This window comes from Jaculus jaculus, chromosome 19 (genome assembly GCF_020740685.1).
Source record: "Jaculus jaculus isolate mJacJac1 chromosome 19, mJacJac1.mat.Y.cur, whole genome shotgun sequence".
NCBI lineage: Eukaryota > Metazoa > Chordata > Mammalia > Rodentia > Dipodidae > Jaculus > Jaculus jaculus.
In genome coordinates, this window is record NC_059120.1 from 43,995,965 (window position 1) to 44,125,077 (window position 129,113).

The 129,113-nt window shown below is 45.6% G+C and overlaps 2 protein-coding genes, 1 long non-coding RNA gene, 1 other non-coding gene and 1 pseudogene across 6 annotated transcripts; 3 read left to right on the plus strand and 2 right to left on the minus strand.

The window, feature by feature from the left end:
• Positions 1 to 2,875: 2,875 nt before the first annotated feature.
• Positions 2,876 to 4,833, minus strand: LOC123455950. Its single transcript, XR_006634244.1, has 4 exons — positions 4,696 to 4,833; positions 4,357 to 4,529; positions 3,161 to 3,311; positions 2,876 to 3,045 (listed from the first exon to the last, which is right to left on the minus strand). It is a non-coding gene; the product is annotated as an uncharacterized LOC123455950 (long non-coding RNA).
• Positions 4,834 to 5,258: 425 nt separating this feature from the next.
• On the plus strand, positions 5,259 to 93,451 carry Sort1 (sortilin 1). Of its 3 annotated transcripts, XM_045138020.1 has the most exons (21): positions 5,259 to 5,600; positions 34,854 to 34,913; positions 37,336 to 37,409; positions 48,177 to 48,279; positions 49,013 to 49,177; positions 52,354 to 52,427; positions 55,776 to 55,825; positions 59,430 to 59,560; positions 63,188 to 63,332; positions 65,209 to 65,364; positions 67,877 to 67,983; positions 77,910 to 78,012; positions 78,533 to 78,701; positions 79,455 to 79,645; positions 84,502 to 84,691; positions 87,732 to 87,848; positions 90,066 to 90,174; positions 91,390 to 91,488; positions 91,947 to 92,053; positions 92,308 to 92,422; positions 92,637 to 93,451. In XM_045138020.1, the coding sequence occupies exons 1-21, from the start codon at positions 5,259 to 5,261 to the stop codon at positions 92,649 to 92,651; spliced, it is 2,622 nt and encodes an 873-aa protein (XP_044993955.1). In that variant the 3' UTR covers positions 92,652 to 93,451. The 3 variants fall into 3 exon arrangements, with proteins under 3 accessions (XP_044993955.1, XP_044993956.1, XP_044993957.1); XM_045138021.1 differs by lacking the exon at positions 91,390 to 91,488; XM_045138022.1 differs by lacking the exon at positions 91,390 to 91,488 and having other exon boundaries at positions 5,526 to 5,600; positions 59,433 to 59,560.
• LOC123456089 lies at positions 18,609 to 18,712 on the minus strand. Its single transcript, XR_006634310.1, has one exon. It is a non-coding gene; the product is annotated as a U6 spliceosomal RNA (small nuclear RNA).
• Positions 93,452 to 101,526: 8,075 nt separating the features above from the next.
• On the plus strand, positions 101,527 to 121,108 carry Mybphl (myosin binding protein H like). Its single transcript, XM_004658917.2, has 8 exons — positions 101,527 to 101,671; positions 114,595 to 114,683; positions 115,565 to 115,760; positions 115,961 to 116,100; positions 116,228 to 116,387; positions 116,499 to 116,635; positions 118,802 to 118,988; positions 121,074 to 121,108. Exons 1-8 carry the CDS (start codon positions 101,527 to 101,529, stop codon positions 121,082 to 121,084), a joined length of 1,065 nt encoding a protein of 354 aa, XP_004658974.1. The 3' UTR covers positions 121,085 to 121,108.
• Positions 110,103 to 110,430, plus strand: LOC123456057 (annotated as a pseudogene).
• Positions 121,109 to 129,113: the final 8,005 nt, after the last annotated feature.

Below are 129,113 nucleotides of genomic sequence, written 5' to 3' on the forward strand. Positions count from 1 at the left end.
TTTTAAATTTTGTATTTATTTACACTTTCAACAATTTTAATCCTCTTATTAAATAAATGAGATTCATTTACCTCGTGAGCACTGCTTTAAGTTGCAACAGAAAATGACTGAAAATCAACTTCCTATTCATTTAACAAATTTACTGAGACCCATTTGTTAATGAACAAACGGACAAACATGCTGCTTTGGAGAGGTGAGCTGTGTTTGAATCCTATGTGCATACAGAGGAAACAATAGGGTTAGAGTTAGCCTAACTCTCAGCTTCAGCTTAATGAGTTCCTCCATTGGGCCATGCATTTGTATCTAAGACTATACCAAAATAGTTAGTATCATACCCTCTAATAATGTACATTCTCTTCAAAGAAAAACCTTTGGTTTTCTTTATAATAGTAAGATTTCTGTGGCTGGAGGGATAGCTTAGTGGTTAAGGCCCTTGTCAGCAAAACCAGAGGATCCAGATTCAATTCCCCAGTACCCAAGTAAAACCATATGCACAAAGTGGCACATGTGTTTGGAGTTCATTTGCAGTGGCTGGAGGCCCTAGCATACTCTTCTTCTCTATCTCATCTCTCTCTCTCTTAACTGAAAGTAAAAAAATAAAATAAAATATTGTATTGTTTTGTTTTTTGAGGTTGGGTTTTCCTCTGGCCCAGGCTGACCTAGAATTCACTATGTAGTATCAGTGACCTCAAACTTGGCAATCCTCCTACCTCTGCCTCTCAAGTGCTAGGACTAAAGGCATGTACCACCATGCCCAGCCTTAACAATTTTTTTTTAATCTTTTTTTTTTTTTTTTCGAGGTAGGGTCTCACTCTAGCCCAGGCTGACCTGGAATTCACTATGTAGTCTCAGGCTGGCCTCAAACTCATGGTGATCCTCCTACCTCTGCCACCTGAGTGCTGGGATTAAAGGTGTGCGCCACCACACCTGGCTCCAAAAAAAAATATTTTAAAAAAGGAGACAGAAAGGGAATAGAAAGGGAGGGAGGGAGGGAGGACTTAATAGAATGGTATTGTGTATATGTACATAGAACAGATTAATGGGGGTGAAAAGGCCTAATTGAGGTCCAGGGAAGAGACTGAGTAAAGGAAAGGTGGAGGGAGGGCTAATCAAAATCTAAGAGAATATAAATAAGTCATATGGAAACCTACGTTTTTGGACAATGGAACACACAGGAGCCATAGATTGTTACTAGAAAATTTTCAGTGCCAGGGATGGGATACCTTCCAGTGAGCTGTTGGCCAGGGAGGTCGCTGATGCCCCAAAACATTATAGGCCATTGCCGTGGCCCGTGGTTTCCCACCAGGAATAGATGGTAAGACCCTATTGCTGAAGACTCCACATACTTGGGCTGCAAGGTCACCCAGAAATCCTGCTGAAAACCTCCTCCATGTAGACCAGCTGACAGAAAGCTGGGAAAAGCCATTCTGCATGCAGCTCAATGGGAGAGAGAGAAATCAATGAAAATACTCAACAGTGGACACTACAAATCTTATATTTGGCCAGCAAGGCCAAATGAGCCAAATGGGTACAATAGTGGTACATCTGTTATGGGGGAAACCAACCACCCTCTAATTTGACTGGAGGCCCACTCCATGGGAGGAAATACATCCCTGATACTAAAAACCTACAACAGGGGCAGTCATGAGCCCTAGGGGTGTAACGTCTGCTGTCTGGCTAAATGTATATACTATGCCCATCAAACTACCCAGTAAATACTTCCCTTAATGTTCATGCCCATAAATTAATGCTGCTCTCACTTTTGGTTAGAGAACCTTCTGTTTTCAGATGGCACTGACCGTGGGATGACTCAGAAGGCACCATGGTGCTGAGAAGAAGTGACAGAGGAATGCTCAGTACTGAAATATCTCTATCACACCTTCCAAGGCTCAGGGTCCATTGCGCAAGAGGTGGCGGAAAGAATGTAAGAGCCAAAGGAAGGGTAGGACTCCTTACAATGTGCTCCTCCAGACACAAAATGGGCCTGGATATACATGACCTCACAGTGCCTGACACTACCTACACAAGACCATCATAACAGGAGGAAAAGATCATGACATCAAAATAAGCGAGATGGGCTAGGGAGATGGCTTAGTGATTAAGTGCTTGACTGTGGAGCCTAAGGACCCAGGTTTGATTCTCCAGGTCCCACATAAGCTAGATGCACATGGTGGTGCATGTGTCTGGAGTTCATTTGCAGTGGCTGGAGGCCCTGGTGTGCCCATTCTCTCTCTCTGCCTCTTTCTCTCTCTCTGTCACTCTCAAATAAATAAAAATAAACAAAATTTTTTTAAAAAATAAGAGTCTGATTGACAGGGGGAAGGGACATGATGGAAAATGAAATTTCAAAGGGGAAAATAGGGGAAGGGAGGGGATTACCATAGGATTTTGTTTACAATCATGGAAGTTGTCAATAAAAAAAAGAAAATAAATTAATAAATGTTACAAAGGAAAAAATTTTTTTTAAAGATTTCTTATGTAGGAGAAATGGTCTTACTAGGAAAAGGAAGGGGTTGTGGTATGTATTGTTTTAGGTTGTTGTTTGTTTGTTTTGGTTTTTCAGGGTAGGGTTTCACTCTAGCCCAGGCTGACCTGGATTCACTATGTAGTCTCAGGGTGGCCTTGAACTCATGGTGATCCTCCTACCTCTGCCTCCCAAGTGCTGGGATTAAAGGCGTGTGCCACCATGCCTGGCTCTGTATTGTTTTATATTAATTTTTGTGCTACAGATTTATTTGGAGAAGGTACAGTTTTCAGTAATCATATGTTGGCAAAATTTACCTATTATCATGCTGCAGGTCAGGGAAAGAGCTATGGTGAGGAACTTCACAAAGGACAACTGCTAGAACAGCTTCCCTGTGTCATTCAATAACAGTGAAAGAGCACAAGTGTTTATTTAATGAGGGTGTGGCTGCTCACTTCCATAATCCAACACTCCGGAGGCTGGGGTGAGAGGATTGCTGTGAGTTTGCCACCAGCATGGGCTACAGAGTGAGTTCCAGGTGAGTGAATTCCAGGTCAGCCCAGGCTAGAGTGGCACCTTACCTTGAAAAACCAAAAATAAAATTAAAAAAATATTAAAAAAGAAACCCACCCCACTTTGTTCACTCATACATATTTTCTTGGGGCTGGGGGTGTTGCTCAGTGGTAGAGCACTTACCTACCACGTGCAAGATGCTGGGTTCAATCCCCATCACTGCAGCAAGAGATACATGTATGTTCCGGACATGTGCAGGCTATGATGAGCAGCTGGCAGTTTGAGGAAATAAGCAGAGAACTAGAAGCTACACATTAAAAAGTGAAAGTTGAACCTGGAGTTGGTAGAAATTGAGAGGCTAAGATAGGAGGATCCAGGATTTGAGACCAGCCTGGACTACGCACACAACTCAAAAAGAATCATTTTTTTTTTAAATTAAAAAGTTTGTGTTTCTGCTAGTGTCTCCAGGAGATGGCGCTGTTAAACCGATTTCTTTTTCCGACAGGAAGACAATAGAGCATTCATCTTTGTGTCACCCAAACAAAGAAATATTCCTGGTAGCCCCTCTTTCCTCCTCCCCAACTAATCACATGCTACTGGAACTGACTGCCTTGTGATCTGCTCCACAGTTGGCATGGATTAAAAAAAATAACCTATTTTTAAAAAATATGTCACATATTTATGGAAAAGCACAACATAATTCATCAATTTTCATCTTGTTCAGTAGCTGAGAACTTGGAGGACTATGTGGTGATTCTGCCATTCTGTTACAGATAGCATTCAAAAACTTCACTTCTCATGGGCTTACTATAAAAATAGGACAAAAACAACCCCAAGTTATGTAAATCTTTGTTTGCAAATTAACCAGTATTTTGATGGAAATACTGCGGTTGGGTTTGCTGACATTCGGCTGGACAGCGAAACCCTCCTCTGGGTTTACTGCTATGTCATACTCAAAAGTATTTCTGGTTGTTTGATTTGGGTGTAACAGTTTGCGTACTTTGTAGCTTTACAAGTTTTCCCATCTCCCTACTGAACTACTGGTAGCACTGGGAAGAGCTGGCAGTCAAGTTTAGGATTCGAAACTGGTTTTACCTGCACCGCATGTTCTAGAAATTATGAGTGCAGCTTCTGCGGTCAAGAGAACACTGTAGGGCTTTACTTACTGGAGGCGGGGTACTAATTTAAGGGACATCACAATGGAGCGGAACTGTGGGGTTATAAGGACACTTGGATAGAGATCACTGTGCCTCTGTGAAATGATCACTTATACAGTACACATTGGGCAATTCTCTCGTCCTATGACCTGCCCCTGGTCCCTAAGCTACCTACATTTCCAAGTCCAGGGAAGCCAGTAATTAATTCTGCCTTTGGCCTACCTCCTTGCAGATGAGAGTGACGAGCGAGGCCAAACGTGTTCGGAAAACTTTTTTTTTTCTTTCTCTCTGTCTCTCTCTCTTTCTTTCTTGGGGTTTGCCTGAGCCACGGATGTCCTGATGTCTAATCTACTTCCGAAGGGTTTTCGCATTCACCTTCTGGGTTAGCGAGCAGGCTGCATGAGCAGGGAAAAAGAAAGAAAGAAAGACAGACAGACAGACAGACAGAAAGAAAGAGAGAGAGAGAGAGAGAGAGCTGTAAAAGAGCGCTCTAGTAAGCGGGGTTAAGAAACCTGAAAAGCACCAGTTTAGGACGACCTTCCCCCCCACACACACACACACCGTTTTTGCAGCTGAGAGAATTCAGGGATCCCAAGTTTTTCTGTAGCTGCCTCACCCAAGGAATTTTTAGGCTTGTTTCTGGGGGACGAGAGATGGAGGTTCATCATCCTGCATCATTTCCAACCGCAGGGCTTCCCCCTTCCCCCCGCAACGCCACCACCACCACCACCAAGAAGCAGCAGCAGCAGCAGCGAAGGGATGGAGGCTCGGGGAGAGGGAGGAAACCCCCAGGGGTGCGGGGAGGGGGGCGCCCTGGAGACGCCGCGCGACGGTGAGGAATGACCTCAGCTATCTGTGCCACGTTCCAGCCAATCAGTCCCGCATCTTGGCATCCGAATCCAGGACCCCTACGGAGCCCGGAGGCGACGCGAGCCAATGAGGAGTGGGGCCGGGGAAAGAAGGACAGGCGGCCAGCCTATGGGGGCGGAGAGGCCCGGCAGCGCGTATCCAAGCAGCGCGGGGCTCGGGGCTCGGGGAGGTGTGGCGCGGCGCGGCGCGGCGCCGGCGGGGGTGGGCGGGCTCGCCGGGTGGCAGGTGTCAGCGGCGACGGCATTTCGGCGGCGATGGAGCGGCCCCGGGGAGCTGCGGACGGTGTGCAGCGCCGGCCCCTCGGCTTCGTCGGCCTCCCGCTGCCGCCGCCAGTGTTGCTGCTGCTGCTGCTGCTGCTGCTGTTGTCGCCGCCGGCGGCCGTGAGCCACGACCGACTGGACGCGCCGCCGCCGCCCGCGTCTCGGCCGCTGCGCTGGTCCGGCCCCGTCGGGGTGAGCTGGGGGCTGCGCGCGGCCGCGGCCGGGGACCCGGGTTTCCCTCGCAGCGGTCGTTGGCGTCGCGGCGCGCCGGACGACGACCAGGGCTGCGGCCGGGTGCCCGACTTCGTCGCCAAGCTGGTCAACAACACGCACCAGGTGAGCGCGACGGCGGCGTGCGGGGCTGGAGTGCGTATGGAGGGGGGTCTTCGGGCGCCGCCCGGCGGGGAACCGTCACCCCGGAGCCCCTGGGTCGACGCGCTCCCGCCGGCCCCCGCAGAGACCCCCGCAGGGGCCCTCGCTGCGGCGGGCGGGCCCGGGACGAGGAGGAGGAGGAGGAGGAGGAGGAGGGGGACGCCGCTGCGGCCCCGCGGGGCTGTGTCGTCACGGGGGTGACCGTCGTAGACTCGCACGACATTCTTCTTTCCCGTCGAAGTTGTCAGAATCTGTTCCGGGCGTCGCTGTTTCTCCCGCCGGGCAGGTCCACCCACCGATGCTTATTTGCCTAGCAGGGAGACCCGAGGAATGAATGCCCTCCCGAGTGAGCGCTGGCCGGAGAAGTTGGGTGGCGCAGAAGCCGGGGTGTGCCCCTCTCTGGGTCAGGACTCTCTGGAGGGTGGCTGAGGTCGGGCATCCAGAAATCCCAAAGCACTTCGGAGGTCACGATGTGTATTCTGCTACTCACAAGGCATAAGCGTGGAAATCCAGCCTCCGTAAGACAACTTCCCTGCTCCTAAAAATCGCTTCAAGATGGGGATTTTTTTTTTACCCCCACCCCCCTCGTCCGGGATGCCGGCAAAAACCTGACTCAAAATGACCTTGAGATGTTTCAGAACCAAAAGTTCCCATGAGAGCAAGCTGAGGAAACAGAACAGGGCCTTTAGGACCTAGATTAGAAGCAGTTCCAGGGCCAGAATTGTTCACATGTTACACCTGGACGGACTTCCTGGATGCCAACTGTGCCTCCAAGGTTCTGGGCTATCACGAGGCCAACCTTCTCTTTCTGCTCACTCCAAGACTTCTCAAGAACATTCCTTCCCACAGACCCACCCCGAAGATCTCAGCGTGCCTCTCTGATGTGCTTGTCAGTGGACTGCAACAAAACTGTTTCTCTTTGCAGGACATGGTGCCATAGCGTTGATTTCTGTGTGCCTCTGGCCAGGGACTCATTGCTCAGTCATGATATTATTTGCATGATCTGTTTTTACTCCTTAAAACTCTGACCGGACATCTATATTCTGCCCACACCCCGGAGGGAGGGTCTCTCTGTAGCCCAGGCTGACCTGGAGCTCACTCTGTAGTTCCAGACTGGCCTTAACTCATAGTGATCCTCCTACCTCTGCCGCCTGAGTGCTGGGATCAAGGCACTTTCTAGTCAAAAAGACTGTCAAAACTGGTACTTCTGTCTTTGGAACAAGCTGCTTAACCTTTGGCCCACTACTAGATTGGGAAAATTGTTAAGAAAGCCCTGGCACATTGCTTTTGCCCAAGTAGAACATCTTCCCCATGTTTTTTTTTTTCCTTTCTAAAATTAACAATTGTGGCAACCCACATTTGCAGAAAGTGTTTTCAATTCAATGTTTTTTCCTCCGTTATGTCTCTTTTTCTCAAAGAGAATCGTATGTGGAGGCAGAACTGGGTGGTTCATGTTTTGTATCTGCACTGCCTTTGTGTGACCACATTCCTTTCCAGTACCAGTGGGCCCCTGGACTCTAGAATCCATGCTTGTTACTTCCGATCACTCTCAGACCCAGGGACGCAAGGAAAGGGGGGTGGGTAGCAACTGTGGCAGCGAATAGCCATTTGAAATTATGTTGCTGAAGAAGGCAATGCATCTAAGCAGCAGGTGGGTGAAAGTAGCTGAGTCGGTGCTGAAGGGTGGGGCTGGTCAGGATAGGGCGGAAAGAATACTGGGAAATCTTCCTATTGGGTGAGGAAAATAAGTGTGCAGACTTCCTCTTGTCAGTGCAGGATTGAGAAAGGCTTACAACATTGACACTAATTTATACCAGAACTTCAGCTTCCTTGAGCCAGCCTGGCCCAGCATTCTTACTCCATATTTCAGATTCTTGCTAGTTCACCTACCTTTAGATCTGCGGCAATTCCTATATTTACTCTTTTAGCCAGAATCTTCCTGGTTCAATATGTCACTTAGAGTATATGAATTCCAAAGAAAAAGTTTGAGAAATCTGCCCCTTTTACTGGGGGGGGGGGGGAGGGCTGTATCTGAAACCACATTCTTTGCTTTATTTATTTATTTGAGAGAGAGAAAGAGATACAGAAAGAATGGGCACACCAGAGCCTCCAACCATTGCAAATGAACTCCAGACGCATGTGCCACCTTGTGCATCTGGCTTATGTGGGTTCTGGGGAATCGAACCTGAGTCCTTTGGCTTTGCAGGCAAGCACCTTAACCACTAAGCCATCCCTCCAGCCCTGAAACCCCATTCTTAACTTCATGCTTGGGAGACCATTATGTAAAGGATCCCTCCCCACCACCGGAGTAGGGTCTCACTCTAGCTTAGGCTGACCTGGAATTCACTATGTAGTCTCAAGGTGGCCTCGAACTCACAGCAATCCTCCTACCTCTACCTCTCCAGTGCTGGGATTAAAGAGATGCACCACCATGTCCTACTGATTTTTTTAAATTTTTATTTTCCTTATTTATTTATCTGAGGAAGAGAAAGGAAGAGTCCGATAGAGAGAGAGATTGGGCACACAACAGAGCCTCTAGCCACTATAAACAAACTCCAGACACATGCACTACCTTGTGCATCTGGCATACATGGGTACTGGGGAATTGAACCTGGATCCTTAAGCTTCGCAGGCAAGTGCCTTAGCCACTAGGCAAATTCTCCAGCAAGGAATTTCTATTTCATTTCATTTAGTTATATTGTATTTAATTCCATTATCTGTTCTTGGCTTCTTCAGTCTTGTTTCTGTAAACTTAATATGTTCTTTGTTTGCAGTTAACACCCCCATAGTTTCTTCTTTCAAAAGCTCATCCTTTTTGTAATTTGTATATCTGATTAAAAAGAGAAGTAGATCATTCCTTTGTTAATAGCCTTCATCTTAGAAATAATTAAGATAGCTATCAAAGGTTCACTCCCTTACGCAGGAAATATTATATAACTGGTTCTCATTTTCAATTCTGTATTTTGAACATGTCATAATAAATCATCCTGAAGAGATCTAGTATTTTGAGTGTCTTTATAAACTATTAAAAGTATCAGCATGACAGAGCAGCTTACTTTTTTGTTGGTATCATTGTAACTTTCATACAGCTGGGGAAGAAAATATCATTTAGAGTTGCTTTTCCCATATAATATGGCAGGATTCAATTCCCTAGAAAAATAAGAAGTTCTTGTCTTATAACTTGATGCTGTTCTTTTCAGACCCTATAATCAATGTATGTGAATGACTTCCAAAGGCCAGATAGGGGTGGGTATGAGGGTTAGGTTTCCAGGTTACAGAGATAGTTCAGACTGGAAAATGAACAACCTGCAATGGTTTTAGCAAATTTAGAGCCATTTCTATAGCATATAAGATATATCCATATTTATTTATCCATATCCATATTATTTATCTATATCCATATTTATTTATTTTTATTTCTTGGTGTGGTACTTGGGATGGAACCCAGAACCTTGTGCATGTGAGACAATTGCTGTACCATTGAGCCAAATTCCCAGTTCTGGCATTTAATCTTCTTAATAAAGCAAAGTATCTTTGCCATATGGCTTTAGGGAACTGCCCTAATGCTGCGACTTGGGCTCCTCCACTCATGAAACCCAACAGGTTATTCTCTTCTCCCAGAGCCTTCCTATTTCTCTCTAGAAGGTTTCTTTCATACCCTTTTTTCTCTTGATTTTAAGTCTGATGTGAATGCATTGGTTTTATTTTGAACAGTATAAATTTTCCACATAGAAGCCATAATTATTAAGTGCTGTATTCTGGGATTTGATTGAATAGAAAAAGTAGTTACAGGAGCTGGAGAGATGGCTTACTGGTTAAGGCACTTGCCTGAGAAGCTTAAGGACCCACGTTTGATTCCCCAGTACCCACATAAGCCAAATGCTTAAGGTGGTGCATGCATCTGGAGTTCATTTGCAGTGGCTAGAGGTCTTGGTGTGCTCATTCTCTCTATATATCTGCTTCTCTCTCTTCCTGTCTCTCAAAACAAATAATTTTTTTTGGTTATTCGAGGTAGGGTCAGGCTCAAGCTCAGGCTGACCTGGAGTTCACTATGTAGTCTCATGGTGGCCTCGAACTCAAAGTGATCCTCCTACCTCTGCCTCCTGAGTGCTGGGATTAAAGGCGTGTACCACTACACCCAGCTAAATTATTTTTTTTTTAAAAAAGAGAAAGTAGTCACAGTCGTATACATATTATGTAATTGGCACATATATATGCAAAGTGGAAGTAAAAAATATTGGCTGTTACTAAAACAAGAGCAAAAAAGAATAACAAGAAAGTAAAAGAGAAATATTACCACTTACATTTGTCAAAAATTATGTGTCCTAGGGGCTGAGGAGATTGCTCAGTGGTCAAAGTTGCTTTCTTACAAAGCCTGCCAGCCCAGGTTCGGGCCCCCAACACCCATGTTAAAGCTAACCAGAAATAGTGGCACAAGCATCTGGTGTTCATTTGCAGGGGCAAGAGCCCTGATGTGCCCTTATACACATGCATGCACTCATACACACACGCACAAATAAGTAAAAATACTTTTTTAAATGCTGCTCTCTGATCTTGCTGACGTACCATGGAAAGGCAGTGAGGACCATGGGTCAGGTTCTGAGGCCAGCTTTTCCACACTTGAGTCCTGGCCTTGTTACTTACCATCTATGTTATCATTGCTAAGTAGCTTAAGTCCTGAGTTTCAGGTCCTAATCTGTAAAATAGAGGTGAGGGTCCATGGTTATGAGAAATAAATGAGTATGTATAAAGCATATGATATATTCACTCATTAAAACAATGTCCGATGGTTCATTAGCACTCAATAAATCATAAGCTGTTACTTGTTTTCTTAGACTTAGCAGTCTTCCATTTGCTCTTAACCCCACACCGTTTTCAGGCCACACTTCTAACTGATTCTTGCTTCAGATGCCTGGGGTGTTCACAGCACATATGACCTTTGTACATGAGAGAGATTGAGCAGGCCCTGAAGACGTTATTAATTTTGGTTGCTAAGTAGGGTTGCTTCAAAACATTCCCCCTATAAGCACCCCTTTGAGGGCCCACGTGAAACTCTGTCTTAAAGAAACAGTTGAAATGCTTTGGCCAGAGGTACAGCGGTGGCTGACATAATTTCCTTACTTCTCATTGCTGTGCCCAGATCATTTGACAATTTCCTTAAAAGTTCTTGAACTTATGATTAATAGAGCCAGGGACTGTTGCTCCTTTTCTCTCCTCCCTCTGCTCCTGTCACCAACTGTGTCTTTACACATAACTTCCCAACTTCTAGCCCGACATCAAAGCATCTGGTTTCTTAAGTAAACAGGCCCTGTAGAGAGGCTGTTGTATGGCCTGTCGGCCCTGAGAAGAATGTGCGTGTTTGTTTGTGGCCCGGGCAGGCCGAGCCCGGCTCACAGCACTGCCTGTGTCTGCTGGCGGCTGCGGAGAGCTGCTGCTCCCAGCCTGGGCTCCCCAGACCTCTGTAACACCCGGAAACCTGAGGGCCAGTCCTTTAACTGCCCCGGAACTTCTTGACTGCCTCATTTATTCTAGCCCTTAGCCGCTCTCCATCCTGCCTTCCCCAGCACCCCCTTTCCACACCGTAGTTTACCTCACTTCTTGTAAGGCCCATTTCTTCCCCTCAGTTTTGGGTCAAGACATGGGCATTCACGAGGCTGGTCTTCTTGGTCCTGGTTGAACAGGGGGAGCCACTGGGTTGGGAAGAGTCCTCTCCCGTGCAAACTGTCGAGACCTGTAATCCCAAAGAGGATGCTGAAATGGCACGTGCCTTGGGACCCCTGGAAGAACTGTTAGCACACTGGACAAAGCCCAGTCATCTGGGGAAAGACTGGTCTCAGGAACGTGCCCGGTTTAGTTGGGGGTGAAGGTAAAAGCCAGCCAGGTATGACAAATACTTCAAAGGGAATGTAGCGTAATAATTAGGTAAGTTCACTGCCCGCTCAAGTATTTGACTCTGTGAGTACTGACTTTTAATTGGAAATTTGCATTTTGCCTCTGCTGGAGACGGTAACTGGGCAAAGGCTTCTGTTCCGGTCAGTTTCTAATGGCAGTTTTCTCTCCTCAATAATGATAATAATAGGCTTCCCACCTTGCTGGTCAGGTCTGTTCCTTCGTGTCAAGTTCACAGAGGCAGCTAACAGTTTCTTCTGCGCTCTGATATTTGTAATCAGCTGCTTGCACCAGGCATCAGACTCCTGATGGGTGAATGCAGAGTGGCATCTGTGCTCCCTAACTTCATTCTAATCATCCCGTTACCTTTATGCCAGGCAGTGCTTAGCACACAGTTGTAGCTGTCACAGGATGTTTCCTCATCCTCCTCACTTCCTGTCTAGCACTACCTCAGTCTCGGTTTTTAGAGAAAGTGAACAAATTTTGAGGCAGGAGAAATGAGGCATGGATCTTTTATATAATGAAGAAATGATGTTAATGCAGACAAAGCCATCAAGTTCAACGTGAACTAGCTCTAGAAAGAGCTATGCTAATGTTATGAAATAGCTAGGTTTGTAAGTTTTCGTAAGTTTCCAGTTCCCTTTTCTCTGCCCTTGTAGCCAGAGCTGCTTTTGCAACTAGAGGCTCTCTTGACTTTTTTACCCTTTTTAGAAAGCTGGTGGGAGCTTGTTCTTCCCATTTTGTGGTTTCATGGTGTGCATGTAGGTGGATTTCAGGAGCAGTGGTGCAGAAGGAACAAGCTGATCTGTTTTCATCAGATCTAGGCAGCTTTCCTTGTTTTAATAGCCACTACAATCAGAGCTGGGTTAGTGTGTGGCTGTGAGCTAGTTGGGTTGAATGAGCCATCACGACAGACCCTTCACCCTTTGCCTGTTAGGTGAATGTTGTATATGTGGGTTTATTTAAACATTGAGGCTAGTTTTCCATTTCTACCCCTAATCCAGTCTCTGGAAACCACAGTCAAATCAAAATCCTTCCATTCAGAACCTGTGGCACTCTGCTAAGAAATTTTTTTTTTTTTGTGAATGTAATTTGTTTTCTGTTTTGTGTTTTAGTCTCAATTCCTCATCTACAACATGAGAAGTATTGGACTAGTTTAAGAGTGTCTTTAAAAAGTTTGGGATCCATGCCGAGTGTGGTGGTACACACTTTTAATCCCAGCAGTTGGGAGGCAGAGGTAGGATGATTGCTGTGAGTTCAAGGCCACCCTGAGACTACATAGTGAATTCCAGGTCAGCCTGGGCTAGAGTGAGACCCTACCTCGAAAAACCAAAAGACAAAAAAAGTCTGGGATCCATGAATTTCAGGTCAGCTTGGGCTAAAGTGAGACCCTACCTCAAAAAACAAAAACAAAACAAAACAAAAAAAGTTTTGGATTCACATGCAAGTAAAGGAGCCAGAGGTTGTAATAATAAGTGATTATTGATTGATTCTGAAGTTAGAAACCACAGTTATGCTGTTTGGTTTTCCTAGCTGAACTTGAATCTAACATACATTTTGCATCTGGGGTGATTTGCTATCATCCCCAGAGCTTGCTTCCATGAGATGCAAATGTTCTTAGGAAATAGCAGGATATTTTTTTTTTTCCCCATGTAACTATAAGCATTTGTCTCTTACTTTAGGGGCGTAATACTTTAGTGCTGTGTGTTGGCTGAAGAATAGAATTCTAATAAAAGCTAGTAGTTTGGATAGTCCAAAAGCAAATCCAGTAGCTATTTAGCAGTAAATGTAGAGGTTCTTTCTTTTTGTTGTTGTTGTTCCTTTTCTTTAAGTATTCTGCCAAAACTTGGGATTTTTTTTGCTTAGTTTCTGGCTGCCTGTGTGTCTGAGGGGCTGGAGGAATGGCCCATGGTTAGAAGTACTTACTTGCAAAGCTTGATGGCCTGAATTCAATTCCCTGGTACCCATATAAAGCTAAATGCAGAAAGTGGTTCGCGTGTCTGGAGGCCATTTGCATAGCAGAAGGCCCTGGCACACACTCGTGCATGTGCGCACTCTCTTTCTCAGATAAATAAGTAAATAAATAAATAAATATTTTTAAACAGAACATAAAATATCCTCACATGTGGAAGCCTGCAGGTGATTAGGTGGCTTGATATATTGTCAACAGAAGAAAACACACATTTGTTCTTCTGGGGTTTATGAGTAGTGTTCCTCATGTGTTTGCTTGGTGCTATAGGTTAAGTCTAATTCAGTACCCTGAAACCAAGACAGGCTGAACTGGAAGGAAATTTTTTACTTTAATTCTTCACAGACAAAACAATTCAAATCAGATGTTTATGTGGTACTTGATATTTGTCATAAGGGATTCAAATCACCAATGTGTTGTATACAAAATTCAAGAGGTCCCTCGATACCCAGCTTTTTTTTTTTTTTACAGATTTTATATTTTTAATATATATATTTTACTTATTTATTTATTTATTTATTTATTTATTTATTTATTTATTTGAGACAGACAGAGACAGTATGGGTACGCCAGGGCCTCCTGCCATTGCAAATGGACTCCAGACACATGCACCACTTCCTGCATCTGGCTTTATGTAGGTACTGGGGAATTGAATCCAGGCCAACAGACTTTGCAAGCAAGCTCTTTTAACCATGGAGCCATCTCCCCAGCTCACTACCCAGCTTTTGAATTCAGGCTATCCTACATCATAGCTGTGTGATTATGGACAGTTATATCTCTGACTTTCATAGGTACAGGGGGGTCAAATGAGAAGTTGTATCAAAGTCTTCTATAGATGCCATTCATTTAAATACTTCTTGAGCCTCCCAGTATGTGCTGAGTGGAGCCCAGGGCTGTCTAAGCAAAGATAAGCTATTCTACAGATTTTGGTATTGAGAGGCCACTCAGTGGGAATTTGCAGGAAGACAGAACCTCACCACAGCAGTGCTTTGGGAAGGCTTCCTGAGTGATTATAAAACACGGTGGAGGGAGTTCTTGAGCTACATCTGAGACCCTGCTCAGGAGATGGCCAGTGAAAGCTTTATTTTAGAGAGATAAGGGGCTGGAGAGATGGCCTAGTGGTTGAGCCACTTGCCTGCAAAGCCAAAAGACCCAGAGTCAATTCTCCAGGACCCATGTAAGCCAAATGCACAAGGTGGTTCATATGTCTGGAGTTCGCTGCCATCGGCTAGAGGCCCTGGCATTCTTTCTCATTCTTTCTAAAATAAAAAAAAAATTAATAAATCTTAAAGAGAGGCAGTGATGAGGAGAATGACTCGTGTGTCCATGAAAACATTGGTAAGTAAAACTGGTAGCTCTTTAGGGAAGTAGAAAGAGAAGGGAAATGGGCTGTGTGGGTGAAGTGCTTTCGGGCCAGAGATTTATTGGTGAAAGTTTTCTAACAGAAAGTGCTAGAACTAAGGCCAGATCTGGGAATACTAGAGGTGGCATCGGTGACCCAGGAGAATCTTTCCCTTGCTGTAGGCTTGGGGGACTACACCCAGTGGGTGAGCAGGATGGAGGGTGAGGTAGCCTTGTGGTGCTGAAGGGCCTAAGGACCCCTCTCATACTCTGGGCCTTTCTCAAAGAGAAGGGGAGCCACAGCATGAGAAACCTAGGTGCCTATAACCCCAGTTCTCTTTCCTGAACATTTATGAGCCAGCGCAAGGGAGAAAACTGGCCACTGATGTGTTTAGCAGCTTGCATCAGATATTGTTGCCCTCATTAGCTGGATACATACAAACCTTCTGCCGTCCAGGCTTAGATGCCTTGCTCACCAGCTGAGAGCTGCAAGTGAACCCAGATGTCCTGACCTGGTGCTCAATTTGTTGTTGAATTTAAGGAGAGGTCTTAAATCAGTGCATTTTCTGTAAAGGCAAGGCCATAGGCCCCCATTATGTCATGTGATTGTGAATTCTCTGCTCCTAGAGGTCGTAGTACCCTCAACAGAGCTCAGTCATCCTTTCTAAGCCCCTGGAAAAGATATCATTACCATGTGGCTTTGAAGAGAAAACAAGTGAAAGTACCCTGCAAATGGGACTGCTATAACTTCTTAATAAGCCTGTTGATCTGTCACAACGTCCACAGGGCCCAATTGTCAGCCAGATAATCCTGATAAATACAGCCCTTGAACCAACTCCCAAGGAACATGTACATAAGAGGAGACAGACAAGGCTTAAGTGCATTTGGTTTTATCTCTTGGCAGGGTTGCTCGTCAGGCTCTGGCGGGGGTGGCACAAGGGAAAGTGAGTCAAGAAATGTAAGAGGCATATGCGGTGGTGTTCTTCTGTTTTTAACCTTTGCGGTGACAGCAAGGTTTCAACTTGCTTGAGACAGTGGTGGTGAGTACGGGGAGGAAAGGAACCCACGTATAAGACCTGGATTTGAACTTCGGTGGTGAACATGGACAGATTAGTCTTTCTGCGCTTTGTTTTTTTTTTTTTTAAATATTTTTGTTCATTTTTTATTTATTTATTTGAGAGCGACAGACAGAGAGAGAAAGACAGAGGGAGAGAGAGAGAATGGGCGCGCCAGGGCTTCCAGCCTCTGCAAACGAACTCCAGACGCATGCGCCCCCTTGTGCATCTGGCTAACGTGGGACCTGGGGAACCGAGCCTCGAACCGGGGTCCTTAAGCTTGACAGGCAAGCGCTTAACCGCTAAGCCATCTCTCCAGCCCTCTGCGCTTTGTTTTATCGAGGATAAAATGGACTCTCTTGGAATGGAGAGGCGTGAGTGGCTTAATCAATCAGGTGCTTGCTGTGCAACCGTGAAGACCTGAGTTCAGATCCCCAGGACCCACTGAGAAAGCTAAAGTTAAAAAAAAAAAAAAATCTAAAGTTAAAAACTGGGTGCAATGATACGCACCTAGTGTTGGGGTGACAGAGATCAAAGGACCTTGCTGGCTAGCTAGTCTAACCAAATCGAGGAGCTCTAGCTTCAGTTAGATATCCTGTATCAAAAAATAAGATGGAAGCCTGGAAAAATAGCAGTTAAGGCACTTGCCTACAAAGCCAAAGAACTCAGGTTCAGTTAATTCCCCAGACCCAGGTAAGTCAGGTGCACAAGGTAGCATATGTATCTGGAGTTCATGTGTAGTGGCTAGAGGTCTTAGCATACCCATTCTCTCTCTCTCTGTCTCTCTCTCTCTCTGAGCCCATCTCTCTCCTAAATAAATAAATAAGATGGAGACTGACTGAGAAAGAAGCCTGATGTTGGCCTCTGGCTTCCACAAGCGTGCATGCACACACATTCACCTACATTCGTACAAATACACATACGCATACTCACACTTCACACACTAAAGAAGTAAAGGGCCATTGTGAAATTAAGCATCTGTGGCGTAGTATGGAGGTGAGGAGATGCTCAGTGGATAAAGCACACGTGCATATGCATCCACCAACACACATGCATATATGCACACATACTAACACACACACACACAAAGTTTGTGGTGAGTTGGGCATGGTGGCATATGCCTTTATCCAGCACTCAGGTTGCTGAGGTAGGAGGATTGCAATGAGTTTGGTGTTAGCCTAGGCTACAGAGTGAGTTCTAGGTCACCCTGGGCAAAAATGAGACCTGCTTCAAAAAATAAAAAGTTTGGTGCTAGAGAGATGGCTGGGCAATTCCAGGCACTTGCCTGCAAAGCCAAAGGACGCAGGTTTGATTCCTCAGGATCCATGTAAGCCAGTTGCACGAGGTAGTACATGTGTCTGGAGTTCTTTTGCAGTGGCTGGATGCCCTGGCACACCCATTCTCTCTCTCTTCTTCCGTTTCCCTCCCTCCGTCCCCCTCTCTCTCTTTCTGCCTCTTTCTCTCAAATAAATAAAAACAAATATACTTTTTAAAAAGTCTGTGGTCGGGTTGGAGAGATGGCTTAGCGATTAAGCACTTGCCTGTGAACAATCAAGCCTGTGAACTCTGGTTCACAGGCTTGATTCCCCAGGACCCATGTTAGCCAGATGCACAAGGGGGCACACACATCTGGAGTTCGTTTGCAGGGTTGGAGGCCCTGGCGTGCCCATTCTCTCTCTATATCTATCTGCCTCTTTCTCTCTGTCTTTCACTCTCAAATAAATAAATAAAAATAAACATTTAAAAAAATAAAAAGTCTGTGGATACATTTATTTTATTTTATTATTTATTTATTATTTGAGAGAGAGAGTGAGAGAGAGAAAGAGAGAGATACCGAATTAGGCAGGGGGAGAGAGAGAATGGGCATGCCAGGGCCTCCAGCTCTGTAAATGAACTCCAGACGCATGTGTTCCCTTGTGCATCTGGTTTACATGGGTTCTGGGGAATCAAACTGAGGTCCTTGGGCTTTGCAGGCAAGCACCTTAACTGCTAAGCCATCTCTCTAGCCCCTGATACATTTATTTTTTATTGAAGATTTCTTATTAGTATCTCTACAAAATGTCTAATGTATTACCAATTTGATGCTTAAAGTTTTTTATTTGCTTAAACAATTTTTTTCACAGCCATAATGTTTCTGGGGGCTTGGTTGGGGGTGTGCCCTAGAACCAAATCCTCAAGACACCAGTGGCTTTCTTATTTCCTTGCACTTGGTAGAGGTGAGGGTAGGTGAGGGAAAGCAGCCTTTCAAAGTGGCTTTCCTTTTTTAAATTTTTTTTGGGGGGAACTTTAACATATGAACATGTTGCAAATTGGTCATGTTCCAATTGGGTTATCGTCTTATGTTCTCCCCTGCACCCACTCCCCTGAGAGTCCTCCTCAGTGGAGTTTCTGGTACTTACTGTGGAGTCATGAATGCACCATTCAGTCTCTGTGGGAGCAGCAATGCTTCAGCCACCCTGTGGCTCTTTTTGTTCACCCCCTCTTGCAGTGTTCCCTGAGCCATGGAAGACGTGTTAGAAACCTCAAATTTTCTGCTTTGGTGAGTTTTGAGTCTCCCTGGTGGAGTTTCTCCGGCTAGCAGTGAGACAGCACTCCTATTTACTCTGCCACTTCTTCTGAAATGTTTCCTGGGCACTGACAGGCAGGACAGAGATGACTCGTTTCTTGCTAGGCACTTGGCTTTCTTTTCTCAAACTTTTTGTCTGTCTGGTTAAATATATATATATGGAACGCTTCGCGAATTTGCATGTCATCCTTGTGCAGGGGCCATGCTAATCTCTGTATCGTTCCAATTTTAGTATATGTGCTGCCGAAGCAAGCACGTGTCTGGTTTTTTTTTTTTCCTTTTTTTTCGATGTAGAGTCTTGCTCTAGCCCAGGCTGATCAGAAACTCACTCTGTAGTCTCAGGCTGACCTTGAACTCACAGCGATCCTCTGTCTCTTGAGTGCTGGCATTAAAGGAGTGTACCACCACACCTGGCTTTTTCTTATAGTTTTGATGGGTCTTGGTCTCTCCAGTATTGGCCAACATCTGTGATAAGCATATTCTTTAATCAAGAGTGAAAGCAGCATGGATGTATCAAAGGGGATAAACATGGACATTTAGAAGACTTTCTCTTTTTTGACAGACATCCTTTTAGCCAAAGAACAATGGAAGCTTCCCTCTAGGTATTTGACCTTCTAAGCTGTAAGCTTCTGATGTGGGCCTCAGTACCAAGCATGAATTTCCTTCCGCTGAGTGGTTCTCATGTCCAGTCAGAGAGCAAGTGATTGCCTTCATAACCTATATGCCACTGTGGCGGCGCTGGGAACCTCTTGCCTGGCTGGTAGATTCTATAGCTTGCAGGATCCACTGCTTGTCCACACTGCTGGTGACTTTTTTTCTCCAGCACTATGAGAGCTAGGCAGCAGGGAGCTGGCTCCCATCTCCATCCCAGTTTGATCTCCCCGTGTCCTGAGACTGCTACCTGTTGTATCTTCAGCAGTAGGGTCTTACCATTTTGTTCTGGTGGGTAACCTAGGGTTTGGGCAGTGGCCCACATTGTTTGGAAGGGGTAGCTCATGGATCTCCCTAACCAGCAGCTCACTGAGGAGGGTAACCCACTCTGACAGTGAGATTTACCAGCAAGAGTCTGTGGTTTTATGATAGAGCTTTCTCCACCCCCACAGGATGCTTCTGTTCAATCTCTCTCTCTCTTTCTCTCTCTCTCTCTCTCTCTCTCTCCCATTGTATCATTTAATTAGCTAACAAAGAGGTAGATTTCGATAGTACTAATCCATGCCATTTTTACAAAGTGGCTTTCTTTAAACTATGGAGTTGAAGAAGAAAGGAACAATCAAATTAATAATCAGAACAACCACCAGATAGCTGGTCATCAAGTTACAATCATCTTAAGTATGTATAGTTAGTTTTAAATAACTTACAATTATAAAAGGCATATAGTTTAATAGCCCCTTTTCTCCTGGATTTTGGTTCATGGAAGTTGGTGGCTGTGGTCTTGGGGTGGCAGCTCTGGAAGAGCACCCATAGGAGCCTTGCTCCCTATTGGAACAGTGACGTCTTTGGAAGTCTCGACCGTTGGCGGGTTTGTCTCGGGAACTTAGCTGGAGGGACAGCAGACCATGGTGCGGTAGGCTCATTCTCTATTGCATGTGTGTTTCTTCAGCTCACTACTTCGCCACTTCTTCAGATGCCACTGTTTTGTTCTGGTGGCTTCCCCTTGTCTGAGTGCCCTTCAGGCCTTGGCCGCTTTCTCCTGTCCCCAGTCCTGGGATGTTTACTCGCACTGTATGGGTCAGTCCCGTCAGTGCCTGTCTTCAGTTTGGTTTATAAAGGTCATCCCAGGTAGGACCAGCTTGAGTTATGAATCCTTTATTCTCTTTTGCGTACACAGGGCTAGAGAAAGAGTCACATTTAGATGTGTCATCTGGAATTGAACAGACACGAGTTTAGATCTTTGACCTGCCACTTGCCAGCTGTGTGACTTCTGGGCAAATTACTTCATTTCTTGGTGCCACCTTTTTAATTTACAAAGTAGCAGTGATGTTTTATAATATATAGTATCAATATAACATGCTTTCAGTAAATGTTAATCGTTGTTGCCACTCAATTAATGATGGCTTACTAAGCACCTGCACGTGTGTGGCCCTATACTGGGCCCAGATGCTGGGAACTGGTGTAGAACCAGCAGACAGCCATGCCTGTGTGTGTGTTACACACTTGTGCTTCGTGGAACTTTTAGTATGCAATTGTGAATATGCTCAGTGCCTGGGGAGAAGTAACCACAAGAGAATGACTGGCAGAGGTCTCTCTCAGGACACGAGGAGGCTGGTACTGGAGCTGCTGGAGCGCCAGGGGCGTTTCCCGGGCAGAGAACAGCGTGCTCCTGAGGCCGCCGTGGGAGGACAGGAGGTGCGTGGCGTTCTCGTCTTGAGCTCTGGAAGAAGGCCAGTGTGTTTGTAGCAGTGGGTACACAGCCAGCGCCGTGGTCCTGGCACCTTGCTCAGCTGGCTACCAGTGCATCACTTCCTCACTTTCTCATCTTTGAAATGGAACTAGGAAGTAACAATGAGATGGAAAACAGTTTGAAATGTTGTTCGTCTATTGGGCATGCATAGAAATGGATAGCTTCATGGAAGGGAATTTTTATTTGTTTATTTTTATTTATTTGAGAGCAACAGACAGAGAGAGAAAGAGGCAGATAGAGAGAGAGAGAGAGAGAATGGGTGCACCAGGGCCTCCAGCCACTGCACACAAACTCCAGACGCATGCGCCCCCTTGTGCATCTGGTTAATGTGGGTCCTGGGGAATCGAGCCTTGAACCGGTGTCCTTAGGCTTCACAGGCAAGCGCTTAGCAGTTGCTAAGCCATCTCTCCAGCCTGGAAGTGAATTTTTAAAAACCAAGCCTACCCTTTCCAGTGCCAAAGATTTTTGTTGTTGATGATGACTTTTCTTTCTTTCTTTCTTTCTTTCTTTCTTTCTTTCTTTCTTTCTTTCTTTCTTTCGCTTATTTATTTATTTAAGAGGGAGAGAGAAAGAGGTGGGAGGGGTGGGAGGGAGAATGCCTATGTGGGTACTGGGGAATTGAACCTGGGTCCTTTGGCTTTACAGGCAAACGTCTTAACCACTAAGCCATCTCTCCACCCCCTCTCTTTTTGTTTTTTCATGGTAAGGTCTTGCTGTACCCTAGGCTAACCTGGAATTCACTGTGTAGTCTCAGGGTGTCCTCGAACACACCATGATCCTCCTACCTCTACCTCCCAAGTACTGGGATTAAAGGAGTGCACCACCATGCCCAGTGATGTTTTCTAAATGAAAAACTTCCTAAAAGATTTTTTGGCCTTAGCCTACAGTATGATACTGGATCGTCAAGAAGTGATTGACTCATGCAGTGCCATTGCTTGCCTTAGTTGGCCTCACGGAACATGGCCTGGTATTTAATGCTCATGAAACTAGTCATAGATCTGGGGCTCTTTTCTCCCATTTTCTTCTTCCTTTCTAATATGTTTGTTTGTTTGTTTGCAGAGGGAGAGAAAGAATGAACACTGCATACAAAGTCCACACACATGTGCCACTCTGTGCCTCTGGCTTTATATGGGAACTGGGGAATCAAACCCAAGCTGGCACTTGGCAAGCAAGTGTCTTTAACTGCTGAGTCATCTCCCCAGCTCAGTTTTCTCTCATTTTCAATAGCCTCGCGTTAGGGTTAATACCATTGTCTGTTGCTTGAGTTTCCTGTGTTTGTTGTTGTTTTAATTTTGCAGAAACCACACTGCTTGCAGTATACTGTGCTTTCTTGCTGCTGCCTATCTAGGTCCACCATCTCCCCAAAGTGATTTGCTTCATCTGTAAGTCAAAGAAGCACCTTTGGTGAATTGAATTAGGATGGTGGTGTGCAGGTTTCTCCAGGAGACCAAAGGCCTAGCTTCTTTGTGCAGGCGTGGTTGGTTCTAGATCGGAGGTCGGCCAGGCCCCCACCCCTGCATGTGGGAGTATTCGTCATGGAGAGTGTTCTTACAACACAGGCCTGGGGAACAGGGAGCTGGGACATTCATTTTCAAAAGCAGATTCATGGCAGTAGAAAAGCAAACGGAGTTGCTAAATTATTGCTGAGTCATAGAATTGTGAAGCTTAGAGGAATTGGAAACATTGTCGTTCTAGCACCCTCCCCCCCCCATTGTAATGTTGGGGCACACGGCCCAAGTGCACACAGCTCTTGGCAGAGCTGAAAATAAATTCAGGCTGCCTGGTTATTAGCTCAGGGTTCTCCATATCATCCAGCCTCTCAGAGAACTCTGAATACTTGAATCAATCTTGAAGACTTGTACTTTTTTTAATGTTTGGCTTTTTCATGTCTAAGAATAGCTTCCATGAGAACTGGAACATTTGTGATCTTATTTTTGGCTCATGTTCTATGATCCTAGCAGTGCCTTATTCAACAGAACTATATTCTGTTAAGACTGTCTTCCTGTCTGTGAAAGCATCACCCATGTTGTGTTCCAGACCTTTCCTGCACGTCATGTCTCCCTCCTGTCCCTGAGTCCTCTACTTGGACTTTGGAAGCCTAGTCCTGGGTTCCCGGTCTTTATGGGAACCCTTTGCATATATTTCACTGGGGTTTTTATTTCTGTGTATGAAGGAATAATTTATTTCTACCCCTGAGGAAATCAATTCTCAAGCGAGAGAATGGTTTGTGCCTTCTTTCCCTACCTGGGTGCTCTTTTGAAGTCTCCTTCCCCACACTGTGCTAGGCCACTGCCTCCAAGCAAGTTGGCTTTCATATTAACGCTTCTGCATAACAGAGGTCTGTTTATAGCCATGAGCTGCACAAGCCCAGAGCATCAGTTGTCACTGCTCTCCCCCAGGCTCCTGAGCAGAATCTAGCTCATGGTGGGCATAGAGGTACAGCCAGCCCTTTGCATCCACAGGTTTAACCAATTTTAAATTGAAAATATTCAGAAAACAAATTACAGGGCTGTGGAGGTGGTTCAATTTGTAAAAGCACTTGCTTGCAAAGCTGCTGGCCCAGGTTCAATTCCCCAGTACCCACGTAAAGGCAGGTACACAAAGTGGTATATGTGTCTGGAATTTTGCAGTGGTAGGTGGACTGGGCACACCCAAACACTCTCTCTCAAATAAATAAATAAAATAAAATAAAGTATTTAGGAGCTGGATGTGGTGGCTCACACCTTTAATCCCAACACTCAGAAGGCCGAGGTAGGAGGATCACTGTGAGTTCGAGGCCAGGCTGGCTCTACAGTGTGAGTTCCTGGTCAGCCTGAACTAGAGTGAGACCGTGCCTTGACAAAAAAAGAAAAGAGAAAGTATAGAGGATAATATGAATGGGTTATGTGCAAATGTCTGTCACTGGACAGAAGGGACTTGAACATCATGGCAGTTCAGGAACTCATCCCGCACTGATACAGAGGGACATTTTGTTGAAAGAAGGCAGGCTTATGCTGTGCCATCGCTAGGTTCCCTCCCTTCTTTGCTGTCCTGATTGGAAGGACCTGCTGTGGGACTCTGAGCTGTCCCCTCACACCTGCTGGGGGAGGATGGGCGACTTTCAGGTGGGCCACTGTTGGTTCCTTCAATATTTGATTCCCAATCATAGGCGCAAGTTTCTCAGGTTTTTTTTTTTTTCAAGCTACACGACTCTTGGCCAACTTGAAGTTCTCCAAGCTTATAGTAACAGTGATTTAATTAACTTCTGCTTTGATTAGATGTGACGATGAAGTTATTTTTGCGAGGAATGTTTTATGTCGGGGCCTTTCTTCATTTCTAGGTAGAAGTAGGAATGGGCCGCGTGGCAGCGGAAGTGGACGCTGCGCTCCTGCGTGCAGTCTGATGTCTGTGGGCCTCCCGTGTTCAGATGGCAGGAAGCATGTGGGCGGGTGAGGCTTGCCTCATCATTTCTCAGGTAGACGTCTTCAGAGAAGGGAGTACAAGCTGTCCCCTGCTTTCTAACATGATTTCCTGAAAACCTGTTTGACAGACGGTCGCTAAACCTGCCAGCCCGTCACTCCCTTCGTGGGTGCAATAGATGGCTGCTAGAACCACTGGGGTGTTAGAACTTGTTCAACAGGCGACAGACGAAAGGCTGTGAAAGGAGCTGGGTGTGGTGGCACACGCCTTTGATCCCTGCACTTGGGAGGCAGAGGTAGGAGGATCACTGTGAGTTCAAGGCCACACTGAGACTACAGAGTGAGATCCAGGTCAGCCTGGGCTTCGAGAGATCTCAAAAAACCAATAACAATTGGGCTGGAGAGATGGCGTAGCGGTTAAGCGCTTGCCTTTGAAGCCTAAGGACCCCGGTTCGAGGCTGGATTCCCCAGGACCCACGTTAACCAGATGCACAAGGGGGCAAACACGTCTGGAGTTCATTTGCAGTGGCTGGAAGCCCTGGCGCGCCCATTCTCTCTCTCACTCTCTATCTGCCTCTTTCTCTCTCTGTCACTCTCAAATAAATAAATAAAAATCTTAAAAAAAAAAAAAACCAACAACAATGTTAAAAAGCTGTGAAAGTGACTCTGAAAAGGTAGGTCAAGTGTCAGTGAAGAATGAGGTTAGGATGTGACATTAGAGAATCTGCTTTCAATTAAGCCAACCTATGTGACGGCGGCTCAGTGTGGCAAGGCCTCTTTGACCTGTCCTGTAGCCTTCTGGTACATCTGTCTGCTAGCTGGTTATTACATAACTAGGAATAAATTGACAAAGTGTATGCATATTTTTCTAAAATAATTACATATAAACTTTTTGATAGTTTCTTGGGGTTTATTTGTTGGTTTTGAGGTTAGGGTATCACTCTGGCCCAGGCTGACCTGGAATTCACTCTGATCCTGCAACTTCTGCCTCCCAAGTGCTGGGATCAAAGGCATGCGCCACCATACCCAACTACCTCATGTTTTTGTTTTTGTTTTTGTGACTCAGTTTTATTTTAAAAAAATAATAATTCCTGGGCTAGAGAGATGGCTTAAGGACCCATGTTCAACTCTCCAGGTCCCACATAAGGCAGACACACAAATGTGAGGCAAGCACAAGGTTGCACATGCCCATTAGGTGGTACAAGCATCTGGAGTGCTATTTCAGTGGCTGAGGCCCTGGCACACCAATCCTCTCTCTCTCTCTCTCTCAAATAAAACAATAATTTTTTTTTCTTAAAAAGTGATTCCTGCTGGGTTGGGGAGATTGCTCAGTGGTTAAAAGTGCTTGTTTGCAGGCTGGGGATATGGCCTAGTGGTTAAGGTCTCTTGCCTGCAAAGCCAAAGGATCTCGGTTTGATTCCCTAGTACCCGCTTAAGCCAGATGCACAAGGAGGCATGAGCGTCTGGAGTTTGTTTTCAATGGCTCAAAGCCCTGGCATGCCCATTCTCTCTCTCTCTCACTCTGCCTCTTTCCCTCTCTCAAAGAAATAAATATAAAAATAAAAAAGTGCTTACTTGCAAAACCTGCTGACCCAGGTTTGATTCCTCAGTACCCACGTAAAGCCAGATACATAAAGTGGCGCATGTGCCTGGAGTTCATTTGCAATGTCAAAAGACCCTGGCATGTCCATACTCGCTCTCTCTCCCTCCCTGTCTGTCACGCCTGTAATTCCTGTTAATGAATGTCTGGTAAGGGGGACTGAAGAACTCTAAGAAAACTGTAAATAAGAATGCATCCCCTTAAATTCTGCCACCTAGAGATGACAACTGCTGTTAATATTTTAAAGAGAGCCCTGGGTTAGGGGATGGCTCAATGGATAAAATACTTGCAGTACAAGCAAGAGTTCCTGAGCTCTGGTCCTCAGAACCCGCATAAAGTCAGGTAGTAGTGTAGTACAAGCAGGTGTCCATAATCTTAGCATGCCTGTGATGAGGTGGAAGGTGGAGACGGGAGAATCCCAGGCAAGCTGAGGGTCCAGCTAGCCTTGAGAATGCAGAGCTAAATGATAAGAGACCCCACCTCAAACCAGGTAGAAGGTGATTACTCACACAATAGGTGTGTTCATGCCCTTGCATACCTCTCCCCCCACAGCAAATATGAACACACATAGAGACATATATAGAAAAAATCAGAAAAGATAAATTTAAACTTAAAAAATGAATCCAGATCTCTTCCCACCCCCAGGTAGGGTCTTGTAAGGCTGACCTCAAACTTGTGAATCTCCTGCTTCCGACGCCCAAGCGCCAAAACTACAGGCTGTGTCTCTAAGCCTGACTGGCGGAGTCTTTGCTTTTTCTTTTATTGATTTGAAAGCACTTTTTCATTCAATCTTTTGTCATATTGCAAATATTTTTTTCAACTTTCTGTCTGGTACATTAATGCTTAATTTTTAAAAATAGTCAAGTCTTTTGAGTTCTGGTTTTTCTATCATTTTCAAAAAAATGTCTTTTTGAGGATTTTAAAAATACTTGGGCTGGGGAGATGGCTTAGCAGTTAAGGTGCTTGCCTGCAAAGCCTAGAAACCCAGGTTCAATTCCCCAGTACCCACAAGAGCCATATGTACAAGGTGACATATGCATCTAGAGTTCATTTGCAGTGGCTCAAGGCCCTGGTATGCCCATTCTCCTCTATCTGCTCTTTCTCTCTCTCTCTCTCTCTCTCTCTCTCTCTCTCTCTCTCTCTCTCTCTCTCTCACACACACACACACACACACACACACACACACAAATAAATAAATAATTTTTAAAAATACTCATAGTATGATTATAGTCTTAACTTTTTGCTTTTGAGGTAAGGTCTCACTCTAGCTCAAGCTCACCTGGAACTCACTATGTAGTCTTAAACTGACCTTGAACTCACAGTGATCCTCTTACCTGGCATATGCCACCATGCCCAGCAGTCTTAACTTTTTTGTTTTGTCTTGTTTTTGAGGTGGGGTAGTCTTAACTTTTTACGATTAAAGATTCGCTATATCTGGAATTTGAAAATGGGATTAAGAAAGAGATTAGGAATTCAGTTTTTTGTTTATTTTTTTCCCAAATAGCCAGTTTTTCCAACATTCCTAGCACTGACTTGAAATGCTAGCCTTGTTTATACTAAAAGGAACCTGCCCATTCCTAAACACTGGTTCCATTGGTCCTTCTTGTCTGTGACCAGCCCAGTAGCCACACCAGAGGCTGAACAAGTCTCTCTAGAAACCGCCCTTGTCTCCTGTAAGTTCTCCTGAAGAGCCAGGCTGGCACTTTCCTATCTTGCCTGAAACCTTTGGTCCGTGAGCTTCCTATCCTCCAGTATGATTAAGTGGTCTGAATTGTTGTAATCGCCCTGTGGTCCCTTTGAATACTGGCACTTGGACTATTAGCAGAGAAACAGAATGTTCACATAGTTTCCTTTCCTTTTGACCTGTTTCTAGAACACGCATTTGGCTGGCCAACCAGATCTTCTCTTCTTTCTGCCAAATAGTTTACCTCTTCAGTATTCTACATTGGACAGATCACCTGTTGTTTACCAGAAATAAAATGCAGTTCAGCTCTCCTTACATTTTTGTTGTCTTGTGTACAACCAACATGTAACAGTTTTTTTCCAAGACAAGGTCTTGCTTTGTAGCCTAGGTTGGCCTTGAACTTGCCATCCTCCTGCCTCAGCCTTCTGATTACAAGTGTATGTCACCACTTTTGGTTATAACGTTTCTTCTTTTATCGGCCTGTGTGTGTGGTGTGCGTGTATGTGTGTAATCACGTGTGTATGGGCACAGTGCATGGGAGTATCTATGCCTGTAGTAGAGGCCAGAGGTTGACACAGGAACCTTCTTCACGCCTTCTCTCCCTTATTCACTGAAGTGGAGAGTTGGCTGAACCCAGGGTCGCTTGATTCCGCTAGTTCAGCTAATCAGCTTGCTACAGGGATCTCAGCCTCTTGAGTGCTGGGGTTAAAAGTGGGCTGCTGCCCCCACCCAACATTTCCATGGGTTCTGGGGATCCAAACTCCAGTCCTCATATTGTGTGACAAGTGCTTTCTCCACTGAGCCATCTGTCCAATCCCCTATCTTTTTTTTTAAAATTAATTTATTTATTTGAGAGAAAGAGGGAGATAGAGAGGGCATGCCAGGGCCTCCAGCCACTGTGAACAAACTCTAGATGCATGCGCCCCCTTGTGCATCTGGCTTACGTGGGTCCTGGAGAATTGAACCAGGATCCTTTGGCTTTGCAGGCAAATGCGTTAACCGCTAAGCCGTCTCTCCAGCCCAATATAATATCTTTTTAATAAGACTTCTTGAGATAGACATTCTATCTACCTCTATTTGCTGGCTGGAGAGATTGGTCAGTGGTTAAAGGCGCTTGCTTACAAGTCTAACAGCCCATGTTCCCTTCCTTATTATCCACATAAATGTCATTTGTATTGGCAGGAGATCTGGTATAGCCATTCCTGTCCCCTCTCCCTCTCTCTCTTTCTCTCCTTGCAAATAAATAATAGAAATATAAACTATTTCCATATGGCTTAGCATTTTAATTCTAGACTATTTATTGTGAATATTGTAAGAGGCTGTGACTTTTTTCCCTTCCCAAAAGGATTATTCTGCCTTTCAGTTTTTTCTAGCCTTATTCTCTATTCACATTTCTTTCACTCTTCGTATTTTGCCTCGGTTAGAAGTGAACCAGGGCTGGAGAGATGGCTGAGAGGTTAAGGCGCTTGCCTGCAAAGACTAAGGACCCAGGATTAATTCTCCATTACCCATGTTAAGTCAAATGTGCAAGGTGGTGCATGCATCTGGAGTTCATTTGCAGCGACTAGAGGCCCTGGCACGCCCATTCTCTCTCTCGCTCCATCTTTCTTTCTGTCTTAAATAGATAGATCAATAATAAATAAAATATTTTTTAAAAAATGTTTGTTGTTATTTTTATTTATTTATTTGAGAGCGACAGACAGAGAGAGAAAGAGGTAGAGAAAGAGAGAGAGAAAGGGCGTGCCAGGGCCTCCAGCCACTGCAAACGAACTCTAGACACGTGTGCCCCCTTGTGCATCTGGCTAATGTGGGTCCTGGGGAATTGAGCCTCGAACCGGAGTCCTTAGGCTTCACAGGCAAGCGCTTAACCGCTAAGCCATCTCTCCAGCCCAAATAAAATATTTTAAAAATAAAAAAGAAGTGAAAGCTGAGTGTGGTGGCACATGCCTTTAATCCCAGCACTGGGGAGGCAGAGATAGGAGGATCACCATGAGTTTGAGGCCACCCTGAGACTACATAGTGAATTTCAGGTTAGCCTAGATCAGAGTGAGACTCTACATCGGAGGAGGGGGGGGGGGCAGGAAAGTGAACCAGTTAGTTGATTATGTCCCACTCTGTATGCTGACGGAACCCAGCCTGTCTGAATGAATGATCCTGTTGCCTTACCTTGGCTTTCTTTGGGTATTTCAAGCAGAAGTGCAATTTCTAAAGTGTCAAACATATTTTTCTGTTTTATTTTCCTTCAGTGTTCATCTTAACTTGATTTATCGTAACCTTGAAATTTTTACTTATTTTAACAAGTGCTTAGTAACATTTACTTTTTCCTTAGCTTTACTAGTTGACGATATTAATAAAATTTTATTCATGTTACCCTTTGCATACTTGCGGATCGTTCTTGTGTGCCCTGTCTGCACAACTGCCTGCTGCCATCTGCTCCCCCCCCCCCCCCGCAAGGTCGCAAGTCAGAGAGAGAGTACAGACCTGCGGTTCTTCTCGCTGTGATAGTTCAGCTCCTCTTCTCTCCAGCCCAACCCAGCCAAAGTCTCTAAACACTTTCATGGTCAGGGCATCTTTGTCAATATTTAACTTGTGGACTTGATGGTGACTATAGTGAAAAAGTTAGGAACAAGGTCACCCTTTATATGTTGCACACACATTGTTTGCTAACACCATGGTAACCAAAGATGGTTACACACAGATTTAATAAAGTTGATAGCAGGAGTTTGTGAATGTGTGTGTAGAGTATGTATCATATATGCACGTGTGTGCAGATATGAATACACCATGCGTATGTGTGTGACGCCAGAGGAGGACATCGGGTGTCCTTCTCTTGTTGCCCATTCTCTCTCTCTGCTTCTTTCTCTCTCTGTATCTTTCAAATAAATAAAAATAAAATTGGAAAAAAGAGGTAAAAAAGTCATAATTTCGGGGTTGGGCAAATACACAAGGAATGACCATATATGCTAAGAGAAATCACTTTGAACTGTAACAATTATGGACCAGAATAGCTAATTTTACAGAAAGACTAGATTTTAGCTGCCTTCAACTCTTTCTTTAAATTTTTTATTTATTTATTTTTATTTACTTACTTGAGAGCAATAGACAGAGAGAGAAAGAGGCAGATAGAGAGACAGAGAATGGGCGCGCCAGGGCCTCCAGCCACTGCAAACAAACTCCAGACGCGTGCGCCCCCTTGTGCATCTGGCTAACGTGGGTCCTGGGGAATCCAGCCTGGGGTCCTTAGGCTTCACAGGCAAGTGCTTGACCACTAAGCCAGCTCTCCAGCCCTGCCTTCAAATCTTTTATACTGATGCAACCTTGTCCTTGTGACTACAGAAAAAAAAGATGCAGGCTTGGTATGGTATTACACGCCTATAATACCCAGTACGCAGGAAGCTAAGCTAAGAGAATCATGATAAATATGGAAGGCTGGGTGTAATGGTGCACACCTTTAATCCCAGCACTTGGGAGGCAGAGGTAGGAGGATCACCGTGAGTTCAAGACCACACTGAGACTACATAGTGAATTCCAAGTCAGTCTGAGCTACAATGAAACCCTACATGGAAAAATAACAAAAAAATAATAACAATAAATAAATAAATATGGAGGGGTGCCTAGAGAGATGGCTTAGCAGTTAAGGCACTTGCCTGCAAAGCCAAAGGACCTGGGATTGACTCCCCAGAACCCACGTAAACCAGACGCATAAGGTCACACATGTGCACAAGGTGGCACATGCATCTGACACTTGATTGCAGTAGCTAGAGGCTCTGGCATACCAATTCTCTCTCTCTCTCTCAGAAAAACAAACATACATATAAATAAATAAATATGGGCTGGAGAAATGGTTCAGCAGGTAAAGACGCTTATTTGCAAAGTGATGAACCTGTTTCAGTTCTCCAGTACCCACGTAAAGCCAGATGCACAAGGTGGAGCACGCATCTGAAGTTCTGTTTGCAGTGGCAAGAGGCCCTGGCATGCTTATTCATTCATCCTCTCTCTTACTTGCTTCCTTACTTCCTTCTTTCTTTTTCTCTGTCTCCTTGCAAATAAATAAAATATCTAATAAATAAGGTTTTGAGTCTGATAGTTTTTTGCTGGCATTTTACCATGTTGCTCCATTGTTTATTTCTGTTTGTTGTTTATTCAGACAGTCTTTCTCACTTGCTCAGGCTGGTCTTGAACTCTAGCTATCCTCCTACCTCAGTCTCCTGAGGAGCTAGGGCTACACGCTTATGCCACCATGTCACCATGTCTGGAACCCACCTAACTTCTGACTAGGGTTGTTCCTCTTGAAAGTTCACTACCGCTCCTTCCCTTTGTATGTAAACATCTTTTGGATGTTTTATAGATTTTTCATCTCGTCTGTTTCAGACAATTTGATTATATTGAGCTTTAATGCAGTTTTAATCATGCTCCCTAAATTTAGGGTTTGAGAGTTCCTTCAATTGCTGGTTTTAGACTTTCCAACAAATTTAGGAATTTTGGGGGTATTTATTTGTTTCTATTTCTATAACCCCCAATTTTCTTCAGAGACTCAAGTTACAAGCATATTAGATGACTTGAAGCTGTTACACAGTTCAATGACAGTCTTTGTTTTTTTTTCTCTCTAATTTCACTTTGGTTGGTTTATATTGGTATGTCTTCAGGTTCTCTAACCTTGTCTGCAGTGTCTACTCTCCTGTGCATTTTCATATTATTTCTAGCTTTATGTGGGTACTGGGGAATTGAACCTGAGCTGGCAGGCTTTGCAAGCAAGAGCTTTTAACCACTAAGCCATCTTCCCAGCCCCAGTTTGATTGATTTTTCTCCTCATTACAGGTTTTTTTTTTTTTTTTTTTGTGTGTGTGTGTGTGTGTGTGTGTGTGCGCGCGCGCGCGCACGCATGCCTGGTGATTTTTTTTTCTAATTTTTTTGTTCATTTTTATTTATTTATTATTTGAGAGTGACAGGACAGAAAGAGGCAGAGAGAAAGAGAGAGAGAGAGAGAGAATGGGTGCGCCAGGGTTTTCATCCACTACAAACGAACTCCAGACACGTGTGCCCCTTGTGCATCTGGCTAACTTGGGTCCTGGGGAGTCGAGCCTCATCCTTAGGCTTCACAGGCAAGCACTTAACCGCTAAGCCATCTCTCCAGCCCTCTAGTGATTTTTGATTGTGTTGGATTGTGAATTTTATCTTGTTGGGAACTAGGTATTTTTGAATTGTAAATGTTTTTGAACTTTGTTCTGGGATATAGTTTTTCTTCACTACTACAGTAAACATTTCTAAATAGTCAGGTCCCTTGAATATAAAGGCTTTGTTTTGTTTTGTTTTGCTGTGATTGTTGAGTGCAGGATTTCTTCTGGTTTATGTGAGGTCCAGATACTGTTCTCCCAGTCACTTGTGACCAGAACGTCCCTTGGATGAGTAACCTGTGTTTAGACAATAACTGATGTGTGTGGCAGCATAGACTGGTGGTAGCACTGGCTGTCATGTCACTTATTCCTCGAGGAGCTCACTGACTGATGTCACACACCGTCTTCTCTCCCAAGAGAACACGTGGTCTTCTTTGTAAAACATCTTCTAAGACATATTGTGGTGTCACTCTGTAAGCCTCCGGTTCCAGAAGTTGCTAGCAGCCTTTTCTCAGACACTCAGCGAGTGAATAGTCCTTCTGTCCCACAGAGGTATGAAAAGCTCAGCCTGAGCCTGAGAGTGACCCTGTGTGTGGCTGCAGTTGTACTATTTATGGAGACTGTTCAGGGGTCTCTACACCCAGAGGGGAAATAGCAAAGGTGGACCCTGAGGCCCAGTTAGAAGGACCACAGCGAAAATTAAAAGATAAGCAAAATACTTCATGTTCTGAGTTCTGCCACTTCCGGCTTTTCATTTGGAATTGGTGGCTTGACTGACCAAGTAGCTGGCATCAAACCATTTACAGACATGGTCTATTTTGAGAGGGAGCGTGCGGTTTGGGAGGGACATAATCATTTTCAACAAATGCTTATTGAGTATACACAGGAAGTACCATTCAGAAATATAAAGTTACACCCTCTGCGTGTAATAAACACTCATATTGAAAAGGCAGTGCATGTTTAAGATTTGAAAACTTAATTATATAAGTCTTCCTAAGGGAAAAAAAAAACATAATCATCAACATATGGCAGAAGTACAAAGTATATAGTAAGCTATTGACTGAGGAGGGGGACTTGGCGTGGTGGGCATGTGTCAGGGAAAAGAAAAGTGCCTTCATGCTTGTCATGCATATGTATATGTATACACACACGTATGTGGCATTTAATTTCTGTATACTTAGAAATGTTATTAGGTGAACATAATTGCTCCTGCAGAATTCTTTTTTATTAGACAAGTGGTAAGTACTGGAAGATTACACATACAGGATTATGAATGACTTTGCTTTCTTTTTTCTTGGGGGAGGGTTAGTTGAGGTAGGGTCTCGCTCTGGCCCAGACTGGCGTGGAATTCACTGTGGAGTCTCAGGCTGGCCTGGAACTCACAGCAATCCTCCTGCCTCTGCCTCCCAAGTGCTGGGATCCAAGGTGTGCGCCACCACGCCTGGTGACTTTGTTTTCTTTATTGTGCCTCCTTACAATTGTGCCTATCTCTATAATGAATACATGTTATTTTAGAAATAAAACATGAATAAATAAAAATGGAAAACCCTGAAATACCCACAATGTTGATTATAACTGTATTTTAAAATAGTTCCATGTTTTAGATGTAATATACAAGTTTCCCTTTGGGGGGTTCCTACTCCTTCCACAGCTCCAGCAAGGTTTGCTGTTATTATTGGATAAAACCAAAGCAAAGCTATTTGTTCCTTGGTTCCGCCGCTTGTTGTTCTGGTGAGTTGGCCTGTAAGCAAAAGGAAGCCAGCCGCTAACTGTTCAGCTGTATGGCGAAGACTGCTTAGCCCACAGAAGCTTCATTATGCTGATTGGGTTCTAATTATGTCTGTCAGTGTGAGCTCTGATCTCTCATTCGAAAGCATCCTAAGAATGTGCTGCTATATCTTTAGATTTAGCTCTGTGCAGAAAGCAATTAGATTTCCCCATCTCCCCATCTGGTGCAGGCAAGAGCACTCATCTGCTAAGCTTACTCTGTTAGGGAGAATTTAAATTTCTAAATGTGATTCAGGTTAAGTAGTTCAATCCTGTCTATCCCAAATTTTGTTCTGGGAATCCGTGTCCCCTTATAATTATGAACTTAATTACTCAGAACAGTAATAAAGTTCTGAACTATTTAAGGAAGTCAAGTACTGAGGGAGAACGGATGACGTTTCTAAATGACTTTTATTTCTTTTTCCCCTAATAGCATGTGTTTGATGATCTCAGTGGCTTGGTGTCCTTGTCTTGGGTTGGAGATAGCACTGGGGTAAGTAATATTTTGAAACTATTTTAGTCAATCAAGATATGTTGATGATGAGGATTGCACACTAAATAGCATTACTTTCTGAAAGCATCTTCAACCCTGAATCACAGAAAATGCATGTTTTCAGAGCAGACTTTCAGGGAGCTGTAGTTGGCTGGGTTTTGCTTTAGAACTGGGAACCACTCCCAGGTGGTCTACGGAAGATCTTCTTCCATAGCAGGAAGATAGACACCTTTTTGTCCTTGATGGATTCTTAGCGTTCAGATGGGAAGGAAGGGGCTGAGGAGACAGCTCATTGAGTAAACCCTGATGGCCTGGATTCGGATTCTCCAGAACCCACAAAAATCCAGATGCATATCATAAGTGCCTATGATCCCTGTGCCCCTGCAGAGGGGAAGCAGTGGAGGCAGGAGAATCCTGAAGCTTGGGAGCCTGTGAACGGGAGACCTTGTCTTAAAACAAAGTGGAGGAGGCAAGGACCGTGACTCCAGGTTGTCCTCTGATTTCCATACATGCGCCATGTATGGCACACGTGTGCCTGCATTCACACACATGAACACACACACACGATGAGCACATACAAAGGGAAAGGGAATGTTGAGAAGGGAACCTCTTCATAATTGGGAAAAACCCTTTTGTCTAGAAGCAGAAGCCAGACCTTACACAACTTGGCATTTTTCCTCCAAGCTATATTTTTTCCTTTTTCACAGGTTTATTTATTTTTTTTTTTTTTTTTATGACTGTGCACCCATAGGTCCATGCCAACTCCATCTGTTCCTATCCCTACAGAGAGGAGGCTGAGGAGGGTCTTGAGTTCAAGGCCAGTCTGAGCTACAGAGACAAAACTCTGGCTTAAAAATATAAGTGTGCAGCTGGTCTCCTAGAGGAAGGTGCACTGAGGATGTGGCTGTATGGGCCTCGGGTCTTCAGTCAGATGTTATTGGCTCTGTTGTTATACTGCTTAAATAAGGGCAAGGGGCCAAGCCATGTCACATGCTTCCCTATGTTCCAATAATGCATGTGCTTTGAAGCATGACAGCTTTACCAGAGGCCTAAGAAAACAATTCTGGTTTTTAAAAGCAAGCTTCTTAGCCAGCTGTGGTAGTGCACGCCTTTAATCCCAGCATTTGGGAGGCAGAGATAAGAGGATCACTGAGAGTTCAAGGCCACCCTGAGACTACATAGTGAATTCCAGGTTAGTCTGGACTAGCATGAGATCCTACCTGGCGGGGGGGGGGGGTGGGAAAGAAAGAAAGAAAATGAAAAAGAAAAAGCAAGCTTTTTAAGCTGGGCATGGTGGTGGTGCATGCCTTTAATTCCAGCACATGGAAGGCAGAGGTAGGAGCAAGCTTCATATTTAAGTTAACCTTTATAAATATGTTTCCATTTCTTCTATACTTTGACATATACCCTAATGTCCATGACATCCATTTACCTAAGATAGTATCTCTAAAAAATTTTTTTCAAGGTAGGGTCTCACTCTAGCTTAGGCTGACCTGAAGCTCACTCTATAGCCCAGGTCTAACAATCTTCCTACCTCTGCCTCCCAAGTACTGGGATTAAAGGCATGTGCTTAGCCCAGCTCTAAGATTTTTTTGTTTGTTTGTTTTTTCAAGGTAGGGTCTCACTCTGGTCCAGGCTGACCTGGAATTCACTATGTAGTCTCAGGATGGCCTCAAACTCACAGCGATCCTCCTACCTCTGCCTCCCAAGTACTGGGATCAAAGGTGTGCGCCACCTCACCCGGCTGATTTATTATTTTTTTTTTAATAAGGTTTTATACAATCTAGGCTGGCCTTGAACTTACTATGGTGGCTCAAATTGACCTTGAACACCTTCTAATCTCCTGCCTCACCACCCAGCACAGGAGTTCACACCTGGCTAAGATTTCTTATTTTACAGTTTTTCAGACTCCCTAGACTTCTGTAGTGATTTTCCAGGACATTTTTCTTATTCATATGTGTTGTAGAGAAATAATTATTTACAAAAGGCATTTCATGGAAAACTAGCAACAAAAGCAGAGAGCACACAGGTAAACGTGACACGATGACCTCTGCAATATGCTAGCTTCTGTAAGCAGAAAAATTAAAAAAAAAAAAAGAAGTAGTTTTTGCCTGCAAATATTTTATGGTAATATGAGTACAAAGTAGTTAAATCTCTCCTTCATTATTGTCAAGATTTGTGTACCTTGCCTCACTTCAAGTGTAGGCAGCCCATTTAAATGAGTTGCGGACTTAGGACTTACACATCCTTATAAAGACAAGTAACTTGGTCCTTCCTGGTTTTCAGCTGTTTTGCAATGTAAAGTGTAACATAAGATCAAGTATCACCAGTCTTTTCAAGTACGGTTTCACCATGTCACGTGCCAACATGTGACTGCGCATCTTGCCTTTCTCACAGACAGAATGCTTTTGTCCCTGTGCAGGTTATCCTCGTCCTGACGACTTTCCACGTGCCACTGGTAATTATGAGCTTTGGCCAGTCCAAGTTATACCGAAGGTGAGATGGAGAACATGTTGGGGACATTCAGGACATGGTTTCCTACTTTTCTGGGGACAGTGGTCTCACAGTTGACTTAGAAGATCTTCGAACCACTTCAAATTTTTCACCAGCTTATCACACTCTCACAGTTTTTTGTTTTTTGTTTTTGTGACAACTTCCCAACCTGAAATAGTGTCAAGGAGATTAGGTTGACCTTCAGAGGGGTGGAGTAGAGGAAGATGCGGGAAGAGTCTCAGCATGAGTGCTAATGTTGGCCGCTTAGATACTTGCTTGCGGGAAGAGGGTGCTGTGGACGCATCTCGTTATGAGCACAGTGGTTATCTATCTCCTTTCCAAGCAAATAGTATTTATTTACATTCTGAGGACTAAACAGATTATTTCTACATGAAGTTGGAGCTTCTCAGATGACTATTTCTGGATAAGAAGGAGGTTCTGAGTGAGATCTGACCATCCACAGTGCTTTGTAGAGATCACACAGGAAGTGGCTGTGGGAACATGTGTTCTGTGCCGTACATGCTCTGGTGATCTCCTCCAGTTTGATTCCATAGTAAGTTCCCTTTCCTTAACAATAAGATCAGCTAACTCCCCCAAATCAGCGACTGTCTTCTTCGTCATGTGTGTCTGTGTCATTTTCCAGCACTGGGGAGGCAGAGGTATGAGGATTGCTGTGAGTTCAAGGTTACCCTGAGACTACATAGTGAATTCCAGGTCAGCCTGGGCTAGAGTGAAAAAAACAAACAAACAAAAAAAATAAATAAATCAAAAATATCAACATCAAGGTAGTACAAAAATACTCCCAGGGCCAGAATTCTTCCAGGAGTCCTGCTAGATTCTGAAGGTTCTTTACTGGACTGTTCCACAAGCCGGCCTTGGCCCAGGGGCAGAGAACTCATGTGGAAGCTCTGAAAGGACCACCCCAGCCTCCCTTCCCCATGGGTGTGACCACTAACTGCTGTCAGGGGCCTGGAGCCAGAGCACCCTCCCCAGGCCTTCAAGGTTGGCTTAAAATAAGCAGATACACCCAAGGAGGAGTTGCCACTTGGAACTGGTATAAGCTACATGAAGGCAAGGCTTTGCATTCGCTTAGATTCCTCAGTGCCCAGCCCAATGACGGACAGAGTCAGCAGGCATAAACATTAAGGAATGAATGGACGTCATGGCCTCTCTAGAAGTTTTAAGTTGATTATTTTATTTCTTAAGGTATTGAGAGTGTTTTAAGTGATTCTTAAGTGCTAGAAAAGTCTGCAGTTTATCTAATTAGAGCAGTAGGTTTGTCATCTTGATTTTTCCCTTGAATGTTATGTTGCATAGCTGTATTGTCTTGGGAAACAACATGGAACAGCAAAAAGCTGCCAAGTTTGTTGGCACGAGGGCCTGAAATTGAATCTCTGCACTGTTATTTTCAAGTAGAATGAACTCAAACAGGTCATTCAGCCTCCTTTCTGTCAAAGAAGGTGACGATGATGTTCACCTAAGGGTTGCTGTGAGGAGTGGTCTCAGTGCTCAGATGGAGTCAGGCCTGTTGCCAGTGGCCACAGGTGGCATGTGGCCAGCACAGACTGGCACTGCTGCACCAGTTGCTAAAACGAGTCTTTCATGCTGGTTGGTAAAATATGATTATCTGCCCTAAATTCCTCCATAGCTTCTGTAAATGCACACCCCACCCCAAGCCCCTGTCAACAGGCAGTGTTAGTAACACCTGGCATCATGTGGCATTCCCGTTGTGGTTACTGTCCATACCATCTTCTCCAGTTGCCACCCTCACTTACGTTAGAGTGACATGATTTACTCAGCTGGAGTTAGATTAAAGCTAAGGTTTTTATTGAACTACCACTATGTGTGTCATAGGGGATGTTTGTTTCCATTCCATTCATTTTTTTTTTTCTTCTTGAGGTAAGGTCAGTATATTTTCTTTTTCTTTTTTAAAGTTATTGGTTTGAGGAAGGGTGCAGAGAGAGAGAATGGGGGTGCCAGGGCCTCTGGCCACTGTAAACACACTCCAGGTACATGAACCACCTTGTGCATCTGGCTGCATGTGGTACTGGGGAATCGAACCTGAGTCCTTTGGCTTTGCAGGCAAGTGCCTTTAGCCACTGAGCAATCTCTCCAGCCCACCATCCCATTCTTTAGTAGCTCTTCTCTGATTTATGGCCACTTATTTTGTAGGTTTTTATTTTTTTTTTATTAAATTCCTTCCTTTCTAGGTTAAATTATCTTCTGTACTTAATGCTTTCCCCCCTACATTGTTCTTTAATCATGTAGCTGGAATTGGACCTAACAGGTTCCTGAGGCCGACCTGTGGAAGTGAAAGTATTCTCTTGACATTTTCCCCATGGTTTTGCTTTTCAATAATGTGCTTACTTTAAGACAGTCAAAACCAAAACAAGAACCAGAATCACTGTTGCTATTTAAATACCTACTACTGCCTGACTCAGCCTTTTGCATGTTTTTTCTCTGAGAAACCCCTCTTCCCTAACATGTGCTTTACTAGAGAGCTGTCCTGTCTGTTCCTGGTATAGAATAATGTCCTCAAGGTTCTTTTTCTTCACATTGGTCAGCAATATTGTCACTGGGTCTTAACCACAGCCACTTTGAATATTAATGATCTCTTCCCTACTGGGAGGTGAAATCTGATTACATACTCTCTTCCAGAGTTGAGTTGGAAACCCTAAATACACCTTGTTGCCTCTCCAACTGGGCCGACCTGGCCTGAAATGACTCAGCACCCAAAGGGCACCTGTTGCTTCTGAAATGTAAATGGGAGGGGCCAGCTTCGGCAACACGGGTACTGAATATGTTTCAGTTGCCAGGCAGAAATAAAATAAAAGCCCTCTGAATCTACTCTGAAGCCTCTTGTGTGCTTCGCTGTATAAAATGACTCTACTGTTTGTCAGGTTACGTTCCTTCATTAAATCTTACATGGTCCAAGGGTCATTTGAAATACAAATAAAAGCTAGATAATCACATGCCACCTGCTGGGTGGAGTGAGGCATGAAGGCTTGCCAGAGCAGCAGAACTGAGTCCCTGCAGCCTGCAGAGGTGGAGGAAGTACGCTTATGTCTTTAGGTCCTGAAAAAGAATTGCGGAAGGGTTGGGGGAGAGCAGAAAGTCCTGAGGGCACTAATGATGAGGTAAAATTCAGATGAAATACCAATACCCTCAATTTAAAGGAATTAGGTTTAATATAAAATTTCTGTTTAGGAATATTTATGTAAGGTTATAAAGTACATTTAAAGCTGGGCGTGATGGCACATGCCTTTAATCCCAGCACTCGAGAGGGAGAGAGAGGAGGGTCCCCATGAGTTCAAGGCCATCCTGAAACTACATAGTGAATTCCAGGTCAGCCTGGGCTAGAGTGAAACCTACCTCGAAAACAAAACAAAACAACAATATACATATAACTATACACACACGCGTGCGCGCGCGCACACACACACACACACACACACACACACACATACATTTTTTTTTATTATTATTCGGGAAATAGGCAAATAGGGAGAGAAAGGGTATACCAGGGTGTCTAGCCACTGCAAACAAACTCCAGGCACATGTGCCACCTCTTTCATCTGGCTTTATGTGGATACTAGGGAATTAAACCTGGTCCTTTGGCTTTGCAGAAAAGAGCCTTAACTGCTAATCTATTTCTCCAGCCCAAAATAATATATATATTTTTGTTATTTATTTTCAAGCAGAGAGAGAGAGAGAGATTGAAAGAGAATGTGTGTGCCAGGGCCTGTTGCCACTGCAAACGAACTCCAGACACATGACCACAGTGTGTATCTGCCTTTATGTGGGTACTAAAGAATCAAACTGAGGCCAACAGGCTTTGCAAGCAAGTGCCTTTAACCACTGAGCAATCTCTCAAGCCCACAAAGTTGTATTTTATTTTTATTTGTAACCTCTTTATTTTTACATGTACATTTTCAAGATTTTGATAGGAATCATATCTTCTTCCAATAACTATAAAGCACAACAAAATACTAAAATTAAAGCACAACCTAACATCAGACAGTAGTAAAACAGAGTCTCGAAGATGGGGAATTAAGTTTGATCTGAACTCAAATTCTGCCATTTTTACCTAGTAGCTATTTCAAGTCTGTGATTCCTTCAGCTTATGAGAGTGACTGGTACACTCAGAGGGTGACAGGTCTCTGAGTCCTTTGGCATGTTTGTTTGTTTGTTAAACTTTTTATTTGTCTCCAAAGGGAGAGAGAGAGAGAGAGAGAGAGGAACACCCAGGCCTCCCACCACTGCATAAGAATACCTTACACATGCGCCACTTTGTACATATGGCTTTATGTGGGTACTGGGGAATTGAACCCAGGCCATCAGGCCCTGCAAGCAAGTACTTTAACCACTGAACCACTAAGCAATCTCTCCAGCCCCTTCTTTGTTATGTTTTAATGTACGACATTCTCCCTATTGCCTTTTTGTTTGCTTTTGTTTTTCAAGGTAGAGTCTCCCTCTATCCCAAGCTGACCTGGGATTGACTATGTAGTCTCAGGGTAGTCTCGAACTCACAGCAATCTCCTACCTCTGCCTCCCGAGTGCTGGCATTAAATGTTTGTGCCACCATGCCCGACTGTCCTATTACTTTCTAACTGGAAGTCTCAATACAGGTAGTCCTTATTAATTGTGACAGTTATGTTTTATAAAATTGACATAAATACTGACCTATTTCTCCGAGAGGAAAGACAGGGTCAGTTTTCTGAAAATCTGTGTTCACAGTTCTTGTCAACTGATAATGAATATCATTTCCTCTCTGCTTCTGTTTAAAGATGCTTATTATATTTGTATTGTTGCATCATTAAACTTGAGCTCAACAGCACCACAGTCCTTGCCCAAATGAAGCTTGTCTAACACACGCACTTCTTCCATTGGGCCCAGCCAAGTCTGCTCACACTCAGGGGCTCTAATGAGCACGTCAACACTACGTAAGGAGACCATGTAAATGGCAGAATCACCAGCAACAAGTACACAAATGCAAATATTTGGCCTGAAAAAGATTACAGAAAGGACACTTGTTTACCAGTATAAAAACTGAGATGATGAGCTGGAGAGGTGGCTTAGCAGTTAAGGCACTTGTCTGCAAAGCCAAAAGACCCAGGTTCAATTCCCCAGGACCTACATAAGCCAAACACACAAGATGGTGCATGTGTCTGGAGTTCATTTGCAGCGGCTGAAAGCCCTGGCATGCCCATTCTTCCCCTGCCCCCGCTCAAGTAAATAAAATAAAATAATTTTTTAAAAATTGAGATGAGGCCAGATGTGGTGGCATACACCTTTAGTCCCAGCACTCGGGAGGCAGAGGTAGGAGGATCACTGTGAGTTTGAGGCCACCTTGAGACTACATAGTGAATTCCAGGTCATCCTAGGCTAGAGGGAGACCCTACCTCATAAAACAAAAATTTTAAAAAAATTTAAAAACATGAGAAAGCAGTGTCATATACACATAAGGTGATGCAAAATAATGGATTTTTTTAGGCAAGCCCACCAGACTAGCCTCTTTTCATGTGCCGGGGGGGGGGGGGGGGGGGGGGGGGGGAGAGTTGGCTTGCTGAGGTCACTGCAATCCAACTCCAGACACGTGCGCCCCCTTGTGCACATGTGCAGCACTGCACAGCTGCATCACTGTGTCTGGCTTATGTGAGACCTGGAGAGTTGAACATGAGTCCTTAGGCTTCACAGGCAAGCACCTTACCTGCTAAGCCATCTTGTCAGCCCCTCAAGATAATTTTACATGTATGTGTGCAGCCTGTATGGTGTGGGAGTGTGTGCGTCGTGTATGCATGTGCAAAAGCAAGGAGAGTGTTGAGTGTCTCCCTTCCACACTCACCTGTACATTTCCTTGAAACGAACCTCTCACTATTTCAGGAGCTTGCCATTTTTGTGAGCCCAAGCAGTTCTCTGATCTCTGCTCCCCACGCACAGTACAAAGTGTTGAAGTTGCAGCTTGGCTCCTCTCGACAGCTGATGTTAGAGGCAAGCAGAGAGAAATGACAGAAAGACAGAATTGTTGAGGAGAAAGGAAGCCAAACTTACAAATTCAGAAAATCCTCAGTCTCTACACACTGCAGAAATAGTGAGCACTGGGGAGTGTTGGCCGGGTGGCCAAGAAGCTGTTTGATAAGGGAACTTAACGTGAGTGTGAACCTCACGTTTTAACCACCCAGCAGGAAACCTGAGAATGTGAACTTAGGGAGACAGACGAGAATGAAGGCTGCTGGACTTAATGAGTTTGAAAGGATAGGACAAGTTATTCTTCAAGACCAGGGAAGAATGACCCCAGAAAGATGAGAGATCACCAGAGCTTTCTCTTCAGATTCAAGTGCAGGCAGCAGAGGGGGTAGGCTGTCACCTTGTTTATGGTAATGCCACTCAGAGCTGTGGGTGCAGAGCCACTGTGTTGTGGATGCATAGGACCCTTGCTGCAGGAGAGTTACACTGGACTTTCAATCACATCTGATTTATCTGAGAGTCAAATGACACTTTGGGCTTTAGAGTTTTGAACTGATTCTAGAATGCATCAAGACTTAGAGTGTAATGAGCATATTTTGCATGCACATGAGTTTGGGAGGACCAGAGGCAAAATGCTATCACCTGAAGGTGCCCTGACCCAATGTGCTGGTACTGGTAGATGATTAGGACATGAGAATAAAGCCCACACTAATGGGGTTAGTGTCATTATTAAAAAGGACTCGGGCTGGAGAGATGGCTTAGCAGTTAAGCGCTTGCCTGTGAAGCCTAAGGACCATGGCTCGATTCCCCAGGACCCATGTTAGCCAGATGCACAAGGGGGCGTACTCATCTGGAGTTCATTTACAGTGGCTGGAGGCCCTGGCACACCCATTCTCTCTCTCTCTCTCTCTCTCTGTCTGCCTCTTTCTCTCTCTGTTTGTCACTCTTAAATAAATAGAAATGGGGGGGGGGGGGGAAGGACTCAGAGTTGGAGAAATGGCTTAGTGTTTAAGCCACTTGCCTGCAAAGCCAAAGGACCCAGATTCGATTCTCCAGGACTCACATTAGCCAGATGCACAAGGTAGCACATATGTCTGTAGTTAGTTTGCAGTGGCAAAAGGCCCTGTATGCCCATTCTCTCTGTCTGTCTATCTGCCTCGTAAATAAAATAAAAATGATATTTAAAAGAGGACTTAGAGAGCTTGCTTGACCTTTCGCCTTATGAGGTAACAGTGATAAGATGGCACTTTGTAGCCACGTGTGGTGGTACATCCTGTAAAGTCAGCCCTCGGTAGGCTCAGGTGAGAGGATGGTGAGTTTGAGGCTAGCATGTGCTACATAGGAAGTTTAAAGCCAGTCTGGGCTACATAGTGAGTTCAAGGAGTGGCTCCTTGGGAAGAACCTTTAAAAAAATGGAGTGGGAATTGGGCCCTCACAAAACTTCACATCAACCACTGTCCTAATCTTGGACTTCCCAGCCTCCAGAACTGTGAGGAACAAATGTCTTTGTTTGTAATCTGCCTTGTCTGTGGGATTCTGTCATAATGGCACTGATGGACAGACACAAGCTGTGTTCAGAATACATTTGTGCTTTAGCATCATTATCTTGAGTGAAAAACCTAGGCATTTTTATATCGCAGGTGGCTCAGTGGTTAAAGGTGCTTGCTTGCAAAGTCTACTGGCCTAGGTTCAATTCTCCAAACCCATGTAAAGTCAGACACACACAACACAAAGTGACATATGTGTCTGGAATTCATTTGCAGCTGCATAAGGTTCTGATACACTCATACACACACACACACACTCATAAATAAATAAAAGTAAAAAAAAATTGGTGATGGAAGCCGGGCGTGATGGCGCACACCTTTAATCCTAGCACAAAGGAGGTCGAGTAGGAGTATCACTCTGAGTTCGAGGCCACTCTGAGACTACATGGTTAATTGCAGGTCAGCCTGGGCTGTAGTGAGACGCTACCTTGAAAAAACAACAAAAGGGGGGGGAGGACTGGAGAGATGGCTCAGCAGTTAAAGGCACTTGCTTGCAAAGCCTGACAGCCCAGGCTTGATTCCCCAGTATCCCTGGAAAGCTAGATAGATGCACAGTGGCACATGTATCTGAAGTTTGTTGGCAATGGCAGGAGGCTCTGGTGTGCCTATTTTTTCCCTCTCTCTCTCCTTGTGAATAATAAAAATATTAAAAAAAAATAAAAACTAAGGCATGGATATTAATGTTGATATACAGAATTGTTATGATTTGTTTCTAAAGCACTTGCTTTTATAGGGTTTCCATTGTTAACTATTATTTGCATGTCATTGTCACAAGGAGTTTGAAAAGCAGCTGCATTTTTCAGGATGTTTTATCGATTTTCTCTTCATGGTACATGTTGCATGTACATACATCAAGTGCTGTTAAAATATATTTCCAGATCCCAAAGCAGTCTTGACAGAACCCAGCTTAACTCCCAGGAGGTTAGCGCTAGCCCATTTTCTCTGTTTAACTAGCTGAACTGCCAGAGGGTTGCAGTGGATGTGTTTTTTGTCTCAGCCACATTGCTGTCTTTATCTGAAGAGCAGGGATGTGTTTGAGGTACCAGGTTCTTAAAGAGCACTCTTGCCCACAGCTTTGTGGAGGTTCCCTGGGGTGTCAGGAGGAGTAGAGATGTGTAAGCCAGTAGTAATCAAACTGCTGCAGCCCTTGGAAGGTTGTCTGGGCTGGTGGTTGCCCTGCAGAGCTGGGAATTGCTTATGCACGTCTCCTGCTGGCTGACTCATGTCAGGAAGAGAAGAGCTGGTTTTGTACTCCAAAGCTGGAGATAGGGCACGACAGGAAACTGTTCCCTGGTACCCAATTGCTATTTTATTTATCTAGGGTGTGTGTGTGCGTGTGCGCGCACGCGTGCACGCGCATGTCCAGATAAAGAAAGGGACAGAGACATTTATGTGTTTGTTTTTGCAATTAAACAAGAATTTATTTTGGTTCATGGCTTCATGGGTACAGCAAGCAGCTTTCTCATACCAGTGCATCAAAAATACAAATTTGAATAAGGAAAATGACGTTTGTTCATGTTTCAAATGGGGACAGACTCGTTCTAGTAGTTCTGCTTGAGCATGCACCAGAGACCTGCACCATCAGGCGTGACCGTGACCCCCGTGCCCCTACTTCTGCTTAGCTGGTTTCTATTGCCAGGTACAAACCCTGGCACGAGAAAAGAAGACCTCGAGCCTTCCTCCTTTCAGTTTGGTGCTGGCTATTAAAAGACTTAGACTGTAGTTTCAATTTTGTCTTTAATTAGCAACTTGACTTTTGATAAATTGCCTCCTCTTGAAGCTCTTCATGTGTAATAAGGAAGTTGTATGCAATACTCTTCTCAGTTCTTGCACCTCTTGTAGTCTAAAATTATTATTTTTTTCTTTTTTTTAGGTTGGATCTTGCTCTAGCCCAGGTTAACCTGGAATTCACTATGTAGTCTCAGCCTGGCCTTGAACTCACAGCCATTCTCAAGTGCTGGGATTAAAGGCATGCGCTCCTGGCTTAAAATTCTTGATTCCTTATATGTTGAGGCTACTACCAAAGCTTGTACCATTCTTGTAAGTGATACATGTGAGCTGGACGTGGTGGTGCACACCTTTAATCCAGCACTCGGGAGGAAGGCAAAGGAAGGTAGATTGCTGTGAGTTCGAGGCTACCCTGAGACTACATAGAGAATTCCAGGTCAGCCTGGGCTGGAGCGAGACCCTGCCTCCAAAAATCAAAAACGAAACAAACCAAAAAAAGGGATACATGTGAACACTGATTACTGCAGATTACCCTGTGGGCATGTACAAGGTCCGCACTGATGGATACTTAAATGTAACTTATATTAAGATTTTATACCATGTTTTTTAAGAGAGACACATGTGTTAAGCCTGAAAAAATTGGCTGATTTTCTTGCTTGAAATCTAAACTTGGCATTGTTGGAATAAACGTCTGGGGAAAGCTTTGGGAAATCAAGTCAAGGTTGGTTGCTTAGTTTCCCTAGTTATGATTTGTGTGTTGCACATGTTAGACACTTGTGACTGCTTGCAGGAACAAGACCCCTATTACTTAACCTTGAGCTTTACCGCTGGTACTGTGGAATAGTAGATCATTTAGGAGACCTTTGGCTTCACTTAGAAGAGGTCCTCGCTCAAACTGACTTAAATAGTAGGGGAATGGTCAGTTCATGTAACTAAACACAGAGCAACATCATACCGCAGGGTCAGTACAGTGCAGCAGGCTCTGCTTTGCTGGAATCCCAGCTCCAGATTTGTGCTCTCATAGTGACAAAATGGCAATTTTTTGCTTGGTATTTATGCACTACATTGTCAAGCTTTCTCAACCTTGGTGGTTTTGACATTTACGGCCAGACAGTTCTCTGCTGTGGGACCATCCTGTGCTTTGAGGGTGGTGGTCAGCCTTGCTGGCCTTACCCATGTAATGCCAGAATCTGAACTGATAGTCAAATCTGTGTCCAGACATTCCAGATGTTCCACATGTAGGGATGGAGAGCAAAGTTACCCTGGTCTAAAGGGAGATAGACCATTCATCAAGGGGCTGTCTTAGGAGAAAATATATTTCCTAGAAGATCTCAGACTTCTCCCTTCTGTCTTATTGGCTCAACTTAAGTCACTCCCATGTCTCAGAACCCACCACTGGTAAGGGGGGTGGAATTTCCCTTGATCCAATCAGACCAAGTCTGGATAAATAAAAGGGTGACAGATGCTGACTAGAAGCCCACAGCATCTATGGATAACTGTCTCTAAATCTGCCTCTTCTTCCTGTCAGTGAGGATTATGGGAAGAACTTTAAAGATATTACAAACCTCATCAATAACACCTTCATCCGGACTGAATTTGGCATGGCTATTGGTCCTGAGAACTCTGGAAAGGTGAGATTCATCCCTTGTATATCTTGTACATGTAAAGTTCATATTCCATACCATATGCAGGATGCAGGTGCTAGAATGGTCCAGTGAGACACAATAGTCCATGTTAGTTTAGTATCGCTGTATTTTAAAATCAAACATAACTTGGTGCTGATCACATAAGACCAGACTCCACCACAAATTACTTGCTCAGTTCATGTCTGAGGTTCAGTGTTACAACATAGACTCCAACAACACTGTAATCTTTTTTTTTTTAATTTATTTATTTATTTATTTGAGAGAGAGAGAGAGAGATACAGAAATAGGCAGGTAGACAGAGAGAATGGGCACGCCAGGGCTTCCAGCCACTGCAAACGAACTCCAGATGCTTGCACCCCCTTGTGCATCTGGCTAACGTGGGTCCTGGGGAGTCGAGCCTCGAACCGGGGTCCTTAGGCTTCACAGGCAAGTGCTTAACCGCTAAGCCATCTCTCCAGCCCAACACTGTAATCTTAAGGGAAAGTAGCACATCCCAGAACTGACCAGATCACGGGCATGATGCATTAGCTTAATTTAGGATGATATTTTTCATAAGACTAACACTTGTGGACTGGAATGGAACAGCTAATCTGTTTCTGTAACTCTTCTCATCTTGAGACAAGCACTTCCTTAGCTCATGCACTGAGAAAAGGGCCCGGGAACTTCCCATGCTTTCGTAGAGTCATCCCCTAAGTCTGCCCCTTCTCTTTCTGCCCAGGTGATACTAACAGCAGAGGTGTCTGGAGGAAGCGGCGGAGGAAGAGTGTTCAGGTCGTCAGACTTTGCAAAGAACTTTGTGCAGACAGATCTCCCATTTCACCCTCTGACTCAGATGATGTACAGCCCTCAGAATTCTGATCACCTCCTAGCCCTCAGCACTGAAGTAAGTCCACTTAAGGAACTTGGTATGCCTCTTGCATTTTTATACTATCTAGCATGCTGTCCTTAAAGGACCCTGTAGGTAATACTCTTACATTGGGCTTCCTGCTAGTCTTCTTATGCATGAACTGTGTATTTTTTGTACTTGTCCCCCATGTGGCAAGAGCTGTGACCCGCCTGGTATCTATTCCGGGTGAGTATGGTATATAGCTTTCATTATCACTTTTAAAATGAGTGGCTGGGCCTGGAGAGATGGCTTAGGGGTTAAAGGCACTCATTTGCAAAGCCTGCCAGCCTGAGTTTGACTTCCTTCCCAGTACCCATGTAAAAGCCACATGCACAAAGTGGTGCATGCATCCAGTGTTTGTTTGCAGAGGCAAGAAGCCCTAGTCTGCCTATTTTCTCTCCTTCTCCCCACATGCCTCTTTCTCTGTCTCCCTCTGTCTCTCCCTCCATCTCTCTCTTTCTGTCCCTCCGTTTGTCTCTGTGTGTATCTAATAAGTAATTTTTTTAAGTACAATGAGTAGATGTATGCTGCTGAAGTAAGGAACTAGAAACAGTCTAATCATTCCTGTGCTGCTGGGGGCAAGTATATATTGTCGTATCTCTGAAACTGCTATTGTTCCTTTCCTTCAGCCAAGTCACATCTTTATATTTTTCTTGTTAATCCCTCAGTATAAAAAGCATAATGACTTCTGTGTTTGACATTCATGTGTTAAACATCCAAAGTTCCAAATACCTGCACGCACAACCGCATTTCTTACACTTTCCCCAGAGGTCCATGTCCCTCCCACTTCTCCTTTGAAGGTTCCCAAGAAGGGCATCCAACTTTTCCTTTCTTGGAGAACCAAGCTCTTATCTTGAATGTTAGAGGTCCAAGTGGCCATGTGGCTAGACTGTGGCAATCATAATGACACTTGATGTTTATGTGGCTGCCCTCAATGTAGTTGGTATAATCTGCTGAGAAGTTGTGTCACATAGAAGCACCTTAGGAACTGGTTGAAATGCAGACCCCAAGCCCCCAACCTAGATATAATAAGCCAGTGACTTTTACTTGAAGCATGGCTAATGCTTTTAACAAGCTCTCCAGCTGGGAGCTATTTCTGCACTGGCTCCTTCAGAGACCACCAGCCATAGAACACAGGCTGCACAGAAGGTGGCAGAGGGAGGTGAAGGGACAGGAAGAGAGGTCTAGTGCTGCACGTTTGATGGGAAGATGCTTGAGCAAATTGAGGTCGCTGGTGTTCACATGGGGCCTGACTGATTCCTTGCCAGTGGAAGCCCAGGGAAGGAAACAAGCTTGCTGTGATGGGAGATTCAGATCTTAGAGAAAGTTACCCCCAGCAGCTTGAGCTTCTAAAGGCCCAACAAAGTGGCCAGGAGACTTCCACAGTTTCCTGCTAACCTGTTTTATTTTAGCAGTTAAGGTGCTTGCCTGTGAAGCCTAAGGACTCAGGTTCGATTCCCCAGGATCCACCTAAGCCCAATGCACAAGGTGGCGCCTGAGCCTGAAGTTTATTTGCAGTGGCTAGAGGCCCTAGCCCATTCTGTCTCTCTTTCTTTGTGCCTCTTCCTCTCTCTCTCTCTCTGTCTCACCCTCCCTTGCTGTCAAATAAATAAATAAAATATTAAAGCAAGCTTTCCTTGGGAAGGGCAGATATAATCTGCTTGGCTACCTTAAACTTCTTCCAGTTAAGGGTAAGTTTGGAGCACAAATAATTGGAGTAGAAGAGACAGACCAATTTAGATTAGACTAAAGCGAAAATAAGTGATTTCACACTGTCTCCTATCTTGCTGGGAGGTTACTATTACCGCAGGAGGAAGCTGAAGGAGTGGTGGCCACTGGAGCTCTGAGGGTTAAATCAACAGCCCCGCTTAGTTTCAGCTGGACCAGGGTATCTCTGTCCCACCTCCTCTAACACCAAGCTCAGTGACCTTGCATCACCAAGATTATTTTTGTATATTTTATTTATTTATTTATGTATGTATGTATGTATGTATGTATGTATGTATGTATGTATGTATTTAAGAGAGAGAGAGAGAGAGAGGTGGAGAGAATGGGCATGCCAAGGCCTCCAGCCACTGCAAAGGAACTCCACATGCATGCGCCCCCTTGTGCATCTGGCTTACGTGGGTCCTGGAGAATTGAACCGGGATTCTTTGGCTTTGCAGGCAGTATCCTTAACCTCTAAGCCATCCCTCCAGCTCTGTCAGCAACATTATTGACATTGACGTACTTCATGTTCACTCTCTACTGCAGTAGCATTTTGTCTCCCTGTTTTCCTTCATTTGGTTGCACTGTTCATCATTCTTTAAAAGATTTTATTTATTTATTTACTTAGAGAGGAGAATGGGTGCGCCAGGGCCACTAGCCACTGTAAATGAGCTCCAGATGCGTGCACCACCTTGTGCATCTGGCTTACGTGGATACTGGGGAATCACACCTGGGTCCTCAGCCTTTGCAGGAAACTGCCTTAATCGCTAAGCCATCTCTTCAGCCCCATCATTTCTGTTTTTAAAATATTTTTACTTATTTACAAGTACAAGTTATACTTATAACTATTACAAGGCAGGGAGAGAGAGAGTATGGGCTATCAAGGCCTCTTGCCACTGCATGCAGACTCCAAATGCACCACTTGGTGCCTCTGTCTTTACATGGGTACTGGAGAATTGAACCCTGGCCAGCAGGCTTGGCACACAAGCACCGTTAACCACTGAGCCCTCTCCCAGCCATCCTATCTATTAGTGTGGTGGTGGTCTTCCAGAAACCGTCACTGTGCAGTGGGCCCTCTCTCCCCACTTCTACAGTCGTGTGTGTCCCTAGTGCCACGGGGTAGTGACATGTCCTACCTGTGCCCCCTGTTCAATGATGAGCTCTTCGAGAGCAGGGAGTGTGTCCTCCTCATCTTCACATCCCCAGTCAGTGTCTGGTACCGCGCCTGGCAAATAGTAGGCACTTTATGTGCATTTGTCATTCTCAGCTTCCAAGATCCTGAAGGATCCCGAATAGACCGTGTGAGTGTGTGTGCACGCGTGTGTGGGTGTGCAGGCAGTGCTCATTGAATCTCAGTGTATGTTTTTACTGTCTTTAGTAACTAGATATGAATTATTATTAAAGGTCATACAAGCAGCTGCACAGGATGAAGCTGGAATTTTGATAAGTCATTTATAATCTTTCAGAATGGCCTGTGGGTGTCCAAGAATTTTGGGGGAAAATGGGAAGAAATTCGCAAAGCAGTATGTTTGGCCAAATGGTGAGTAACAGAAGACTCCATCTGTGCAGAGCCCTGACCCTTTCCTGCCAGTGCTGCCAAAAGTCATGGGAACAAATACCGAGCCATCACCACGTGCCAAGTGCTCCTCAGGGTGCCATGAGGGACACAAGAATGGTTATGACGCATGCCTCACCCTGGAGGAGCTTCTAAGTGTGCTGGAAAAGAAGACCTAGTCTTACTAAATGTTATAAACAAGTCACAGAAGTGCTGCCTGCAGAAGGGTTGTCCTCCATAACTGGCGACGCCAGTGGGAACATCAGAAAGCACAGCTCTCACCAGGGCTTAAGTATGTCTCTGCTCCTTGATTTACACTCCTTTGTCTAGGAGTGACTTTCAGTTGTATGGAACATAGCAAGAACTCAGGAAGAGAGCTAAAAGCACTTCCAGACTTCTACTTTCCATGCAGCAAAAACCACTCACTTCTGGCAGGATGCCCTGCCTGCCCCTCAGGTGCCCACTTAAAGATGATGTAGCAGAGGAAGTTACTCACAAGGCAGTCAGCTTTGTGCCAGCCTGGTTCTGCTGCTAGCCAGTGGCTTATCCTCTCTGGGCTTCGGTTTCTCCTTTGATGAACAAAGGTTTGTTTGGGTAATGTGGCGGATGGCAGAATAAGAATTGAATTATAGCCTTCATACCTCTGGGGTTCGGATTAGGCTCAGACCATTATCCTGAGCTTTTTTCTCTTGCTTTGTCGGCTTCCCAGTTTATAGTCGATTGCCGCCAGAGATGAGCTCTGTGGCTGCATCAAGCACATGACAGCATTATAATTACAGCCCGAAAGCTGGAAGGAAGCAAAAAAGCCATGACAAAACAGACAAAACTTATAAAACAGAACAATATTATTGCGCTAGATCAAGGACACATACTTCAATAACTTCAACGGGAGCGCCCTATTATGGTTTGATATGATTGATGTTCATGTTGATGACCTGTAATCCCAAAAGAGAGTTAAATGTACTGCCAGGGAATAAGGAAAAATGGATAATGCAGATTTGAAATACATCTATGAAAATTAGTTAAAGTATTAGATATATTTCATAATGAGGTGGGCCTTCTCAGCAATGCATTACTCTGATAAACATCTGGTTTCATTTTCTTGTTTTAAACATATTTTTATTTATTTGAGAGAGAGAATGAGCACATCAGGGCCTCTTGCAAATACACATACATCTAAGATGCATGCACCATTTTGTACATCTGGCTTTACATGGATACTGGGGACTTGAACCCAGGCTGACGGGCTTTGCAGGCAAGTGCCTTTAACCACTGAGCCATCTCCCCAGCCCTCATTTTCTGTAGTGTAGTAAGTAGTACTGTGTAGTCTTATCAGGAAGGAAGTAACCTTTAAGGTAACTGTTAACTTTAAGGTAACTAAGTTAACTTAAACTAGATAGGACTTATTTAAGACTATAGTCATTTTAATTATTAAAACTCATCTTTAGAAAGAAAAAGATAGCTGGGCATGGTGGTGCACACCTTTAATCCCAGCATTTGGGAGGCAGAGGTAGGAGGATCTCCGTGAGTTCAAGGCTGCCTGGGCCTCTAGCCACTGCAAACGAACTCCAGATGCATGCACCACCCTGTGTATCTGGTATTGTGTAGGTACTGGGGAATCAAAATCAGGCCATCAGGCTTTACAAGCAAGTGCCATTAACTGCTGAGCCATCTCTTCAACCCATTTTTTTACTTTTATAATATATTGTTCAGCTCTAAATTTAAGATAGCTGAACTAGAGGAGGATCACTGTGAGTTTTAGGTAAGCCTAAGACTACATAGTGAAGTCCAGGTCTGTCTGGGCCAGGGAGAGACCCTACCTAGAAAAACTAACAAACAACAAACCACCAACAACAACAAAGAAAAAAAAATACAAGAGAGACTAGTTGGCAGGAAGAAGGGATTCAGTGGAGGAGGGGTTAGGAGGGGAAAAGGGAGGCTGGTGAGGGGCTTATGATCATCATATGTTGTCTGTATTATGGAAGTTGTCAATAGTTTAGTCCCTGGGGCCCGGGCTCGAGGGCCATACAGTGCCCGTGTAGAGCAGTGCCCAGTGGCAAAATGGTGGTGATCGCTCTGGGAATGCAGCCGAGGAGTGCTGCAGGAGGGAGCAGCGGGCAGGGCACAGGGAGGAGCAGGGGCACAGTATATGCAGACCAGGGACATGGGGATGCAGACCAAGGGCTCCCTATCTCCCAGTGTGCCTCGTCTGTATGTCCCCAGTCTGGGATAATGGGATATAATAGGGATACAGACCTGGACATGGAAGGGGGTACAGGCCGAGGCGGGGGGAAATACCTGCACTACTGATAGCTGCTTATTTACCTGTTAGAACTTATATACCTAGGAATTTACAACCTAAAGTCACGAAAAGACACGCTCAAAGCCAACACCATTTGCTGGTGATAATCTATAAGTACTATCAGGGTCTAGTTCCCTCCAAACTCCCTTTCCAAGCTATGTTTTAAATAATTTAACTTCTGACCTAGTTGTCTATTTGAGATGAGAGAACTAAATTATTTAGCTAATAGAAAACACTCAGCTAAATTCTGAGGGGAATCTGCAAAGTGTAAAACTTGAGGAGAGAGAAGGCAGACACGCACCTGGTGGTTTCAATAACTGAGCAGATGACAAATGAAAGGCAAGCGGTTCGTAGCCCAGTGGCCCAGAAGGGCATCCGCTCCTCTGTTAGGCCACTGGTGATTAGAACAGGGATTTGTGACTTCACTAATGATCTGTTGGGCTAGATAACTCTTGAGAGAGCCGTCCTGTGTACTGTGAGGTGTTTAGCAGAGTGCACACTAGACGTCAGGAATAACTCCTGCCTGCCCCTTCCCTCAACTCCCGTTACGGCGATCAAGACTGTCTGCAGACATTGCCAAATGTCTCCTGGGAGTCAGAATTTCCCATCATTGAGAACCTACTATTCTAGAAGTTTGCAGCAAAGAAGCCTCCCTGTGTGGGACAGGGAAAGCCTTCCAGGAGAGCTGGTTTATAAGCTAACGCTGGAGAACTGTGGGGCCATGATTTGGTTGCAGGAGACAAAGGCGTTTGGGCAGGCTGAGGAGAGGGAGACGCGGCAGGTAGATCTGGAGAGTAAGAAACTGGCTTGAGCAGCTGCAAGGGTTCTTGCAATGAAGATGAAGATTGTGGAAGACACTTGGGACCGGACTGTGGGAGACAATCAGGAGTCATGAGAGAATGGGATGTGCAGCTTCTGAGAAGGTTGTTAGCCTGTGGATGAAGGCCTTGCCAGGGCTTTGTGACTAAGGTTAACACAGCCTCTTAGCAGTCTTCATACATTTCTTATCCCCACTTTTGCCTTCTTTGTAGGGGACCAGAAAACATCATCTTCTTTACCACCTATGTGAATGGCTCCTGTAGTAAGTATATTTTAATCACAGAGGAGTGTCCTGCTGTATGTTCATGGTAGAATATTCTAGTTGTATGAGAGAGAAACAGGTGATCTCCCCATGCTCCTGAAAATGAGATAGCTAGAGAGAGCTGTTAATGATTTTTTTTTTTTTTTGGTGTGTGTTTAGTATGTGTGGTATGGGGGGCATATGTGTGTGCCCTGGGCACAGGCCCGAGGAAGATGCCAGGTGGCCTCCTCTATGACTCTTCCGCCTTGTTTCCCTAAGACAGTCTCTCACTGAACCTGAAGCTCACTGTTCTTTCCCTAGACTGGCTGATCAGGGAGCCCTGGTGATCCTTCTGTTTCTACCCTCATCACTGGGGTTACAGATAGGACAGCCATGCCATGTGCTGGGGTCAAACACAGATCCTCATGCTTGTATAGCAAACACTCTTCCCCACTGAGCCATCTTCCCAATCTCCTCTTAATGATTTTTAAATCTTGAATACACAATCACATTACTATCCCATGCCCTACGAAGAGGCAACCTACTTAATCTCACCAGTCATAGCATTTGCTTTTCTCATGGCCAAATACATGACAGAACAAGTTAAGGAAAGAGGGTTTCTCTGGGCCTACAGTTTAAATAGCATGGCGGCAGCAGCGGCTCGGTCCATGGCGGTGGGAGTGTCTGGTCTACCATGCTGGAGAAGGCGTAGATGGTGGCAGAAGTGGCTTGTTTGTTGGCAGCTGGAGATAGTGACATGGCTTTGCTTACGTCTTGGTGGATCAGAAAGCAGAAACAGTCCAGAAACAGAGATCACCTTCAAGCCCACCTGCCAGCAACCAGCTTCTGCCAGCTATGCCACAAAGTTCCAGAAGTTCCATGACCTCCCAAAACAGTGCCACCAATTGGAGACCAGCTGTTCTAATGCATTAGCCTGGGGGTCATTTCACATTTCAATCCTCACATTCCACCATTGGCCCCCATAGGCTTACTATTGTCACCTTATAATGTAAAATGGATTAAGTCCAGTTTTTCAAAGTCCCTATTATCTTACAAGTCCCCATACTGTTCAGCTGTCCAAAGGCTTTTCTGAAGCCTAAGATAATCTTTTAATTATGAGGCCCTATAAAAAAATTAAAAACAAACAAGTTGTATACTTCCAATACATAGTGGCATAGATGAAACATTTCTGTTCCAAAAGGGAGCAACAGGAGGAAGGTAAGGAAACACTGAACTCAAGCAAAACCAAAACCTGGCAAGACAAACACCAAACTCTGAGCTCCACGTGTAGCATCTGGGGCTTGTGATGAGTGTTTTCTGAGCCCCAGTGGACTTGAGTCACCCCACACTTGTAGCCATGATGCCTGCAGCATGGCTTCTTTCTTGTGCCGTCTCCACTTGGGCCTACAACTTTCTTCAGTGGACATCCCACGTTGCTGACAGCGCGGGTGTCCTGGAGTTCCCTGTGCTTCAACCTCACAGCCTCCCGCAGGGCCCCATCGTCTCCCTGCAAGAACTCCAACTGGCTAACACTGCCTGGCCCACTGCGTGATTTCCTATAACCTTGATGCAAACCTTAACATCCCTATCACACTTTTGATTTTTTTTAATTTATTTGTAAGCAGAGAGCAATAGAGAGAAGAGAAACAAACAGAATGTGCACACCAGGGCCTCCAGCTGTTGCAAATGAACTCCAAATGCATGTGCCACTTTGTGCATCTGGTTTTATATGGGGTACTCGGGAATCAAACTCGGGCTTTGCAGGCAAGTGCCTTAACCACTGAGCCATCTCTCCGCCTCCCCCCCCCATCACTCTTGACTCTGCATGCCTACTAAACTAACACTGCGTGGACAAAGCCAAGTTCTGCTGCCAGCTTGAGAAGTGACCACTACCCACCCTTCAGCAACAGCAGCAGTGAACAATAGCCTGCAGGATAGTTGCCTGGACCTGGGCAGACATTTTCCTGGCAGCCCAGCTTTTGCATGGTGCTCTGTCTTCTTGGGCACTTTCCTTTTAAATGAAGTTTTTTAAATGAGTTTGCATTTTTCACCCTGCATCTTTTAATGAATGGGTTTTGCCCTTGGAGTGCCTTGCCTGTCTTCTCATTGCAAAGTTAAGAGTCAAAGACTTCTCATTAATGACACTAGTCTCTTACTACCAGTTACAGTCTCTTTGCTCTATCTGCCTCGTCTATAACTTTAAATTTTTCCTTTCCTCAGCAAACTGCACATTTTTCACATCTTTCTGCTGTTAATTCCCAGTAAAAACCTGACTGAATGCAGTGAGCAGTAACCATGGCACAGCCTCAATATTAATGCTGTTTTGAGATTTTAGTCCACTATTTTTGTCCACTATTTTTAAAGATTAGCCTCCCTGATATTTTTAGAACTTAGAATGTAGCCACATCCTCGGCCAAAATGTGACATGAATGACTTTAGCCCAACTCCAGATAAAGTCCTTGTCCCTTCTTCAGTCTCACAAGCCTGGCTTTGACTGTCTGCATTTCTCTCTGCATTCTGGTCTTCATGAGTGACCAACAGAGTTGCTCATTAATCCATGCCTTTGTGCTCTAGAACTTCTTTAGCCCACAGCGCAAGACTGTTTCGCATTTCTCCAGAAGCCAGTTCCAAAAGCCCAAGAGCCACATGATCAGCCGTCACACAGCAGTGCACTTCTTGACACCAATTTCCTATACTAGATCCATTTTTCATCAGTGGGGCCAAATAATGACAGAAGCAACTTAAGGGGAGAAAGGTTGTTTTGGCTGAGAGTTTAAAGGGTCCAGTCTATCCTGGCAGAGAGAGTATGGCAGCTGTCTGTACAGTGAAAGCTTGAGGCAGGGCTTGTTCATGGTCCAGCATACCAGGAAGCTGAAAGATTAAGTCAGGACCCAAAGCAGACATCATCTTCCAGTCCTGCTCCAGTGGTCACTTCTGCTAGCCACAGTCTTAAAGGTTCCCAACTCCCAAAACAGTGCCACTGGCTGGGGAACCAAGCATTTAAACACCTGAACCTGGGAGGGGGTGGGCACTTCATATTCAATCGCCGACAGCAGTACGTTAAATAAAGCTAATATTAAGCTACAAATAATAGTGAATTGACATGCCTGGGTTGTTTTTTGGTGGAGCTATTGACTATCTAACGTGTGGTACAATTTCAAAGAATAAAGCAGAATCTTATTATTCACACATCAAAGGTCTGAGTACTTGCTGAAGGCTGAACATAAGTCCAGGTCTGCCCTCATAGAACGTATACTCAGGTAGTAACATATTAGGTGATAAACCAGAAAGCCAGATCTGAAATAGGATTTTAAAGTTAAATAAGATAGCTTTAAAGTATGCAATGAAGAGAATAAAGCAGACTTCTGTCATTGCTATTTTTATCCACCCCTGTGGATCAAAAGAACTCTCCTATTTCCATCCAGTGTAAAGTCTCATATCCACAAAACCCAAATGCAAATTCCCTTTATCTTGATGCCATAGCTCATTTATATGGCTACTTGATCAGCCCACACTGGATTAAAAATGCTTTTGCATATAAACAATGAGAACAGTTTGAAAGGAGCTGTTTTGAACTAGGCTCACCAGTAAGTGAAATTTTAATTAATATTTTGTCTTGTTTAAGAAGCTGACCTTGGCTCACTGGAATTGTGGAGAACTTCAGACTTAGGAAAAAGCTTCAAAACCATTGGTGTGAAAATCTACTCATTTGGTCTTGGGGGACGTTTCCTTTTTGCCTCTGTGATGGCTGATAAGGTAGGTATTTGCCTCCTACCAATATGCCCTATATCGACCCCTTTATAACTTAGTGCTGGTAGACTTTCATAGGTTTTTGTTTGTTGTTGTTGTTGTTGTTTTTAATTTTTACATTTTGATTTATTGAGGTAAGGTCTCACTCTAGTCCAGGCGGACCTGGAATTCACTATGTAGTCTCAGGCTAATCTTGAAATCACAGTGATCCTCCTACCTCTGCCTCCCAAGTGCTAGGATTAAAGATGTGTGCCACCATGCCTGGCTTGTTTTTTGTTTGTTTGCTTGTTTTTTTCCCACAGTTTTTAAAATCATTGTAAAGTTTGGGAGTGACTGTTTACAGAGGTTGATTGACCCTCAGGCCTTTTTACTTTTATTTTTATTTATTTATTTGAGAGGGAGAGAGGCAGATAGAGATAGAGAAAGAATGGACGCACCAGGACCTGCAGGCACTGCAAACAAACTTCAGACACATGTGCCTTCTTGTGCATCTGGCTTTCGTGGGTCCTGGGGAATCAAACCTGGGTCCTTTGGCTTTGCAGGCAAGCGCCTTAACCACTAAGCCATCTCTCCAGCCCCCCTCAGGCCTTTTGTTGCTATGTGACTTTAGCTTATCTTGTGAACTTGTAGACTAAATGTTTGACATGACTCATACATGGACATCTGGAGGAAAAAAATCCATTTTCACATAATCTATTAATCATAATAAAAAGTAAGTGTCAACCAATAGGCTACTCCTGTAAGATAGCAGTGAACAAGTAGATACGTGTTCTGCTCTCAGACCTGGTGATCAGTTGTGGAGACAGCTAATAAGAAGCAAGTCCATCAGGTAGTGATTACTCTGGTAGTCATCTAAAATAGGGAACAGGAAGCACTGGGAGCCGGGGCAGGGCTATGACAAAGTGGTTGGATTGGCCCTCAGGCCTTGGGGGCAAACAGCAGTGTTGGGCGCAGACGCGGGGACTAGAGCATGCGCCATCTGCTGACGAAAGGGAAGAAGGACAGTGTGGCTGGAGCACCAGGGAGGGGCCCCAGGGCCAAGGGGAGGCTCCCTACGCTGGGCTTTGACTGTGCACGTGTTGACGAGCTCTGCATAGGTTGTAAGAACTGCGGGCTGGTGTTCACAGTGTAGCCTAAGAGGAGGTGAGAATTGAAGCAGCAAAAAGAGCCACAGTCGGTCATCCGGGGAGCCAGGAGAACGTGGGTGAGGGGAGAAGCAGAGAGGTCGTGCATGCATGGTTAAATGTATTGCCAACAGAGCCGGGTGTGGTGGTACACACCTTTAATCCCAGCGCTCGGGAGGCAGAGGAAGGAGGATCGCGGCCACCCTGTGACTCCATAGTGAATTCCAGATCAGCCTGGGCTACAGTGAGACCCTACCTCAAAAAAAACAAAACAAAACTATATTGCCAACAGAACTGGCTGGTGGCTCACATATGCCTTGGGAGACAAGAAATGACCATGAGCTATTGTAGAGTCTTTAAGCAACTGGTGAGTGGCAGAGCTGTTTTCTTTTAGCAAAGACTACAGGAGGAGCAGGTTTGTGGGAGAAAAATGAAGGATTCAGTGTTGGATATGAAATGCCTATCCATATTTTCTAAGAGGAAATGTCAAGTAAGCATTTGGGTATAAGACTCTCCTAAAATGACGTGGTATTTAAAGCCATATGACTAAGGGTGAGCAGGTAGGGAAGAGATAGAAGGACTGAACAAGCCTCCAAGCCTCTCCAGTGAAGGCTGGAAAGAAAAGCGGGAGACTCTAGCAGAGAAGCCCCGGGAGAGGGGACAGGTAAGGTGGGAAATGGAGACACCGCATCACGGAAGCTGCGCAGAGAGCGCTCAGGAGGAGGAATGGGCAATTCTCTTAAACCTGAATGAGATGTTGAATTAGATGTGCTCTGAGAACTCCCCACGGGCATTGGTGGAGACCTTGACAGAAGGAGTCCATTGGTATAGGGAGGTTGAAAGACTGGAGATGAGGAGGTCTAAACAGTAAGTACATGTCACTCAAACAGTTTTGTAATATCCTATTTAACCCTGTGATCTAACACCATCACCTCTGTTTTATGCATGAGGAAGTTCAGTAATTTGCCTAGGGATACCCAGTGATGAGACTCTGGGTGGAAGTCAAGCTATCCTGAGGCAGCCTCCTTAGTCCCCTTGTACCAGCTGCAGCATTAAAATTCTGCTTTGTGCTTTTGAACTCCATTTTCTACCTACAACAATAAGATTCAGAGTAATTAGACATCTCAGTATAAATTATCACTGGACTTTAAAAAGTAGTTAAGCTGTCCTGGAGAGATGGTTCAGCACTTAAGACACTTGCCTGCAGACTCTAAAGACCTGGATTCAGTTTCCCAGTACCCACATAAAGCCAGATGCACAAGGTGGTGCATGTATCTGGAGTTCACTTGCAGTGTCTAGAGGCCAAGACACACCTGTTCTCTCCCTCCCAACCTTCCTTCTCCCTCTTCCCCTCCCTCCCTCCATCTCTTCCCCCCTCTCTCTATATATATACATATACATATACATATACATATACATATACATATACATATACACACACACACATATATATACACACATATATACATATATATGTATGTCCCCCTCAAATAAATAAATAAAATAAATTAAAAAAAAAATAGCTAGCTAGCCAGGCGTAGTGGCGCACACCTTTAATCCCAGCACTCGGGAGACAGATGTAGGAGGATCACTGTGAGTTCGAGGCCATCCTGAGACTACAGAGTGAAGTCCAGGTCAGCCTGGGCTAGAGTGAGACCCTATCTCAAAAGAAAAAAAAAAAGTGTGATAAATTTTTTTAAAGTAATTAGCTAAAGAGACCCAGATATTAATAACCTAGCAACTAACAAATCTAGAAGGCTTTCACCCCGACTGCTGGTGTTTGAACCTAGTGCTTCATTCATATTAGCTAAGTTATCTGCCACTGAGCTACATCCACAGACTTCTACTAGCATCTTAAGCAGTTTATCAATAGGTTTTAACTGCCTTTCTAACAGACCCCTTGACTCTCCAGTTACTCTGTGATAAGTTTCCTTACTGGAATTTGGGATTTTCCTTGGCTTTTTCCTAGCTCAGGCACATTCTCTTCATCGCAGCTATTCTGAGAGAATTCCTTAAAGGCATGTCACATCTTGACTTCCCTGTGATCTCCCAACCTGGGTTTCATCTCCATTTTCTAGACTACTAATTATCTAATTCTTTAGATTCTTAATTATCTAATGTTGGGCCTATCTCAAAGACACCAGACTTAAAAGTAGTAATTATTATTTTAAGAGTTATCAAGAAAGTATATTTAAATGGTTATAAAGTCAAGCTAATGAAAGTCCAGTCAGATTCTTTGCTCTGTTGAAGGAGATGGATTGTCAGAGACTGAGAGGTCTTGACTGTGCCAGGATGACAGAGCCAAAGAGGAAGCCAAGATAGAACAGAGTGTTCATTGCCTGGGAGGGTTAGAAACTGCACTGGTGATTAGTATTGTGACCTCTCTGTGCAGTTGTCCCAGTGGCTAAAGAATGCATAATAACTATGAAAGTTGCTCCTGCTCATGTCCTTGTACACATGGCATCTTGACAGAAGATTAAAAATGCAGATGTTGGTATATTTATTCTAGGATACAACAAGAAGGATCCACGTGTCAACAGACCATGGAGATACATGGAGCATGGCCCAGCTCCCCTCTGTGGGACAGGAGCAATTCTATTCCATTCTGGCAGCCAACGACGATATGGTATTCATGCATGTCGATGAACCTGGAGGTAAGACTTGCAATGTCTACCCTTGAATGCATAGCGATTCAAGCTCAGACTCCTTCAGAGGGCTTTTCTACATGCCAACTTTTCTCCTTACCCTAAGAAGTTTATTAACATCCTATTGATTACTCTGCCCTAGAGATAATATGTTGTCTCTTAAAATAGCCACTTTTTGTTTTGTTTTGTTTTGGTTTTTTGTTTTGTTTTTCAAGATAGGGTTTCACTGTAGCCCAGGCTGACCTGAAATTCACTGTGTGGCCTCAAACTCAAGGCAGTCCTCCCATCTCTGCCTCCTGATTCCTGGGATTAAAGGTATACGCCACCACACCACACCTGGCCACAGTCACTTGTTTTGATGGTAGCCTGTGAGTGTATCTGAGTGTTCTAGGCAGAGAATAGTGGGAAAAAAGTGGTACTGAACTTCAAACTCTCTGTTACCAGGGAAGTACTGGAAACATATAGAAACTATTTTTTGTTTGACATGGCTTTATTGTGTTGCCCAGGCTGGCCTCACACATATGTAAGACCCTTCTGCCTCAGCCTGAATGCTAGAACTTTAGGTGTGCACCAACATACCCAGCTGAGAAATTCATAGCTATTTGACAAAAAAAAAATACACACACATATATATACATATGTGTGTATTTGTATATACATATGTGTGTATATATATTTGCACAGAGAAAGAGAAAGTGATAGAAGAGACGAGAGAAAGACAGGGAAATTGGTGTGCCAGGGCCTCTAACCACTGCAAATGAACTCCAGATGCATGTGCCACTTTGTGCATCTGGCTTTATGTTGGTCCTGGGGAACTGAACCCCAGGTCATTAAGGCTTTGCAGGCAAGTGCCTTAACTGCTGAGCCATCTCTTCAGCCCAGTAAAAAAAATCTCTTTTTTGTTATGTTTTGTTTTTGCCTTTCAAGGTAAGGTCTCACTCTATCTCAAACTGACCTGGAGTTCACTTTGTAGTCTTATACTCACAGCTGTCCTCCTATCTCTGCCTCCCCAGTGCTGGGATTAAAGGTGTGTGTCACTACACCCAGCTAAAATCAATCTTTTACCAAACAAAGCTTGAAAAAAAGTATTCTAAAATAAAAAGATTTAGAAATGTAAAGGTGCTTACATGTAAAGCCTAGAAATGCATAAAATTCAAATCTAAATATGTGCTCCTCCAGCAAAATATATGTAGGAAGAGCCTTTTCTGATTTTTTTGTTTGGTTGGTTTGGCTTGGTTTTGGGGTTGTTTGTTTGTTTGGTTGGTTGGTTGGTTTTTCGAGGTAGGGTCTCACTCTGGTCCAGGCTGACCTGGAATTAACTCTGTCATCTCAGGGTGGCCTTGAACTCATGGCAATCCTCCTACCTCTGCCTCCCAAGTGCTGGGATTAAAGGCGTGCACCACCACTCCCGGCTTCTGGTTTTTGGTTTTTTTGAGGTAGGGTTTCACTCTAGTCCTGCCTGACCTGGAATTCACTATGTAGTCTCAGGGTGGCCTTAGTGCTGGGATTAAAGGTGAGCACCACCACACCCGGCTCATTTTTATTTCTTATTGGCAGTTTGATACTTGCCTGTGATGTATTTTGGATGTAATTTTTTCTTATCACCTTCTCTTAACCTCTCTCCCCATCTCCTTTCCATTAACCCCATCTTCCCAACAAATCCTAGGAAGAGCTTTTCTGATGTCATTTAACAAACCTGGCATCTCCCATATTTCAGGCACTGAGCTGAATACTAGAATTAAGATGGGCTTGAAGATCTTGAATGGCTCCCAGGCCTGAGTCTTATTGTGGATAGAGACATTTAGCGAAATGTGCTGGCCTAGGCAGTCCTTGTTTATCTCTCTGTTCCCTCCCAAGATTCAATGTTTCTGTTTGCCTCTTTCAGATACTGGATTTGGCACAATCTTTACCTCTGATGATCGAGGCATTGTCTATTCCAAGTCTCTGGACCGACATCTGTACACTACCACAGGCGGAGAGACTGATTTTACGAACGTGACCTCGCTCCGTGGCGTCTACATAACAAGCATGCTCTCAGAAGGTAAGTCTTGCCGACCAGCCTACCTATGTAAATTTGGGCTCCCTTATGAAAATGAGTTATGCTAAATAGAACTAAGGCAGAGCAAAGCAGTGACCCAGAAGAAGGAAGAGTCCGTATTGTGCAACATGTACATGAGTCTTCTTACTGGGAGGTGTAGGCCTCTAGGAATGAGCCTGGATTTGAACCACTTCTCTTTTTCCCTTAAAAAAATTTTTTTTTATTAATTTATTAAAGAGAAAGTGAGTTTGGGCATGCCAAAACTTCCTCTGCAAACAAATACATTTGTGCTACTTTGTGCATCTGGCTGTTTTTTAGGTAAGGTCTCACTCTAGTCCCGGCTAATCTGGAATTCACTATGTGATCTGAGGCTGGCCTCAAATTCTTGGCAATCCTCCTATCTCTGCCTCCAGAGTTCTGGGATTGAAGGCGTGTGCCACCACACCAGGCATATTTGGCTTTATGTGGGTACTGGGGAATCAAACCTAGGCCATTAGGCTTTGCAAGCAAGCACCTTTAACCACTGAGCCGTCTGCCCAGCCCCGCTGCTCTTTTTTCTTAGAGAGAACATCGCAGTAGGCCAGCCAAGGTTCTTCTAGTGCTCGACTTGATAGTTCTGCAGGGCTCACCTTTCCTGAGGGTCAGCTACGCAAGCAAAAGCATTTCTCCCAAGTATAAGCACCCTTAATGTTTTATGTATTTATTTTTGGTAGGAGGTAAGGACTGTTTGGTTTTCTTTTATAAATTCCTTACAATAGCCCAGGAGGTCTTAAGTGACACTGGCTCCTTATTTCCTCCCTGGCCTTACCTCCACTTCTTTCTTTCATTTCCTCAGTCACACTCACTCTGTCCCCTGCCAGCCCTCCAACTTGGCAGTTACACATATTCATTTGTTGCAGACCTGCGTTGACGTTCCCCGTTTCCTTGGCTGCCTGCCGGCTGATGCTGCCCCTGAACCATCTCTGCTCCTTCACTTTCCCCTCGACTGTCCCGCCCTCCTCCTCACACACGCTCCTTAACATGCACAAGTGGTTTCCACAGCACTTATTTTCTAACATACAATTTACTGATTTACTATATTTGGTGTTTGTCTCACCCTACTGGAATGCATTTCACAAGATTTTTTTTTGTTGTTGTTGTCTGTCTTGTTCACTCAGAGGCTTAATGGTAGCTTCTTACATAATGGTCACTCAATCTTGAGAGTCCCTAAAACAAGCCTGGTGTCATGACATTCCTTGAGCAAAGATTTGATGTTTTCCCATGGTGAGTTTTTTTTTTCCCCAAGGCACCAGACAGTGAAGGAGAGTGGATATATCAGCCTACTCACATGGGTCAGGAGTTAGCCTGTGTTGGTTTTCTGGTTCAGTAATAGAACGCCTGAGGTAGTTAGCTTAGAAAGAGAGAAAGCTCAGGGACCATTGCACAAGAAGTGGTGGAGGCCGGGCGTGGCGGCGCACACCTTTAACCCCAGCACTCGGGAGGCAGAGGTAGGAGGATCGCTGTGAGTTTGAGGCCACCCTGACACTACATAGTGAATTCCAGGTCAGCCTGGGCTAGAGTGACACCCTGCCTCTAAAAAACAAACCAAAAAAAAGTGTGGAAAGAATGTCAAGAGCCAAAGGGAGGGAGGCCTATTTACAATGCTGTCATCCAAACACAAAGCGGCCTTGATATACATGACCTCACAATGGCCAATGCTACCTGCATAAGACTTGTGTAATAGGGGGGGGAAATGATGACATCAAAATAGAAGAGAGACTGGATTTGAGAGGAAAAGGGAAGGTCATGGGAGGGGACTGTGATCGTCACCATTGTCAATAAAAAAGTTCCTAAAAAATTCTAAGCAAAATACTTTTTTAAAAAAGAAAGCAAGCCAGGCATCGGTGGCACACCTTTAACTTGGGAGGCAGAGGCAGGAAGATTGCTGTGAGTTCAAGGCCACCCTGAGACTACATAGTGAATTCCAAGTCAGCCTGGGCTAGAGTGAGACCCTACCTCAGAAAAAGAAAGAGGAGGTTTGTTTTGGCACATAGCTTTGAGGTTCCAGTCTGTGCCTGCTTATCTCTTGGGTCTGTTGCTAGACGCATGTGATAAAGGAAGCCCCTCTGAAAGAGGAAGGGACGGGAACCCCAACACGCCCTTCAAAGCCTGCCCTCAAAGACCTACCTTCTCCCTCTAGTCCTCACCACAGGCTGACAGCCAGACTTTTAACACATGGAGGGGTACATTTAAGATCCAAATGATAGCATAAAAGATGTCTTCTTTTCAGTAGTACCAGTCTCAGACGATTTCTGGAATTAATTGAGGGTCCTGTTCAGATGGCAGGCCTTCTTCAGATCTTATATTTAAAGTGCCACTTAGTTATCAAGCTGAGCTGTTTTGTAAGATCCTAAAAGCCCGTGGGACTGCAGGGTTAAAAGGTTTTATGGTCTCAGGAGAGCCAGCGCAGCGATACACTGACTTTAACTGGGAGCCTCCAGCATGTTAGGCTTATGGTCATTCTTTTCCCATTCAGATAATTCTATCCAGACCGTGATCACTTTTGACCAGGGAGGAAGGTGGACGCACCTGCGGAAGCCTGAGAACAGCCAGTGTGATGCTACTGCAAAGAACAAGAACGAGGTTTGTTGGCTCCTGCTGTCCTTCATGTGGGCAGAAAAGCAGCCGGCCTGCTCCACCGCGACCTGCGCAAGGCTTTTGACTAATGAAGTCTTACACTGAAAATTTAGGGTCTGTAGCTGATGATGGAACACTTAAAAATGAGCATAATGTAATTCATTTAGAATTTGCAAAGTAAGAACTGTATGAAAAGATCAAGATGTCATAGATCATTTTTAAGTGTGTGGGTGGGTGTGCGTGCATGCATGCATGTGTGCATGCATGTGAGCCACCGCACACATGTGGAGGTCAGAGGACAATTTTCAGGTGGGTCTCTGCCTTCCACCTTGTTTTCTGAGGCAGGGTCTCTTGTTTACAGCTCCATCCATGAGCTTCCAGAAACTTCTCCTGTTTCCTCCTCCCTACTCACCAGCCGTAGGTGTGCTGAGATCACATGGTCCACCATAGCTTCTCTCCACGGGCCTGGAGACCCAAACGCAGACATCAGTTGCGTGGCAAATGCTTTGCCCACTGAGCCCCTCCACAGCCCTACGAGGCCAACAGTGACTGAACTGCTGAATGACAGCTGAATAGACAGATGTGGCAGTTGGGTAGGAGATGGCATAGTGGTAATGAGGCCTTGGAAGCTCTCGCTGTACTCTTGTCCTCTTCCAAAAAGTCATTTCCAGAGGCTAGGAAGATGGCTCAGTTGTTAAAGGTGCTTACTTGCAAAACCTGCCGGCCTGGGCTCAAGTCTTCAGCCACCACATAAAAGCCAACCACAGAAAGTGGCACCAGCATTTGGCATGTGTTTGCACGCACACACACACACACTTGCACATGCACCCATGCCTGCAAGCAAATAAAAGTTAAAAAGAAGAAGAAGAATTCTTCTGCTTACAAAAAAGTCATTGTCAGCCAGGCATGGTGGCACCTGCCTTTAATCCCAGCACTTGGGAAGCAGAGGTAGGAGGATTGTCATGAGTTGAAGGCCACCCTGAGACTACATAATGAATTCTAGCCTGGGCTAGAGAAGAACCCTACCTCGAAAAATATTTTAAAAACAGAAAAAAGTCATTGTCTATACTTATGTCAAGAAGCATTCATTTGGTGGGGGGCAGTGTTCGAGATAGGGTCTCACTCTAGCTCAGGCTGACCTGGAGTTCACTATGTAGTCTCAAGGTGGCCTTGAACTCAGGATAATCCTCTTATCTCTCCCTTCCAAATGTTGGGATTAAAGGCCTGCCCCACCGTGCCCGACCACTCAAGAAGCTTTTTCCTCATGTTTTCTGCTAGTATTTTTCTTTCTTTCTTTCTTTCTTTTTTTTTTAAGAATTTTTATTTATTTGAGAGGGGAGGGCATTAGGTCCTCCAGCCGCTACAAACGAACTCCAGATACATGTGCCACCTTGTGCATCTGGCTATACTTGGGTGCTGGGGAGTCAATCCTAGGTCCTTTGGCTTTGCAGACAAGCATCTTAACTGCTAAGCCATCTCTTAGCCCTGTAGTTCTTTTTCTTTTTTTTACATATGTGTCTGTGCATGCACACATGCACACATGCACATGTCAGGGCCTGTTGCCACCACAAATACTAGATACCTGCACCACTTTTTGCATCTGGCTTAACATGAGTAGCTTAGCAGTTGAACCCAGGCTGGCAGGCTTAGCAAGCACGTTCCTTTAACTGCTGAGCCATCTTCCCAGCCCCATTTTTTATAGCTTTGAGTTTTACATTTAAGTCTGTAGCCATTTAGAATGAATTTTTGCATATTGTATAAAACGAGAATTCACATTCCTCTTCTGCATGTGTTACCCTTTTTCCTCAGCACCATTTATTGAAGCCATCCTTTTCCCGTTATGTGCCCTTGATACCTTTGTCAAAGATTAACTGACCTTAAATCTGTTTTTTTTTTCTTTTTTTAGTATTTTGAGGCAGGATCTCACTGTAGCATGCTCTATAGTCCAAGCTGGCCTTGAACTCATGGCGATTCGTTTACGTTAGCCTCCAGAGTGCAGGGATTACAGGCATGAGCCACCACAGCTGACTTAAATATGTGAATTAATGTGGAGACTCTGTTCTGTTCCATTGGTCTGTGTCTCTTTCTTTGCATGTGCATACATGTATGTTCATGTGTGTAGAGTATATGTGTAATATGGGGTGTGTGCATGTGTGTGTGTGTGTGCAAATGCATAGGTGCCCATGTGTGAGTGTGTGGAGACCAGATCAGCTGTTCTTCTCTCATGGCGCATCCACGTATTGTTTGAGAGGGGCTCTCTCACTTAACCCAGAGCTGCTGTCCCTCAGTAAGCCTCAACAACTCTCCACTCTCCACCCCCTGAAGACTGAGGTTACAGATAATAAATCAAATAAATAAATAAAAACTTATTTATTTATTGGAGAGACAGAGGCCAATAGAGGGAGAGAGATCATGGGCACTCCAGGGCCTCCAACCACTGCAAATGAACTCCAGATGTGTGTACCATTTGTACATCTGGCTTACGTGGGTCCTGGGGAATCGAACCTGGGTCCTTAGGCTTTACAGGCACCTTAACCACTAAGCCACCTGTCCCTCCCCCACATTGTTTTAATGCGGGCTCTAGGAAGTTGAATTTGGAGGTCTCCAGCCCCAGAGGCCTTCGTGCTTATGCAGCAAGTGCCCTTAACCACTGAGCCATCTCCCAGCCCCTGTATATCTCTTTCTCTGCTAGTATTATTATAGTATGTAGCATATACTGAAATCAGGTAATGGTTGTTCTTTTTAATTTAAGATTTCTTTGTGTGTAAGTCAGGGTTCTGTAGAGGAAAGAAACAACAGAGTAAATATAATTACAGAGAGGTTCATTCAGATGACTTCCACAAAATGGGCTGGGTAATCCAACAATGGCTGTCTGCAGGCTAGGGTCGCCGAGAACCTGGTAGCTCCTTGGTGCACAAGACTAGATACAACTCAGGAGTACCAGTTTGGTGCTGGAGGCCTGGAGGATTCCTGAAGAGCTGCTGGTCTTCAGTCCACATTGGAAGGCTAAAGAAGCTGGGTTCCAGTGTCCACAGAGGATAACAGCAACAGAGTGGATGCACTTGCCAATAAGGACCAAGGACAGCTAGGCAAAAGGCAGGGTCTCACTTTAGGGCAGCTGACCTGGAACTTACTCTGTAGCTGAAGTGTGGCCTTGAGCTCAAGGTGATCCTCCAACCTCAGCCTCCCAAGTGCTGAGATTCTAGGTATGCGCCACCACGCCTGGTTGATAATAGAGGTTGACTGTCACGGTCTGGTTATTCAGAGTCTTTGGGGTTCTCTATGAATGTTAGGGCTATTCTTCCCATTTCTGCAAAAAGTGCCATCAGAATTTTTTGTTTTGTTGTGAGGGAAAGCCCAGGCTAGCCTCATACTCCCAATCTTGCTGCCTCAAAGCCCCAAGTGCTGCCAGCAGAATTTAAGTAGTGAAATCTGTGAATCACTTTGTGTAGTATAACATTAATTCTCCCAATCCATGAGCATAAGATATCAGTTTATACTTTCATTTTGTTTCATAAGTGATTTATAGTGAGATGGGAGATGACTTAGTGTTGTTATTTTTTTTATCATGAAAAGACACTGAATTTTATTAAAGTTTATGTGGGTTTTTGTGATCCAAACTCCATTCACCAGAGTTTATGCAGTAAGTTTATGCATAACCACTGAACCATCTTCCCATCCCTCCTGGAGAATATTCTGTGTACACTTAAAAAGAATGTATATTCTGCTACAGTTAAATGGAATGTCCTGTATGTGTCTCATTGGTCTGTTTGGTCTATAGTGTTCAAGTCTGCTGTTTCCTTATTGGCTTTCTGTTTGGATGATCTGTCCATTGTTCAAATAGTAGGACATTTAGTCCCCTAATATCATTATATTACTATCTGCTTCTCCCTTTAGTTCATTTAATATTTGCTTTATATACTTATAAACATGTTGAGGGCTGGAGAAATGGCTTAGTGGTTAAGGCGTTTGCCTGCAAAGCCAAAGAACCCAGGTTTGATTCCCCAGGACCCATGTAAGCCAGATGCACAAGGGCCACATGCATCTGGAGTTCATTTGCAATGGCTGGAAGCCCTGGCGTGCTCGTTCTCTCTCTGTCTCTCTTCTATTTCTCTCTCTCTCTCTCTGCTTGCAAATAAATAAATAAATTTTTTTAAAAAGATATTAAAAAACATTTTGAGTACATGTATATTTACAGTAGTGTTCACTTGATGAATTGACACTTTTGTCGTTACATAATGACAGTTATTACTTAACGAAGTTTTGACTAAAAGTCTGCTTTGTCTGATATAAGTCTATAGCCAGTCTTGTTCCCATCCTGTTACTTTTAGCTTTAGTAACTATCCTTATTTGCATCATGCACTATAGATTGACTTCCTCAGGGAAAGCCCTTTGTCAATCAGCCTGGCCAGAGATTCTGAAGAGCCAGCTGGCAAGGTCCACAGATAGGCAGGCTTTGTGCCCTGATCTGTGGGAGCGAGCTTGGAGGTTAGACTCACTGAGGTTGGTCTGGTGCCATGGTTCACTGGGTGCATGAGTGGGGTGCCTGGAACTTATGTTTGTAAGAGCTCCCCAACACAGAAGTCCGCTGGGGTGGGCCTGGTAGCTGAGGCCTTGGGGACAGGCCTGGACCAGATTTCTTAAATAATAGGACTGGATTTTATTTTGAATGACCACATTTTATATTATGTATGAGATGTGTCAGGTGTTTGTGTTTACTTTTGTCAAAGACTTTGGTGTAGTGCAGGGGTAAAATGAGTTAGGGCAGATTACACATAATAGTTATAACCTGCTTCCAAATAAACTAATACATTTTAGAATCAAGAGTAGCCCACTGAGCTAACTCAAGAGCAAATACTAAACAGAAATAAATATAAGAACAACAGTCAAAAGATGGGGACATTTCTCCAGGGAAGACATATAAATGGCTAATAAATATATGGAAAGCTATTTGGCATGACAAATCATTAGAAAAATAGAAACCGGGCCGGGCGTGGTGGCACACCTTTAATCCCAGCACTCGGGAGGCGGAGGTAGGAGGACCACTGTGAGTTTGAGGCCACTCTGAGACTACATAGTGAATTCCAGGTCAGCCTGAGCTAGCGTGAGATCATACCTTGAAAAACCAAAAAAAAAAAAAAAAAAAAAAAAAAAAAAAGAAAAGAAAGAAAAATAGAAACCAAAATCACAACATGATACCTTCTTTGGATAGCCAGTATTTTAAAAGTAACATGTTGGTGGTGATGTGGAAAAATTTGGAGTGCTTGTATGCTATTTGGTGAGAATGTAGGATGGTTTAGCTACAATAGAAAACAGTGTGGTGGTTCCTCAAAAATATTAAGAATAAAAGTGTTGGGCTAGAGAGATGGCTTAGTGGTTAAGGCTCTTGCCTGTAAGCCTGAGGACCCAGGTTTGATTTCCCCAGGACCCACGTAAGCCAGATGCACAAGGTGGCATATGAGTCTGGAGTTTGTTTGCGGTGGCTAGAGGCCCTGGAGCATCTGTTCTCTCTCTTATCTGCCTCTTTCTCTCTCTCAAATAAAATTGTTATTTACATCAGTGTTACCTCTGGGTAAATATCAGAGAATTCAGTTAGGCATGATGGCACATAGCTCTAATCCCAGCAACTGAGAGCCTGAGACAGGAGATTTGCATTTTTAAGGCCTGGGAAACTTAGCAAGACTCTGTCTCAAAATAAAATTAAAAAGAAAAAGACTGGATAGGGATATAGCTTAGAGAGTAGTAGAGTGTTTGCCTAACATGTGCAAGGCCCTAGATTCAATTCCCAATACTGCTAGGAAAAAAAAAAATAAGAAAAACCTGAAAACAAATTTGTACACCAATGTATGTAATGACTTTATTCATTGTAGCCAAAAAGTGAAACCAATTCAAGTGTCATCAACAGTTAAGTTGGCTAATGAAGGACACACACAATGGAATATTATTCGGCCTTATAAAAAATGGAAATGCTGCTAGGTGTGATATTACATGCCTTTAATCCCAGCACCCAGGAGGCAGAGGTAGGAGGATTGCTGTGAGTCTGAGGCCAGCCTGAGACTACATAGTGAACTCTAAGTCAGCCTGGGCTACCAGACCCTACCACCAAAAGAAAAAAAAAAAAAAAGGGAGCTGGGTATGGTGGCCCATGCCTTTAATCCCAGCACTTGGGAGGCAGGGATAGGTGAATCACCATGAGTTCCAGGTCAGCCTGGGATAGAGCAAGACCCTACCTCAAAATGAAGGAAGGAAGGAAGGGAGGAGAAGGGTAGGAAAGGAAAGGAAAGGTAAGAAAGGTAGGAAAGGAAGGCAATTCTAATATATGCTATAGATTGACCTTCAGGATGTTATACTGAATAATAAGAGCTGGTCACAAAAAAAATCTGTATGATTTCATTTACATGAAGCATCTAGAGTAGCCAGATAGATACAAAAAGTAGAATAGTGGTCTCCAGCACTGTAGAGAGGCAAATGACTTGTTGCTTAAAAAGTAACAGTTTCAGGGCTGGAGAGATGGCTTAGTGGTTAAGCGCTTGCCTGTGAAGCCTAAGGACCCCGGTTCGAGGCTCGGTTCCCCAGGTCCCACGTTAGCCAGATGCACAAGGGGCGCACGCGTCTGGAGTTCGTTTGCAGAGGCTGGAAGCCCTGGCGCGTCCATTCTCTCTCTCTCCCTCTGTCTTTCTCTGTGTGTGTGTCGCTCTCAAATAAATAAATAAAAAATTTAAAAAAAAAGTTGTAAAAAGTAACAGTTTCAGTTTGGCGAGATGAAGAGTTCTGAAGACTGGTTACACAAAAGTAAGGTTATTCCTAACTGTATATTTAAAAAGCTAAGATAGGGCTGGAGAGATGGCTTAGCGGTTAAGCGCTTGCCTGTGAAGCCTAAGGATCCCGGTTCGAGGCTCGGTTCCCCAGGTCCCACGTTAGCCAGATGCACAAGGGGGCGCACGCGTCTGGAGTTTGTTTGCAGACGCTGGAAGCCCTGGCGCGCCCATTCTCTCTCTCTCCCTCTATCTGTCTTTCTCTCTGTGTCTGTCGCTCTCAAATAAATAAATTAAAAATTAAAAAAAAAAAAAAGCTAAGATAGTAAATGTTATCAAATGAATTTTACCACAATGAAAGGAATAGATTGGGCTGGAGAGATGGCTTAGTGGTTAAGGCACTTGCCTGCAAAGCCTAAGGACCCAGGTTTGACTCCCCAGAACCCACATAAGTCAGATGCACAAGGTAGCATATGCACTCAAGGTGGTGCATGTGTCTGGAGTTCAGTTGCAGTGGCTAAAGACCCTGGCACATCAATCCCCCCCCCGATAAAGAATAATTTTAGAATTTTCCTTTTATTATCTTTAATGGATTTAATTTTTATATTATCTTAGAATAAGCATAAAACAAAACTTAAATTACTACTTTTCAGTGCCAGTTCTTTCACTTCTTAGGAAAAAAGGATTGTCAACTGCTTACAGTACCAACTTCAAATATTTTTTTCTTCTCATCAAAATACATACTTTAGGGTTTTGTTTGATATCTACCAAAATGTTATCATTCTTGTACCCTTAATGGAAAAAACAGCTAAGCCAAGTGTTGCAGTCAGGTTTGCATTGCTGGCAGAAATCAATTGACCAAGAGCAGCTTTTGGGAAAATAAGGGTTTATTGTGGCTTACAGACTTGAGGGGATGCTCCACAGTGGCAGGGAAAAGGATGACATGAGCAGAGGGTGGATCACTTCTTGGCCAACATCAGATGGACAACAGCAACAGGAGAGTGTGCCAAACACTGGCAAGGGGAAACTGGCTATAACACCCATAAGCCCTCCCCCAATAATACACTCCCTCCAGGAGCCGTTAATATCCAAATCTCCATCAGCTGGGAACCTAGCATTCAGAACACCTACATTTATGGGAGACACCTGAATCAAACCACCACACCAAGTATTATAGTTACCTTCATGTTGCTGGGACAAAACTCCCAACAGAAAGCAGTTGGTGGGAGGAGAGTTTATTTTGACTCAGTCTCAGTGAGAAGCTTCAGAATGGCAGAGGAAAGATGGGAGAGTTGAGTCTGGACTTCACCTCTACCACAAGATGCAAAATAGCAAGAAAGGAGCTGAGTTTTGGCGAGTGGAACCTGGCTGCAACACACCTCAGCAACACACCTCCTCCAGCAAGGCTCCACCTCCACTCCCCCAGCGGGAACCAAACGTTCAGAACACATGTGCTTACAGGGACACCTGATTCAAGCCACCACACCCAATTCTTGGGGAGGCCAGGGACTCCTCAGCCACACCTTCCAGAGGCATTCTGCTGCTGATAAGCAGGTCCTGCCTGCTTCCATCTTAACCTCTCCCTTTCTTTCATAAGGTTCAATCAAATGATAGAACTGAAGCTGGGGAAGAGGCAAGGCAGGTTATGAAAACTCCAGGTTACTTTATAGAAATTAGCCTACATCAAATTTTATGAGAGTGAATTTTACTGAAAAGTAAAAGTTCACTTATGCCGTCTTAAGAAGCTGGGCAGCATGCATCTGGAGTTCGTTTGTAGTGGCTGGAGGCCCTGGCGTGCCCATTCTCTATCTGCCTCTTTCTCTCTCAAATAAATAAAACTTAAAAAGAAATATTTAAAAAAATAAAATAAAATAAAAAGAAGCTGGGCATGAGAAGGGGTGCGAGGGAGGTTTCCTCCCTTCGTAACACTCTGATGTCTACATTTACCCCCCAAATGAAATTTTCAAGGTGAAATGTAAAAAAGTAGAATTACTTGGTTGTAATACCTTCCTACATATACTGTTGATATTTTATAAAAAAATAATAATTTTTTTAAAGGAATAGATTGGCAGGAATGGTGGTACATATCTTTAATCCCAGTACTTGGGAGGCAGAAGTAGGAGGTTCACCATGAGTTTGAGGTTACCCTGAGACTACATAGGAAATTCCAGGTCAGCCTGCACTAGAGTGAGACCTTACCTTGAAAAAATAAATAAGTAAGGCTGAAGAAATGGCTTAGCAGTTAAGGCACTTGCCTGCAAAAACCAAATGACCCAGGTTTGATTCCTCAGGACCCACATAAGCCAGATGCACAAGGTGGCACATGTGTCTAGAATTTGGTTGCAGCTTCTGGAGGCCCTAGCCCACCCAGTCTTTCTCTCCTCCCAGCCCCCTCCCCTTTAGCTCTCTCAAATAAATAAAAATATAAATATAAAAAGTAATTTTTTGGGCTGGAGAGATGGCTTAGCGGTTAAGCGCTTGCCTGTGAAGCCTAAGGACCCCGGTTCGAGGCTTGGTTCCCCAGGTCCCACGTTAGCCAGATGCACAAGGGGGCGCATGCGTCTGGAGTTCGTTTGCAGAGGCTGGAAGCCCTGGCGTGCCCATTCTCTCTCTCTCCCTCTATCTGTCTTTCTCTCTGTCTCTCGCTCTCAAATAAATAAATAAATAATTTTAAAAAAAAAGTAATTTTTTTTTGTTTGTTTGAGGTAGGGTTTCACTCTGGCCCACGCTGACCTGGAATTCACTCTGTAGTCTCAGGGTGGCCTCGAACTCATGGTGATCCTCCTACCTCTGCCTCCCAAGTGCTGGGACTAAAGGCGTGCACCACCATGCCCGGCTAATTTTTTTTTTAAATAAGGAATAGGACTGGAGAGATGGCTTTAGCAGTTATGGTACTTGCCTGCAAAGCCTAAGGACCCAAGTTCAATTCCCCAGGACCCACATAAGCCAGATGCACAAGGGGTATACACATCTGGAGTTCATATGCAATGTCTGGAGGCCCTGATGCACCCATTCTCTCTCTCTCTTTCTCTCTTCCCCCCCCCCATGCCAATTTCTGTATCTCTTAAAAAGAAATAGGTTATCCCACAGATATTTGGAGTTTGTCAGGAGGCTCTGTGAGATGAGAGCAGACATCGCACCTCTGGTTTTAATCCAACCTTTGTTTTCTCTTCACAGTGCAGCCTTCATATTCATGCTTCCTATAGCATCTCCCAGAAGCTAAACGTTCCAATGGCCCCACTCTCAGAACCCAATGCCGTAGGCATAGTCATCGCTCACGGTAAGGAGCCCGCCCGCCCTCCCTCTTATCACCGTGGACAGAAGCAGAGGAACACAGAGTGACCTGGCGCACAGCCTTTAGCCCAATAAGTAAAACTACTGCAAGTGGCTTTTGTATTCATGTAGCAGAATTTCTTGCATTATAACTACGCTCTGGCTTTCTAATAGATTCCTATCTGAGAGAGCAGTGTGAGTCTCCCTCTCCCAAGCTTTGACGGCCTTCTTTCTATTATAAGAAGCCCGATGAAAAAATAAACAGAGCCTTTAATCCTAGCACTTGGGAGGCAGAGGTAGGAGAATCACTGTGAATTCAAGGTCATCCTGACACTACATAGTGAATTAGTGAATTCTAGGTCAGCCTGGACTAGAGCAAGATCCTACCTCAAAAAAACCAAAAAAAAAAAAGAAGAAGAAGAAAGAAACAGAAACAGAATAAATTCATTCAACAGTGTTCAACAGTGTTCCCTTGTCCTAAGCACTGTCCCATTGCCAGCGTGTGCTGATGCTGGGTTCTGTTGCAGGTAGTGTGGGAGATGCCATCTCGGTGATGGTCCCAGATGTGTACATCTCAGACGATGGCGGTTACTCATGGGCAAAGATGCTGGAAGGACCCCACTATTACACCATCCTGGATTCCGGAGGCATCATCGTGGCCATTGAGCACAGCAACCGTCCTATCAATGTGATTAAGTATGCAGGCTCTCAGCTGCCCACATACACCGGCAGAGAAGGCAGAGGAGGGAGTGCTCTTGGAGGGTTGCGGGGGGGCGGGGGGGGGCGACTCGCAGTTCTGATTCACATTTTTAGAGTCTGTAAAACTATGGCAAAGATTCTCAAAGGACTTGGGTTTAGACCAACTCAGATTAGATGGCATTACTTTTTCCTCTGACCCTTTGTAGCTATGCATTTTGTCTTTTTTTTTTTTTTTTTTTTTTGAGGTAGGGTCTCACTCTAGTTCAGGCTGACCTGGAATTGATTATGTAGTCTCAGGGTCGCCTCGAACTCATGGTGATCCTCCTACCTCTGCCTCTGCCTCCCCAGTGCTGGGATTAAAGGCATGTGCCACCATGCCCAATGCATTTTGTAATTCTTAAAAAATAATTCGTCTTTCCACAAAATATTCAAGAATTTGTTACTTAAATTCTAAATTACTATTAATTTAGAATTAATTTATCAGTTTTGAAACTCATTCTTTCCTGGGGCATTACTCTCTTTCCTTTGAAAGAACTTTTGTACAGGTATTTTGTATAGATACTTACTTACATGTGTTCTGTGAATGAATCCTTCCCCCATCCTGATAAAAATTAAAGTAATTATTAGCCATAAGCCATCACCTAGATACGAGGGTCTCCTCTGGCTAAGGACAAAATAGCCAGAGTGCATTCCTGATACTCCAACACATGCTGGTCTTCTGTCACGATCTTTCTCTAACTGTGGTTTCAGGTTCTCTACAGATGAAGGCCAATGTTGGCAAACCTACACGTTCACCCAGGAGCCCATCTACTTCACTGGCCTTGCTTCGGAACCTGGAGCCAGGTCCATGAACATCAGCATTTGGGGGTTCATAGAATCTTTCCTAACCCGCCAGTGGGTCTCCTACACTGTCGATTTTAAAGATATCCTTCAAAGGAACTGTGAGTTTCTCCTTAAGAATTTTCTACCAGAAATTTGTAGTCTCCTTCTGTCAAACAACCCATTCACAGTTTAACCTCCTTCAGCTGGGCAAAACGTATGCATATGCATGTGAAAGGGGACTAAAAGATTTTCTGAGAGGGTAATCAAGCAATAAAATCAGAAGAGCAGTTTCCTGCTTGGGACTAGCATTCTGCAAAAAAAATGTCAGAGCTGGAGAGATGGCTTAGTGGTTAAGCAATTGCCTGTGAAGCCTAAGGACCCCGGTTTGAGGCCTGATTCCTCAGTACCCACATAAGCCAGATGCACAGGGTACAGCATGAATCTGGAGTTTGTTTGTAGTGGCTGGAGGCCTTAGTGTGCCCATATTCATTCATTTTCTCTCTCTCTCTCAAATAAATTAATTAAAAAAGAAAGAAAGATGTCAGAGCCAAGTGTGGTGGCACACGCCTCTAATCCCAGCACTCAGGAGGCAGAAGTAGGAGGATTACCGTTGAGTTCAAGGCCACCCTGAGACTACATAATGAATTCCAGGTCAGCCTGAACCAGAGTGAGACCCTACCTCAAAAAAACAAAAAAAAAAAAAAAGAAAAAATATCAGGGCAATTTACTATATATGCAGTTAAAATTATCCTGTCAGGGGCTGGAGATGGCTTAGCCATTAAGGCATTTGTCTGCAAAGTCAAAGGACCCAGTTTCAACTCCCCAGGCCCCACATAAGCCAGATGCACAAGGGGCACATGCATCTGGAGTTCATTTGTAGTGGCTGGAGGCCCTGAGTGCCATTCTTTATCTGCCTCTTTCTCTCTCCTTTTCTCTCTCTCAAATAAAAATAAAAATATTTTTTAAAAACATTATCCTGTCAGCTACATTATAAAATAAAAGGATGAGCCAGGCGTGGTGGCGCACGCCTTTAATCCCAGCACTCGGGAGGCAGAGGTAGGAGGATCGCTGAAAGTTTGAGGCCACCCTGAGACTCCATAGTGAATTCCAGGTCAGCCTGAGCCAGAGTGAGACCCTACCTCGAAAAACCAAAATAAATAAATAAAATAAAATAAAAGGATGAGGGGCTGGAAAGATTGCTTAGTGGTTAAAGGGACTTGCTTGCGAAGCCTAAGGACCCAGGTTCATTAATTTAATTCCCCAGAAGCTATGTAAGCCAGACACACAAGGTTACGCGTGTGCACAAGATGGCACACATGTTTGAACTCATTTGCAGTGGCTAGAGGTCCTGTTACATCAAATCTCTGTCTTGTTCTCCCTCCCTCCCTCCCTCCCTCTCTCTCTCTCTCATAAATAAAATGAATAAAAAATAAAAAGGTGATGGGCTAGAGAGATGGCTTAGTGGTTAAGCACTTGCCTGTGAAGCCTAAGGACCCCAGTTCGAGGCTCAATTCCCCAGTACCCACATAAACCAGATGCACAAGGGGGTGCATGCATCTGGAGTTTGTTTGCAGTGGCTGGAGGCCCTGGCACACCCATTCTCTTTCTCTCTCTCCCCCTCTTTCTCTCTCTCTCTGTTGCTCTCAAATAAATAAATATATATAAACAAAACAAAACATTCTTCTTTAAATAAATAAAAAGGTGAAATGCATTTTAGTGGCAGGATTATCTGCATATGCATAAAACATAATTATTTTAATATGTAACCAATATTAAAGACTATTGAGATAGTGTACATTTCTTCTAAGTTTTTTTAAAATTTTTATTTATTTGAGAGCAACAGAGAGAGAAGAGGCAGAGAGGGAGAGAGAGAGAATGGGCATGCCAGGGCCTCCAGCCACTGCAAAAGAACTCCAGATGCGTGCGCCCCCTTGTGCATCTGACTAACATGGGTCCTGGGGAATCGAGCCTCAAACCAAGGTCCTTAGGCTTCACAGGCAAGCGTTTAACCGCTAAGCCATCTCTCCAGCCCTCTTCTAAGTTTTTTAAAATATTTTATTTGTTTTTATTTGACAGAGAAAGAGGGGAAGAGAGAGAGACAGACAGAATGGGCATGCCAGGACCTCCAGCCACTGCAAACAAACTCCAGACACTTGCGCCCCCTTGTGCATCTGGCTAATGTGGGTGTTGGAGAATAGAACCTGTGTCCTTTGGCTTTGCAGGCAAATGCTTTAACCCCTAAGCCATCCCTCCAGCCCTCTTCTAAGTTTTTTAAATCTGGTATATATTTAATACCTACAGCAAGTCTCCATTCAGACCAGCCACATGTGCCTGGCAAGGGTTGCTAGATAGGACATTGTAGTGTTCCACTATAGCAGAAATCTTCTGGTTTATTTTTGCTTGTGTTTGGTTGGTTTGGTTTGGTTTTTTGAGGTAGGGTCTCACTCTAGCCCAGTCTGACCTGGAATTCACTGTGTAGTCTCAGGTGACCTTGAACTTTCAGCAGTCCTCCTACCTCTGCCTCCCATGTGCTGGGATTAAAGGTGTGCGCCACCACCTGTGGCTTCTTTTGTGTCTTGTAGGAGACTTTTTTTGTGGCTTATAAGAATACTCAAGATCTCTTGAAATCCACTATGGCTTCGAACCTGTAATCCGTGTGCCCCATTGCTCATGAGTACAGGGATTACAGGCATGTGCCACTATACCCAATCATGTTTCTTAATTTCTTTTTTGAGAGTCTGTCACGTAGCCCAGGCTGGGCCTAAACAGAATCCTCAGCTTCCCAACTGCTAGGATTACAGGCATGTGCCACCATGCCTAGCTACTTTTGTTAAAACTATTGCATATTTTGTATGAGATATTCTGAAATCACAGAGATTTCATGTAACTATTAATGGAACATATATATATGTATGTGCATGTATGTATGTGTGTATATATATGTACATATATACATGCACATACATATATACAATAAAGTATTAAATTTAAAAAAAAAGAATACTATGTGTAAGTTTGTCTAAAATTATTTTATGGCATTTTGGGGGGTTCACCCCTGACTAGGCAAGTGCAGTAAAGCTGTAAGGAAGAAAGTATTGCCTAGGTAGTTGGTGCAGCAGTTAAAGGCGTTTGATTGCAAGCCTGCAAGCTTGAATTTAATTCCCCAGTACTCATGTGAAGCTAGATGCACAAAGGGGTTCATTGTGTCTGGTGTATTTTTTTGCCATGTCAAGAGGCCCTGGCACACCCATGCATGCACACACAAATACACACATGCAAAATAAAAAATAAAAAGATAGGGATGGAGAGATGACTTAGCAGTTAAGTGCTTGCCTGTGAAGCCTAAGGATCCTGGTTCGAGGCTCAATTCCCCAGGACCCACATAAGCCAGATGCACAAGGTGGCACATGCATCTGGAGATTGTTTGCAGTGACTGGAGGCCCTAGTGCACCCATGCTCTCCCTCTCTCTCTCTCTCTCCCTACCTCTTTCTCTGTCTGTCACTCTTAAATAAATATAAATTAAAAATTTTAACAAGTTATTAAAAAATAAAAAGAGGAACCCAGTGGTATGGCACAGACCTTTAATCCCAGCACTCAGGAGGCAAAGGTAGGAGAATCACCAAGAGTTTGAGGCCAGTCTGGTACTACAGAGTAAGCTCCAGGTCAGCCTGGCTAGAGTAAAACCCCTCCTCAAAAAAAAAAATAAATAAGAATCAAGAGGGAAGTATTAGTAAGAGCTGCTGACTGACTCTGTCACTTCTTGAAGAAATGTTGAAGTGAGGGACTTCTCTCGCAGTTTTGGCTTGACTGTCAGTCCAGATGAGGCTCTAGCGTGGCCGCTGGGCAGGCGTGAGGGCCCTGTGGTGGTCAGGGACCTCTTCAGAGCGCTCTGACTGCACACTGGGAGACATTGTATAGAGCGAGACTTCAGAAGGTGGTGATGTGTAATGCACGTGGTCTCCAGTTGTCACAAGCAAACCCATATCCAGTGCCAAAGGTGTTGATGTTACCCTCAGAGATATGCGGGCTACAAGAAAACACTGGAGAACAAGTGGACTGTACACACGTGTTGGCAGTAGCACCAAGGACTTCATGTTGGAAGTCAGGTTAGCTGTGCTCCCTTCCTCAGTGTTAATTCCATGACTCCTGAGGAAGCAGATCTCTGTCTTTTCTCTTCTGCAAGATAGGTGAGTGTGATTTAAAACCTGAGGACCTTGTCCTGTCCGTTCAATAAAGAAGCATAAAGAGCTGACTCCCTGGCTTTCCCCTGGGTGGTCAGTGTGCAGTGACCTTTGGAGTTGGCCATCCCTCAAGGAGTCATTAAGCACTTGTTCCCTAACAGGCTGTCACTGGTCTTCATACCAGAAGGATGAATACCCGGCCCGTGTTCGTTAGGTACTAGCCTTTGAGAATTGAAGATACTCGAAGTAGATGATACCATAGCATCCACTCCTAGGAAGTGAATGGATGTGGAGTCAGAAACGGTGGTTGTCAGCAGTACACTTGAGAACCAGTACACTAAAGAGAAAAACCTAGGAAAAGGCTGCTTCCCCTTCCATTTGAAGGAAACCGAAACATGGTGACATCACCCCTGTGCTCTTGGCTACTTGGTATCTAATCTGAAGTAAAGAGCCCCAGGAAAGGACAGTGTGGCCGCTTGTCTTGGACAGCTCCTGGGGTTGCAGGGAGCAGTCTTTCAGTGTGGAAGGGGACTCTAGAGCTCCCCTGGACAGCCCTGCTTGCAAATAAGAGATTTCTCCTAATTCTCCCATAGGTGGCATGAGCAAAAGCAATTGCTGGTATGTTTTAAACTAAAGTAACTATGTTTGAAGCTTGAAGTTGAAGGGCTGGGTTGCGTCAGACATTCCTGCCTGCCCCGTCTCTCCATTCTCTTTCTATAGCTTGGCAGCTGCCAGCCTCCTGTGGGTGGGCCGTGTGCTGTGCAGCTTCCTGAACAGTCTGTCTGTCCTTTAGGTGAAGAGAAAGACTATACCATATGGCTCGCACACTCCACCGACCCTGGAGATTACGAAGATGGCTGCATTTTGGGCTATAAAGAACAGTTCCTACGGCTACGCAAGTCATCAGTCTGTCAGAATGGTCGAGACTATGTTGTGACCAAGCAACCGTCCATCTGTCCCTGCTCCCTGGAGGACTTCCTCTGGTATCTGTGGTCCTCACATCCCTCTGTCTGCCCCTACCCCACGTGGGAGGAGGTGAAAGATAGCGGCCTGAGTGAGATAAAATACACTGGGCTCCCTTTCCCCAAGATTGGGTAACTTCTGCTTCTCCTAAAGGCCCAGAAAGGGAAGCAGTGTTGCTAACCTGGACAGATAATACAACCTTGCTGTGCAGAACCAGCAATGAGCCCTAGCAACCCTGACTTCCGAGTGGTGGGAAGTAGGAAGAGGGGCTGAGCATGTAGCTCACTTGATAGAGTGCTTGCCTAGCATGCAGCAAGCCCATGGTTCAGTTCCCAACACTGCATAAAAGCCAGGCATGGTGGTACTTGCCTGTAATCTTGCACGTGCATGTGCACATGCACCCACACATACATGTATACACACACAAAGCACATACATATGTGAAAAAAATAAGTAATAAGGAGCTGAGGATGTGGTTCAGTGGTAGAGTGTTTGCCCAGCATGTGTGAGGCTCTAGGTTCAATCCCTAGTCCTAAAAATAATGATAATAATAATGCTAGGAAGCCGGACGTGGTGGCACACGCCTTTAATCCCAGCACTCGGGAGGCAGAGGTAGGAGGATCGCCGAGAGTTCGAAGCCACCCTGAGAATACATAGTGAATTCCAGGTCAGCCTGAGCTAGAGTGAGACCCTACCTTAGAAAACCAAAAATAAAATAAATAAATAAATAAATATAATAATGCTAGGAGATGCTCAGTTGGTAAAGTGGTTGCCATACAAACATGAGGACCTAAGTTTGGACCCCTCACACTCATGTAAAAGCCAGGCATGTTGGCCTATCTCAATAACCTCTGCGCTGCGGATCCCTAGGGCTTGCCTGAGAGCTGTTCTAGTTAAACTGGTGAGTGCCAAGTTCAGTGAGAGACCCTTAGTCGTAGATGAGGTGGAAGGGCTGGGAAAACGGCTCATCAGGTAAGCACGAGGGTCTGAGTTCAGCCCACAGCCCACGCCAACTACAGGCCTGACTTCACATGCCGGTGGCCCCAGTGCTGGCGGGGGCACAGAATTGCTGGGACTCCCTCATAACCGGGAAATGGCCCAAGACCCAGGTCCAGTAGAGACTGGGAGGAGCAGTAGAGGAGGGACATCTTCCTCTGCCGCTTGTGCCTGAGGCATGTGCGTCTGGACACAAGTGCATGTACCACCCCCCCCAGAATAAAATAAGGTGGGCAGCAACGGAGAAGGCACTCATGTTGACCTGTGCCCCCCACACACATGCACACCTACACATCATGCAAATAATGAAGTAAATGAGTAGCATACAGCCACTAAACATACTCTTTTTAAGAAATTTGGGGGAAAGAATTTGGCCAGCAATAGAGAGATAAGTAATTTATAGAGTACATAGGCCAAGGAGAAGCCGCCTGTTGAGTGGGAAAGGTTGATGGTCCCCTCTCACACTGTGATGCAAGGGCCCAGGGTGGGTAGGAAGAGTGGGAACAAGATCAAGGATGCTATTTAGGAGGCCAGCTTTGAAGAAGAAGCAGAACTTTATGGGGTTTTTTGTTGTTTGTATTGTTTTTTTTTTTAATTTTTTTTAATTATTTATTTATTTATTTATTTATTTGAGAGCGACAGACACAGAGAGAAAGACAGATAGAGGGAGAGAGAGAGAATGGGCGCGCCAGGGCTTCCAGCCTCTGCAAACGAACTCCAGACGCGTGCATCCCCTTGTGCATCTGGCTAACGTGGCACCTGGGGAACCGAGCCTCGAACCGGGGTCCTTAGACTTCACAGGCAAGCACTTAACCGCTAAGCCATCTCTCCAGCCCTGTATTGTTTTTTGTTTTCGAGATAGGGTCTCACTCTGGCTCACGCTGACCTGGAATTAACTGTGTAGTCTCAGGATGATCTCGAACTCACAGAGATTATCCTCGGGCGTGTACCACCATGCCTGGCTAGAACTTTATGTTTTTGGAGAAACAAAAGAACAGATGAGAGGAACTACAGAGAGATGGGATGGAACGGAGGGCAGCAAGGAGTGCTCACGTTGGAGACAAACACTGCCTAGGAAACTGAGAGAGGCGGAGGAGAAGACAGAAGAAGTTTGACATTTACCCCCACTGGTCACATGTAATGATACTCTGAAGGGGAAAAAAGAATGCTGTGTGTCCCTGAATTTAAGTGTGTTTCTAGGGACAGTTTCTGCAGCCCCTCATTGTCTTAGCTGCCCATGTCCTTGCCCACTGTGCTCGGCCCTTCCCTGAGCCTGCCCTGTGCAGGACTCCCAGCCTTGGGGGTCAGGCAGTCCTCGCTGCCAGGTCTGATTGATAAGCTTTCCATTTCTCTAACTCATAAAGCTCTCCCACGTCTGTTTCCCTAGTGGACTGGGTTCACGTCCCATCTCTGTAGGAAATACTTGAAATAGCCAATTTATAACGAGGAAAGGTCATAAAGAGAGGAAAGCCCATGACCAATTGGTGCGTGCTGCTGTGGGCCTGTGATCAGGGAGCCCTTCAGGTAGAAGTGTACGACAGTGAAATTGCCCACCCCTGGCCCGGAAGTGGGAGTGAGGAGAAGGAAGCAGCGAGGGCAGTGACCTAAAGCATGTCTTAAGCACTTCCCAACAGCACCGCGCTGGGGACCAAGCCTTTGACGCATGAACCTTAGGGAGACACTTAAGTCCAAGATAACGCATGGACCTGCAAAACTCTCTCAGACTTTCCTGACCTACTTTCTAAACCAGAATATTACCCCTCCACTGCCCCACATAAAACTTTCATTGCTAGGGCTGGAGGGATGGTTTAGCGGTTAAGGCAGTTGCCTGCAAAACCAAAGGACCCAGGTTCAATTCCCCACGACCCACGTTAGCCAGATGCACTGGGGGGCACACGCGTCTGGAGTTCGTTTACAGTGGCTGGAAGCCCTGGCACACCCATTCTCCCTCCCTCCCTCCCTCCCTCTCTCTCTCTCTCTCTCTCTCTCTCTCTCTGTCAAATAAATAAATAAACTTTCATTGCTAGTCAACTCTGAAAGTTACCTCTTTGTTCATTCTTACAGTGACTTTGGCTACTTCCGTCCAGAAAATGCCTCAGAGTGTGTGGAGCAGCCAGAACTGAAGGGGCACGACCTGGAGTTTTGTCTGTACGGAAGAGAAGAACACCTGACCACGAACGGGTAAGGTGGCCCGTTCACGGCCAGTGACAAGCGACTCCACCGTTCTCCACGCGGAGCCGAGCGAGCCTCCACGAAAGCAGCGCGCGAAGGACTGGGGTGGTCCATAATCTGCTGGCTCCCAATGGCAGCCCCTAGCCGCGTGGATCTGTTGACGATGAGGACCTGAGTTTTTCATTTTAATTAGCCTCCACACGGGGCATGCCAGCTCCAGAGGAGCCCTAGCACCTTTCTCCTCTGAAAAATTTGTCCCCGCACCCATTTTTGTACCACTTGTGAAGGAGTTTTCTCTGGGTCACAGTCCTTGCAAGAGTCTTACAGGCTAGGAAGGACAAACATCCCTGGCAGCAAGAGACAGATGGTTAGTCTGTGCAGGCCCTGAAACTACACAGACTATCCTGACGTGGACGTCCCCACCTCCAGGCCTAAAAGATGAAGTGTTACCAACCCTGTCTCATTTTGCCCACCATGAAGTGCTTCCATCATTGAAATGAGTTTGGCAAAACAGTTCATTCATGAGACAGCCAAGCATGTGGAAACCTGAGCACCATAGTCAAGTCTGAGGGTTTCAGGGTGTTTGTGGAGTAGGTACAGGTTGAAGCCAGGCTTGCCTGTCATCCCAGCACTCAGGTGGTAGAGGCAGGAGGATCGCCTCAAGCTTGAGCCCAGCTGAGAGTACACAGCAGGTTTCAGGCCAGTCAGTGTTACGTAGCAACACATTGTAAATAAGCAGATTAATTAACTAAAGTTTTAAGGCATGGGGAAAGGTAGTTGAGGCGAGGGTAATCAGTGTTCTGCACATGTGTAATCAGTCTTCATGACTCTTCATAGGACAGACACGTGCAGAAAATGGTATTTACGGTCTGGGGAGATTGTTCAGTGGGTAAAGGCACTTGATTGCAAAGCCTGCCAGCCCTGATTTAGTTCCTCGGTACCCACATAAAGCCAGATGCACAAAGCGGAGCATTCATCTGGAGTCCATTTGCAGTAGTAAGAGGTTCTGCCATGCCCATACTCTCTCATACATAAAAATTGGAGGGGGGCGCTGAAGAGATTGCTTAGTGGTTAAGATGCTTGTCTGAGAAACCTAAGGACCCAGGTTTGACTCCCCAGCACCCACATAAGCCAGTTGCACAAGATGTCACATGCATCTGAAGCTCATTTGCAGTGGCTAGAAGCTGTGACACACCCGTTCTCATGCTCTCTCTCTCTCTCTCTGCCTCTTTCTTTCTCTCTCAAATAAATAAAATACAAAAAAAATTTTTTTTATGGTATCAGGGCCTGAAGGGATGGCTCTGCACTTAAAGGTACTTGCTTGCAAAGCCTGGCAGCCCAGTTTGAATTCCTCAGTACCCACATAAAGCCAGATGCACACAAGGACACATGCATCTGAAGTTCATCTGTAGATCGTCTGCAGCGGCACGAGGCCCTGGCTTGTGGACTCACTCGCTCTGCTCATGCTCTCTCGCGCACGCACGCTGCCCCCCCCACCCCCATCCTCTCTCTCTCTCCCTCCTCTCTCTCTCCCTTTCTCTCTCTCTCTCTCTCTGTGTGTGTGTCTGCTTGCAAACAAATAAATCAAAATGTTCAGGTTTTCCCTGTTTCCCAAGGATTTTCAAATTCCCAAGATTTTCAGATTTTGTTTTCTAGAAGTAGGCAAGAGTGTATCCTTACATTCTGCTAATAAACCCCCCCTCGTGTGGCACACTTCGTGGAAGATGGAGGAAGAGACACCATGTCATTTCATTGCTTAGCTTGGGCTTTTGGCAACTCTTTAGCTTCATTACTTTTGGCTGCTCTGTAAGGAAAGCCTGCTTTTCTGAGGTGATTTTAGGGCCCAGTCAGTTGGTGAGCATCGTATTCTTGTTTATTGGCCATAGACCTGCACTGATGCTGCTTCCCACCTGTTGTTTTGGGTTCAAGCCCACCTCTCTAATGGCCACCACTGAAGGCAGATTGTGGTGGACAGTGAGGAGCTTGTTGACGCGAGGCTCCGTGTGCGGCACAGCTTGCCAGATACCATGGCCCCAAAGTCCTGCAGAGCAGCGGCCGCTCTGTCTGCTGCCGTCATCCTGGCCAGGGCTTGGGCTGGGGTCTCCTACCTCTACCGGGTACACTCCAGCCCAGAGGACACAGCCACCGACTACATGCCTTGCCGAGAAAGCTACCTAGCCTGGGCCAGCAAGCATCGGCCTGTGTTAACAGTTCTCCACCTTTCAGGTACCGGAAGATTCCCGGAGACAAATGCCAAGGGGGGATGAATCCAGCTCGAGAAGTGAAAGACTTGAAAAAGAAATGCACAAGCAACTTTTTGAATCCCAAAACGCAAGTATGTTAAAAACAGATCTGGTTGTTGGGCACAGGTAGAATTTCACTTTCTGCCAGGCGTATTCAAAGTGACAGCATAAAGAATGTGGTCGTGATGCAGAGCAGTCAGACTCCTGGTGTGGGACTCTGCTTTGCACAGGAAACTTAACTGCCATGATTAGGGACCCACTGTGTAACCATAAACTCACCCTGCCAAAAGCTGAATTTTGTTTGGGGAGAAATGATTTTCTATAAAGTTGCAAAAGTCTTACAAGCATAGTTAGGGAAGTTTGAGGCTTGGAGTCATGCAAGAAAAAGACTTGAGCTGGGCATGGTGGCACATGTCTTTAATCTCAGTACTCAGGAGGCATTGGTAGGAGGATCAACATTAGTTCCAGGCAAACCTGAGAATACATAGTGAATTCCAGGTCAGCCTGGACTAGAGTGAGACCCTATCTCAGAAAACCAAAAAAAAAAAAAAGACTCAAGAAGATTGACTATCGGTATATGATGGATACATGTATTAAAATACCATTCTGTACCCCACTGATACATGCACCGATACAATTACTGCATATTAATACAAAATTTTAAAAGTGTTAATGAAGGGTTGTAGCCTGGGCAGGCATGGTGGCACACTCCATTAATCCCAGCACTTGGGAGGCAGAGGTAGGAGGATTGCAGTAAGTTCAAAGCCAGTCTGGGACTACATAGTGAATTCTAGGACAGCCTCTAGAGTGAGACCCTACCTTTAAAAACTTAAAAAAAAAAATGGCTATAGCCTGAAGCTCACTACACACAGGAGAGCCCTGGACAGTAGGTAGAGGGGATGATTGTGCTGAGTCATGCTAAGTGTGTTCAAAAGAAAAGCTGAACTGTGGTTGTATCAGATTATTCTGATGGAGTGTCAGATCAGAAGGCTGAATACCAATTGTGGTACTAGACTATGTGGTTGGGATTCGGAGATAAGGTGACAGAGACATCTCTTGGTAAAGAAGTAAGGGACTGGCAAGCGTGACTTGAACAGGTAAACGTGGCCCTGCTTCCTAACCTGTGACAGAAGCTGAGCCTGACCCATTGCAGCCCCGCCTCTGCTGCTCTGGGGGAGGGAGCGCCAAAGGGTGGGAGAAGTGCGTGTGGGTGTGTGTATTTGTAAGGGGGAAGTTCCTCCTTCTCTGATTCCTGCCCTGGACTGCTGGTGGCTGTCCTCAGAGTGTTTGTGTGTGTGATTGCACAGGACTCTCGCCCACAGGGACACAGCGTGTCCCAGAATCCAGCTCCGCCTCCTCTTGGATACATTGAAAACACACACTTCCTATCTCCCACCCAGAAGCAGGTAGGTTACAAGCAAAACAGACCAAAACTTAAGTAAAAGCAAGTCTCGTGTCATCTAGCGGCCTGCCTGGGACAGCACTGACGTACTTCTTCCCATGTGGTGGCTGTTGTAGATTCCTTCACTCCTTTCTTGTCATAGTCTCCCTTTCCGGCTTCACACTCAAGCCCAGGACTATAGCCATGAGCTGTGGAGCAGTGACAGTGATCCTGTGTCATGTAGGTAGTTTGAAAGCTTCCAGTGTGACTGGCATCGAAGCCCCTGTGCCTGCAGCTTCCGGGCAGCTGGAGTTCAGACTCCTTGTGCTGGAAACGCTAAGGTGGTTCATCTTTGGGGGTTGGCAGTCACTAAGTGCCTTGGACTGTAGTTCACAGAGAAATGAGGGGAATGAGCAGCAACTTGGAATGCAGCCCTAGAATAGATATTCCTAAGCACTTTTGTGTTTGTTTTAACTTATCAAGAGTTCCAAGTCGAATTATGTTCCCATTGCCCTGGCCATCGTGGGACTGATGCTGGTCACCGTCGTAGCAGGAGTGCTCATTGTGAAGAAGTATGTCTGTGGTGGAAGGTAAGGAATGTGGAAGTGGGTCAGAGGTACTGAATTCACGCCAGAAAGTCCCCCGAGCACAGGTGGCCGAGTCTAGGCAGTGGCGGTAATACTCCCGCAACCCTGGCCCAAACCCTCCCATGCTTTGCTTTCCTCCTGTGTCATGCTGTGCTGTGCGTGTGACTCATTCCGTGAGTGTGCACAACTGGGGGACCCCAACGCTGTTGCAAATTCCCCCAACGCAGCCTGTGAGGCTGACAGAGGCCCCTCCCCAGGTTCCTGGTGCACCGGTACTCGGTGCTCCAGCAGCACGCAGAGGCCGACGGCATGGACGCGTCGGACACAGCCGCCCATGCTAACAAGAGTGGGTACCACGATGACTCAGACGAGGTGAGATGGCTTCTTCTCGAGGGACCCTCCCCGACATAAAAAACCGAACAGACAGACAAGCAAGCTGCTTCTACTCCTGGCGGGTGCGCCTGGGGTCCAAGAGCATGTCAGCATCGAAGCCTGGTGGGACGAGCCCGGGAGCTAGGCGCCTCGCTGCTCTCCAGATAGCAGGCTGTGCGCGTGACACTGATGAGGCGCGTGTCTTTCTTTTCAGGACCTCCTGGAATAGCTCTTCCAAGGAGCTGGGATCAGAGCGCGGATGGCGGAGCCACAGTACCTCCTACACTCCCTGCTGCTCCGACTTGGGGAAACACATTTCCCCCTGCAACGGACCCAGCTTTGTTTCTGCTGCTTCCACCCAAGCCAAAAGGACCTGTACTAAACAAATGCAGGGTCGGGGTGGGGGTGGGGAGCCCCGCGCTCGTACACTGGCTCTGCCAGGGGGACACTTTAAATTCTGTAACTTTTTATTTCACGTTCTGTCTTTTGTTAAAGTATGGGCTTTGGGGTTTTGTTTATTTAAGGGAAATGAAATGGAATTCAAAGGGATTGTTTCACTAACCCATTCTTGCGTGTTCTGCATGGTGCCCACACCAGGGCATCTGCCAACTCCAGCATCAACTCCCACGTCACACCTGGTGCTGTCCTGGGCTCTGCTGGCCATGTGAAGCAGCCTCAGAGAGGAAGACAGAGGGGGCAGTGACTGGCGCTGCCGGGCCGGCTCTTCTCCCTCCGCGTGTGCCCAGCCCGGCGGGAAGGACCTGCGCCCAGCTCCTCACACAGTCTCAGCGCTGCTTCCTCACCACTGGCCCTCCAAGACGACAGGCCTCGGTGACTTGTCTTCCCCTGTTTAATTAGGCAATACCCTTGTTAATTGCTCCTTGGCAACCAGTTTAACCATGTGCTTCCAAGACACCAAATCAGGAAATCTTACAGGGCAATATTTTTAACTGGGGGCAGGAAGAAGGGAACAACAGAGAAGTGGCAAGATTTAACACCTAGTAAAGACGAGATTTTGGCCACTTCTGAGCTCTTTCCTGCTGTGCTTGGTGTGTGCGCCAGTGGACTTGCTCAAGGACAGGGTCCAGCCTTAGTCTGGAGGCCTGCCCAGGCGGTGCCGTCCCTCGCTGGACTTGATCATGGAGCGCATAGCCCAGGCCCAGGACTGACCATCACAGCCTCCGTTTCCCCATCACTTGCTCTGCTGGCTCTTCATTGAATCATGTCTGTGCTTGTTCATAGAGCCTGAACTAGGGATGCTTTCAGATGTATTCTGAGGGAGAAAAAAAAAGTCATTTTTATTGCCAGGCTGTCCCCATCCCTTTTCCTAGTTTTGCCAAGGTATTCATTGGCATGAAACTTCAAGCTGAACCAACTGAAAACACTTCCAGTCTAGATGATCCCCTGTGTGATACATTGGGTTTACGTTTTAGGGAAGTTTTCTGTTTGATATCTTTCCAAATTTGTTTGAACTACAGAACGTAGCTGGTGGCCGTATGACAACGGAAAGCGGCAGGAATAGCTTGAATGCAGCTTGACTATCTGCCGTGCGGGACGCTACTGCTGTGCTTCCTCAGTTCTCCCAGTGGTTACGCCTGGGCCTTTCTTTAGTAGATACCATTTTGCTGCTAGTTGATTTTGTAGCTAAAGAGTTAGTAAAAATTAAATGTGCCAAACGAACTTTTGTCAGAATGCACAAGCAGATGGCAAACTCCCCCCTCCCCGCAGGGTGGGTGAGCAGCAGCTGGGGAAGGGGGAAGTGGAAGGAGAACGTAGAGATGTCGAAACTGCCGCGAGATTAAATGAGTCAGGGATCTTCTGTTAGAAAATGAAGACAGGGCTGTTTAGTGAAGAGAATTAGTATTTGTTAGGGCCAGAATACACTAGTCTTTTAGCTCGTTCATTTTACATGGTTCTAAAATTAAAAATAATTCCACGGAGCCGGGCATGGTGGCACACGCCTTTCATCCCAGCACTTAGGAGGCAGAGGTAGGAGGATCACCGTGAGTTCAAGGCCACCCTGAGACTACATGGTGAATTCCAGGTCAGCCTGAGCTACAGTGAGACCCTACCTTGAAAAACCAAAATGATAATAATAATAATTCCATGGGCTGGAGAGATGGCTCAGTGGTTAAAAAATTAATTCCAAAGTTACACCAGTTCATAAATGGTGTCAGCTTCTGTCCATTCGCTCATTCCACTTCCTGCCCAAAGTGAATTTGGAACCCCCTGCAAAAAAAACAATTTACATCACACATTTTTCTCCTAGCGTATACCCAGATAGATGTGGGTAGCTTGCCAGTGTACGGTCATCGTCACTATCTTTTAGATGTAAGAAGGTTAATACTCTGTAACCATAGAAGATTAGGACTCTTCCCTAACAATAATGTGGAATTTCTGTAGAAATTGGCACTTTTCTCACTCATTCTGTCCTTCGAGTCCCCCGCCATTGTGATGGAGCTCAGCAGCTCTGGAGGGGTACAAGCGGGCCCCTTGGTTTTCTTCAGAAGCCTGGAACATTGTCATGTGGACAAGAGCTGGATCTTGGACCAGGACTTCTTCCCTGAAGGCTACTTGCTGTTTTTTAGAGCAGGGATCCATTCTTGTGTTCCTTTCTGAGCATTATTTTTAGTGCCTTTTTGTTTTCTTTTTGGAAAACAGAAAAATTTTCTTCTCCTGCTTTCCATGGCTGAAAACAAAAGTAATGGTAATGTTGAATGTGTCTTCACAAGCAGCTCTTCCTCTCCCTCCCTCGTGGAGGGTCGCTGTTGGGGAGCACAGGAGTGGATCTCTCTGGATGGGTCCCCTTCTCCTTTCTTCCGTTTGCACCCTGGCTGGCTGGCTCTGCTGGATGTGGAACTGCCCACAAATTAGCTTTTAGTATCCGTCACACTCAAATTGTATCCTCAGCCAGAGGGTAAAACACATCTAAGCCCATTATAGCTTCTAAAAAAAGGATTTCTGATTTGTCCTTGTCGGTAAGCCTCACATATCATGTGTAAATTCCCAGCATGATGGTGGCAAAAAGGATTATTTCTGGAGGCTTGAGCAGTGGCATTAAGCATTGTTACATAGCTTGGACATACCGGATAGTTCAGTAGTGGGCTAAGCTCTTAAATCCAGAACTCACCCATCCTTCCTGCTTGATACCCTAGGGGCTTTAGGTTTTCTTTTAGAGCAGAGGCCAGGGCTGGCCATGCCTAAGCTGTGGATCAAATGGGAACACTGTTCAGAGGAGGAGAGGCCCTTCGGGGACTGGCAGCTGTGGGGTGACAGAATCCCTACAATTGAATCTTAGAACTGCTGTCTGCCACTGAATTGGCATTCTGGTGCATGTCCCCTTGGTCTTGGCCTCTGGACCTCTGTGTACGAATGCTGGCCTTTTCTCTCTGGCAAGCATAGCATTGTGGACCACCCCCAGCCCTTCGTTGGCCTATAAGCTGTGACTGGACATGGTACCCTGAACCCTCGCTCCATTACTACAACAGGATAAAGAGAGGGGTCACAGAGCCACCCAAACCAGCACCAGGGTGACAGGGCTGGCCTGGCTTCGCTCCTTTACTTATTCTGCAGGCAAACCACCTACGTAGAGTGTCTCCTTCCTCTCAGAGTTCTGAGGAGCCCTGCGCCATGCGCACTGGGCTGGAGCTCACCTGTCCCTTGTCCACACTGTCCTCTCATCGCCTTGTTCAGCCGGGATACTGCTAAACTAGGAAGGGTGCAGCTTTTCAACTTTTACCACCTTCCTTCCAGCAAGAAAAATAACATGGACTTAAAAGACTTTTGAGCCAGGCATGGTGGCACACGTCAACAATCCCAGCACTTGGGAGGCTGAGGTAGGGGATTCAGCATGAATTGGAGGCCAGTCCGGGACTACAGAATGAGTTCCAGGCCAGCCTGGGTAAAAATGAGACCCTGCCTCAAAAAAAAAAATAAATAAATAAATAAGGAAAGAAAGAAAGAAAGAAAGAAAGAAAGAAAGAAAGAAAGAAAGAAAGAAAGAAAGAAAGAAAGAAAGAAAGAAAGGATTTTGAACAAAACCAAAGTTTAAGATTTTGCCATATAATGTAGTGACAGGGAAGACCAGAGTTGGCAAACAGACACCAGACGTTCTGGTCCATCTGCCTGCATTCTGCCCAGGGCAGGCTTCTCTGGGAGCACCATCCTGCCCTCATGAAGGATTGCTGAAACACCAAGAACAGGTTGGTTTCTTGGTTACATGCATTATAACAATAAGAATTAGAACATTAATTTGAAATTACCTTCAGCAACTTGCTGTGTGTGTTTTCTCACACCAGTACCATTCTTAAGCGTCTGTTTATATGAAATAACAAACTAACCTGTACCTTTATATATATGGGGGTGTGTACATGCATACATGTATGAACTGTATAGTGTTCATGTTAAGGATTTATTGGTTTTCCCCAAATCTTGAATGCAGTTCTCCTCCTCCGCATGCCCTCAGCTGTGGTCGGGTGACTTACTGTCTCCTGATGGTTCTACCATTTCCCCACATTTGAACCTCCAGGGAGGAGGGTTCGGGCTGCGCCCTCCATACGCTCCGCACAGAAATGCTCAGGGTCCCCATGTGCCTGTTCTTCCCTCTCTTGTCTCTTGTTCCCTTGCTCAGCATGTGGTCCCTCCCCAAGCAGTGGGACAGCTGCCTCCTTGGAAAGTGAAAAGCAGTATTAAGATCACTACTGCATGTGCACTTAAAAAAAAAAAACAAGTTTTGTTTTTTCTGCTCCCTCAGGACAGAAAATTGCATGTGAGGTGGGATCATCAAGTTTCAAAGACCCATGTCAGTTATACAGCAAAGCCAGACCCCACCGTAAAATCCCACAAAATGGAAATAACACTCAAATTTCTTTAGCATTGTGTAAATAAATCTGGATGTGTTTAACTTTGTACTGGTAATTTTCTGTATATTTGCAATATTTGGGTTAGAAATAAAACAGACTGGACTTTGTTACCTGACCTACCAAGATGAGTAAGCTACGGTTTGTTACTGCGATAGCTTTTCCAGTTTTCTACCTTCAAAAACCAAGCTCTAGCAACCGGAAAGTCACAGCTGCATTTATATTATAGCCTGAAAGGCAGTAGAAAATGTATGGGAGGACAGGATTCCAAAAAAGTGAGCTTGCTCATAATTTTTTTTGTTTTTCAAGGTTGGGTTTTGCTGTGTCCCAGGCTGACCTGGAATTCCCTATGTATCTCAGGGTGGCCTTGAACTCTCAGAGATCCTCCTACCTCTGCCCACTTTGCTCATAATTTTTTAAAATTTTATTGTTCTCCATGGTCATCGAGACCTACCTCCCACAGATCCACTCTCTGGTTCTCACCTTCCGGAAGTCTAGCCAACCCACTACACACCTCCAGTGTCCATTGCTACACTTTTTATTCTGGATGTAGCAATGTATGGTTACTCTTCTGAATTCCAGGTAAATGACAGCAGTAGAAGTTTTCTTGTTGCTTTTGGTTTTGTTTTTCAAGGTAGGGTCTCACTCTAGTCCAGGCTGACCTGGAATTCCCTATGTCATCTCAGGGTGGCCTCGGACTCATGGTGATCCTCCTATCTCTGCCTCCCAAGTACTGTGATTAAAGGAATGCACCACCATACCGAGCTAACAGAAGTCTTTTTTAATTAGTTTTATTTATTTGAGAGATTTATTAGAGATTATTACAGGTAGAGAGAGAAAGAATGGGCACATCAGGACCTCCAGCCATTGCAAACAAACTTCAGACACATGCGCCACCTTGTGTATCTAGTTTATATGGGTCCTGGGGAATAGAACCTGGGTCCTTAGGCTTTGCAGCCAAGTGCCTTAACCCCTAAGCCTTCTCTCCAGCCCAAGTAGAAGGTTTTTATTTTATTTTGTTTTGTTTTATTTGATTTTTTTGTTTTGTTTTATGTTGTGTTGTGTTTTTCAAGGTAAGGTCTCACTCTAGCCCAGGCTGACCTGGAATTCACTATGGAGTCTCAGGATGGCCTCGAACTCACAGTGATCCTCCTATCTCTGCCTCCTGTGTGCTGGGATTAAAGGCATGCGCCACCACGCCCAGCTTCCAAGTAGAAGTTTTAATTATAGGAACTAGGAGTAAGTTCCAGCTTTGGGGGCAGGTAGTCAGGTTTCCAGACCCAACCAAAACAACATAGCTAATGACAAGTCCAGAAAATGGAGTCTTGGGACTGAACTTCAAACCTCCCTGATGCACCAAGATGTCAGCTGACCACCAGCCCTTGTGTCTTTGTTCCCTTAAATGTTTGTTTATTTGCAAGCAGAGGAAGAGAGGGGGAGTGGGCGTGCCAGGGCCTCCAGCTGCTGCAAAAGAACTCCAGCCAATGCATGAGCCACTTTGTGCATCTGGCTTTACGTGGGTATAGAAAATGGAACCCCAGGCATTAGGATTTGCAGGCAGGTGCCTCATCTACTGAGCCATCTCTTCATCCCCTTTCTTCCTTTTTAAAAAAGAATATGTTATTTATTTACTTTTTTTTGAGAGACCCAGATAGAATGGGCATGCCAGGGGTTCCAACCACTGCAAATGAATTCCAGATGCATGTGCCATCTTGTGCATCTGGCTTTACATAAGTGCTGGGGAATGGAACCTGGATCCTTAGTCTTCACAGGCAAGTGCTTTAACCACTAAGCCATTTCTCCTTTTTTTTTTTTTTATCAAGAGTCCCTATGTATATTCAAAGTAACCAATCCAGTCCACTCTGATTAGATGGCTAATTTCCATCTCCAAGGGTGGAACCCCCATGCATACTCAAAAGTCACCAGTCGAATCCCCTCTGACCTGATGCATAATTTTTATCTCTGAGGGTAGGCGAGCCCCTATTCTCGGTCACCAAGTGGGTTGCCCACTCAGGGCCCCTCCCAGCTTGGGAGCTTTCTGCTTTCCTTTCTAAAAACTAAAGCTTCTGCTTTGTCTACACCTGTCAATTCCTTACAGGTTGCAAGGGCCACTGGCTTGGGGAGTTCTAGGGATTGTTGAGCGTCAGTCACTCTAAGCCCCAGGCTGAGCCCAGCCAGAGGTGACACACTCTGTTGGTCTCGAACCCTGAAACCTAACTGTGGAAGCTTCCTGTCTGCTCCTCTTGGGGTTGCCTTTGTCACGCTTTCAGCTTCCAAAGAGCTCCCTGCTGTTGCCTGACGGGGAGGAGCTTCTTGTCTACCTGCCTTGAGCCATTAGCCATTTACCGTGCCAGTTGGAACCAATATTTCTTTGTAATATTTTATGTATTTATTTATTTGAGAGAGAGGTAGGGAGGAAGAGGCAGATAGAGAATGGGCACGTGAGGGCCTCCAGCCATTGCAAACAAACTTCAGATGCATGCACCATCTTGTGCATCTGGCTTATATGGGTCCTGGGGAATCGAACCTGGGTCCTTAGGCTTTGCAGGCAAGCACCTTAATGGTTAAGCCATCCCTCCAGCCAATATTTCTAGCCAGTGCTCTCCTGCATCTTGGCCTGGAGATGCTAAGGCAATAACCTTGTCTTGAAGGGGCAGCCTTCTGGTGGGAGTTCCTGTCCCTCAGGATTACCTTGGGGTTGTATTAATTTAAGGAATGTTAACATGTTCTAAGACTCCCTGCAGCAGATTCAACAGATTGTTTTTTTAACTATTTTTAATTTTATTCATTTGAGAGAAAGAGGCAGAGAGAGAGAATGGATGTTCCATTCTCTACCACTACAGATGAACTCCAGACACATGCTTGTGTATCTGTCTTACGTTGAGCGCTGGGGCATCAAACTTGAGTCCTCGGGCTTCACAGGCAAGTCCTTAATCACTAAATGATCTCTCCAACCCTGATTTTTTTCTCTCTCTCATGGGAAATGTGGGAACCCTGTACTTCAGTGTTGCAGCGACTCACTAACTGTTCTAAAAATAAAATATATATATTTAAAACTACAGAAGGATCTCTGGCTTCTGGAAGGAGGAACCAGACACTTTGGATGAAGTGTACAACGTGTGTAACACTGAGTGAGCCTGGAAATCACGTAGGGTCTTCAGCATGTGCTGGCACCCACGCTGGGCCGGCCACTCTCATACTTTTTTTTTTTTTCATTTTATCCTCAACACATTGTAGCATCATATCCCTTGCTGCATAGACCTGAGGCTCACAGCCACCAGCTGGTGACTGAGCGGTACAGCCAGAAGTCCCCTCCCTGTATCTGAGCTGTCTCTTGCTTTGTGCTTTATCTTGTAGGAAAGGAGCCACTGACAGCTTGCAAAGGGGGAAATGCTAGCTGCGCCTAAAAATAGCTTCCATTTATGGAGCACTTAGTCAGCTACACTCTGCTAAGCACTTTACACAGATTACCTCTTTTAATCCCCACAACAACCCTATGGTTATTATTATCTCCATTTTATAGATGAAGAAACAGACGTGAGAAAGACTGGCCGGGGGGGGGGGGGAGTCACTGAGTGTGGCTCCATGGCAGAGTGTTTGCCTATCCTGTAGAAGACCCTGGGTTCGAGGCCCCACACAAACAGAGAGAAAGAGACTGGTGTGTTGAGAGTCACAGAGCACACATGGAGCCAACATGGTCTGACTACAGAGAACCAACTGTCCCCACCACTACGCTGCCCTACCCTTGGAGGTTGGAGGCAGCAAAGGGAGGGCTCTGTAAAGGCCAAGGTGAAGTGACCTGTCGCTCACTAAACGTGCGAGTGTTTAAAGGTACGCTTGCAGGTCAGCTACTCTTGGGACCTCATTCCCTGTTGGATGACCCCAGAGGTCAGGAGCTGAGATGTCATCCAGGTCTCCCATGGAAGCCAGAGGTCCCTGTCGGAGAGTCTGGGCTCAAGCTCTCCCCTCCCTCCTAGTGTGGAGGGGTGTCATCTCATTCCCAAGATAACAGGGCCACCTCAGCCCTCCTCCTGCGGCTATTCTGGGCTGCTCTCTGATCCTCATCTTCCCCTGGCCCTGACTTCACCCTTCCATGGGAGTAGGTGGGTGGGAAGAGACCAGCCTACTTACATAAGCCCTAGGCTGCGACCCCAGGAAGGCCAGCCTGGACAGCGGATGCTCAGCCCCTCCCTCACTAGCAACTAGCAAACTTGTAACTGGAGCCCAGCCTCGGCCCGGCCCAGCATGGAGGTGGCCACTGCGCGGGAGGTGGCCTCAGGCTCCCACGCACAGGTGGACGAAATGCGCCCAGTGGATGCTGAAGGACCCCAGGCTTCGCCCCAGCGGGAGGTGGGCGGCCAGTCTCGGCAGCTCCAGCTTGCTATGGAAGGTGATCGGTGAGGGTGAGGAGGCTGGGTGGTGGGAACTGGGGAAGACTTTCCTGCTCCCCTTGACTAGACCTCAGGAGGTCTTCACAAGGTTTAACAAGTCTACGGAGCTGGTACTCAGGATACAAAATCATGCCTTGGTGCCTGCGGGGGGTGGGGGGGCCCTTCTCCTGGAAATTGTACTCACTTCTCATAAGTGTCTCTGCTGGGTTTTTTTGTGTGTTTTTTGTTGTTTTTGCTTTTTAGCTGAGAAGTCAGTTAATGACAATTGTGGCACTTTACGGGGACTAGAATGATCTGTTTATATTTTTATCATTAAAAAATAAGTCATAGGGCCCGGCCTGGTGGCGCTCGCCTTTCATCCCAACACTCAGGAGGCAGAGGTAGGAGGATCCCCACGAGTTCCAGACTAGCCTGAGATGACATAATGAATTTCAGCTCAGCCTGGGCTAGAGCAAGACTATCTCAAAAAACAAAACAAAACAAAACAAAAAAAAGTCACAGGGCCTAGGAGGCCCTGGTAGGACTGGCGGCCAGTCAGGAAGGAAACGGGTGAGATAGTGGTATGCGCACTGGGAGAAGTAGGGATCAAAAACCATGGTCACAGGGAGGCTGAGTGTCTCCGATAGCATAACACTTGCCTCTGACTTGCATCCAGATGCGCCCCAGCCCTCCACACTAGTTCCTCTGGGAAACATGGGCCTCCACGGAAGCAGAACACGCTGAGAAGAAACATTCCAATCCTCTTCTCCAGCTGGAGGTGCCCCTTCCTGCACCTCTGCTCTGCTAGCGACTCAGTCTGAGGGCTCTCGAGCTCACACAGCTGGGTGCTGGGAGCCCAGCCCAAGTGGATTTCTCCTGGGCCTGACTCTGCAGACCAGAGAGAAAGAGAGAGAGATACAGCTCTTCCCTTCTTCCCGATGGCGCTCAGTGGCAGCCCCGGGCTAGACTGAGCATTCAGTACAGGTGCCCAGCTTTTGGCATCTTGAAGTCTTAAGTGCACAGAATTCAGAGGCCACCAACTGAGGAATCTGTGAACTAGGAAGGGGAGAAGAAGGATGAGAAAAGACATTTCTGAACTGGCAGGCAAAGGTCTGGACCCTATTCCTGGTGCTGGCTCCAACAGCTTGGTGACCTTGGGCAAATCAAGTAACTGCTCAGTTTCAGTTTCCTTCTTGCAAAATGATTGATAAATGTCTACCTAATAAAGCAGTTGGAAGAATTGCTGAGCCCTTGGAAGGGGCTAAACCAAAATGGGACTAAATTTTTCTGAGTAAGAGGTAAAAACCAAGTTCTACCTCCAAAAGGCCATGCAGGATGGCTGCCCACCTCTCGTCCTAACGGAAGATGGTGGGTTTGCAGGAGCTGTCTGAATGTTAAGGATGGAGAGCTGGTGGAGTTTGTCCCATTAAAGAAGGGATAGGGAAGCAGAAGTCATTGTAAACTTATTCAGTTGAGATGATGGAATCAGAAAACTAGTTTCTTCCCTTAAAAATCTCAGAAAAGAGCTGGAGGAATGGCTTAGCGGTTAAGGCGCTTGCTTACAAAGCCAAAGGACCTAGGTTCAATTCCCCAGGACCCACGTAAGCCAGATGCACAAGGTGGCGCATGTTCTGGAGTTCATTTGCAGTGGCTGGAAGCCCTGCTGTGCCCATTCTCTCACTTTCTCTCTCCCTCTTTCTCTCGGTCAAATAAATAAAAATAAAAATTATTAAAATAAAAAAAAAATCTCAGAAAAGCCAGGTGTGGTGGCACACGCCTTTAATCCCAGCACTCAGAAGGCAGAGGTAGGAGGATCGCTGTGAGTTCAAGGTCACCCTGAGACTACACAGTGAACTCAGGTCAGCACAGGCTACAGTGAGACCCTACCTCGAGGAAAAAAATAAAACACTCAGAAAAATCTCAAACAAAGGGATAGAGAGGGAGCGCCGGAACCATTGAATCCCTGACTCTTGGGTTGCCACAAATCTCTGGGGGCAGGCACTCATCTCACTCCCGCTTTGGTGCCCTCGGCTCTAAGGAGGGAGGGCACTGTGGGCAGCAAGGCCCTGGCTCTGGGCCCAGCCAGAAGCCCATCCTCTTGTGTGGCATCGCTATGCCCTGCAAGGCTCAGGACCACAGCCAATGGCTTAACCTACTAGTTTCTCAGAGGTGACTGGCAACCAGGGCAGCTTTTGACGCGTTACAAAGTATGTGTGCATCCATCGCGTAGCTGCTTGGGAGACATGAGCCAAGTCCTAGCTCTGTGTTGCTACCCGAGGAGGGAAAGTCCACCGCCCCAGGCCTCCGCGTAAGTCGAAAAGCTGAACTAAATCCACGTCTCGCCCTTTTGGTTGCTGTGTCTCCCAGGAGAGCCTGATGAAAACTGTGGCCTGGAAAAACATAACCAAAAAGTTCATGCAGTTCATAGAGCCCCCTGAAGCCTTCCCAGTGAGCCTGCGGGGTGCCGGGAACATGGACTTGAGGACCCCCAAGTTCCCTGAGAGTTCCAACGACTGCCTGCCTCCTCTTCATAGAAAGAACTGAGCGTGTGAGAGTGTGGGGGACCAAGCCAACCGAAATCAGTTGGCAGGACCAAAATAAACTGCAACTTGGGGCTGGAGAGATGGCTCAGCGGCTAAGGCACTTGCCTGCAAAACCTAACAGCCGAGGTTCAATTCCCCAGTACCCACATAAGGCCAGATGCACAAAGTGACACGTGCATTTGGAGTTCATTTGCAGTGATTAGAGGCCCCAGAGCATCCCTTTCTCTGTCTGTCTCCTTGTCGGCTCTCTGTCAGTCTCTGCTTACAAATAAATAATAAGGGCTGGAGAGATGGCTTAGCAGTTAAGCACTTGCCTGTGAAGCCTAAGGACCCCGGTTCAAGGCTAGATTCCCCAGGACCCACGTTAGCCAGATGCACAAGGGGGCGCACGCGTCTGGAGTTCGTTTGCAGTGGCTGAGGCCCTAGTGTGCCCATTCTCTCTCTGCCTCTTTCTCTGTCTGTCACTTTCAAATAAATAAACATAAAAAAACAAAAACATTGAAAAAAAAATAAAATAACAAGTATACACACACATATATACACACTGAAACTGGCTAACAATGAGCTTTTAAAATGTTATGTTTTTATTTATTTATTTGAGAGAGGGAAAGAAGGGCCCTGTAATCATCTGTCTACAGATAGCAGAAGAGGACACAGAGAATTCACTTCTTACAGGCCTTGGTGACAGAGCACCCCCCATCCCCTCCCATCCTTTCCACTCATTGGAGATACTTGGTCGCCTGGTCTACAGCAAGGGCTGCTGGGAAATGTGCCTGACCAGAGCTAACTATACTGTGGAAGGGATATCACCAGTAGGTCAGATTTGGTGAACATGGCACCTCTTCTGTCAAAGAGGTGGTGAGAGTGTAGGACGCTTACGGTTCAGGTCACAGAGAAGCTAGAGAATGACCACAGGGTCTAATGGCTGAAGCAGGGGGACAAAGGCATAGGCAGAGCAGCGGACCACAGCATGAATGGAACTTCAGGGGCTGAATGCTGAAGCACCAGGATTATGGCTGGAGCGGTGCTGGGGGCAGAGGCCATGAATAGGCCAAAGCCACCAAGCGTGACAGCAAGACTAAGGATAAGCAAGGGGTGATGAAAGCCTTTATCTTGAGAAGTATGGCCTGCTTTAATGTCCTTTATCTCTCCTTTCTGTCCAGTGTATCCATTGTTCTCTTTAATTCATGGCCTACTTTTAAAATTTAATTTATGGACAACTTTTATGCACCTTAAATAGTCATTTTGATCATAATAACCTTTGATTAACTTGTATTCCCCCTCCCCTTCCTCTCCCGCTGAACCCCTTCTTTTTTTTTTTTTTTTTTTCCCCTGAGGTAGGGTCTCACTCTAGCCCAGACTGCCCTGGAACTCACTACGTAGTCTCAGGGTGGCCTCGAACTCATGGTGATCCTCCTACCTCTGCCTCCCGAGTGCTGGGATTAAAGGCATGTGCCACCACGCCTGGACTGAACCCCTTCTTTAAAGGCTTTTAAAAATATTTTGTTTATTTATTTATTGAGAGAGAAGAGTGAGAGTGAACACGGGCACAACATATCCTCCTGCCTCAGCAAACAAACTCCAGACACATGCGCCACGTTTTGTGTCTGGCTTCATGCGGGTACTTGGGAATCTAACCTGGGATGTCAGGTTTTACGAGCAAACGCCTTTAACCACTGAAACCTCTCTGCAGCCCCGAACCGTTTCTACTTTGATGTTGTTATATGTGTGTGTGAGTGTACACAACTGTGTGTGAGTGTGTTTCCCACTGAGTTTAATTGCATGTGCAACTTCCTAGTGACTGCACTGGTACAGAAAATGTCTCCCAGCCGGGCGTGGTGACGCATGCCTTTAATCCCAGCCCTCAGGAGGCAGAGAGGTAGGAGGATCACTGTGAGTTCAAGGCCAGCCTAGACTACATAGTGAATTCCAGGTCAGCTTGGGCTTGAGTGAGACCCTATCTTGAAAAACCAAAAAAAAAAAAAAAAAAGAGAGAGAGAGAGAGAGAGAAAGCAGAAGGAAGGAATGAAAAAAAAGAAAGAAAAGAAAATGTTTCCCCTCTGCCAGGAACCATTAACTACCAATAACTCTTTAGGGAGGGATGGGGGCCTCATGCCCTGCTGAACCAGTCATGTTCCTATGTCGATTGCCTAGTGTTGTGCAAGTATATCCTTTTGCTTTTTCTGATCTCACTTTCCTGAGCTTTGAGGAAGTGACACTTTTGTCCTTCACGACATTCTGCTGAGGTGAGCAAACTCCATTCTCAGCACAGTCCTCCAGGCCGGTTGCTAAGGCCAAGGCCACATCCATGGCACCTGCGAATGTTTCTCCAAGAAATGCTGCTACTGAGCTAGAGAGATGGCTCAGTGGTGAAGGTGCTCGCTTGCAAAGCCTAAAGACCTGGGTTCGATTCCCCAGTACCCACATAAAACCAAATGCACAGTGGTTCATGCATCTGGAGCTTGCAGCGGCTGGAGGCCCCGGGGTGCCCATTCTCCTAACCCCTAAACATATGTATACAAGCAAATAAATGAATAAAAATATTTTTAACGCTGCTACTAAAAAAAAAAAAAAATACTGCTACTTTTTGGATCCTTAGAAATCTTTAGTTAAAAAGCCATAACTTGCCTGTGGTTTTGTCCTCACTTCTTAGCATTCACTCGCACAGGTATGTATTTATGCATGCACACATGTACTTCCAAATCCACACACACACACACACACACACACACACACATGTATGTATGCACACTCAAAATTACATACCACTCTTACAGACGCACACACACTCACACAACCCTCCTTTCTTCCCCCTTCAAGCTACGGTTAATAACATTGTATAATCTACAAAGCCCTCGGGGGATTACTGGAGGAAAGACTCTGGCCATGTGCAGAGGAATTGCGAGATGTGAATAATTACTTCCCGTGAGAATAAAACAAAACGGGCATAAACTTTGGCAAATTAAAATTAAGATGGATGGTAGGAGAGCCAAGCATGTTTGGACTTAAAATAATTTCTAAATTTTGTGTGTGTGTCTATGTGTGCAGAGGTCAGGGAACAGCCTTGGGTACTGTTGGTCCTGGCCTTCCACATTGCCGCTGTATCTACCAGGCTAGCCTTCTCCTGGCTCCTCCTTCCATCTTGTAGATGCACTGGGATTACAGACGTTTGCTACTGTATATGGCTTTTTGTGGGTTCTGGGGATCCAAACTCAGGCCATCAGGCTGGTATGAAAAGCACTTTTGCATTCTCTCTCTTTCTCTCTCCCAAATAAATAAATAAATACTATTTTTTATAAAAGGAGGGGCTGGAGAGGTGACTTAGTGGTTAAGGTGTTTGCCTGCAAAGCCAAAGGATCCCAGTTTGACTCTCCAGGACCCACGTAAGCCAGATGCACAAGGGGGCACATGCATCTGAAGTTGTTTTTTTTTTTTTTTTTTGCAGTGGCTAGAGGCCCTGCCATACCCATTCTCTCTCTCTCTCTCTCTCTCTCTCTCTCTCTCTCTCTCTCTCTCTATCTATCTATCTATCTATCTCTACCTCTTTCTCTCTCTCAAATAAATAAATGATGTATTTTTTAAAAAGCACTATTGGAAAAAAATTTTTAAAAAGCACTGTTGGTCTAGAAAGATCATTTAGTGGTTAAGGCACTTGACTGGGAAGCCTAAGGACAGAGATTTGATTCCTCAGTACCTACACAAGACAGCTGCACAAGGTCACACGTGCTCACAAGGTGGCACGCACATCTGGAGGTCAACTGCAATGACTAGAGGCCATTGCATGCCATTCTCTATCTCCCTCATCCTCTCTCATAAAAAAAACACTTTTATTTTTTTTTCATTGAGCTATCAGCTCCCTTCTATAATTTATTTTTATTTTTATTTATTTATTTATTTAAGAGAGAAAGAGGCAGATAAAGAGAAAAAGAGAGAGAGAAAATGGGTGTGCCAGGGCCTCCAGCCACTGCAAAAGAACTCCAGACACATGTGCCGCCTTGTGCATCTGTCTTACGTGGATCTTGGGGAATGGAACCTGGGTCCTTTGGCTTTGCAGGCAAGGACCTTAAGTGTTAAGCCATCTCTTCAGCCCTCCTCTAAATGTATATTTTATTTATTTATTTATCTATTTAAGAACAACAGACAGAAAAATAGAGAGAATGGGCTCATCAGGGCTTCCAGCCATTGCAAACGAACTCCAGATGTATGCGCCACCTTGTACATCTGGTTTATGTGGGGCCTGAGGAATCAAGCCTCGAACCAGGGTCTTTAGGCTTCACAGGCAAGAGCTTAACCACCAAGCCATCTCTCCAGCCCCTTCTCTAAATATTTTGAGAAAGAATTAGATGGCATTCTGTTACAGGAAAAGTACTCATAGCACCCAGCCCCAAAGTCAATAGATCTCAAATGACTCTTCTTTAAAAAAAAAAAAAAAAAAAATTTATTTATTTAAAAAGAGAGAGAGAGAATGGATGAGCCAGGGCTTCTAGCCTCTGTAAATGAACTCCAGATGCATGTGCCATGTTATATATCTGGCTTATGGGAGTACTGGGGAATTGAACATGAGTCCTTAGGCTTCCCAGGCAAATGCCTCAACCACTAAGCTATCTTTTCAGCCCAGGACTTTTTTTTTTCTCTTTTTCTTTTCTTTTTTTTTTTCGAGGTAGGGTCTCATTCCAGGCTGACTTGGAACTATGACAAGTCTCAGGGTGGCCTTGAACTCACAGTGATCCACCTACCTCTTCCTCCCAAGTGCTGGGATTAAAGGCATGCACCAACATGCTAGGCTTCCTTTTTTTTGTTTGTTTTTGTTTTTGTTTTGAAGCGGGATCTCACTGTAGTCCAGGCTGAACTGGAACTCACTCTGTAGCCTAGGCTGGCCTCAAATTCATAACAATCCTCCTACCTTAGCCTCCCAAATTCTGGGATTAAAGGGATACTACAAAGAATTTTTTCCCCAAGACTATGAGAGGAAGAAACCAAATTTGGGGCATCACAGTCCTAGTCTGGGAAAATCGAGGCTTGGCTTGGCCTTAGGGCTCTGGGCTCTGTGTTGGTCACAGGGCTCCTGGAATCTGAGGAGAAAGCCCTTGGGTGTGAGAGGCCTCCCCAAGGTCAGTACAATTTACACCTCGCTGGACTGCGGAGGTGTGAAAAGAGATGCCTCCAGTGAGCCTCCAGTTAACATTCTGACCAGAGGGTCAGATTGCTGCCTGGGTTGAAGTGAGTACTGACTAGAGAATTCACTGCTGACTGGGCATTTGGGACTTCCAGACCCTCTCTACACCCTAGCACTTGGCCAACCTTCAACGGCCCTCCCCTAGGCACCAGGAATCTGCTGAAAACAGAGGTTTTACCTACTTGCCCTCAGAGAGTTGCTGGACACCCTAGTGGCTTCAATTCCATCATCTTGTCAGGGAATCCCATTTATGGAGAAGAAAATGAAATGCCAGGGCTAGGAAGAAGGCTCAATGGTTATAGGTGCTTTCTTGCAAAGTCTACTGGCCTCAGTTTGATTCCCCAGTACCCACACAAAGCCAGATGCCAAAAGTGGCATATGCATCTGGAGTTTGTTTGCAACAGCAAGCATCCCTGGTATGTACACACACACACACACACACACACACACACACACGCATGCATGCACACCATGTGAGTGAGCATACAGATAGATTTTTTAAAAACACAACATTTTAAAACAAGGAAATGAGGCAGGTTTGATGGCACACACCTTTAATCCCAGCACTCGGGGCAGAGGTAGGAGGATCACCATGAATTTGAGGCCAGCCTGAGACTACATAGTGAATTCCAGGTCAACCTGGGCTAGAGCGAGACCCTCCCTTGAAAAACCAAAAACGGAATATGCTGAGCTAGGGGAGGGGGACCTGGGCCTGGGTGGACAGCTGGCAGGATGGAGGTGACCTTAGAGCAGCACTTGGAGGACACAGGGCATGATGACAAATCCACCCATTGTTGGCGTCCCGTGCACAGATTCACAGGGACTCGCTCCGGCCCGCCGTGGCGCCCTGTCAGCTGAGCGTGCTGGAGCGGGGTCTGTTCCAGCCCAGCCAGCAGCTCAGCTACCATCTGACCCCACTGGCATTCCTGTGTGTCTAGAGTCAGGTAATGGGAACACTATGGTCCAGAAACATGTCGGCATCACGGTGGCAGTGCACAAAATGGCCTCTGGACGTCTCGTGTCACAGCCTGTCATAGGGACTCAGTCCCACCTGCGCTGATCATCTTGTAAAATTATTAAAGTTCCAAAACTCGGGCCACTCGCTCACTGCGCACTGCGCGTCTTTTTTTATTTATGTGGTAACAAAAACCAACCTATCAACATATTCCTAAGCCGGGCGTGGTGGCGCACGCCTTTAATCCCAGCACTCGGGAGGCAGAGGTAGGAGGATCGCCGTGAGTTCGAGGCCACCCTGAGACTACATAGTGAATTCCAGGTCAGCTTGAGCCAGAGTGAGACCCTACCTCGAAAAACCAAAAAAAAAAAAAAAAGATATTCCTAAGGGAGGGTCATGGTTTGGCCATCTGTTGTTTTGCTTTTCTGAGCCAGCCTCACTGTGTAGTCTAGCATTGCCTGAAACTCACTGGGTCCAGGCTGCCCTCAACTGCTGGTCCCTCTGCCTCGGCCGCCTCTGTTCAGGAATTGAGGGCTTGTCTGCATGCCTGGCTGAAGGATAAGGTTCTGAAGTAGCAGGTCCAGGTCACATGTACATAGAGCTTTATATGTTCAATAAATCTGTTCAGAGGAGAAAAAAAGAAAAAGATGGGCTGGAGAGGTGGCTTGCCTGCAAAGCCAAAGGATCCAGGTTCGACTCCCCAGCACCCACATATGCCAGATGCACAAGGAGGGCACATGTGACCGGAGTTGGTTTGCACTGGCTGGAGGCCCTGGCACACTGATTCTCTCTTTCTCTCTCCCCACCCCCACTTCTCTCTCCCTGCCTATTTCTGTATCTCTTTCTCTCAAATAAATAAATTAAAATAATAAAATAAAATATTCCAGGCTTGGTGGTGCATACCTTTAATCCCAGCACTCGGGAGGCAGAGGTAGGAGGATCAGTGTGAGTTCGAGTCCACCCTGAGAATACAGAATAAAGTCCAGGTCAGCCTGGGCTAGAGTAAGACCTTACCTCGAACCACCCCCCTCCAAAAAAAATAAAAAGATAGAAAAGAAAATGCCAGTTGGAAACCAGACATTAGAATATGTCTACAGTTGAGCCCAGTTCTAACTTGAGGTCTAGGCAGAGTAAGGCTCAGTTGATTGACCTCTAGGCATGAAGCCTGGTTCCTGTCCTCACCTCAACAACTCAGTCCTTGATTCTGTTGCTCTGCCTTCCCTTCCTTGCCTCCTTCCTCTAGGTCACTGCAGGTTATATCAGGGCCCTGACTCTGGTTCCCAGTCTTAGGGAGACACTACTGGGGGTAAGAGAGTGGACAGGTGGACCATGCTCTGAGGATAGACCCTCGAGCATACCATCCCAGTCTTGGGTTCCAGGCACAGCTCTACACCTAGCCTAGACAGCAACAAATCAGTGTCTCTCTGAGCCCCTTCCCCTCCAGCTGGCTGCTTGTCCTGGGTGATCACCAAGATCTTTTTTTTTTTTAAAGTTTATTTATTTGAAAAGAGAGAGAGAATGGGCACACCAGGGCTTCTGGCCACTGCAAACAAACACCAGATGCATGCGCCACCTTGTGCATCTGGTTTACATGGGTCCTGGGGAATCGAACCAAGGTCCTTTGGCTTTGCAGGCAAACGCCTTAACCACTAAGACATCACTCCAGCCACCAAGGTCCTTTTTGAAGTTCTGATAATCTGTGGACAGCACGGGGACAGCAAAGACCTCTTCCACGGCAAGTCTGAATGGTTATTTCCCCACTCTACAATGAGGAAACAAGCCCAACAAGATGAGGTTTTGACCCTCCTTACAATCATAGGCCTCTTTTTCAAAAGGCCCTTCACTGACATCCGCCAGCATCCAACTCCTTGGTTGCCTGCCAAGATGGCCCCGGGAGAGGAACGCATCGCACAACACTTCTTCTGTTTTTCCCGCCCAGCCCCCACCCAGCCAGCCACCAAAGTCAGCTGAGGGCAACTGGAGTGGGGTCACTGGGCAGCCTGGGCTCCATAGCCGCCCTGTTCTTCACGGAGGATATTCATGTCCCCTTAGCACAAAACTTCCAAGCTGCAGACTAAGACTGGCTCCGATCAGATGGAAGAACAAGCCACAGAGCAAAGAAAGGAAACTAGATAAACTGGCTGGTCAGTGGCTGTTCATTTACAAAGGGTACGCGACATGGAGGCTCTGATGGGAGGCACAAACTGAGGCGTAAGGAGAACACGGTAGAGCCTCTGTTTATTTTCTCTTAGCCGCTGTCACGGCAAGCATTGCTTTCACGGGGCGAACATCTCAACAGTGCGATCTATAAGCAAACATGCTGGACTTGGAGCGAATGTTCAGGAGCGTACTCTCGGGGAAACGTGTTATCAGAAAGCTTGGAATCCACGGTCAAGCAGTCACGCTGTTTGCCGCAGGAATGTGCCAGGGGCGGATCTTCTCCAAGTGCTGGGAACGAAGCTTGGCAAGAAGGCCTGGGTTGATGGTGGGAACTGAAGCGCTGTCATATTCTACTGAAGACAACAGCAGCAGGAGATTGCCTGTCTTTGAGAAAGGGGGAACAACGGCCCTGAAAAGGCCAGGGAATGGCTTCTAAAGGAACCAGCTGGGGTATCTGTACTTCCACAGCCAGGGCAGCCTGAGACAGCTTTGCAGCACCGTTAGGAGAGCGAGCCGGGACACCTGGTCTCCAAACCCTGCCCTCAGCACTTCCCCGGGCGCTCCCGGAAGCCAACAAAGGGCATCTGTCCACTGCCCACTGGAACGGGCTGGAAGATCAAGGGCAAGTGACCAGTGGACTTAATCCTTCCCAGATTTTGTTTGTACAAAGTGGTCTTCTACCAACTAGGAGAACGCTACACAAGAGCGGGTGCAGGGTGGCCCCACGGAGGAAGCCAAGGAAGGGACCCAGACTCTGGCACCCTCTGGGATGACATCAGCATGGTCTCAGCAGGAAGTCAGGGTATTGACTCTGCTTACAGAGCAGAAAAAGCAGAAAGGGGCTGGAGAGACAGCCTAGTTGTTAAAGTGCTTGCCTGCAAAACCTAAGGACCCAGGTTCATTTCCCTTTTACCCACAAAAGCCAGATGCACAAGGTGGCACATGTGTCTGGAATTCATTTGCAGTGGCTAGAGGCCCTTGTGAGCCCATCTATATATGCCTTTCTCTCTCTCTCTCTCTCTCTCTCTCTTTCTCTCTCTCTCTCTCAAATAAATAAATGAAGAGAAAACAAAAGCAAAAAGCCTGTTCTTAAAATAAAATAAAAAAAAATTAGGCCGGGCATGGTGGCACTCACCTTTAATCCCAGCACTGGGAGGCAGAGGAAGGAGGATCACTGTAAGTTCGAGGCCACCCTGAGAGGATGAATTCTAGGTCAGCCTGAGCTAGAATGAGACCCTAACTTGAAGAAACAAACGAAAAAGCCTGTTCTTAAGTCCAGAACCCAACTGGAAAGTCAGATTTACAGTAAAAACCATCTTGGGCTGGAGAGATGGCTTAGCGGTTAAGCCCTTGCCTGTGAAGCCTAAAGACCCCACTTCAAGGCTCGATTCCCCAGGACCCACATAAGCCAGATGCATAAGGTGGCACATGCATCTGGAGTTTGTTTACAGTGACTGGAGGTCCTAATGAGCCCATTCTCTCTCTCTCTCTCCCCCTCTTTCTCTCTCTGTATGTCGCCCTCAAATAAATAAATAAATAAATATAAAGGGAAAAAATTGTTTTTAAAAATCTTGATTCAAGGGATATTATTAAAAACCAACAGAAATTTGCTGCAAAGGTAACCCACACAGATTGGACTGGCCTATGCACAAACAAAACCCCAGGTGACGGAAAGTCAGTAGTTGAGAGGTATAAATTAAGAGAAGTGTCAGGCTCACAGTCCAGTGCCCCTTCAGGGTTCGGTGTTTAGAAACAGGGTCTTTCTATGTAGCCTAGGCTGGCCTCAGCTGCTTCAGTGTTAGGACAACAGGTGGGCACCATAGGCTCCAATAGTCTTTAACTCTCTTGGGGAACCCTTCAAGCAATGGTTCCTCCCTAAATCCCAGCACAACAATGAGAAGGGACTGAGGGTGGGGCTCAGTGGTCCAGCGCTTGCCCGAGCACGCTTGAGAGCCTGGGTTTGATCCCAGCACAACACAGGGGGATTGAAGACCCTTAACCCAGGAACTTAACTTGATGAAGGACACCTGGGCCACCATCCAGAGAATGCACCTGGATGCAGTTTCCACTGAATGGGTACCCATCTCCTATTCTCTTTCCACCATTCAGAGCACCCCAAGATCTGGCTACCTCGGGCCCTGAGGCAGACCTACATCCGGAAGGTTGGGGAAACAGTGAACCTACTGATACCATTCCAGGTAATCACACCAACCCAACCCATTGCTGGAACACAGCCAGGGTTTTGATAAGGAAACAGATCCCAGGACTCCTGCTAACAGTGGGGTAGTCTTCCCAGTACCCGAAGTCTGAGGCCACATCACCTATCCACTCCACACTTCTAAGGGGTTTGGCTAACTAGGGTCAGATGTGCCCTGTGACAGGAGATAAGACTAAGGCAAGCCCTGCAGCCTGAAGAGGTCTGAGATCTCTGGGTTCTGGAAGTCTCTTGAGAGTTTGGGCAGTGACTCAGTCCTAGCTGCCTTGCCTGTCCATGCCATACACTCTCCGAGCGTGAGGAGGAAGTCAGGGCCATCTCCCTACCCCGTGGTCCTGAGACTCCTGTGTAGCAGGAAGCTCCAGGTCCCTGAGATGAACTTCTGAAGCAGGCACAGTATAGAGGAAGGAGAATTCATTGAAGCTTGCAGATCCAGGGGAGATTCCATAATGGCAGAAGAAACTGGCCCTGCTTTCACAGGTCCAAGGAGAGAGAGAGAGAGAAAGCCACAAGCCGAACCCCACAGCACACTTCAGGAACTCCAAGCACTTTGCATATCTTTAGATTGGCATTTCAAATCCACCACCACACCTTAGGGTCCCAGTGACACCTCCTGCAGCCAGGTGGCTGCAGATCTAAATTATAAACTGTAATAAAACACTGAATATAATGGGGGCCATCTCTTCAAACTACCACATACTGCCAGAGGAGGATGTCTCCTGGAAGAGGCCATGAGAATCTCTAGCTCAAGGAATTCCCAGCTGCAAGTAAACGCACCCTGTGGGCTGGTGGTAGACTGACCACTACAGTCATCAGGGTCCCTAAGGCTCTCAGGGCTCCTCCAGCCTTATCCCCATCATGCAGGGCAAGCCCAAACCGCAGGCCACCTGGACTCACAATGGCTGTGCCCTGGATGCTAGTCGCGTGAGTGTGCGCAATGGGGAGCAAGACTCCATCCTCTTCATCAGAGAAGCCCAGCGTGCTGACTCTGGACGCTACCAGCTCCGTGTGCAGCTAGGTGGACTGGAGGCCACTGCCACTATCGATATCCTGGTGATTGGTAAGGCTGCCAGGGAGTAGAGGTGAGGTGGCTCCTTCTTCCAAGCTGAAGCGTACCATTGCACATAGTCTGCGACATGGTGATGGGTGAGGGAAGGTGGTCTGAGCAGAAGAAGGAAAAGAAAAGCCAGGGGCACTCTAGAAGTGACATCAGTGCCCATGGGTTGCACTGTGCCCACTATCATGGCTTTGCCCTTTCAGAGAGGCCAGGCCCTCCTCGGAGTATTAAGTTGGTGGATGTTTGGGGCTCTAATGCCACCCTGGAATGGACACCTCCCCAAGATACGGGCAATACGGCACTCCTGGGATACACGGTGCAGAAGGCTGACACAAAATCTGGGGTGAGGCCTAGCTGAGAAAGAAGGAGGGAGGAGCAGGGAGGTCCGGGACGGGCCTCTGGAAGCTCCCAGTGGGACGGGATCTAAAGGACAGGCGTCTTCTGCATGGCATCCATGGCATCTCCCGCAGTTGTGGTTCACGGTGCTGGAGCATCATCACCGCACCAGTTGCATCGTCTCGGACCTGGTTGTTGGCAACTCCTACGCCTTCCGCGTCTTTGCTGAAAACCAGTGTGGGCTCAGCGAAACGGCAGCTGTCACTGCCGACCTTGCCCACATCCAGAAAGCAGGTCAGGGGCTGGGGGGCATCGGAGACCCTGCGCTGGGAAGACTGGAAGAAACAGGACTGAAGAAGAATGGGAGCTCAGGGGTTGCGTCCTTGTCCCTCTCGTTACTCACAGCTGCTGTTTACAAGACCAAGGGATTTGCCCAGCGAGACTTCTCGGAAGCCCCCAAGTTCACACAGCCTCTGGCCGACTGCACGACCATCACCGGCTATGACACCCAGCTCTTCTGCTGCGTCCGCGCCTCTCCCAAGGTGAGTGGGCAGTTCTGGGGGCGGGGGTGGCAATGCCAAGCTGCTTCCTCCTCCTGTGCCATCTTAACTCTGGCTTTGTCCCAAGAGCGGTCTAAATGGACATCTGCTGCCATCTTGCTACCATCTGCCTCCTCAAAGGCAGGTCACTTAGAAACTGTCAGAGCATCTGGGATTCTAGATGGACAGATGCAAATGATGCTCCCTTCCGGTGTTGGGTTTTCAGGCACTAAGATGTCACTTACTGACCAGCTGCAGCTGCCCGTGAACCTGGAGTTGTTTATCTGGCAGAAATGTGGAGCTCCTCTGGCTTCACGCCTTGTCGGAGCAGGGCCATGCACGGGCAAGCAGCTCTCCTTACAACCCGACCATCATACTCCACACTGCTAACAAACCTTACAGAGTACCTTTGGGTTATGAATGTCAGCAGCACTGCAAGGAGAGAACATCTCAGAAGGGAAATATCAATAAATCTACTCTAGAAACGACTTGTTTTAATTTTTATTTATTTATTTGAGAGTGCCAGACAGAGACAGAAAGAGGGAGAGAAAGAGAGAGAGAGAGAGAGGAGAGAGAATGGGCACACCAGGATCTCCAGCCACTGCAAATGAACTCCAGATGTAGGTGCTACCTTGTGCATCTGGCTTACATGGGTCCTGGGGAATCAAGCCTCGAACCGGGGTCCTTAGGCTTCACAGGCAAGCGCTTAACTGCTAAGCCATCTCTCCAGCCCCAAAACTACTTATTTTATTGATTGATTGATTGATTGATTGATTGATTGATATTTTTTGCTTTTCAAGGCAGGGTCTTGCTGTATCCTAGGCTGACCTGGAATTCACTATGCAGTCTCAGGGTGACCTAGAACTCATGATGATCCTCCTACCTCTGACACCCAGTGCTGGGATTAAAGCCGCCCACTAACACACACACACACACACACACACACCTGGCTTTTATTTATTTATTTATTTATTTATTTTTTTAAGGTAGGGTCTCACTCTAGCCCAGGCTGACCTGGAATTCACTATATAGTCTCAGGGTGGTCTCAAACTCACGGCAATCCTCCTACCTCTGCCTCCCAAGTGCTGGGATTAAAGGCGTGCGCCACCACGCCCGGCCCACCTGGCTTTTATAAACTACTTTCTAAACAGAGGAGACAGGCACTACTTACAAGGTAACTTTGAGGATCAGCTGCAGATGGCTCACAGCATATACATAAAAACAAGCAGAGATCCTGAGCTGGACAGATGGTTTGGTGGGTAAAGTGCTTGCTATATAAGTTTGAGGCTGGATCCCCAGTACCACGTAAAATGCCAGGCATCAGGGTGTGCATTTGTAATGCCAGTGCTGGGGAGGTGAAGACAGAATCTCTGTGACTCACTGGCTAGTTAGTCCTACTAAAGGAACTCTGGGTTCAAAGAATTAAAAAACAAAAACAAACAAACAAAAAAAGAGAGAGCAAAGCTGGGTGTGGTGCACACACTTTTAATACCACGGCTGGGGGAGGTTGAGGTAGGAGGACCACTGTTAGCTCAAGGCCATCCTGGGCTACAGAGTAAGTTCCAGGTCAGCCTGGGCTCACGTAAGACCCCATCTAAAAAAAAAAAAAAAAAACGCCTGGTATACACGCATTTAATCCCAGTACTCGGTAGGCAGAGGTTGGAGGATCACCATGAGTTCGAGGCCACCCTAAGTGAATTCTAGGTCAACCTGGGCTAGAGTGAGACCCTACCTTGAAACACCAAAAAAAAAAAAAAAAAAAAAACAGAGAGAGAGAGCAATTGAAGATACCTAATGTCAACCTCTGGATTTCACACACATAGGTACATGTGTATACACAAATATGAACATACGTTTACACATAAACACACACAGAGGAAGAGACCTTGATGCCTAGTGCTTATGACCCATGATGGCTGATTGAGCAATATGGGACAATGTCCTCCAGTTAGGGACACTTGTTGGGAAAGGAATGGCTGTAGTGACCCTTTTCAACCGAGAGGAGAAGTGTAGGGGCTTCTGAAGGTATTGGAAGGGGAATCCTTTCTCATATCGGGAACAAAGAGCTTCCAAAATTTGCCATCGCTCTACACCCTTTGTAGCATCGTCCCAGATGGGAGAGCAACTCGTTCTTACTTCCCTTGCTGTCTTCCCATATTTATCTTCCAGCCCAAGATCATTTGGCTGAAGAACAAAATAGACATCCAAGGTAACCCCAAGTATAGAGCCCTCAGTCACCTGGGGGTCTGCTCCCTGGAAATCCGCAAGCCTGGTCCCTTCGACGGAGGCATCTACACCTGCAAGGCGATTAATGCCCTGGGGGAGGCATCCGTGGACTGTCGGGTAGATGTGAAAGGTAAGAGCATTCGCCTTGAGTATAGCAGTCATCTCCCTGCTTTGCTCTGCATGGGTGGGAAGATCAACAGCAGAGGCACAAGTCGAGATGGAGAAGAGCTTACTTATTTATTTACTTGAGAGAGGAATGAAGAGAAAGCAGCAAATACACAGAGAGAGAATGGGCGTGCCAGAGCCTCTAGCCACTGCAAATGGACGTGGGTACTGAGGAATCAAACCTGGGTCCTTAGGCTTTGCAGGCAAGTGCCTCAACCGCTAAGCCATCTCTCCAGCCCCCCCCTTTCTTGTCCTTTGCCCCTTTTATTCAATCTGGGTGCCCAGCACATGGGATGATGGCATTCATGCAGAGTGGGTCTCCCCTCTTTAGTTAAACCTCTCCGGAAACATCATCGCAGACATGCTCAGGGGTGTACACCCTGGGTGATTCTAAGTCAAGTCGACAACGATGATTCTCCATCGCAACAACCCAGGCCCTTACACTATCACCATTAGGAGACACTAGAGGAACCAGTTTTATTACCCATGATTTCCTTTCTCTCCATCACAAGTCGGTAATGCAGGAAGAATCATTACTTCTATTTTGCAGAGGACAAGTCTGAAGCATGGAGAGGCAAGTGCTTGACCTAAGGTCTCCAGCGTAGGTTGAGGAGCTGCCACTGTAGAGATGAGCCCATCCCCTGGCCTTAACTCACATCACCTTTCTTTCTTTCTTTTCTTTAAAATATTTTTATTTAGCCGGGCATGGTGGCGTACGCCTTTAATCCCAGCACTCGGGAGGCAGAGGTAGGAGGATTGCTGCAAGTTTGAGGCCACCCTGAGACTACATAGTGAATTCCAGGTCAGCCTGAGCTAGAGTGAAACCCTATCACAAAAAACCAAAATAATAGTAATAATAATAATAAATAAAATTATTTATTTGTTTGAGAGAAAGGAAGAAAAAAAGAAGGACACACAGAGGGGGAGAATGGGCACACCAGGGCCTCCAGGCACCGCAAATGAACTCCAGATGCATGTACCACTTTGTGCATCTGGCTTACATGGTCCTGGGGAATCAAACCTGGGTCCTTTGGCTTTGCAGGCAAATGCCATAACTGCTAAGCCATCCCTCCAGCCCAACCTTTCTTTAAATTGTATGATCTTCTGTTTTAGTTCAGGAGAGCTGTAGACACTTGCTGACTTTATTTTACTTTCCCTTCTGGCTTGCTTAAAATAATATTGCACAGCCTCCCTCCCTCTTTTAGGCATTCATTTATTCATTCTTGTCACCCTGTTGGGATCTTATCACTGCATTTAGCTTATACTATTGTATAATCATCTATTTACAGATGCTCCCCATTAACATTAAGCACTGTGGAAGCAGGGATGGTGTCTTAATTCATCTTTGTTATCCTGTGTCTGGTCTCCTTTCTGACATGCTGAGGCACTGTCTAAATGCTGCATGAATCAGGAATGAAAGGACTTTTTTTTTTTTTTTTTTTTTGGTTTTTCAAGTTAGGGTCTCACTCTGGCCCAGGCTGACCTGGAATTCACTATGTAGTCTCAGGGTGGCCTCAAACTCACAGTGATCCTCCTACCTCTGCTTCCCAAATGCTGGGATTAAAGGCATGCGCCACCATGCCCAGCTATACCCTATTTTGTTTTCCTGGTGTTTCTGAGGTAGGGTCTCACTCTAGCCCATATTGACCTGAAATTCACTATGTAGTCTTAGGCTGGCCTCAAACTCACAGCGATCCTCCTATTTATGCCTCTGGAGTAAAAAGTTAAAAGTGTGCACCACCAAGCCTGGCTCCTATTCTTTATATATGGGTGCCCCAGAACTTAAATAAAACATCCATTCCCGATGTTATTAAAGAAAATGCTCAGAGATTTCTGAGGTGGTTTATTTTTTTTTGGGGGGGTGGAGTTTTCAAGGTAGAGTCTCCCTCTAGCCCAGGCTGACCTGGAATTCACTACGTAGTCTCAGGGTGACCTCGAACTCACAATGATCCTCCTACCTCTGCCTCCCGAGTGCTGGGATTAAAGGTGTGTGCCACCACACCCACCTGATTTCTGAGATACTAACATCTAGATGTCCTCACTCTTGCAGCTCCTAATTGAGGCTACTTAAAGAGACCATGACACCCAAGAAAGGTAAGGAAAGAGGGACAGAGTGTCTTGAAGATTATTAGATGTTCACGGCAAATGTTATTGAGTCTGGGATGGATGTGTATCCCTGAGCCTCTTAATCATGTGGCCCTCGTGTCCAGGTTTTTAATGCTTAAACTGTGGAGGAAATTGCCACAGATGAAGTCTACTTCTGTCACATCCTCTGTGTGTCTCTAATCACCAACCTAAGGTCTTCTGAAGAGTGGGGCTTCTAGCTGATCACAGGGGTCCTGTGGGAGGAGTTAAGACTGTTAGAAAGCATGTGGAGGAATGGTGGGGTTAAGCTACATACAAGAGTCATCACCAAGCTGGAGAGATGGCTTAGCAGTTAAAGCGTTTATCTGCAAAGCCTAAGTCCTTTTTGGCTCTACACAAAGGTGAGACAAGCACAAGGTCGCACATGCCCACTAGGTGGCGCTATCGTCTAGAGTTTGATTTCAGTGGCTGAGGCCCTGGTGCACCAGTTCTTCCTCTCTCTCTCTCTCTTTCAAATAAAAATAATAAAACAGTCACCACCCACACAGATGAGCAGGGCAGATAAGGACAGGAGGCTGCTCCTGTCCATTAAGTGTTTGTTCACCAGTATCATCAGTAGGGTAAGAAACACTAACTTGTTTATATTTTACTTTGAATTTTACGCACTTCCTCCTGTCCAACAGAAGAAAATCACCATTTTCATTATGTGTCAACAATAATTTACCATTTGGGACTGTGGTTCTCAAGCTACCCATTTACTGGCAAAGGGCCACCTGGCTCAACATGTAGAATTTGGTAGCTCCTTCAAATCCTACATCGTTCAGAGGAGAGATGTTACCTATAAACTGATGAGTAAGGTGAACTAACTTGGGACAGAATGAAAGAGAACTGGCTTCCCAAATCCTTCTGACTTGCAGCTCCTCACTGAGCAAAGCTGAGCATGAATTTGATCCATTAAGTCATTTATTTAAGCCCATCGTTGAGATGTGTGTAGCAAATGAAAACCCTAAGGGCTGCATTAAAAGCACCGGCTGTCCCCAGGAGAGCTCTCTCTGCCAGCTGGCTTGTGGAGGTAGCTCTCTCCTTCCCCACCCTCTCTGTTGGTGCCATTTCATATTGGTATTGATACTGGTTGTCCTTGGTTCCCTCTTCCCTCTCATGTCCAGTGCCTGGAAGTGAAGCATGTTAGTTACTAAATTTCATAGCACTGAACCCCATGACCACAAAAAGGAATCCCAGATGTGCCCTGTTTGCTGCGCTGTTTACAGCACACCCTCTCTTTCCAGGGCCTCCAGGAAGCCTGACTGTGAGAAGACTGTGTCCTTAAGGAGAGCCAGCACAAAGTGTGGCTTGGCCTGCTCTAAATAAATGTGTGGATTCTCAATGCTTTAAGTTATCGAGCCTCTCCACGTCGGGAAACATTTGGAAGGTTGGAATCCTGCAGCCAGAATGTATGAATACCTGAACCTGGGGCTCTCTTTCTCTTCAGTTCTTTCTCCTCCTCCTTCTTTCATATCCACATTCTCTTCCACAGAGGTTTCTGACGTTGTCCTTTTCCCTGGTCAATCTATGAAAGAGCCGAACTCAGTTCTAACAGTATGAGATGTTGGAAAGAGAGGAGGATGATGATGCTGTCTTCCTCTGGGATTTCTTTGTTTTAAGTTTTAAAATTTACTTATTTATTTGCATGCAGAGACAGAGAAGAGAGAGACAGATACAGAGAGAGAGAATAGGGGCACCAGGGCCTCTTGTTGCCCCAAATGAACTTGAGATGTATGCGTCACTTTGTGCGTCTGGCTTTACAGGGGAATTAAGCTCAGGTCACTAGGCTTTGCAGGCAAGCACCTTAATAGCTGAGCCTCTCTCCAGTCCCTCTGTGGGGTGTCTACTGTAAGCTGGCATAGCAGGCTGTCCACCCAGCACCACACACACCTATAGTAGTAATTCTAGTTTCTGTTTTTTGTTTTTTTTTTAATGAGCGAGAGGGAGGTTAGGGAGAATTGGCCTCCAGGGCCCCTAACCACTACAATTGAACTCCAGACGCATGTGCCACCTCGTGCACATGTGTGACCTTGTGCCTCTGGTTTACTTGGGTTCTGGAAAGTCAAATCTGGGTCCTTAGCCTTCACAGGCAAGGACATTAACCGCTAATCCATCTCTCCAGCCCTGTGTTTATTCTTATAACAGATCATATACTGAAGATATTCTGTGGTGGAATCTGCAGGATGGCGATGGCTCCTCCCATCCTTGTATAGCTGCCATGCTCCTCATTAGGAGCTGGCATATTAATACACACTGTGGCAGAAGAATTGGCAGTTTGAAGCCAGCTGGACTATGTAGGGAGATTTTGTCTCAAAAAAAAAAAAAAAAAGTTTCTGAGTCTGTTTCCCCTTCCTTGAATAAAGTGACTTGCTTTGACCAAAAGAACACACCCAAGATGGCATAGTGGCTAAGGCCCTTGCTTGCAAAGCCTAAAGACCCATGTTTGACTCTCCAGATACCACATAAGCAAGTCGCACAAAGGTGAGGCAAGCACAAGGTCACACATGGCCACTAGGTGGCGCAAGCATCTGGAGTTTGATTAGAGTCTCTGAGGCCCTGGTGCACCAACATTCCCTCCCCCTCCTTCCTTCTCTTCCTCCCTCTCTCTCCATGAATGGGCACAATAGGACCTCCAGCCACTGCAAATGAACTCCAGACACATGTGCTACCTTGTGCACCCAGCTTACATGTGTACTGGGAAATTGAACCTGGGTCCTTGTGTTTCTTAGGCAAGCTCCTTAACCACTAAGCCATCTCTCTCCAGCCCCATATCTCTTCTAATCTTCACTTTTACAACCAAGGAAGTTAAAGTTCATTACCCCTCAAGCACCACATGTGGGAAGCCACAGGGCTGAGATTTGCCTGTGTGCCCTTCTCCATTTCTTCTTTTACTTCGTGTGGTGAGTCTGGGTTGGAATCATGGGCTTAAGAGAAAAAATATTGCCAGGAGGCAATAAATATTAGGCCACATTTTGAGAAGGAAGGACATATACAGCTGGGCTGAGGAGAGTCTGAAGGGTTTTTTATTCAGGTTTTCACTTGACACGGTGTCTATTCCAGCCCTTCTCAACTGGGAGTTCTGTGAGAGTTAAACTTTCATGTCACAAGGCAGCCACATGTCATAAGAGGAGCCCATCAAGTAAACCATTTGTCAGGTTTTATACTTAATGGAACCCCTGTTTCAGAATGTGGGGGACAGTCAAGCATGGTGGCACAGGCCTTTAATCCCAGAACTTGGGAGGCAGAGGAAGGAAAATCAAGAGTTCAAGGTCATCCTTAGCTACTTAGTGAGTTCCAGTCCAGCCCAGGCTACATGAGACTCTCTCAACAACAAACAAACAAAAAGCCAAGAGAGAATTCACTACGTAGTCTCAGACTGGCCTTCAACTCACAGTGATCCTCCTGTCTCAGCCTCCCAAATACTAGGATTAAAGGTGTCTGCCAAAGCCAAAGTTATTTTTTTATATTTTATTTTTATTTATTTGACATAGAAAGAAGGAGAGAGAGAAGGGTTGTGCCAGGGCCTCCAGCCACTGCAATAGAACTCCAGACGCATGCACACCCTTGTGCATCTGGCTAATGTGGGTCCTGGGGAACCGAACCTGGGTCCTTTGGCTTTGCAGGGAAACGCCTTAACCACTAAACCATCCCTCCAGTCCCAAAGTTTTAAAGACCTTTTACTTGTTCCCACTATTTTGTGAAGAATTGAACATTTTTCAATTTAAAATTTGAATAAAAAATCTTTTGTGGAAAAAAAAAAAAAAGCCAAGAGACAATGTCAGGAAGAAATCTGAGTCCAGAGCCAGAAAACCACATACACAACTTCAGGGGCTTCCTTCAGGCTAAGACAGGTCCTGGATAGGAAGTGGTAGTATACCCCTGTTCTGCTGTGCTAAGACTCAGTCAGACTTCAGCCTCTGTTGTTTGCTGAACCACTCACATATCATCAACATCCTGGAAAGAAATAAAATCATCACATCGAACAAGTTCTGCTGATACAAGTAGTCCTGTGTTTAGGAAACACTGCCCTGAAATTCTTAGTTTTTTTTTTTTTTTTTTTTTTTTTTTTTTAGCGAGAGAGAATGAGAATTGGCATGCCAGAGCCTCAGCCACTGAAATTGAACTCCAGGCGCTTATGCAACCTAGTGGGCATATGCAACCTTGTGCTTGTATCACCTTGTGTGTCTGGCTTATGTGGGACCTGGATAGTCAAACATGGGTCCTTTGGCTTCACAGGCAAGCGCCTAATGCTAAGTCATCTCTCCAGAACCCCTTTTTTTTCCATTTATGTAATCTGCCACTTCTGGAATACCTTCTAGCTAAGACCTAATGTGTGCCTGCAAGCATACTTGTTTCATGATTTATTCAAAATCTTAAGTTAGCTACTCACACTTCATCTTGGGATTGAACTGGAGAGAAAAAAATATCAAATATGTCCTATAGTAGCATGCTAGGTAAAGAACTCCTGTTTCTGAAATATTTACTTTCTGGCTTTGCTATCATTCTGATTAGAGAAACAGTTCCGTTGCTTTTGGGACCCCCCCTACCCCCATAACTGAAACAACTTTTAAAGTCATAATTTGGTGACAGAAAATTAGAGATGCATTTCCTTAATGGCAACCAACTTCCAATTCCTCTCTAGTGGGAGAGGCGGGGAGCCTTTGTCACCAGAGGTGAGTGAGAGAGGTGTGGAGCCTTTGTCACTAGAGGTGACTGGGAGAGGAGGGGAGCCTTTGTCACCAGAAGTGAATGGGAGAGGCAGGGAGTCTCCTCAGGCTGCTCCTAGGGAAGAAGTAGTGTGGTAATTAGCAGCTTCTTCCCTCTGATCAGCACTTTTAAGTTTCCAAAATTTTATTTAAAACAGACTTCATTACAAATTTAAAAGCTAAGGAGCCCCTTGATCCCACCCAAAGTATTCATAAATATGGACAGCATGGCAAATTTTTAATTTAAAACAATCCTATTAAAAATGATTTTAAAAGAAGGGCTGGAGAAATGGCTTAGCGGTTAAGATGAAGCCTTACCCTGTGAAGCCAAAGGACCCAGGTTCGATTCCCCAGGACCCAAATAAGCCAGATGCACAAGGAGCACATACATCTGCAGTTTGGTTGCAGTGGCTAGAGGCCCTGGTATGCCCATTCTCTCTCTCTCTCTCATTACAAATAAATAAAATTTTTTAAAAAATGATAAAAAGAGCTGGGCGTGGTGGTGCACACCTTTAATCCCAGCACTCAGGAGGCAGAGGTAGGAGGATCGCAGTGAGTTCGAGGCCACCCTGAGACTCCGTAGTGAGTTACAGGTCAGCCTGGGCTAGTGTGAAATCCTACCTCAAAAAAAAAAAAAAATAAAATAAAATAAAATAAAAGGGCAGGAGAGATTGCTTAGTGGTTAAGGCGCTTGCCAAGGAAGCCTAAGGACCCATGTTCCAGTTCTCAGGTAAGCCAGATGCACAAAGGTGGGGCAAGCACGAGGTCACACGTGCCCACTAGGGGGCGCATGTGTCTGGAATTTGATTTCAGTGGCTGAGGCCTTGACAGGCTAATTCTCTCTGTGTGTGTCTCTGTCTCTCTGTCTATGTATCTCTCCCCCACTCTCTCTAAAACAAACAAACAAAAAAATGATAAAGACAGTTTCCATAAGCCTTAGCCCCACTGGGCATGGGACTGCCAGACCCCTGCATCTTCCGGAATGACTAGCTTAATTCCTGCACTAAACAGGAAGGAAGCCGACTTTGGTAGTCCAAAGAGTCACGTGTTCTTAGGTAACACTCCTGGCTGGATTCGCATGTGTTCAAGTCCAGATGACATTCAGCATTTCCGGCCCATTGGCTTTTTTGTACTCACACCTAGTTTCCTCTCTCTGTTTCATCACAAAGTTAATTAGAAGTAATCTTTGAAAGTAGCATGGCAGTGTACTCTAACTGCGCCGAATCATATATGATTGTATTTTCAATGATTATGGCTAGTGGGTGGACATGCACCCTGCTGCCACAGTAAGTCAGGCTGTAAAAGAACTCCACTCCTGCTTGATGAGGGAGACAGGGCAGCTGGATCCCAGGAAGTGCTCCAGCGGCTGAGGCTGCAGTTTCTCCACCAGGGGTGTTTGTCTCACTTTGACCTGAAGCTAGGCTGCAGTACAGGACTTGTAGACCAAGAATTGTCACAAAAACCTTGAGGAAGGCACCTAACACACCAAAGATCTTCACTGTGGCTGTGAATCGCAGCCCCAGGGCCCCACAGAGAGCACAAATCCACAATTTTTTTTTTTTCTTTTCACGAGCACAGGGTCTCTTGCCACTGCAAATGAACTCCAGATGCAAGTGCCACTTTGTGCATCTGGCTTTACATGGGTACTGGGGAACTGAATCCAGCCAGCAGTTGGGCAGGCTTTGTAAGCAAGTGCCTCTAGCCACAAAGCCTCAGCTCCATTCCCATCACCTGTGCCTTTGCTTTGTCTGAGAGAGGGGAGCTCCTTGTTCTGGCTTTCCACACTCCACAGACCCTGAATTCTTCAAGCAGCCAAATTTCCATCTCCCCCAGAAGAGACAGACAATTCTTGCTCTCACATACACTTGCAAGTTTTTTGTTTTTTTTTTTTTTCCCCGAGGAAGGGTCTCACTCTAGCCAGGCTGGCCTGGAATTCACTATGTAATCTCAGGGTGGCCTCAAACTTGCAAAGATCCTCCTACCTCTGCCTCCCAAGTGCTGGAATTAAAGCCAGTTGCCACCCTGAGACTACATAGTGAATTCCAGGTCAGCCTGGGCTAGAGTGAGACCCTACCTCGAAAAACCAAAACTAAATAAATAAATAAATAAATAAAGCCATGCGCCACCATGCCTGGCCTTACTTGCAAATTCTTGACTTCTCATTCTTCATCACACTGATAAATGGCAAGGCTCCTGTACTTCCAGAGGTATTTACCACAGCAATAGCTCCCTCTTACAAACCTCCCTGCCTAACTAACCTCGACTTACACCAAAGAGTCAGGTGTTCCTAGGTAACACTCCTGGAAGGAAACAGAAAAAGACAAAATAATGGTAATCACCTCTGAGTTTTAACAGGAAAGTTCCTCTGCCATCTTCTTTGGGCTTTTCCACTTTGAACTATTTTTCCACCTTAAGTGTGGGGGAAAGGGGCTCCACCACTGAGCTATGTTATCTCCAGCCCAGGTCTTAGAACATTTCTAAGAAGCTATGCTGATAGCCTAACCTTTTCACAGGTAGCATGGAGAAACAAGAGTGAGCATTCCCCAGTAGCAGGCATAAATATTTTACAAACACAGCTTTTAGTTCCCAAGTACTTCCCCCAAAGCCCCTGTGTGCTCATGGTATAAAGCTTTATGTTCATAATTTTCCTAACGCTGGAACTGCAGGATCAGTTTCCTCCTCTCATAGATGTCCAAACAGAAGCCCCTGCCTGTAAACAGAAATCACGGCTAGCCCTGAACTCAAACCTGCCACAAGCCAGCTGTTTTCTGGGTACCTCTGGTCCTGAACGTTCCCGTTTAGAAAGGCAATGGAAGCCGGGCGAGGTGACGTGACTTGAGCCGGTAATCTCAGCACTTGGGAGGATGAGGCAGGAGGGCTGAGTGTGAGGCAAGCCTGGGCAAAAGCAAAAGAACAGAAACGAAAAAGTCAATAGACGATGTATTTCTTAGAGAATCTCCACTACCTAAAAAAGTAACGCCTCAGTGCTTTCTCAACCTGGAAAAAAATCACAAGTGAACAGACCTTGCAAAAGCGGTCCCCCAGCACTGGGGAGGGCAGAGGCAGGAGGATCGCCGTGAGTTCGAGGCCACCCTGAGACTACAGAGTGAATTCCAGGTCAGCCTGGGCTAGAGTAAGACCCTACCTCGAAAACCCACAAAAACAAACGAACAACGAACAACAAACAAAAAATGGTCCTCCAGCAGACAGCTGTGGGGTGGACCGCAGCTGCACCGGGTGGTCGCGGGGAGCCGGAA

Bases quoted from the DNA above. Each gene is read 5' to 3' on its own strand.
- Mybphl (XM_004658917.2), top strand. From the start codon at position 101,527: ATGGAGGTGGCCACTGCGCGGGAGGTGGCCTCAGGCTCCCACGCACAG. The intron at 101,672-114,594 runs GTGATCGGTGAG...TCCACCATTCAG, and splicing joins GCTCCAGCTTGCTATGGAAG to AGCACCCCAAGATCTGGCTA. The intron at 115,761-115,960 runs GTAAGGCTGCCA...TTGCCCTTTCAG, and splicing joins TATCGATATCCTGGTGATTG to AGAGGCCAGGCCCTCCTCGG.
- Sort1 (XM_045138020.1), top strand. From the start codon at position 5,259: ATGGAGCGGCCCCGGGGAGCTGCGGACGGTGTGCAGCGCCGGCCCCTC. The intron at 91,489-91,946 runs GTAGGTTACAAG...TAACTTATCAAG, and splicing joins TATCTCCCACCCAGAAGCAG to AGTTCCAAGTCGAATTATGT. The intron at 92,054-92,307 runs GTAAGGAATGTG...GCCCCTCCCCAG, and splicing joins AAGTATGTCTGTGGTGGAAG to GTTCCTGGTGCACCGGTACT.